The sequence below is a fragment of the Balaenoptera acutorostrata genome, chromosome 21 (assembly GCF_949987535.1).
Source record: "Balaenoptera acutorostrata chromosome 21, mBalAcu1.1, whole genome shotgun sequence".
NCBI classification, from domain to species: Eukaryota; Metazoa; Chordata; class Mammalia; order Artiodactyla; family Balaenopteridae; genus Balaenoptera; species Balaenoptera acutorostrata.
The window spans coordinates 27,815,616-27,939,457 of NC_080084.1; the positions used below are offsets into that span (position 1 = coordinate 27,815,616).

Sequence of the window (123,842 nt, forward strand, 5' to 3'; positions counted from 1 at the left end):
CTGAGACGAGCCAGCAGAGGCCAGGAGCTGCCAGAAGCTGGGGGGGTGGGCGGTCCCCAGAGTCTGTGGAGGGGGTGTGGCCCTGCCAGCACATTTTTGGGGGCTTTGAGAGAATAAATTACTCTTGTTTTAAGCTCCCAAGTTTGTGGTAATTTGTTACGGGAACCCTAGGAAACTAATATAGTGTCCTTTGTGACATCATCTATTTTTTCAAAATGATTTCTCAAAATGACATCACTTTTATTGTTTATTTGATACTCTCAGATAAGATGCAAGTAATGCGTACAAGTATGAACCATAAGAAAAAAGCCACTGTACATCCAACAAATACGGTCCCCGTGTGGAAGTTTACCATCTGACACTTGGCTCCCGTCCCACATGGACACTAACGCACACGGCCGGGCCTGTGTGTTTAGGAGGGTTTCTTTGGGAAGATGCTGCCTTTCAGTGACAGCGGGCTTATCTTTATAAAGTCAGTTCCCACAAACACTGGGGAACAGGCTCAGAATTTGTGTTTTTTAGTGTCATTGTCTTGGAATTATTCATATAATTGAAAGTAATTCCCATATCTGCTTTGCCCATGATTATTTGCCCCTTTTTTCGTCTGTGTTCGGTTTGTTTCTAGTATTACTCTTGCACGTGATGTGCCCCGTGTGGATTCAGGTTATAACTCTTTTCAAGAACAGCTTCTGTGACATCCTCTTCTTGTTCTCTATCTATCGCTTGTACGCTTGTAATTTTTACTCTGTTCCTTTTTGCTCTTTTGGATGTTTGTCGCTGTTTTTCCAATACCCCATTTTTTTAAATACTCAGTTTTCCCAAGCCAGCATGTTCTAACATGTAAGTGTATCTGTTAGGAAATGTTGAAAACTGGTGACATTGTCATTTTTTTGCTGTAAATGTTTCTGAATTCCTCTGTACCCCACTATGTATATAAAAACTGAGTTTTCAGGCAGTTCTTATATAACTTCTATTTTAATGAACTGAAGCAAGTAAACATAGCATATAGCATTTAGTTTTCCCTGTATTTATATCTTTATGGATTTGGACATTTGCTATTTATAATTTAGTTTCAATTTCATACGAGCTTTCTCTTTATTGCATGGAAAGATCATTGTTTTAGGGAAAGAGGATAGATAACTTTTAAAGATAGAGGTGGCAACCAGGAGAACGCCATAAGATATTAATACTATGCAGCCAGAATACAGGGAAAAAAACTATTCCTAAAGCATTTACATGTCTCCATAAAAAGCTCCACCATTAAGGCAAAGTGCCTTATGCCCCCATTGTCAAATAAAACTTTCCCTGCTGTCTCTATAACCCCAAAAGTTTATGAATCTTCACACATAGAACGCCAACACACATTCCCCACATCTCTGAATTTTATAAAACATAAGCTCAAATACAAAATCCTATATCTGACCAAGGCAAGATGATATGCAAAAAATACCTCTGTTCTCATACTTAGCTCTCATACACTTATCCCATCTATGCCACCCCTAAACCACAAAATCTATACTAAGAATCCCTCCAAATACTGAATTGCTCAGCCCGGTACTCCCTGAGAACTCACCCTGAGACCTCTTTTGACAACCTATCAGCATCTGTGCAACACCCAATCCCACTAGAAAACCTCCAAAATCAAATACGCAAAGTTGTTAAGGAGATTCACACGTATCCCACACATGGGCATGGGATACGTTTCAGGGCATGGAGACATAGATTCCCTTGTAAGGCCTCAGCCCTGGATCCGTCACCGTTACGCAGTGGCACCAGTGTACACGTCACCAAGCCTCACCTTTGTTTCTTCACCCCAGAGTGACTGTGTGTGTGCTCATTGCACACGTGTGCCCTCAACACTTGTACCAGATAACTGGAATACATGCACAGCCTCCTCACCCATCCTGTCTTTTCTCTTGGTGCCTCTGGCACTCGGCCCCAGACAAGGGGGTTCGCTACTGTTCTCCTCCGCCTGAGCTGGGATGTCCCTGAATGAAACGTTCAGCAGGTAGTTTTCCTACTCTGGAGATTCTTCTCATCCCACCTCTTTATTTTGACTGCTGAGTCACAACTGCACTGCAGTGCCCCAGGTGAATTCTGTTTTCCTGAGGTTGAATTCAGGCTTTGGTCAGTTTTGTTCTTGGAGAAATTTCCACTGGTCTAAGGTGATTCCTTTGGTTGGTGTTACTTCCAAATTCTCCTGTGACTCAGGAACTTGGATGTAGGCGTCTCCTTCAGGGCTTCCTAAATCTGCTCCCATGGCTGTGTCATCAGCCCCAGGGCTGTTGGTTCCCTACCTATTGCCAGACTCCCACTCTTTCTTTCCAGTTCGCTCTTCTGAGTGTTAAAGAGGACATAGGCAGTTTGGCTCAGGAAAGAAGTCATGTCACAGGTGGCTACCTTAGATCATCCATCATCCCACTCTTTTTTTCCCCAGTTTTTACATATCAGAAGTAATGTCCATTGAGACAACTCAAAGCGGCATAGACCAGCACAGCTTAGAGTAAATAGACAAGTGGTCCTGCGTTCTGCTGAGACAGGAAGATTTGCACGTCAAGACACTCGGGATATGGTTACTCAGCGGTTTGGTCACCTGTGAACCGTTTCAATACAAGGATGAGGACCTTAGAGGGAGTGTGCAAAGTAAACATCTTGGCAGTAGGCACCTTCTTTAGACAAACACTACAATGACAGGAGTTTTCGCAGTCCAGCTCTTTGGGCTTCATCGACTATCCTAAAGCTTGGCTCTCACTCTGAGCTACCTTGATATCCAGCTTAATGTCCAGGTAAGGGTCAAGGGTGTTTAAAATGCCCTTGCAATGGAGACACTTGATTTAAGGTCTCCAGCACCCTCCAAATATTGGTCGTGTTAGGGTGGTGCCCTTGAAGTGACACTGTAACTACTTGTCCCCTTGCAAACGTGCCTTCTGCATGGCATTGACAGTGAACATCAGAAATTCATGGGCATCTTCCTGCTTGTGTGTATGGAAGCCAGCAACTCACTGGTGTGATGGCTTGATAACATCACAACGATGATGGCTTGCCTAGTACATAGAGTGCAGAATCCTTAACGCTGACAAATCTGAGAGTACCCCTGAGTCAGTGTAGAGTTGGCAAGGGATGGCGTATATGTCAGATTTTGCAGCGCTGCATTCATGTAGCAGGCGGTCCCCATATTCCAGAGTCCCATAAAGTCTCTTTTAAGTCAGACAAGTTTCTCTGAAGGAGTGAGCACTGTTGCCACAGAAGCGAAACCATCATGCAGGTTATGGTGTCTGTGGTGATTGTGATGGTTTTTCTGCTAGAGTGAGACCCCAGTGGACTTGAGCACCAGCTGTGGGTGCCTGAGCAGGTTTGTGTTTTGGAAAGATAATGAACTGAGTCTCACCTCCCCAGTGGAAAAAGTAGCTTCAGTGTCTCAAACTGGCTGTACCATTTTACATTCCCAGCAGGAGTGAGCGAGAGCACCTGTTGCTCCATATCCTTGTTTACATTTGGTGTTGTCAGCGTTCTGTGTTTTAGCCATGCTAACAGGTCTTTTAATTTGCAGTTCCCTTATGACATGTTGGATCTTCGCCATCTGTATGTCTTTGGTCAGGTGTCTGCTCAGATAGTTTGTGCATTTTTAATTGGGTTGAACTTTTAAAATTTCTTTTAAGATTTATTATTATTATTTATTTATTTTTGGCTGCGTCGGGTCTTAGTTGCGGCACGCGGGATCTTTGTTGAGGCGTGCAGGATCTTTTGTTGCGGCGTGCGGGCTCTTCATTGTGGTGCGTGGGCTTCTCTCTAGTTGTGGCGTGCGGGTTTTCTCTTCTCTAGTTGTGGCGTGCAAGCTCCAGGGCGTGTGGGCGCTGTAGTTTACAGCACACAGGCTCGCTAGTTGAGGCGTGCAAGCTCAGTAGTTGTGGCCCGAGGGGCTTAGTTGTGGCATGTGGGATCTTAGTTCCCTGACCAGGGATCGAACCTGAGTCCCCTGCATTGTAAGGCGGATTCTTTACCATTGGACCACCAGGGAAGTCCCTTAAATTTTAATGAAGTCCAATTTATCAATTTTTTTCTGACATGGATCATGCCTTTGGCACTGTACCTAAAATGTCATCTCCAAACCCAGAGTCATCTAGACTTTCTCTTATGTTGTCTTCTAGGAGTTTTATAGTTTTATATTTTACATTTAAGTCTATGATGCACTTTCAGTTGATTTTTATGAAGGGTGTAATATCTGCATCTAAATTCATTATTTTGCTTGTGGCTGTCCAGTTGTTCCAACACCATTTGTTCAAAAGACTGTTGTTTCCTCATTGAATTGCCTGTGTGCCTTTGTCAGAGATCAGTCCAGTATATTTGTATGACTCTCTTTCTGTGCTTTCTATTCTGTTCTATTAAACTATTTGTCTATTCTTTTGTTAATACCACAGTGTCTTGATCACTGTAGCTTTATGGTAACTTTAAGTATTAAAGTTGGGTGGTGTCATTGTTCCAACTTTGTTTTTCTCCTTCAATGTTAGGTTAGTTTTTGGTCTTTTGTCTTTTCATATAAACTTTAAAATCAATTTGTTGATACCCCCAAAATAATTTGCTGGGATTTTGACTGGCATTCTATTGAATGTGCAGGTCAAAATCAGGAAGATCTGACATCTTGACAGAATTGTGTCTTCCTAACCATGTACATGGACTAGCTTTACTTTTATTTACATATTTATTGATTTCACTGAGTTTTGTACTTTTCTTCATATAAGTTTTATATATCTTTTATTAGATTTATGCCTAAGGATTTCATTTTTTGGGTGCTAATATAAATAATTTATTTCAAATTCCAGTTGTTCATTGCTAACATGTAAGAAAGTGGATAGCAGGGAAGCCTGTATTCTGTAGTAAGGTACTTGCAAGTGGCATGGTGTCACTTTAAAGTAGACTTAGATTAGTTGTAAATGCATATTGCAAACTCAAGGACAGTGACTAAAACATTTTCTAGAAGTATGATTGATTAATTGATACAGTAAGAACAAAGAATGGCATTATATAAATTATATAAAATGCTCAGTTAAAACCAGGTAAGGGAGAAAAAATTGGAAGACAAAAAAAATAATAAAGGACAAGGGCAATGAATAGAAAACAGTTACAAATATGATAGATACCAATCCAGTAGTAACAGTAACCACTTTAAACATCAGATGTTTAAATACATCAATTAAAAGAAAGACTAGGAGTTCCCTGGCAGTCCAGTGGTTAGGACTGTGCGCCCTCACTGCCGAGGGCCTGGTGCAATCCCTGGTCAGGGAGCTAAGATCCCACAAGCCTGTGGGGCACAGCCAAAAAAAAAGACTGTCAGAGGGGATTAAAAAAAAAAAAAAAAAGACTGAACTATACTTTATGTAAAAGAAACCCACATTAAATACAAAGATACAGATATATTAGAAGTAAAAGGATGGAGAAAGATACATTTGTTAAAAATAAGCAAAGAAAAAAAAAATAAGCAAAGAAAGCTGGACTATAGCTATGCAGAGTATAGTTAACACTCATATTCTACATATTTCCCTTAACACAGAAATTTATTTTCTGACTGACCTCAGTCATCTTAATTATATTTAGAGCTACGTAAAAAAACTAGAAAGTGACCAGCATAATAGCTTTTCAGCTGCAACTTTTAATCTATATATTTATATATTACATTTTAAAATGTAATATAATAATTTTCACAAAATTCTGCACTCAACGTTCCCAAATTGTTCCATGTTCCTACATTTTATTTTATTTTATCTTCAACAATAAGTCATTAGGCAGAAGTTTGACTTTATGGATGAATTGTGTTGTAAAACATTTATGTTAAGAGGTTTTTCCAGCTCTGAGACTTCTAACATGAATTTCCGCTGAAGGCTTTTTCACTTTGATTTTAGGATTGGTATCTCCTCAGTATGGGAACTTTAATATTACCTAAGGGGTTGGAAATCACTGAAGGCTTTCCTTAATTCATTACACTGAGTGTTTTATACAGTGTGCAGTCTCACATATTCTATAAGTAAAGGGCTTTTTACATTTCTTTCATTTAGTAACTTCTCCAGCATGAGTTATGTGTTATTTCACTTCCAACTTGCTTCTCCGGTAAAGACCAGTCTACTTTTCTAAAGATTTTCCTGTTTTTATAGTTCTTCCTACCCTGAATTTTCTTGTGCACACTAACGCTGAAGCTTAGATGAAGTCCCTGCTGCAGTGGGAACAGAGAGAGGTTTCCTTCCAAATGGAGGTCACTCGTGTTGTTTAAGGATAACTTACGGGGGCTTCCCTGGTGGCGCAGTGGTTAAGAATCTGCCTGCCAATGCAGGGGACACGGATTCGAGCCCTGGTCCAGGAAGATCCCACATGCCGCGGAGCAACTAAGCCCGTGCGCTACAACTACTGAGCCCGTGTGCCACAACTACTGCAGCCCACGTGCCTAGAGCCCGTGCTCCGCAACAAGAGAAGCCACTGCAGTGAGAAGCCCGCGCACCGCAACAAAAGAGTAGCCCCCGCTCGCCTCAACTAGAGAAAGCCCGCGCAGAGCAACGAAGACCCAACGCAGCCAAAAATAAATAAGTAAAATAAAATTTAAAAAAAAGATAACTTACGGGTTACAGAGACGTAGATTTTCACCCCATGTGCGCTCTCTGGTGTGTTAGGTTAGAGCTGTGGTGAAGACTCTTCCACACTCGTCACATTTATAATTCGGGCACTCATGTCATCCAGAGTGAGAGCTTTGACAGAGGCGACCCCGCACAGATGGCATCCATATGATCTTCCTCCAGGGTGAGTTCTCTCACGTCATCCAAGGACAGAAAGTTGGAGACAGTGACCTTCATAGACCTCCCAGGAGAAATCCCCTCCCACTGACTTCATACCAGGAAGAGCAGCAAATTCCCTGGATAATGGTTAGTTTTACCTCCTGGATGTTGATGAAACCATGGCTGAGGATGCCTCCCTTTTGGCAGATCATTCTAGGAAGGTGGGAACCAAATTCGCAACAAACTCATTCATCTGTGTCATCGTCTCCATTGAAGTGTCATTCCTTTCCTTGGTTAATTAGTGCCCACCTTTTTTTCTTCCTTCATCTTAATTACAATTCAGTCTGCTTTATTCTGTTTTTTTGGGTGACTACCCAAGTCCCTTATGGTAGGTAGGTCAAGAGGCAGAGAGAGAGAGAGAGAGAGCTCTCCCCCCACCCCCAGGCAGACTAAAGACCGAGGATCTGGTGCAGGATGTCCCTTCTTCACTGCCTTGACTGGGGTCAACACATATCAAGGTTAGGGCAGTGGACTTGGCCCTCCTGCCCAGGCTCACAGGTCTGCTCCCTCCCCCAGCCCCTGAGGCCTGTGACTACAGCATCCTCGAAGCTTTAAACAGCTTCTCGGTGCTCATGGGGACTCAGGGAAAACAGGATCTGCAGACCAGCAAGCGGGTCCTCACCTGACCCCAGGTCCCCGGCACCTTGACCTTGGACTCCAGCCTCCAACCTTGAGGAACAGACGTCTGGTTTCACGCCCATCTGCAGTACTTCAGCAGCCGAAGGGACTCGGACTCAGAAGTTGAGCATCTACTCTGCCCCGTGGCTGAGGAGCTTCACAGATACAAATAAAGTGCAAAACCCTGTCTTAGAAAACCTTTGACCCTGGTGGGAACAATACCAGCCAGTAAGTACTGGAGGCTGAATTTAGAGGGTAGTTGAGACTCTTCCACTTTTTAGAAAGGGGACACCAGACTCCAGCAGGCCACCACTGTCCCCAAACGACAGAGGCTCCTGGGCCTGGAAATCGGCCTGTCTGCACCAAGAGGTGCAGTCGGTGTGAAATTCACACTGGAACCCAGACGTGCTGGGGGGTAGAAAAGTGTAAAATACCTCACTAGTAATGTTTAGATTGAGTACATGGTTAAAGAATCGTATTTTGGATCTATTGGGTTAAATAAAATGTTATGAAAATTAATTTCTTTTACTTTTTCTTGTAGCTACCAGCACACTTAACATTGCACGTGATTCTGTTGGACAGCGTGGGTCCAGAGCCGAGTCAGTTCCTGCTTTGGGAGCAGAGAGTCCTCCATGTGGGGTGTCCTGCCCGCGGGACCTTGGGCAGCATCTCCAGCATCATCCACCAGATGGCAGTAGCTCCTCTCCAACACGACTTTGCCAAAGTCCCCAAGGGCTTGGAGTAACCCCATCTGTCCATGCTGCAGGTAAGCTTGCTGCCGCCTCTTCCTGCTCCTTCGGGCACGGACCATCCTTGCTCCTGAGGACAGACCGGCCTGGTGTCTTGTTTGCGGGGCAGGGTGTGGGGCGGAGCCCCGTGTGGTGGGAAGGGAGCTTGCGGGGGTGGGTGCCGTCGCTCCTGCTGTGTGTCCGTATGTGACTGGGCACCACAGTGCTTCCTGCAGATGGTGGGGCAGGCCGTGAGGCAGGGTCCCAGCACCCCACCTCTGGCACGAGTGCCGCGCCCGATGCCCTCCCAGGAGGGAGGAGGGCCTTTCCTCCACAGCAGAGATCAGTGTATAATGCACAAATAAGGCAGAGGGTGGAAGCGCCAATGTGAGCAGCTGCTGCCCAGCCAGGCTGGGTGTACCCTCACCTCCTTGTCCGAGGGAGGAAGCCAACATCGTCCTGCACCCCTGTGTGGGAACTGAGTATGTCTTCCCAAAGGCCCTGAGTGACAGAGACAGGATCAAACCCAGACCCTCTTTCACCCAAACCCATGTTCCTTCCACAACCCTGAAATCCCTTTACTCTGCCCCACGGAGCCCAGGGACTGGATCCTGAAGATGCGGTGGGGGTCCCTCGATCAGACACGTCCCCTTGGGCTGTGCCTGGCGTTCCCCAGAGCATGTGTCCAGGGGTTCGTCCTTACACTCCCTCCCCATGGCTGGGCCTGTGACCAGGGGCTGAGAGCAGGCCCCTGCTGGGCAGAGAAGAGGGGGCATGGGGCGGCCGTGGGAGCCCCCAGCTCCTCCCAGGTCCAGTTAGGTGCATGACCCCAAAGCCCCTCTTGGACTGGTGTAATCCAAACAAGCGAGACAGGTTCTCAGAAAGGATTAGAGGGTTTAGGTGTACTCAGTCCCTGGAGGACGTGGACGTCTGTGTTCAGTCCCCTTGCAGAGCCTGGTGCTTCCTGTCTGTTAGCCAGGGTCCCAGAGACAAGGCCCCCGGCTACTAGGGACTGAATTCACTTCTCACGCCGGCTCGAGGTTCCCCAATATGCACGTAGTTCACAGCCTGCAGACGCGACCAGAGGACGGCTTTGAAGAGACACTGTCGGCCCAGACGGGGACGTCAGGCCAGCAAAGGAGGCCAGTGTGCTGCTTGTTTGCACGGCAGATTACATTTTCAAATAACATATCATAACAGATTAAAGCTGAAAAAAATCATTTTTTCCAGGCCACTGAGCACTTTATAGGATTATTCAGTCCAAAGGGGCTCCTGACTGTCATCCTCTCAAGGTCAGGAGAACAAAGTTTCTGCCAGTGGCCTTGGTCCCAATCTGAGCTGAGACGCAGCTGGCCATGCCAGGGAGCTGGTCCATAGCTGCCTCTTCCTAGAGAGACAGCCAGCTCTTGTCAAAGCAAATAGCAGACACCTGAACCAGTGAGCACTTTTTTAAATTAACTTGGAGCGACTGGAAGGGGTAACTGAAGGCCCCTTTGGGGGTTTGGTGTTTCTGTAGGAGGAGAGCTTGATTCCTGCAGCTGCTGAGCCTGGTCGACAAACGGAAACCCATCAACAACAAAAACGTTCCCGAGTGAGGCTCCCTTGGGGTCCAGCGTCCAAGGATCTAGGAGAGACAGGAGTCGGGACCGCTCATGATTCCTGAGGGGGCAGCAGGGTCGCGGTGGGGGGGGAGATGGGAATGAAATGACCCCCGGGAACCTGGGCATCTGCTCCTCAGAGCCATGGGGCCTCATCTCTGGTCTGACTTCGTCCCCCACGGCCCACCCTGCCCCTTCCAGACAGAGGACCCAGCGCTCAGGGAAGGTGCCTGGCCCCAGGTGCACCTCCAACGGCAGCATCTGCAGGAAGTCCCTGCAAGGGAGCTGACCTTGGCTTAGGGAGGATCTGCACCCTTTTCCTTCCAAGAAAATGGAAAAACGCATTGGGAGGGGGACTGACAAAACTTGCTCTGGGGAGACAGCAGGGGCAGAAATTCCTTCACTGAGCACTCACTCCGGGCCCAGCACTGCGGCAGGACCCAGAGGTGGAGGGTGGGCAGGACCAGCAAGACGGGGCTGTTCCAGGATAGTGTGCACCAGCCGGGGAGAAAGAGGCCTCGCTAAAACACAGTCACGAAAACACAGAGTGTTAGGTCTGTGATCAAGTCAGTGGGATAAAGGTCCCCTGGAAGCCACGTCAGTTCACCAGATCTGAATCACAGCCGCACAGACAGATGTGAAGATCGGCATGCGGGACGGTGAGAGTGAGGGTCCTACGAGGGGAATGGGCCTCTCCCCTTGCAGCTCAGAGAGAAGCCCACAGGGGCTGGAGCCATGAGATCAAGGGGCCGGCTCGGGACTTGAGTTTGGAGAGAAAAGGCAGGGTTGGATTTGCAGAGCCTCACAGGCTGAGAACAAGTTTGGAGTTTTTTGAGCATGGACGTGACCACCTGATCCACCCCCAGAGGACCAGCCTGTCTTCACATTGGAGGGTGTCGAGTGGCGGGCAGCTGAGGAGCCCCGTCAGGAGGCCCTGGCAGACAGCACAGGTGCCCACTAACCACGGTACACACTCCGGGACTGGAGATTTGGGAAAGAGAAAAAGGAAGTTGCAGAGAGGCAAGTGGGACCAGCTTTGTGGGAGGAGCACGGCGCCTGCCACCCTTCCCCTCCTTGCCGGGCTCCAGGGGCCGATGTGGGCAGAGGCCTGCAGTGCACGTACCAGGAGCAGGTGGGGCTGTGAGGAGGGTGCGAGGCTCTCAGCCTTGCTCCCCACCTGCCCCTGGTCTGCAAGACCCCCAGGGATTTAGCCCTCCCTTGGGGTAAACGTGAAGCTCAGAGGGAAGAGGAAGGCCTGGGCAGGAACGTTAGGGCAGCTCTCTGGGGCACCTGCTCCCAGGGCCGCGTGACCCGTGCATCTCGACTCCAATTTGGTTACGGTACCACCTACTTCTAGGACTGCAGAGGCGAACGAGGAACAGCCGTGGCCTTCAAGGGCGGCACTCACACCAGAAGCAACGGGAAGGCGGCATTTAGCAGAAGTGCACTTTCACAGCTCTTTAGCACTTAAATTTTTTAAATTTAAATAAGAATTTAAAATTTTTAGAGTGCCCAGCATGCTGGTTTGAAACATGTACACACAGTGAAACGGTTACTACAGTCAAGCTAGTTAGCACGTCCGGCTCACGTAGTGACCACTGTGTGTGGTCAGAGCACCTGAGATCTACTCCCTGAGCGAATTTCCAGGACCCGACCCAGCGTTATCACCTGCAGTCACCGTGCTGGACAGTAGTCTCGGGACTGCTCACCCTGCGTCCCTGCAGCTTTGTCCCTGTCACCAGCTCCTCCTCACCTCCCCCACCTCCCCCACCTCCCGGCCCCTGCTCACCCCCATCTACCCTTGGCTTAAAATTTAAATCAACAAAGCTGACATCACAGCTCCTTGCGTAGGAATGGATCAGGGAGATCTCTTTTTGGTGAGAATTTGGGTACAACTTAAAATGCTCTTAATGCTGCAGAACTGCTCAGGAGATGCCGTAGAACAAGAACGTCTCCCGGTTCTAATTTCCACCCGCAGTGGCTCCACAAGCCCTGTAGGACCAAATCCATTCAGGTTCTCATCTAAATGAGTATGTGTGGCTTTGTGCGTGTTTGTCTTGTTTTCTTTCTTATTGTGGAAATTTGCCAGTAGAGAGAATAAGTTACACAGCTGGGCGATCTGGTTCCATCTTTGCCCTTCCTACCCCTCTCCCCCAGGGGCGTTGGGGCAATTCCAGATATGGTACTGTTGCATCCACCCTAAGGACCTCTGAAAGATGGGAGGTAATTGCGTTTCTATCATTAAGCAAAAAGTTGACAATAATTGCTTAGCAAAACAAAACACCCAGCGTGGTATCTGTTAATCTGTGGCCTCCTTTAGCCGGGAGAATGCAGGGCTGTGGAAGGGTGAGTGTTCTGGGGCCGGCTGGAGGCCTCTGGTCACCACGGCAGATCCCATCACGGGAACCCCGGTGCCTGGCTGTCTCTCTTGGTGATGTTAGCAGCCTTTGAAAACGGTTGCCTAGATTTACTCAGGTATTCTGAGTTGTGAAACAGTGACATTTTAATTCCAAGCTTCTATTTTAAAAAAACAAAAAACGCTTTCCCTCATCAACTACTTGTACCTTGAGGTTCAATTTAGATTTTGCGCTTTTTGTTTTAATGTCTTTGTTAACTTGTGGATTTAAACATTAGACGTGTTTCAGTGTGGTAATTCTCACATCTTCAGTCGGTGGGGCCTCTTCAGTGAATCCTTTTGACGTGGACCTGGAGACCTTTGGTGGCTTTCTTGTTTTCTGGTGGACATGATGTTTTAGATGGTGCATTTCCCGACTCAGACATGAAATCTTCCATTTATCCCAGAAGCCACGGATGGATGAGAAATCTACTCACTGGGGGTGACTATTGATCGGGTTTGGTCATTGTTTTCAGTCCTTTTCTGTACAAAGCTAGTCATTTCATATCCATAATTCCCATTCAAATTTAGGAATACAGTGTTTTTACTTAACCTCATCCATTGTGTGACCGTCTCCTTTCACTCACACTATTTTGATTCTTAATGATATCAAAGTAATGACTCAATCTGACCTCAACATAAAAACGTTAGTCTCAGAATAACAATGCCCATGCCCGCTCCCGCTTTTAACTTAGTGGTTTCCTTCTGTTATTGTTATAGTTATTGCTACTATGGGTGTGTTTCAATATGCAGGAAGGCCTGTATTTTCCTGGCACGCCTTTATTGTTGGCAGGGAATTGACAATGCTTGTGTAGATTTTCCTGTGATTGTTCATGCTGCTTATTTTTAAAAATAAAACAAAACAAAGACTTTTCCTGAATCTCCAGGAGATAGCGATGGGCTGGCATAGCTTTTTAACTTCGAAGCCCTGGTGCTTCCACTTTTGTTGTTTTCACAAAGCGATGAGCAGTTTAGCCTGGGCAGTTCAGAACTCAACCCGCTTGTCTCCCCTCCCCGACCACCTGCGAGGTGTCGTCTCCTCTGCCCCTCCGTGCGTCCTGCTCAACGTGGTCAGATTCAGTTCTCAGGAGTTTCTCCTGAGGGAAGGAATCCGGGTGCTGGGGGAGCTCTGTTAGTTTTGAGTTTATAGGGTTCAGACTGTTCCAGAACTGTGGAATCCTTGGGTATTGAGTGGGTATTGGGTTCTTAGTTTTGCTTTCAAATCTAGTGTGTCTATTTCTGGGAGAATTGGGGGAAAATACTAAAACACTATAAATTGCCACCATCTTCCCAGACTCCTCCTTAAATGGACCTTCAACTTTCTAATGAGACTTAGAACAGGGTCAATTGTAGAAAAGAATACAATACATCACTGTTATTGTGGACAATATAATCATTCACTAAAATTCAAAGTCAGTGTGCTTCCTGGTACCCAGGATTCTCTAGAAGGCTGTCTCCAACGGTTCTGGTCTGTACTCTTCTCTTGAGGTTACGAAATAATTTTCCTGGCCGCCAAGCAAATCTGGCCGATATTCCCCTACCCTCTCACAGAGCAGTATATGCAGTTCTGATCACCACACACCATGAAGCCAGTAAGAAAACTGGAGAGTGAAAACAAGGAAGTGGTGATGAATTAGGTTCCCATTGCTGCTGTAGAACATTTCCAAAAATTCACTGGCTTAAAACAGCACATATTTATGATCTTACAGTTGTAGAGACAGAAGCCTGAAGTGAATGCACAGGCAGTTCCTTCTGGCGGCTCCTGGGGGAACTTCTTCCCTGTCTTCTTCCAGCTCCTCGAGGCTCCTGCCCCCTCCTCCACCTTCAAGGCCTCCGGGCAGCTTCTTCTCACATCTTCTTCCTCTGACTCTGACCCTCCTGCCTTCTCCTCAGCCACCAGCAGGGAGTTTATGGGTGAAATTCAGACCTGAAGAAAGGGCCTGGGCAGAGGAAGGAGGTGTGGAGCTTCTGGCCACGGCGGGGGCTCTGGTGCAGGAGGAGGGTGGGGAAAAGGAGCCCAGGGGTCAGCACATGCCAGCTGCCCCCGAGCCCGCACCCCTGCGTTGGCCACTCGCACTCCTCCAGTGAGTTCTGAGTCTAGGGCCCAGGACCCGAGTGTGACATTATTTGGAAGATCCATCACTGAGAGACAGAGAATGAAACCACTGTTTCCATCGAAGCGCTGGCAGCTGAGATGGGTTCACACTCAGGTGGGGGCAGACTTAGCCAGCGGGGGGACGGGGGGGCGCGGCAGAAGAGGCAGGGCGCCCGGTCCTGGTGGGGCCGTGGCTTGCTGGGGCCGCTCTGCGAGGGGTGAGCGTCCCTCTGAGCCCCTCCCATGGGGTGAGTGTGCAGGAGAGGGCTCTGGGTGGCAAGCTCCTGCTCAGCACGTGGGGCCAGCAGCTCCCAGCACCTGGTTCCTGGGGTCCTCCTGCTGAGGGGTGGTCTGAGCGCCATGGCCCTCAGAATGGAAGTTGCCCCTGGGGTCATTTCTCGGTAATCCTGCTTGTTACGTTTCAACCACACTGTCTTCCACTTGTCGAAAAGTTTTACAGAAAATGTTGGTCTGGGGCTTCCCTGGTGGCACAGTGGTTAAGAATCCACCTGCCAGTGCAGGGGACACGGGTTCGAGCCCTGGTCCGGGAAGATTCCACACGCAGGCTCAGTAGTTGTGGTGCACAGGCTTAGTTGCTCCGCTCTAGCCGCAGAGCAACTAAGCCTGTGCACCACAACTACTGAGCCTGCACTCTAGAGCCCGTGAGCCAGAACTACTGAGCCCACGTGCCGCAATTACTGAAGCCCGCGCGCCTAGAGCCCGTTCTGCAACAAGAGAAGCCACCGCAATGAGAAGCCCACACACCACAACAAAGAGTGGGCCCCGCTCACCGCAACTAGAGAAAGCCCGCACGCAGCAACGAAGACCCGATGCAGCCAAAATAAATAAATTAATTAATTAAAAAAAAAGAAAATGTTGGTCTATCGGGTAAATCCACCCCCACGACCCCAGACCATCCGCGCAATGATGCATTAACTTTAACGTTCCAGAATCTCCCGCTCGTAGAGATTCACAGGTAGCCCTTGGCTGGTTTGTTGTTCTACAAGAGACATGACCCAGCTCCCTGGCGGTGGACAGTGGCCGAGGGAACAGAAGAACCAGCCTGTGGGCTGCCCTTAGCAGGAAGCCGCCAGCTTCTGGGCTGGGCTGATTAGAAATTGGGTCTTATGTTGGGTTTGACCCCAAGAATTGAACCCACGGAGGCAACTCTGCAGACTGTTTTCCACTGTGAATTCTGGAGATGGGCTGGAGATTATTGGGCAAAGAAAATTGGAAAATTCCTGATACTCTGCCCCATTCAGAAGGGCAGAGTGTAGACGCCCCTAGAAACAGAGCGGCTTGGAAAGATTGTCCCTTGAACAAAGCGCTTCCTTCCAGGACTGCAGGATTTTTTCCTCAGCTGCCCTTTTTGCATCGCCTCAGGGATTGTTGGGACTTGACATTCTAATATCCCACTGTCTGGATGGACCAAGTTTATTTATCCACTCACCTGCTGAAGGACATCTCGGTTGCTTCCAGGTTTTGGCAGTTATGGATAAAGCTGCTGTAGACATTTGTGTGGACATAAGTTTTCAATCCCTTTGAGTAAATACCAAGGAGCATGATTGCCGGATCACGTGGTAAGGGTATGTTTAGTTTTATAAGTAATCACCAGACTGTCTTCCAAGGTGTCTGTACCCTTTTGCGTTCCCACCAGCAGTGATGAGAGTTCCTGTTGCTCCACGTCCTTGTCAGCATTTGGTGTTAGTGCTCTGGATTTTGGCCATTCTAATATGTGTGTGGTGGGATCTCATTGTTTTAATTTTTATTTCCCTAATGACATACGACGAGGAGCATCTTTTCATATGCTTATCTGCCATCTTGATGAATTTTGATATAATTTCTAAAATTCATAGAGGGAAAAAAAGGTGATTTTGGTTAAAGTTTTCTGGCAAATGGAAGAAGTAACACATATGTGTTCATATGGCAAGTGGTTTTACCTCTGAAACATTGATACAAAAACTCCACAAACATCTGCAGAAGGAGTTTCCATAAGGAGACACAACACGTTAAGCTTCAAGTATTCTGACTTTGGTTAACAGTGAGAGGCTCCTTAGTGTAAAGAAATAAGAGTGCAGTTATTTTAACCTCATGCAGAAGGAGGCTTTCTGTAAAGTCTGTCCATGACGGACCTGGAGTATTGAATAAAATGTTCTCTTTCTTTAACTGGTCATCTCTTGACAAGTAGAAATATATATAGATATAGCTATTTAAATTATAAATATCTATATCTATATCTATCTATCTATCTATCTATATATATATAAAGCACAGACACCACTGCTCCAGATTTGTTCAAACTGGTTCAATGCTGCATTTCAATTCTTGTGTCAAATGCTGGTTTAGAAGGATTTTTGGTGACGTGTAATCTATGGTCTAATGATCCAGGCTGATTGAATGTTGAGTCAGTAAGAATTTCTCATTTCTTGTTATATGATGTTCACTTTTTTGAAAGCAGATTTTTTTTTTTTATAGAGAAAGAAGGTAAATGTCACACATTTCAATTTAAAATGTGAAATGAAGTATATTTTCTTGCTAATGGACACAAAAACGTGGGTTTTTTTCTTTTTCCCAATCAACAGATTTTATAGAGCAGACCCATTGTTTCTTTTGAATCCCCTCTATGCCTATGGACTGGACACATGGTGAGTCCTAGGACCTCATCACCCGTCTGCCTTCACAGCCTCTGCCGCGTCGCCTGCAGCCCAGGCTCTGTGGCCCATTGCTGGGTGCCCTCCATTTATTAGTGTCAACTTACTTTGCACAATTTCTCTTCCAACTTCTCTGATGCTATAAAACTCCTCTCTTTTAAATTCCATCAACACATTTTGTCTATTTCTGCCTCTGCGCATCTGTTTTTGCTGCTCCAACATGAATGCCAACCTCTTTCTCGCCAACAATTAAAATAGGGCCTGTGCCTCAAGGTCACTACAAGGTTACCTGCCCGATGTGCGCACAGCTTCTACACTGCTTTGTCATCAGACCACTTACTAAAACTGCTCACATTACTCAACCCATCCCAGCTTCAATTTACCATAATTCACGCACAGAATGTCCTTAGCACCCACTGCTGCCTCAGATGCCTGGATGAAGGGCGAGAAGTCGGCACCAGCCGAGGCCCCGAGCTCACGGCACCTGCAGCTCCTTTGGTCAGAAGGCGGAGTCGGCTCAGACACGTGGCCCCTCAGGCTGTGAGGACTCCCAGGAGGGCAAGGGGACGAAGTAACAGGGTGGGCTCAGGGTCACCAGAACTCCAGTATCCACGGCCTTCGAGTGGACGACTGCAGTGAGCCTGGAGAAGAGCGTGCAGCCAGCTCGGAATATTTGTCCCGGGGGGAAAGGCTGACGACTGGGCAAATGGCGCCAGGAGAAGGCAGGAAGGACGGAGTTGGGCCTGTTGGGCACAGCGGGGGCTCTGAGCTTGGCCACGTGGGTTACTGGAGGGTGAACGCCGGCTGCTGTGCGGGGCCAGGTGCAGGGAACGAGGCTCCAGGCTCCCAGAGGCACATGGAGGCTCGGACCCTGGGAATTGGCCAGACTCGGGACTTGCTGATGGACTGGGCTTGCGATGTAAGGAGACCGGGTTTATAGAAAGTTCCTGAGCCTGGGGCCTGAGCCAGTGCTGGTCTCTGCCACGCTGAGCAGAGCAGGGCAGGGCAGGCAGGGGTCCTGCGATGAACCTTTCCGTCTGAGCTGCCAGCCGGAGATCCAGGTGAGATGTCCAGGCAGAGGTTGGGTATGTGAGCCCAGAGAGCAGGGCTGAGCATCTAAATGTGGGAACCTGTCAGCATTGTGGTCGTGCTTAAACTCTTGGGATAGGGTGCGACCCCCTGAGTACGGAGACAGACGAAAGGATTTCCATTATTTCCAGGAAGAGAAGAGGATCCAGCCAGGTGGCCAAGGGCACAGCAGGAAAACTGCAAGTTCCCAGAAAAATCACTTCAAAACCTGGTTTCTGGAAGGTCAGCAAAAGTGTCCAAATACTGTTGCAAGGACCAGGCAGATGAGGATGACATCTGCCAACAGGAAGATGACAGGGACTTTGTCAAGAGCATTTCAGAGGCGCCGCCACCACCCCTGGGCTGGAAGCCTGGTCAGCAGAGCAGGGGCGGGGGGAGCCATGCAATAACGGAGGACAGAGAAGTGAAGTGGAATCCGGAGGCTGACGTGTGCTTGTCAGACGGGGTTCTGCTTGATGCTTGTTTTGCTTTTAGATGAAGACCAGCACATTTGCACATTGATGAGTTGACTCAAGGAGGGAAAGGAAAAAACAAGCCCCAGGTACGAAAGGCCGCCTGGATGTGCGTGGAGACTCTCATGGTAATGGGCAGGCCCCACCTTCACTCGGGGCTTCCTGTCTGGTTCACTCCTCGTTTGATCTGTTGTGGGAACCATCGTCTGTGGCTTGTTTTTCTCAGATGGGTCTCTGTGCCTCTCTGGTCGGTCCAGATGCGGCCGCAGGGGCTGTGCCATAGGGGCGGGCGCCCCACGTGCTGGGCACTTTGCTAGCACAGGGCTGCGTGGTTGTGCACCCAGACCGAAGAGGCCTTCAGAGGAAAGTGTACCATCCCCAAATCGGCCGTGTCAGGTGGCATTCAGAATGAGTGCCAGAAATAACCTGTAGTTTTGGTGCAATCAACCACCTCATACCTTTTTTCCTAAAGCTTAAAGGAAACAGAAAAGCACACACAGCCCTCAACATTTCTTTGGTCCAAGGTGTTTGTGTCTGAGACCCAGACCACCCACGAGGGAAGTGTTCTAGAAAAGTGAGGTGTTCTTATGTTTTCAGCTGGATCAGTGGGCTCCCTGTATCGTGCATTCAACGGGGAAACGGACCTTGATATCCCAGAATGAGCATCTAGGAGACGGGCATCTCACCTGGGTACAATGCACCAACCCTTCAGCTTGCAGAACTATCCTCCCACTTCGACAACCTTGGCCGAGGGAGGCCCGTCCTTGGTTTCTGGCCGCTGTGAGCCACGTGTGCCCTGGGCATGAGTAGAAGAGGGGGGTCCTGCTCGCCCCCGTGTGACACATCGGCCAGCCCACTTTACAGGACCGTGGACGTGACCTGGGGTCCCCGTCCCCACCGCAGGGAGAGCCTGCTGCTCCTGGACTTTCAATCTGCGTAAAGTGTCTGAAAAGGGACTGTGTTCGGAGGAATTGGCTTCTGTCCATCTTCCCTGACAGACCAGCTACGTCTAAGTCAGTGTGGCTTTTAATGCCATAAGCTTTGGGCGCTGTGCCAAAGTCCAGCCGCATACCCACCGAAAATGCAGCACACGCTGCAAAGAGAGGGAGTGACTTTGCCTTAATAGTGCTTCACGGGAACCTGTGTTTGTGGGCTGATTCCCATGTATGGTTCCTCACTTCCTGTGGGATGAGGCCAAGACTCCTTCACATCATCCATCATCTGGTCCTGTTTTTCCAGCTTCAGCTCCCTCCTCTCCCCACATCCCTGCCAAACACTTCCTATGTTCTAACTTAGTATTTTTTAACTTATTCACAAAGATTGCTCTGCACTAATAGCAAAGCCTATGCTTAACAGTATTCTTGTTTGCAGAAGGTTTTGTTTCTGTGACAGAGTCACTTACAACTCTGCACCCTCGCAGATTTTGTTTCCCTCTGCATACAACGTCTGAATGTCTCATTACTGTCTGTTGAGCTCCTATTCATACTTCAAAGCCCAGTTCAAATGTTATCAGCTCTGAAACCTTCAACCACTCCACCCCGAACCAGAGTTGTTGCTCCACAGCCTTTTGCTGTAGAACTGATTATATTTGTGTATAACTTTGGGTGTTTTTGTTAACATCTTTGCCTTCAACATTACGTAGTGAGCACCTCAGTAGAGGGACCAGCTATGATACGCCTGGGTGTTGCATGTCACAGTGCTAGCACAAAGTGGGGTGACTAAATATGCGCTTCTTTGTCCAAGGAAAGAAGGATGAGGGAGGCACACACAGGGCTAATGAGTGCCAGGTTCTTAGTGGGTCATGTTTTAGTAAAAGCCAGCACAGCTGTTCTGGTGAGCTGGCTGATGGTCCCCCGCCCTGCTTCCTAATTAGAATTGACAACTGTAGGGGCACCTGCTCTGCTTGTCTGTCCAGCACCCTCTTTCTCTTCTTCATAAGGGCACCCTGTTTTCCTTTGGGGACTCACTCCTCTCCAAGGCATGTAACTTGGGTGACACTCTTGAGAGTGTGACTGGGTGGGGCTGCCCCACCTTGTGTCTCTGGGGGGGGGCCCACAAGCTAGGCCTCTCCTGGGAGGGTCTTCCATCCCTGACTGCGGAGATGGGTTCAGGGTGGGCACCTGACTCTAGCAAGACCAATACATTATTATACCCACATCTGCTGGGATTATTGAAGGAAAGCCCCTCTTTTTCTGATGACTGGATGCAAAGCACATGAAAGCCCCAAGCTTTGGGAGTCGTTGTTGCTGCCACATGGAGAAACCAAGCCAGCAATGAAGCCTACTCAGAAGGAGCGACCAAAGATGGGGACAAATTTCCAATATGACCACCTGGATCCAGCCATGCCTGATGCTCACACCTGGGCCTTGGGCTACATATCCTAAGCCATTTTGAATTGGGCTTCAGTCCATTGCAATATACCATGTCCTGGCCATTCCCTGATGAATCTCCCTGTCAGAGAAGAACCGACTCAGTGGCAATGTAGTGATGACAGATGCTATGCAGGGAGGAGAAGGGGGAATTCCTGCCGAGGGTCATTGTAAGCTTTCCGAAGGCTGTGGTCCTAGAACCCAGGCAGGGACATGTCCGCACGTAGCAGTGGTCAGAGCGTTCCAGGCCAGCCACGGCTGGGAGAAGAACACCCAGTATCAGACACAGGAGAACATTTGCCGAGCCCCTGCCTGCACCCATGCCGGGCAGAGGACCCCGGGCCCCAGGGTGCTGCTCCTCTTCTGCTTTTGCCTCACAGACTGACCGGCTCTTCAACTTGAACTTGCTGGAAGGTGCAGTTTCCAGAACAGCGACCACTCCCAGGCCAGCATTTGTCTTCTGCCGCCAGGTTACAATATTGCTGAGAGCTGGATCACACACATGCGTATGTGTACATGTATGCATGTTTGTGTACATAGTAATACATAGCCTACATCTCTGACTCTGCCTCTCAAAAGGCAATTTCCTGTCTCACGATCTCCTCCTGGCTAGGGGCTCGGCTGCCCGCGTGGCTGCTTGGCGACCTCAACACAGGTCTGTGGCCCCTCTGCCTGATTCTTGCCACGTTTTAATGGGATGTGACAGAGAGAAAACAGCTGTTTGCTCTAATGAATTCTCCTTGGCAAATGAGAGATTACTTTAAAATCAAAGCAGCCAGGGCTGATACCCCAAGTGGAAATAATTAAATTTCGTGCTAGAGAAAGATTAGAGGTCCTTACAGAGGGATGAGAAAAAAGACTTTAAAAATCCAAGTTCAAGAGTGTTTTAAAGAATATGGAAGTGAGCTTATTTGCTGCAGAGATGGTTTCTGGTTGCATGTTTAGGGTTTGGTGCATCCCACACGGGCAAGGGCACCAGTTCCTTCCAACTAGATTGTATAGTCAGCACTGCTGAGGGGAGGGAACTGACCACAAACACAACAAAATGGAGACGGATGTCGGTGGAAATCTGGGCTCGGGGAGTGAGAAGTAGGCACTACATCTGAAGTGCTCATGTCACCATGAAGTGTCAGCAGGAAGGACCTCTGGCTGGGTGAGTGGAGAGATGGTGGGAGGGAAGTTAGGGAGTTGGGGGAGAGTTAGGTAGGCAGCCAGGCTGGGACAGGGCAGGTGGGCACGTCCTCAGGGCCCACTGCCCTTTTCCTGACTCAGCATCCAGTGAAAAGGAGGTGATGAGGGCTCTGAGCACCCTTCCCCGGCTCCTTCGGATTCCTGGTTCTAGCCTCTTGGGGGATGCTGTAGGCAGGAATGCATCTTCCCAGACTCTGGATCCTCTGTAGTAAACAGTGCCCAGGAAATCAGCCTGAGCTGGAGGGAATCAGAGCCCAAGGCATTATAATGACAAAAGATTTCAGAAGGCTCAGAGGAGCACAGCTCTTCTCCACGTGAAGGAGCCTTTCTGATTGCCATGGACGACTAACTAGCTCCGTGTTTCTCTCCAAAGCCCTGTAATCCTAGAAATCAGAACTGATTAGAAAACTAAGGCAATTGCTAGGTAGTTTCAAAGGCTTGAGGAGGCATGTCCAATAAACCAAGGATGCAGTTTCACGGGAGAACCTAGACACGTGTGGAAGCTGTGGACCACAGGGTATTGCAGATACCACGCAGTGGGAGGATAGCCACTTCGCGTAGATCAACTTGTCAGTCAAGATGTGTGTTGACTTTTTGACCTAGAAATTTTAGTTTTTAGGAAACTAGGCTAAGAAAATAATTAGAAATACAAATATTCACATCTGAAGATGTTCATAACAGTGTTACTTATCATAGAAAAATTATTGAAGGTATCTGAGTTCAAAATGATGAACTGGTTAAATATAAATGCAATGAAATATTATTAGTCATTAAAATTGTTCCGAAATTTTTTTACCTATGGTGAAATGTTTGTAAAGAACTTTTTAAAAAAATATTTATTTATTTTTGGCTGCATTGGGTCTTAGTTGCGGTGAGCCGGCTCTCTAGTTGAGGCGCGTGGGCTTAGTTGCCCCAAGGCATGTAGGAGCTTAGTTCCCCGGCCAGGGATCGAACCCACGTCCCCTGCATTGGAAGGTGGATTCTTAACCACTGGATCGCCAGGGAAGTCCTGTAAAGAATTTTTTTTTTTTAATTTTACTTATTTTTGGCTTCATTGGGTCTTCATTGCTGTGCGTGGGCTTTCTCTAGTTGCAGCGAGCAGGGGCTACTCTTCGTTGTGGTGTGCGGGCTTCTCATTGCAGTGGCTTCTCTTGTTGTGGAGCACGGGCTCTAGGTGCGCGGGCTTCAGTAGTTATGGCTCGCAGGCTCTAGAGCGCAGGCTCAGTAGTTGTGGCCCACGGGCCCAGTTGCTCCGCGGCATGTGGGATCTTCCCAGACCAGGGCTCGAACCCGTGTTCCCTGCATCGGCAGGCGGATCCTTAACCACTGCGCCACCAGGGAAGCCCCCTGTAAAGGACTTTTAAGTGAAAGGGGAATATGGGACTCCACGTAAAATATTTTAGCTATTGCAAATGAGAGTAGTTGCTTTCTGTATATGTACATGAATATTGCATAGAGGAAAAAATCAGAAAAGAATCCATCAAAACACCAACTATATATATTTCTAAGTTACATATATCTTAGCATTATGGGTACAGGTTTTTTGAATTTTCCTCTTTGTACTTTGCTGTATTTTCTGAAATTTTAATGATAAGAATGTATCACTTTTTAATCAGAATTTTTTTTTACTCAGACATGTCACTTAACCATTCAAACCCTCAACTTAACCCTCAACTTAACACAGTAATTTAACATCCTCTTCCTATTTTTTTCCTGTTCTGGTTCACGCATCTGATAAAAGAAGGTTGCATCGGATGAGCGTCAGTCCTTGCCCAACCTTGCTTCACACGACGGTGACATCGAGTCAGCAGTCCCATGTCCTTGAAACGTGCGGTTCTGTGTTTTCACTCTGAAGCTCCGATCCTGCTCTGGACACCCTGTGCGGGAGCAGCTCCCACGCGAAGGGGGCGTCTCCCCCCAACCGTGCGCTGGGAGGGGTTTAAAGACAGCACCACGACCCTGGGCTCTCACACGACGTGGCCTGCCAGTCCCAGGTTCAGCCTAAAAGCAGCAGGGCCCCGTCCCTCTCCCCGCTTGGCAAGCCTTCTTGTCTGTCGTTGCATGTGGTCTCCTAAAACTGGACGGACGGGCAGTGTTTTAGAAGGTTTTATCTCCACGTCTTATCACTGCTTTCTTATTTTATTTTTAGGTAAAAGTTGTATATATTTGAGGTGTACAACATGATTTGAGACATGCATACATAGTGAAATTACTACAGTTAAGCTAATTAACATATAATTTCCTCACATAGTTACCATAGATCCCAGAACTTACTCTCCTTCTAATTGGAAGTTTGTGCCCTTTGACCAACATCTCCCCATAACCCCACCCACAGCCCCTGGCAACCGCCATGCTACTCTCTGCTTCCATGAGCTTGACTTTTTTAGATGCCTCATATAAGTGACATCATGTAGTAATTTTCTTTCTGTGTCTTGCTTATTTCACTTAGCATAATGCCCTCAAGGTCCATCCATGTTGTTGCAAATAGCAGAATCCCCTTCTTTTTTTAAGGCTGAATAATATTCCATGGTGTATATATCACATTCTCTTAATCCATTCATCCATCAGCAGACACTTAGGTTGTTCCCCTGTCTTGGCTATTGTGAATAATGCTGCAATGAACATGGATAGGTATGTGGATATCTCTTCGATGTAGGGATTTTATTTCCTTTGGATAAATACCCAGGAGTGGAATTGCTGGATTGTATGGTAGTTCTGCATTTAATTTTTTGAGGAACCTCCATACTTTCCATAGTGCTTGAACCAAATTCCATTCTCACCAACTGTGCACAAGGGTTCCCTTTTCTACACATCCTCACCAACACGTGCTAATTCATCTTTTTGTTGATGGCCATTCAACAGGTGTGAGGTAATAGCTCTTCGTGGTTTTGATTTGCATTTTCTGATGATTAGTGATGTTGAGCATATTTTCATGTACCTGTTGGCAGTTTGTATGTCTTCTTTGAAGAAATGTCTGTTCAGGTTCATTGTCCATTTTTTAATGGAGTTGCTTGATTTTTTGCTGTTGAGTTATATGAGTTCCTTTTGGATAGTAGCCGCTTATCAGGTATATGGTTTGCTAATATCGCTTCCCTCTCCGTGAGTTGTGTTTTCATGTTGTTTCATTTGCTGCTTCTCACTACTTTCTAATCTCATCACCCACCTTTCCTCAGCAGGACTCACCCTTCCTGCCAGCCTGGACGGTGTGTGGAAGACCTGGCGCTTCCCATGCAAACCTCCCTGGGTCCTTCCACTGCCCGCAGTGCCCCTCTCCCCCCTCTTCACCTGATGAAACCCTAGGCTGGTAACATTTTTGGTGGAAAACCATGTCTTCATCACTTTCATCTACCTCTAAGCCTTATACAGTGTTTGCACTTAGTGGATATTCAATAAATATTTTACATAAATTGCTGTTGGAGTCCATTTCTGAACAATGTAAGAAAACAAACCTTGGTTTTTAGCCTCAAACTTAATTTTTAGCCCCAAACAATATTCTTATCCTTGATCACTCTCCTTATTTACCATATTTAGCTTGGAATGATTTTAGCTTTTCCCAAAATAAAATTTACCCTCAAAAGATGAAGTTTTACCACCAGAGAGTAGATCTTAATGAATATACCCTTGGCTGTAGAGGTGGTTAAAAAAAAGAGTTGAAGAAAAAAAATTGAACAGTAATAAAACCATTGGAACTAATATGTAGGTCTATTTTCAAAGTTATCACTTGAATGTAGATATTTCTATATTTAAAAAAAATCAGACTTCATATCTATTGTCATATCTTATTCTTATTTCCCAATTCTGAAAGCATCCTCTTAAGAAAAAAGAAATCTAATTAGCATAAATTACAAAGGAGACAAGGAAATCCTCCTCCAAATGGGACGTATTAAGACCCTCGCTCCTTGGGGGACGTGACTCACTCCACAGGATCACATATGAATATCTTCTCCTTGATAAACAAGTTTCAAAAAACAGCTGGGGTTTTAAAATTAAACTTGCCTTCGTTTTTATGCATAGTTTGGCACAAGTCTGGCACTCCTAGTCACAACTAAAATCGGGTGGCACGAGGCAGAGGGAGATAGGGCTTCAAAAGCGCCAGCCGTCCCACCCCGTCTGCGCGCGGGTCCCAGCAGGACTGTGTACTAGAGCGCCGTCCTCCTCCGGTGGTTAAACTCCTCGAAACTTGCGAATCGCTGACGTGCCGATTAATCTTTGCTTCATGGCTCTTACCCTGGTAGTTATTCTCATCAGGCCACAAATGATTCCATTTATTACCTCCCTGTTCTTTAAGGTTTGTTCCCCTTTTGCTCCGTCTTCCTCGTAATGAGGGACCACAGCTGAGGCCCCTGGGCTCCGAGGATTTCCTTTGCGTCTGAGGAAAGTATGCGGAGTTCTAAGCCCTGGTTCCTGATTTTCATTGAATAAGTCATATTTTCTGAGCCTCATAACCTCGGCATCTCCTGTAATCAGCTTTTACGTTACAAGTGCCTACTTGGGATATTGTGACTGTTGGGTAGAGCTGATCAGGAAAGAAGTTTATTGTTGCAGAAGTGAGAAGAAATTATTAGGCTAACTCATATGTGAGGGAGATGTACCTGGAAGAAAGTCTGTAATAGGGCATGTATGTTCGGGGGTATTTTTAAGTTGTATTGACAGACATGAAATCTGTTGAACCTGAATCAAGCAAATATGACTTTGGTTAGTTCAAAGAAACCTCTCGCTCAGCAGGAATGAGGCCCTGAGGAAGGAACCGCCCCTGGGCTGTAACGCTTTCGAGAGCTCCGGATCCGGACTGGCGGGCAGTGGCTGGAGGAGGAGGAAGGGCCTGCGGGAAGAAGGGGAGTGGAGTCTCTGCGCTCAGGACGCGTGCACGCAGCCCGCTTGTTCCTCCTGAACACGGGGGTCAGGAGCCCCCACCGGCCCTGTCGCCGAGGGGCTGCACCCTTGACCTTTGACCGCTCCCGCCAGTAGAAGCTTGAGTCCACCCAAGAGGACTGGGAAACGCCGTCAGCTGTTGTGTCCCTGCGTAGACGCCCCTCAAAGGGGCAGGACTGGAACAGACTGGAACAGGATGGGAGAAGCTGACGGCAGGATTTGAGCGAGCGGCTCCACCGGGTGCGGGGAGGAGCCTGGCAGGTCTGCCTCCAGGCTGGAGCCTCCCCTGCGCTCACCGTTCCGTCTGGATGCTGGTTCTCTCGCGATATCTGTCTCTGTGGCAGCTCAGCGGCCTCCACCTCCCCTCATCCCACCAACGGTTGCACACAACACGCGTACACATGCATAACGTGCGCACAATCACACACGCATGTGCAAAACATACACATGCACACACATGTATACACATGCACGTCCATGCAGAGGACATGTGTGCACACAAAGCAACACCCACAGAGGAAACACACACACACAGTACACACATGCATACGTACATACACAACATACACCCACACGTGTACACACATACTTAAATACACATACACTACACATGTGCACACACGTGCACCCACACATACAGAAACATACAAACGCACGCACACTGGTGCTGGAGTTGGCCTCTAGTCCGACACGTCCTCACCCACCAAATTCCCCTGAGGGTTGGCACGGCTAAGGGGATGGAGTGTGCTGCCCGAGACAATGAGTCCGCGGCCCACTTACCTCAACAAGGCTTGCTGAGCTCCACGGCAGCCACCACGCCCACCGCCCATGCTGACCCGCGGTGCCGGTGGCGCTGACCCGCGGTGCCGGTGGCACTGCCCCGTCTTGGTTCTGACAGCACAGCCCAGGAGGCTGGGGGCCTGCGTGTGCAGGAAGCTTCGAGGTCGAAGCGTGGAGCCGCAGGGCCAAATCACACACCCCCGGGCTTCGCACACGTGCACGTTGTGAATGGGTTTTGTAGATGAAGGTGAAATCCTGTCTTTCTATGCAGTCTGCCCGCTTAATGTCGAATATAGGCCTTACACAATATTTTTGGTTCATTAAATTGTAACTTTTCAATAAGCTGGCTGGTCCCACACATTAAACATTTTCGAGAATGCTGGGGAGGGGAACATGCACCAAACCACTGAATTACTTGAAAGTCGGGTTTCGAGGACCGGTGAGCTCTGGACGAGCAAACGGGGAATTGACCACCACCCACGTTTTATTTTCCCGGTTACAGCCCGTTTCCTCTGCCACCTCATTTCCCAGTCCCTGTGCTTTTCTCTGTGCTGTTGATTCTCAGTATATTCCTGGTTCCAGTCAGGTCATGCTGTGCACACATCTTGATTTCCAGACTAGGTTAAAATCCCCTTCTGTCTCTTTTAACACCTATAGTACCTAGCAGAGGGTTCAAATATTTATTGCTTGTTAATGCATGATTGATTAGCAGGGAACAAAACTAATTTTTTAAATTGGTTGCCAGTTGAAAAAATTAAACAAGATATCCCAGTGCTTAACCACAGAAATGTGACGACCTGACTCCTGTGATCACCTGGTTAAAACTCCTTCCAGCTAACTGCCCCTGGTTATCCACATCTCCTGATTACACCTTCTGTTTCTGAGAAATCTCTCCGTAGACAATCTTGTTGGATACTTTACAAGACCCCACAGCCCTTCTCCAGTGTGTGTCCCCCTGAGTGGGCACCCCAAGACCCCCACCAGCCCTCCTCAACATTCTTCTCTTTCAATGCATTTTAATGAACAGTTTTGAAGTCTGTGGAAATGTGGGTGTGTTTCTTGGGGCTAGTCTTTTCAAAACGAGAGCAGACCTTTCGTATTTGAGGATGTTTCATCTTTTGGAGCTGATAAAGAGTCTTTAAAAACAAGGGAAATAGAAACCAGAGGGAAAGTACAATGAGTGAACACCGTACTTTTTCTCACGCCCCAAGTGGGAAAATGCGCGTCTTAAATAAAGGAATACATAGTCCTGGATGGCTTTAAACTAGCATGTCGTGGAATCAATGCATCCCTCTTAAAACGACCTATTAAATAGAGAAAACCTGTACTCCACATCTGCCAGCTGACCCTTCTGTTCAGAGGCTCCCTTTGCAATGCTAGGGTTACAAGCATGATCTCCCCTCTCATCCCATTTGTGTTGAGCCACCACTGACCTGCAGAGCTGGGTGAGACTCACCAAGATCACTGGACACCTTTGCTTCGGAATGAGACCACACTCACCGTGCGGTATAGTGCGTCCCAGGACTTATAACTGGAAATTTGTAGCTTTGGACCCGCACCCATTTCACCCACCCCTAATCCCTCTTCTGGTAACCACCAATCTGTTTTCTGTAACTGTGAGGTCAGTTTTTGTCATGTGTATGTGTTTTTTTTTAATTCCACATATGAGATCATATGGTGTTTGTCTTTCTCTGACTTATTTTACTTGGCATAATACCCTCTAGGTCCATCCATGTTGTCACAAATGGCAAGATTTCCTTTTCTATGGCTGACTAGTATTCGTGTGTGTGTGTGTGCGTGTGTGTGTTACATTTTTCTTTATTGATTCATCCATCAATGGACACTCAGTTTGCTTCCGTATCTTGGCTATTTAAATGCTGCTGTAAACATGGGGGTGCATATATCTTTCCAAGTTAGTGTTTTCATTTTCTTCAGAAGTGGAATATGCTGGGTCATATCACAGTTTAATTTGTAAAATATTTATTTATTTATTTGGCTGCGCCAGGTCTTAGTTGCGGCACATGGGATCTTTAGTTGCAGCATGCAGGATATAGTTCCCTGACCAGGAATGGAACCCAGGCCCCCTGCATTGGGAGCACAGAGTCTTAACCACTGGCCCTCCCGGGAAGTCCCTAATTTTTAACTTTTTGAGGAACCTCCAGACTGTTCTCCATAGTGGCTGTACCAATTTACATTCCCACCAACAATGCACAAGGTTCCCTTTTCTTCACATCTTTGCCAACATTTGTTATTTCTTGTCTTTTTAATGATGGCCATTCTGACAGGTGTCAGGTGATATCTCATTGTGGCTTTGATTTGTATTTTCCTGGTGATGAGTGATGTTGAGCATCTTTTCATGTACCTGTTGGCATTTGTATGTCTTCTTTAGAGAAACATCTCTTCGGATCTTCTGCTCATTTTTTAAATAAGATTGGGGTTTTTTTTCCTATTGAGTTGTTTGAGTTTATTATATTTTGGATATTAACCCCTTGTTAGAGGTTTTCTCCCATTTGGTAGGTTCCCTTCTCATTTTGTTGATGGATTCCTTTGCTGTGCAGAAGCGTTTTAGTTTGATGTAGTCCCTCTTGTTTGTTTATGCTTTTGTTGCCTTTGTTTTTGGTGTCACATCCAAAAAAATCATCACCAGGACCCATTCGCAGAACTTACCGCCTATGTTTTCTTCTAGGAATTTTATGGTTTTAGGTTTTATGTTCAAGTCTTCAATCCATTTTGAGTTAACTTTTGTGTAATGGGTGCCATTTTGAAATATCCACAAGACAAGGAGAACAAGGATGAGATCACTGTCCTTCTTCTGATTTTCAAGACAGTGGATAGGTATTTTTCTAAAGCTTCTGAGACTCCACTAGGACCCGGTGGCCACAGGCAGCTTCCACGTTGGGTCAGCTGTCAGAGGCGCTTGTGCTGCGATTGTCCAGATCCTGAGCTTCTGGGAGGGAAGCAGAGCCTTTGGAGAGAGACTTGGGAAGCCGGTGGGCTGTGAGGGGTGGGTGAGAAAGAGAAAGGCAGATCTCTGGGCTGTTCAGATGAACCTCAGCAAAGCAGCGCAGGCAGGACCAGCACTGGTCACCAAGCCACAGCTGCCCTCCTTCCACAGGCTCTCCAAGTGTGGAGAAACCTGCCGTTTTCCGTCTGGGACTGTCTCTGTGCTTTTTCAACCAGATTTAATCTTTACAAAATGTGATAACCAAAATAAAGGGATTAATTTTCCCTATCACCCTTTTCCCTTCCTTGGCCAGATCCTGGTTTTAATGGGAGTTTCCAGAGGGTTGAACCCAATGCTCCTCAGAAAGGATTTTTGCTCTTGTTGACTCCTTGATTTGGGGTTTGCTTGAAGGTCTGTTTTAACAAGTTTTTGAATCAAAGTCCGCTCTGTTCCAGTCTGTTTCAGGCAGAGAGGCTGGGAAATGAACATAGCAGTCTGGGTAGTAGAGCCACAACACCCAACCTGCCATAGCACGGTCCCGGCAGGAGGCGCCTGGCCTGCTGTGGGGGTGAGGGGGGGTATTGCCCAGGCGAGGGAGGGAAGGCAGCCCTGTGAGAACTGCCTTTGGGGGAATCCTCCCATTGAGGTTGATGTTGCCAACAAGGGCCCGGCTCTGTGGGGGATTCTTCTACCTTGGAGACAGTGTTCAGCTGAGCCCAGGCCTTCCATTCTTGGCTTCAGTCTTCAGTCATTTGCTTCCGTTAAATGTACCAGATTCCTAAATCATCTCCAATGCTGACCAGTACTTTTAGACAGAGCAGTACTCTTAACACTCTTTATGTGTGGTTGTCAGATTAATTTTGATGTAGACTTGAGTGAATGATAACGCCAAAAATTTGTTCAGTGACCCTGCACCCTCCAGATGCCATTTCATCAAACTAACAGGACTGTGTATCAACTTCTAAACTGTATCAAGGACAGAGATGTGCTTCGGGGACATGCTGTGTCCCACATACCAACTTTCCCCTGAAGTCTGTAGATTTAGTGTTTGTCCACTAAGCATCATTGGACAACCATTAGCCGTGAAGGTCACCAGCGTGTGTGTGCCACATTTCCCCCCAACCAGAGAGATGTCCTGGCCCTTCCTCTGGGGCCTCGTGATACTGTGCGCACAACTCTGCGGTCATTCTGGACACTTACTATGCTATGGTTCAGACACGCCCACAGACAGTGACAGGTGGGGTGGGGTCTACGTGTACGACAGACAGAAGCACACAAATGAGGTGCAGAGAGAGGGCTGCACCAGCGAGCAAAGGGAGGGGAATCTGAAGACAGAAAACCCCCTGTCTCTTAACACTGCTCTGTCACAAAGTGGCTCTAATATGAATAATAAAGATTTTAAAGAGGGGTGCAGATGTCACATTAAATGCAAGTCAACTGACAAACTGATACTTTGAAAAACTAAGTGCAATTTTGATAACCGATAGTGGTTAATATCAATACAATATAAAGATGCCTTAAAATGACAAGGAAACTGAAATTGTGAAGAGACAGGCAAGAGGAAAATATATAAAGCATAAAATAGGTTATTTACAGAAGGAAAATACATGTAACTAAAAACTCTTCAAAAACATGGGAACAGAGTTTCCTCCTTCCTAGAATTTAGGGGAAATTACAGGTAAAATAATACCTATTGGTTTGAGAAATATTAGAAGCGTTCTACCATAAACTGCAAGACATGAAGGGAGAAGGGAGTTCTCCCACAGTCCTTGTGAAAATACCAATTTTTGTCTTTTGAAAGCGTGGCCAGATATATCCAAACTATAAGTACACTTATCCTTAGTACCAGTGACCTGACTCCTTGCCCCATAGAAATAAAAGAACGTAGGAAAATGGGTATCAGAATGTCAGTTGGCCGAGGTCACCAAACCCATTAATAGCAGAAGTGCTGAGACGAGAACGGGAGTGTTGGGGGGCGATTCTGAGACCCAGGAGGGTGAGTCAGTCGTGACCACCAGGCTAGCTTGTGGGTGAACTTCTAGCCCGAGAGCTTTGGTCGGCTGGCCGCCCATCCCAGCCACTCCACTGAACCAGGGAGTCTTTGAGGGAAAATAACACTCTCCCTCCCTCCTTGGGAGAATGGCTTAAGGTGAGGGCACAGCGATGGGAAAGCACAGGTGTGCAGGGAAGGTGAGCGCAGCACATGTGAACTGGGCATTGTCTCGAGTTCTGTGTTTCAACAGCCCCAGACCTGGAATAGCTCTGTACATAATTCCATCCACTGTGGAAGCCATATGCCCCCTGTTTATTTACGACAGAAGAAATTAGAACAGGTCACCAGTCCATCCCTCTCGCTGAGCAGGATTCTTCACACTAATCTCTCTCCTGTCATTGAAAGCCATCAGCAAGTTACACTTAATGTTCTGTGTCCTCTAGGGAGAGTAGAAATAATGACAGTTGTCAGCACTTTCTTCCTGGGCCGCAGACACCACAGCCAAGTCTATCTCAGTGACAGGAGGAGTGGTGTCACTGGGGTCGTGGAACGCCCCCCTCCTCCCTCCCCGCCTGAGCTACAGCAGATAAATCTCTGCCACTGAGTTTCCTTCGAGTGGAAACCCTCATGCGTCCTGAGGAGGAGTGAGTTGTCCATGGGAGTCATATCAAAAGATGAAAGATTTACACAAAGAGGAAAATCCCAGATTGTGTGAGACTCTTACCTGCATCCAGGTGTCTCCTCCTCGCCGGTCCCCTGGTCACAGTGACCACGAGTCACTGGCTGTCTTCACTGGCATCCAGGTGTTTGGAGCAGGAGAGCATGGGGTCTCTCAGCCCGTGGCAGCCCCTGTGCCGTGTGACGTTGGACTCTTCCTTAGAGGGGGGAGCAGGGGCCTCCAGGGCCGTCTCTAGCGTTGATTCTGCGGGCGGCACCTCCGTCCACCCTCCCCCACGGCTCCCTGAACATCAGTCGGTCTCAGACAACTCATCGCTTAAGTCAAAATGACACGTTTCAAATTTTCTGCAACAACCGTATCTCACTTTACAATCAGAAAAAGAACAAATGTTTTTAATATTTGTAATTTTCAGGGAAAAAAGTTAAAAACCCAAACCTTTTAAGAGGTTGCAGCAGACTGAAAGATGCTGAAATTGCAGATGACTAAAGCAGGGACCAGACTGACTGCTAAACATTAATTCTTAGAAGAAGGGGCACGTGCGGGTCAGACAGAGGGAAGCAAGTGCCAGCCCCCTGGAACATGGCAGGTTCCACCCGTGTTGGATGAGGAGGTGAGTGGGCACTAACTCCGGCTCAAGGTCTCCTACTTTCCTGCTGAAACAACCAGTGAAGGAGGAATGCAAACACTTCCACAGCCGCACCACACTGGGAAATGAAAGATTGATTTTTCTTTGCAGATACTGATTAAGGAAGCTTTCATCAGCTGCCCAATTAGGGAAATCAATGCAGCATCACATGAAACGGGTCTAAATGTTCCCTTTTTATGGAACATACACAAGATCTCCTAACAACCACCACGTTGCCTACTTGGTTATTTAACACAGGAGAAAACAGGCCCTGAGGAGTTAGGTAACTGGCCTGAAGTCACAGAGCGAATTTATAGCAGGGCTGAGACTAGGCCTGGAACTTCCCACATCCCGTGACTGGTTCCCCATCTCCTCCGAACACACTCGTCCGTCCATCCCTAGGTGACCTCCCTCCAGATATGTTTGAATATCCCACTTCTCCCGTCTCCACTGCCTGCTGGAGGGGCCTGCCTGCCCCCACCCTAAATCCACCCCTCAAATAACAGGGCATCGTTTCAAGATGTACACTGTATAACTTGGCTGCTTGAAATGCTCCAGTGCCTCCTGTGGCCCTTGGGATGAACCCAAACCCTTGGGTGTGTGAAGGGCCGCCCAGGCCCTTGCCTCACCCTCCTTCTCCCCAGGCTCCCAGACTCCTTCCTGCCTGGCCTTGGGCCTCGGGGCTGCATCTGCTCCTGGGAATCCCTTCCTCCCAAAGGCAGGTCCGAAGCGGTCGTTACTCTCCTGAGAGCTCCCGCTTGCGAACCAGGAGGGCGGCACAGCCTCGAGGTGCAGAAGGGGCAGCTGCCTGTCTGCCCACTGGCCACTCTCTGGTCACCTGAGCTATGGCGATTATTCAATGTCTCTGACTCGGTTTCCTTGCCTGTAAAATGGGGATTGAGTTATACTCAGGAAGACTCTAGCTCAGCCCAGGGCGAGTGCTGTATGTGTGTGTGCTACATAAAACGAATAAGTTAAATACAAGTAATGATTTTTATTAACATTTCAGTTTGAGGGAGAGTCATAGCTGGGGGACTGTTTTCTGGCTTTGGCAGCTGCTGCTGAGAATTCTGATTCCCTTCTGAACCCCCGGCCTGTGTGTCGCCAGGTGAAAGATCACAAGTGCAGACCTTTCCTGATCCACACGCATTTCAAGTGTCCCTCATTAGTCAGACATGTCCGTGCACCTCTCAGTTCCAAGACCAACCCTGTGAACTATTAATCACTCTGAGGAGGAGCTCGATTGCCCCAAGGTCCCTCAGATGCAGATAAATAGTGAGAAACCGAGATGTGGTGTCCCTGATGGTGACAGCAGAACAGGACTGCATCGCTGAGCATGGGTGTGGGCGAGGCTCTGACTGGCCATCGGGCAGCGCCGGGGTGAAGGTACCCTGGAAAGGGAGGTCCGCATCCAGGGGAGGTGTGCGTAGCAGGCCACATTCAGTAAGCTGTGCATTAAACCCAGGGTAGCTAAAGTAAAAATGCAGTGGAAGGGCCAGGCGACAAAGCTGAAGAGCGTGGACCAGGAAGACAAAGAGATGGTTAATAGGAGAGAAAGGACAATGGAAAGAATGTGGACGGAGGAGGATATTATCAAAAACAAATGCAAGAAACTTCCCAGCTCCCCCGGACACCCACTACGGGCCATAATGGGAACTCAGACCGTCTCAGTGGCCACAGGTTCAGTCCGGAAGTGTGGATTGTCTGCAAACGGGCACCACGGGGGGAGAACCTAGGGCTTAGGGTCTGCCAGGCAGGGCTGACCTGGGAAGAGATGGCTGGGACATTATGGAGAGGGTGACGGGGGTTGGGGGGTGGGGTGATGCTGAATGCGTGAGGAGCAGGGCCGGGGTGCCCCGCAGGGAGCTCGAGGCGCCCACCCACACAGCCCTCCTTAAAGACCAGCTTGTGTGTCCTTCCTCTCCTCCCGTCAGCCCCCCGGGGAGCCTTAGTCAGCTCAGGTCTTTGCAAATCAAACCATCCTCCTTCAGTGTGCCAGGTACAAAGTAGTCGAGGCAAGTGGATTTATCTTTATTTCCCCGGTGGGATTGGATTAGCCGTGAATGCCCTCCTCTGAATAGATCACCTGTTTCACACCCTCCCTGTTCCTGCTGGCATCAGAGTGATGCCTTTCAGTCTAGGTAGAAATTAAGTGAAATCAAATTGAAGATGTGGTTCACGTTACACCGGGTCATGGAGGACTTGGGCACCTGGAGGGAGGACTCGGCAGCAGGTGAGGGAGCAGAGCCAAGCGTGGATTCCAAAGTGGTGCTGTGACTCCCTCTTGGAAGACGCGGGGCTGTTTATGGGACCCAGAGGGGAAGGGGTTTGCTGGTGGGGCAGCAGCGGTCGGAGCAGGCTCTGGGGACTTGACCGCCTAAGGACAGTCCCGTGGTGGGAACGGGGCGGGTCCAGGCTCTGTGGGGTCTGAGCTTAGGCAGGTCAGGGAGCCTCTTCGCAAAGAAGCATTCAAAGTGACCGACAACGTGTGTCGAAACAGGGCCCTGGCGCTTCCTCAGCTCCGTGGTGCATCCCCCGTGGGGCTGGGACTTCTCTAACGGAAGTCTGATGAGAGGAATCTTATGTTACTGTGACGGAATGACCATTGGATCTGTAGTGTTTCTTGGTTTTGTTTCAGTATAAAACTTTCTCCCTCCATGCTGTGGTCAGTGTGCCGTAAACCGGGCAGTCTGTGCCAGCCACCATGGTTCAAAGGGACCCTGATAACAGTTTCCCAAGAGAAGCACAGCCAAGAAAATAGTGATGCCCCTCGGGCTTCCCTGGTGGTGCAGTGGTTGAGAATCTGCCTGCCAACGCAGGGGACACAGGTTCGAGCCCTGGTCCGGGAAGATCCCACATGCTGCGGAGCAACTAAGCCCGTGTGCCACAACTACTGAGCCTGTGCTCTAGAGCCAGCGAGCCACAACTACTGAGCCCGTGCACCACAACTACTGAGCATGTGCTCTTAGCCCATGAGCCACAGCTACTGAGCCTGCGCGCTAGAGCCTGCGAGCCACAACTACTGAGTCCGTGTGCCACACTGCTGAAGTCTGCACGCCTGGAGCCTGTGCTCCACAACAAGAGAAGCCACCGCAATGAGAAGCCTGCGCACCACAACCAAGAGTAGCCCCCGCTCGCCCCAACTAGAGAAAGCCTGCGCACAGCAACGAAGACCCAACACAGACAAAAATATATAAATAAACAAATTTATTAAAAAAAAAAAAAATGGAAGAAGGAAAATCGTGATGTCCCAGAAGCCACACTGGTTGTTTCCATGTTTTGGCTGTTGTAAATAATGCTGCAATGAACATGGGGGTGCAGGTATCTTTTCCAGCTAGTGTTTTTGTTTTCTTTGGATAAATGCCCAGAAGTGGAATTGCTGGATCATCTGGTAGTTCTATTCTTAATTTTTTGAGGAACCTTCATACTGTTCTCCATAGTGGCTGGACCAATTTACATTCCCACCAACAGTGCACAAGGGTTCCCTTTTCTCCACATCCTCACCAACACTTGTTATTTCTTGTCATTTTGATGATGGCCATTCTAACAGGTGTGAGCTGATATCTTATTGTGATTTTGATTTGACTTTCCCTGATGGTTAGTGATGTTGAGCATCTTTTCATGTACCTATTGGCCACCTGTATGTCTTCTTTGGAAAAAATGTCTATTCAGAGCCTCTGCCCATTTTTTAATCAGATTGTTTTTTGGTGTTTGTTTTTTGCTATTGTGTTGTTTGAGTTCTTTATATCTTTTGGATATTGATCCCTTATCAGGTACATAATTTGCAAATATTTTCTCTCATTTAGTAGGCTGCTTTTTCATTTTGCTGATGGATTCCTTTGCTGTGCAGAGCTTTTTAGTTTCACGTGGTCCCTCTTGTTTGTTTATGCTTTTGTTGCCTTTGCTTTTGGTGTCAAGTCCAATAAATTATCGCCAAGACTGATGTCAAGGAGCTTATTGCCTATGTTTTCTTCTAAGAGTTTTATGGTTTTAGGTATTACATTCAAGTCTTTAACCTATTTTGAGTTAATTTTTGTGTATGGTGTAAGATAGTGGTCCAGATTCATTCTTTTGCATGTGGTTGTCCAGTTTTTCCAGCACCATTTAATTAAAGGGACTGTCCTTTGCCAATTGTATATTCTTGACTCCTTTGTCATTAATTAATTGACTACATGTGCATGGGTTTATTTCTTGGGCTCTATGTTTTTTCCGTTGATCTGTGTGTCTGTTTTTTAATGCCAGTGTTAAACTGTTTTGATTACTATAACTTTGAAATATCGTTTGAAATCAGGAAGCGTGATGCCTCCAGCTTTGTTCTTCTTTCTCAAGATCGCTTTGTCTGTTTAGGGTCTCGTGGTTCCATACAGATTGTATATTTGTTATATTTCTGTGGAAAGTGCCATTGGAATTTTGATAGGGATGACCTTGAATCTGTATATTGCTTTGGGTAGTATGGGCATTTTTAACAATACTAATTCTTCGAATCCATGAGCACAAAATACATTTCCATTTATTTGTGTCTTCAATTTCTTTCATCAGTGGTGTACAGTTTTTAGTGTACAGGTCTTTCGCCTCCTTGGTTAAATTTATTCCGAGGTATGTTATTGTTTTTGATGAGATTGTAAATGGGATTGTTTTCTTAATTTATCTTCTGATAGCTCATTATTAGTGTATAGAAATGCAACACAACCAAGTGATAGGAGGGTTGGAACCCTCAGTCGCACCTCCACTCCCCACCTCTGGGGAGGGGAAGAGAGCTGCAGGTGGAATCTACCCCCAGTGGTCAGCAGTTCAATCAATGAAGCCTCCATGAAAACCCAGAAGATGGGGTTTGGAGAGCATCCAGGTGGGTGAGCACATGGAGATGCTGGGAGAGGGGCGCCTGGAGGGATCGCGGGGCCCCAAACCCCCTCTGCACACCCTGCCCCACATGCCTCCCATCTGGCTGCTCCTGAGTTCATCCTTTTATAATAAACCGGTCATTCAGTAAGTAAAATGCTTTCTGAGTTCTGTGAGCCACTCTAGCAAATTAATTGAACCCAAGGAGGAGTCGTGGGAACCTCCAGACTATAGCCAATTGGCCAGAAGCACAGGTGACAACCTGGACTTGCGTTTGGCTCTGGGTGGGGGGCAGTCTTGGGGTCCTGGGCCCCTCCCCTGTGGAATCTGACACTTACCTCCAGGTACAAAAGCCAGAACTGACTGACTCATAGGTCACCCAGAGAATCGCTTGGAGGCATGGGGGCAACCCACACACATTGGAACAGAATCATACCTGTTCACATTACACTGGATCTTCCTGCAAGCGGGACCAGCCAACTCACCAGGTGTGCAAAGACCAGTGAAGTCAAGCTGTGGGTGCACCTCTGTCCACAACAGCCACCAGGGCAGCCTCAGCATCGCCCGGGTTTACACCGGGCCCTGACCTCAGCTATGCTGCCCAGGTTCTTTCTGGCTTCTGACCCCTGAACTTCACTTTGCCTCTTAGTGATCACAGAGGCTTATGCTTTCCCATCTGCCTCTTCTGCTTCCCGGCCACATTGGAGAAGAAATAACCTAGAGGGAATCACCTGCTTTGACAAATGATTTAGGCCAGTCAAGTTATCCAATATCCCCCAGCCTCTGTTTCCTGACCTGTAAAATGCGTATTTAAAAAAATGCTTCATATGGTTTTGTGACATTTGGTTGGTTTTCAGTCCCTTTGATACATTGTCCAAAGGCACCTTTGCGTTTACTTTCGATTTCACAGGCTACTTCTTGCTGTTTAAACAGATGATTGTCCAGTTGGAAGTTTCAGCGCAGCTGCTTCCTGCTTTGAATCCCAGCCTCATAGAGTTTATTTAAGTAAGATTTTTCTCAACCTGTGAAGCACAATTCCAAAGGCACAGAAAAGAAGCAATGTCTGCACCTCATCCGCACAATGTGGTCGAGTGCCAAGTGCCACAGAATGTCCCGCAGAGGCCACGGGGGAGTGACCCCTGGGGAAACGGTGCTCCAAGCTTGATGGACTGTAACGTCGTAGGAAAGAGAAAGAAGTGCCACAAATGAGAAAATACAAACGCGGTCTTGTCACGGATGGAGCTAGTGTAACCCTGGGAGACAGGAGGCTGCAGAAGAGCCTCCTGGGGAGGGGTCGGAGGTACTGAGACGGCTGAAGAATAGAAGGAAGAAGATCCAGACGCAGAAATGCCCTCTGGCTGAGTCAGCAAGGAGGGCACCACCAGGTGAGCCGCTGACATTGTTCTCAGTTATGCGTGTGTATGACATGCGTTATATATTTTAGGTTATCTTATGTATAGTTATGTATGTATATGTATATATATATATATATATAGTTACATATGTATGTATACTTCTGTAGCAGATTCTGTAATTATGTAACAATTTGTGTTATCTAGTATTTAGTATGTAATTATAATTATATATTACATATGGTATATGACATATAGAATGTATTAAATATTCCATATATACTATATAATATGTAGAATACTATATATACAATATAATGTATACTATATTGTATATAAAATATATTGAATATAAAATTGTATATATAGTATAATAGTATATAGTATTATAGTTACATATGTTATAACCATAATATATAGCTATACTATATATAGTATATAGTATTCTATATAGTTATATATTATATATTATATAAATGTTTTATATGATATATAATCTAAATGTAAATATATGGGTATAAAATATTTTTTAAATACATTATTTTAGAAAATAAATGGAGAAAACTACAAATATTATACATTTGATCTTTCCAACAAAGAGCAGCAGATTAAGAATCCAATAAAAGCTAGAAGGAGTTCTGGCTCTCTCTAATCAGCTGTGGAGTATTGGAAAAATCAGTTAAGCTCCCTGGTCCAGTCTTGTCAGTAACTGAAAGATTAGCTGGTGCCCCTTAGGGGCCCTTCCTGAGCTTTCCTACAGAGTTTGATCCAATGTAGGGCATGCAGACCCATGATTAAGCATTCGAGAAGCTCCCTTCAGCTGGTTCCTTGGGTGTGGATCACCTCTGTCCCTGCCCAAGGCCCACAAGGACCCCGCCCTCTTGTGTGAGCCGGCCAGCGGCAATGACAGAACCCCTCCCTCTGCCTGGCACCCCCAGGCCCCTCCCCTGGCTCTGGCTTCTGGACCTCTTCCTGCCTTTGATACTTTCCCTTCTAGAAACCAGGGGTCTTTATCTCTCCTTGAAGTTGAGTTACTTAATCAAGATATTTTATATCCATCTTCTTGTATCACTTTTTTGTCCTGCAACATAAGACCAAAAGATAAAAATTTTTCATTTTTTAAAGATACCTTTATGCATTCGTATCTTTAATTTTCTCTCTTTTATTTATTCTGGTTTTTTTCTTTAGGAGCACCAATTATACACATGTTATTTTCCCATCGTCTCCACATCATTCCCTGGCCCCTGAGTCACTTAACTGCCTTGCACTGTGCATGCCCAGCATCCTGAGTGACTTCAGGTTTGCTCCCCGTGTCCAGGACAGCACTTCCCACCTGCTTCTCCTACTTCTGATGGCTGCTGTTGGCGCTTTCACCTCCTGGCCTCTTCCTCCTTCACCCACTCCTGATCCTCTGTCCTTGTCCTGCAATCTCTCCTTGGAGCCCTTACAGCTCTTCCTTCTGCTTTTCTCCTAGGACAGCTTGTCTTGACTACAAGTTTGTTTAGTGATGTTATTTCTTTGAATGATTTCTTATTTCTTTGTCTTTTTGCAATTTTGAAAAAAAATTAAAGAGACAGGAAAAGTATAAAGAATTTTTACAAAACACATTGTGTTTCCATAACCCAAATTTAACTATATATTTTGTCATACTTGTTTCTAATCCTTTTAAAAGAAAAAATACATAATAGATATAGCTTAGGAATCCTTTATGAACAACACAGAGGCCTGTCCTCACTCACCCAGTGGTAAACAGTTTGGTAGTTTGTATTTTTATATGCCTTTTTAAAAAATGTACATATGTACACGTGTCCATCATACAAACCTATTTTTGAAAGTGTTACTTTACATTAAGTGGTACCATGCTGTATTAATTATTCTGCCCCTTCCTCTTTTCACACTATGTTCGTGATCACAAAAGCCTATATTACCTATATTTCATCCTACTAGTTTTTGGTTGGTCACGTTTAGGCTTTGATTTGTCTTATTCGTAAAGCAGGAATCTTGTTTAACAGGTTTTCCCGATAGAGAGACCCAGTCTCCCCACATTATATATTGAATGTCCGTGTTTCCTACTGACCTGTGACGCCACCACCATCAGATTACAAAATTCCCAAATACACACAAGACTGCTTCTGAGCTCTTCTTTTCCCTTGGTCTGTTTTTCTACTGCTGTACTGTTGTCACAATCTTTATGACTGTACCTTTGATGTGTTCATTTTCTTGTAAATTCTCCCAATTCGGCTTTTTCTCAAAAAAAGAGTTTTTGGTATTTTTCCTTCTCAAACTTTTTTAACCTTATATTATAGAAAATTTTAAACATATGTAAGTAGACCCAATAGGATAGCCCAATCCCAGCTGCAGTGATAATCAATTCATGCCCAATCTGGTTTCATCTACGCCTCCCCCTTGGTCCCCCCACCCCTGCCCCAGATTCTTTTGAAGCCAGTTCCAGGTAGTGTATCATTCCAAGCATTTCTTTTTTTCTTTTTTTTTTTAAATTTATTTATTTTTGGCTGCGTTGGGTCTTTGTTGTGGTGTGCGGGCTTCTTATGGTGGTGGCTTCTCTTGTTGCAGAGCGTGGGCTCTAGGCGTGCAGGCTTCAGTAGTTGTGGCATGCAGGCTCAGTAGCTGTGGCTCTTGGGCTCAGTAGTTGTGGCTCGCAGGCTCTAGAGCGCAGGCTCAGTAGTTGTGGCGTACAGGCTTAGTTGCTCTGTGGCATGTGGGATCTTCCTGGACCAGGGCTTGAACCCGTGTCCCCTGTATTGGCAGGCGGATCCTTAACCACTGCACCACCAGGGAAGCCCCCAAGCATTTCTTAAGCTATTTCTTTACACATTTTCTCTAAAATCAGTTTTTTAAGTTCCCCATATATTTTGATGGAGTTTTGATTGAATTTTCATTGAATTTAAAGATTTTGGAGAATTCACTTACAAAATTGAATCTTTCTATCCATGAAATTGGATAAAATTTCTAACCATGAAACTTTTCCCCATTTATTAAATTCTTCCTTTATATCTTTTAATAACACGTTTGTTGTTTTCTCTGTGAAGATATTGCACATTTGTTAGATTTTGCTGCAACTATGAAGTTATAGATTTTGCTGTGACTATGAATGACGCAGTTTAAATTATAATTCCCACTTGGTTATTGCTACTGTAAAGAAATGATATGAATTTTGTGCATTGCTCTTGTCCCCTGCAAATCTTGCTAAACTTTTATTTTTTAATAAATTTATTTATTTTTGGCTGCGTTGGGTCTTCGTTGCTGCACACGGGCTTTCTCTAGTTGCGGCGAGTGGAGACTACTCTTTGTTGTGGTGCGTGGGCTTCTCATTGCGGTGGCTTCTCTTGTTGCGGAGCACGGGCTCTAGGCACGCGGGCTTCAGTAGTTGTGGCACATGGGCTCAGTAGTTGTGGCTCGCGGGCTCTAGAGCTCAGGCTCAGTAGTTGTGGCATGTGGGCTTCAGTAGTTGTGGCACACGGGCTCAGTAGTTGTGGCTCACGGGCTCTAGAGTGCAGGCTCAGTAGCTGTGGGGCACGGGCTTAGTTGCTCCGTAGCACGTGGGATCTTCCTGGACCAGGGCTTAAACCTGTGTCCCCTGCATTGGTAGGCAGATTCTTAACCACTGCACCACTAGGGAAGCCCTAAACTTTTATTAATCTGAGTAGTTTATTCATAGATTCTCTTGGATTTTATAGGTAGACAATCGTATCATCTGCAAGAAAATGATAGCTTTGCTTTCTCTCATCCCTTATAACTCATGGTTTTTATTTTTTATTTTACTGCAAAGGCTTGTTCTCCAGTGCACTGTTGAGAAGAGTAGTGATAACTGGCTGTCGCGCTTGTCCCTCACATTCGTGGCTCTTGTACGTTCCCCATCAGCCTAACATCTTCTCCCCGCCCAGGTGGGCAGCATGTCTCCACCTGGCCCCGGGCTGACTCCGGGCAATCTGCATTCATCTTTGAAGGAAGCAGGTCTGCTGAGCCAGCCTGGTCCTGAAGGCCCATGGGGGCAGGGACAGGGCTGAGCTGCAGAGAGACCACGACACCACCTGGGTTTGCTGTCGTCCCCTGCAGGATCCCGTAACTCACACAGGGTGATGGTGGCCACACCCTCCCTGCCCACCTCCCCTTGGCCGACTCTTAGCTAAAAGGCTGGGTCATAGGCCAAAGAACTAGCACGCAGACTGGCCTTCAGTTTTACCTCCTGCCATGTGAGAGGGGTCTCAGCTCCCCCTTCTCAGGCCCATCAGCCCAGGGAATCCCCCTGCACCCCTACCTCTGGGACAGAGCCAGGGTCCACGACCAGGTCAAATAGGGGTAGGCATCCCCAGCCGAGCAATGCATGGATTTGCCCAGGCGCTCATCCCTGATGCATGACAGGTCCCCGAGACTCCACCGCTTTCTCTTCCCTGCCCTGCTCTTTGCCTTCGGTGTGTGACAGGGACAGGACGCTCGGATGGGGTGAGTGGCAGGCGACCCTGGGGTGCGGGAGACCCTGGGCGTTCATGCTTCCTTAGCTCCTTCCCCTCCTGCCCCTGATTCCCAAAGTTGTAAAACTAGGTTCCACTTCCCAGCTTCCTGTACAGTGATGTTGAGAAAGCCCAGGAGTCCGCTTTCCCACATTCTCGCCTCAGGACATTTGAACAGTTAATACTTTAGCAGCAGAAAATAAGCCACCACATAAGCAGTAAGTTTCTTGGTTAGAAAATGAGTCATCAGAGAAAAAATAATTTTTGCAGAGAAGGAGAAATAGTGGGTGGGCTGAGTTTTCTATCTTTCGTATGGTAGATTAGTGATTATATGTCTGCACAGCGGCAGCTAACATTTTCAAATAGGAAGGCATATGATTAAATCTCTTTTGATGTTATCTGCAAATTGTTTCTCTGAGCTCTGCTTCCAAAGGGTAGCTCTCCAATTAGAGTCAGAGATGATTATTGTTGAGTTAGCCCTCACTGTCTACTGCTTAGACAGGTGACTTCTTCTTCAAAGCGCTAATTAGCCCTACATGCAGTATCTTGTATCGTATGTGACCTTCAGCATTTTGTTCTTTTCTAATTGGAATCATCTCTCCTCATACTTCTCCAATAAAATGGAGAACCTGTTGGGAGCTCTTTGCTGCTCCCTCCCAAGGCCCCTGTGATCCGCCACCAGGCGCGGGCAGTCCTGCGGCTGCTGCTCCCCTGCCCCCGGGCAGTTCATTCCGTCCCCAGGGCTGATGCTTTAGTAAGTTCATTTCCACTCAGCAAATTTACAAACACCTCTCTTGAAGTAATAGATTGTTCGCTCTTGACGACTTGTTATTATTATTGAAATGGACCTTAAATTAGGGTCAGGGATCCCTAAACCTCTCATGGTCGCTAGTGAGCAAAACGAAGGTTAAGGAGTGAGAACGTGTTAGGTACGATGTCCTCACACCTTCGTTTTGCTCACTAGTGACCATTAGAGATCAATTTAGAGACTCTTGACGTTAGGTCCTTTTTTGAAGGGTTAATTAAATGACATTATATAAACCACCTTGACGTGCTTTAAAAAACATTTCCATCCCTCTTTTCCGAGTGAACTCCAGTTCCTGGCTGGTCCACAGGTGACGGCTGTGCTGTGGTGTCGGCGTGGGGACTTCTGGCAGCTGTGCTGATGAGGACGGTGTGTGGCTCTCAGGGACACTCACAATGCACCGGGCTCTGCCCAAGTCCGAAGAAGACTGATCACCGTGCACTCAGCCATCACTACACTGCTGGGGGGGAGGGGAGGGTGGGGCAGGTACCACTACCGTGTTTTGCAAAAGAGAAAACAAGGAGGCACAGGGGGTTAAGGGCCTGCCGTGGGCAGGCGAGCTGGGGCTGAGCCTGTCGGTCTGGCCCCTTCACCACCATCTTATGAACAGTTTCCATGATGAAAGCAGAGGCACTGTTGGGTGGATCCTGCATCCTGATAACCCGTCAGCTTCAGTCATCAAGCCCGCGTCCCCTGCTGTTCACCGTCCTCTGTAAACCTCCTCCCATCTCGTTTTCATTCAGTGGGAGGCTCGTTCCTTCGGCAAACATTCCCGGAGCACCATCGAAGTGTGGGTTCTTAGAACTGTGTCACAGCTCCGATGGGGAACAGAACAGAACTGCACTACCCCACGGAGATTACAGTCCAACTCGGAGAGGCGCACCTGAAGTCACTTGGTAATAAATTAAAGGTTGTAACTGCGACAGTGGCTCAGAGGGACAGAGGGGCTGGACTGAGAGTTCGGAGGGTCGAGGGGCACCAGCAGGAAATGCCTGCGCGAGCTGAGTAGATGGTGGCGAGGCAGTGTGGATGCAGGGGTCCTCTTGGTGGGAGCCTGGAGCACCAGTGGGGTGGAATTCACAGATGGCGCAAGTCGGGACAGTCCCGCTTCCAGTGGGAGGCGTTGGTGGCTCAGTGGCAACGCTTGTGCCTTTGTCCCCACACTGGACGAAGGCACAGGATCATCTGCCTGTGCAGAACCATTGTTCTGTGAAGACCAGTAACCCATCTGTGGGCAGCAGGGTAAGGCCCCAGAGATGTCCAAGTCCTAATCCCCAGAAACAGTGACTACCTTAGGCTAAGCGGTAAATGTTGCTTATCAGCTGACCGTGAGGTGGGCGGTCAGCCGGGATCACTCAGGTGGGCCCAGTGTCATCAGGGTCCTTATGAGTGAGTGGAGGAACCAGGGAGAGGGGGGTGGGAAATCCTTGGTGGTCAGGGCTGGCTTTGAAGGGGGAGGGTCCCGGGAGCCGAGGAAGGTGGGCAGCCTCCAGAAGCAAGAAAAGGCAAGAAGTGGGTTTTCCGTGGGACACGGCTCTGCCAACACCTTGATTTTAGCTCAGAGAGACCCCTTTCCGTTTCTGAGCTCCAGAACCATAAAGTGATAAATTTGAGTGTTTTAAACCATTAAGTTTGTGGTAATTTGTTCTAGCAGCAGTAGGAAACTAATACAAATACTATGATTTTTCTTCCTGAATATTTCGTTTACCACACTGACTTGAGTGTGAAACAATAGGTTTGACTGTGAAAATGCAGCTAAGATTGACCTAACCTTCAGCCAGTCAGGCCCAAGCACGTTTCTGAATAATGCCCAACTTGTTGTTTACACCCTCCAGTTTAAAAAAGTGATTATAATAGAAATATTAAAAAATGTATTTTTGCTTTTCTCTTGGGTTTTGGATAAAGATATGTAGGATTTAGCGTCTCTTATTTCATGTTTCTCCTTTTTATTCAAGATGAAATATTCCCAGAAATGTCAAAATGACACAGACATGTTCAGCGTTTGCTGTTTCCAGGTCGTGGGGCGGGCAGACCTCCTGGCACCTGTGTTAGTATAAAAACTGGAGACCCAGGACCAACACCGGGGTCTGTACTGGTTTGGTTGTTGTCAGATTATTTGATCTAAGAATGACGGTTTATAATCACTTCTTTACTATGGCTTATTGTTTTTTCCCCCCTCCAATTTTTTTTTTAATGAAATTGTGCTTATACAAATTACTAGTCTTATAAAAGTACAAAAGGGCTTTCACCTAGTTTCTGAAGAATAATAAGATCAGTGTTGTAGGGGAATAAACTGTGGCTGCTTAAGAAGGCCGAGGACCACCCTTCACACTCCGGCCCCCGTTTCTCAGGTCACACAATCTGTTTCACCAGCTCTAAGGTGTTCCTGACGGTAAGACTCATCTTTATTTTTCTAAACCAAGAGAGAGAAAATACTTCCAATTAAACTGTTATGAGCTGTGTAACTGAAGATACATTCTGCCTCCAGAAATGTTAATATGTGAAAACACGGGTACCCGGAATTGTGGAAACACGGTGGTCCTGAGAGGGGACACATAGAGGCACCAACAGGAACGGGCTGGGCCCCGGGACAGCGGGTGGGACGGCCTGGGGCACAGGACAGCGTTCCCGTGGCTGAGACATCCGCCAGGTAAACGGCCTTTACCAGCCACACACCTGAAGGCACTAGAGGGGCAGCTTCCAGGGTGCAGCTTCCCCTCCTGGGCCTCGGCTTTCCCACTCGGCTGGGGCTCCTCCTGGGAGCAGTGGCCATGCCAGACTGGCCGGCTGTCCAGTCTGCGGGCCACCTCCCTCAGGCACCTTCTGTGGTTTTAGCTCTGGTTCCCAAACGATGGTTTGAAAACCCACTTTACCTCACAATTTCTCATGAACACGTACTTGATATTACTGTACTCAGAAATTTTGTGTATTGCGAAAGGGCATAATGACAAAAAGGTACTATTCAGTAACATTTCAGAAATGTGTGTTTTATTATCACAAATACATCTAGGTACATGCGTAGACAGGGGGCCACACGTGAAAGACATTTGATTTTTGGACCACGCTGAGTAGAGGGTCCTTACGACACATGCCTCCAAAATGTGGTTTACGGCTGAGCCTGGTGCAAGCTCTCAGCTTCGAGCACCCTTCAGAGCGAGAACTTTATTTATGTATTTTTTATTTAAGTATAGTTGATTTATAATACCGTGTTAGTTTCAGTTGTACAGCACAGTGATTCAGTTACATGTATATAACTGAATATATATTCCTTTTAGATTCTTTTCTGTCGTGGTCCAAACGCAGGTTGGAAAAGAATTTCCAGACACAAGGCAGAACGTAAAGAGGATGGAATTTATTAGAGGGAACGGTTGCTGCCAGAACAGCGGGCCGACTTCCTAGTAGTCTGGGAGAGCCAACCCTGAACATGTGCTATTAGTCGGTTTTTATAGCCAGAGAACAAAAAGAATGGTCTGAGGTGAAAATTTCTTTTCTCGATTGGTTGAGGCACATATATATACCTTCCTTCTCTAGGGTGGGAGTGGGACAAGGCAGATGCCTTTCCTTATTTGGGACGAGAGAGGAACAGTCCCATTGCCCAGGTGGGCTCAGGAATTTCGTTCCCATCGCAACATGGCGCGGAGGGCGAGAGAGTCTGGTGGGGTGTGTAACACAAACTTTTTCAGGCAGGGCTGTCCTTTGTCCTTGAAGCACCATTGTCCTTGGAGCACCACATTTTCCCTTATAGGTTATTACAGAATATTGAGTAGAGTTCCCTGTGCTACACAGTAGGTCCTTGTTGGTTATCTATTTTATATGTAGTAGTGTGTATCTGTTAATCCCAACCACGAGAGCTGTATTTAAAGCCACCCTGGGCCCTCCCTAGCATTCCAGCCTGAACTCCACCCCAGCTCCTACCCCCGCCCTCGGCTATTGTGCTGCTAAATACAATCTCTTACTGTGTTTTAAATAGTGCCGGATGCCTCACTGTCATTTATTGTAGTCACATACGTGGGGCCTTTGCTTTCAGTAATATTTAAAGCTGTGCCTAATTAGATTTAACTCCATTTGCTTGAAGACTTCTTAAGAATCCTTTGCAAGGTGGATTAGTGCTCCAAACTCATGTGAAGTCTGGGTTTTTATTTATCCGCTTATTTTAAAGGATGGAATGCCTACCTCACACTTTTAGGTCTTATCCCCTTCTTCCCACTGGAGACTGGAAGGAAGGCTAGCGGGAAAGAGTCTGCGGTGAAAGAACTGTTCCCCCAGCCTTGTGCTCTCTGCAGGGGTGTCTTAACCTCATCTCAGGGCCGAGGGGGATTGTTCAAAGCCCAAAAGCTGCCTCTGGAGTCCGGTGAACCGACCTATGAAGCTGCTGCTGACAGCCCTCAGGGTGGTCTTTTTTCCTTTTAAAAAACCTGCTTTTGCTTTATTTGTTTCCATTGCATTTGTTTTTCTTCCCTAGGAGACATTGCAGCGATGGCCCATAGGGGAGGGTAAATAATTACCCGGGTGAACAGAGGGGCACACAGCACGCTGGCGGGCATGCGAGCAGGTGGCCAGGAGGGGCTCTGTCCCTGACGGACGGTCTGGCTGATGCCGAGGGCTTGAGCGGCCAAGGACCTCTGCTGAGAAGTCTGCTCCCTCAGAGGGGGGGGCTGACGGCCCAACCCAGAGCCCAGGAAGCCGCGAGACCCAGGGGCCACAGGTGGGCTCGCTGCAGGTGGGAGCTGCCCGCAGGGAGAGCATTTGCCCACCGCCCAGCCTCCTCCTCTCCCACCCAGTCCCCCCCCACCCCATCATCAACCCCCTTTATCTTACAGCTCGGGAGGTCAGGGTCCTACTAGGTGTTGGCAGGGGAGGGTTCCTTCTGGCGCCCAGAGGAGAATCCACGTCTTTGTTTTTTCTAGCTCTAGAGGCTGCCTGCGCGCCCAACAGGCAGGACCCACAGCAGGCGGCCAGTAGGGGAGCAGGGTGGGGCCCCAGGGCTGTGCAGGGCCGGACCTGCGGGCGGGAAGGAGGACGCAAATCTACAGCCTTCCAGAGCCCCCAGGCCCGGAGCTGAGATGCGCCTGAGCTCAGGGCGTGGCCCGCCAGTCTCCAGGGTCCAGGCTGGCAGGTAAGCAGCCTGGATGTTGCCACCCCTGTGGTTTTACAAGTAAAAAGCGAACAAATTGAAAATCAGCAATGCTTCTTAGACCCCTCAGAGAACTGAGATCACAGGGCAAACCCAAGGTCTGACCTGAGGTGGGGAGAAAACAGAACTGAGAGGCTCTTGTGAAGGTCACGGTCCCAGTCGCTGGCACCCTCAAACCTGAGAGGTAGTCACACTCCCCACGACGCCCACGTCCCCGCCCCCTGTCCCCCACACCCACGTCGCTGCTCCCCAGGCCTCTGCCCCCCAAACCCACGTGCCTGCCCCCATGCACCCTCGTCCCTTGGACTGGGCTCCTAGGCACAGGGGATTCCAGTGGAAAACACTGCACGTCTTGATCTCAGGTGGCCTCGGCCTGAGGCAGGATTTCGGCTCCAGGCCAGAGATTGAAGTCGGGCCGCGGCAGTGAGGGCACTGAATCCCGGCCACTAGACCAGCAGCCAGTGGCAAGGCCCTGGCCCTTCAGCTTTGTAGAAATGAATTTCCACAAAGAGACGGAAAGCAGTGAAACAAAGTGTTTATTAGGAGGAAAAAGAGTACGTGTGGATAGACACATGGGTGGACTCAGAGAGTCCCGCCCTCGTGGTAGTTTGACTCACTTATATGCGGCAGTTCTTCCAGGTTTCCTCCGGCCATTCATCTTGCTTTGTCTGGCTCTGAGTCTGTATTTGGTTTATCTCAAGGCCCTGCCCTGTGTGTGCGAGCATCTCTTAGCCAAGATGGATTCTAGCGCAGAGGCCTGTGGGTAGGTTGACATCACCTACTATGGGGTGGCGCCCCCTCCTGTTGACCCCCAGGAGCCTTTCTGCACGTGTGTAATCGGGAAGTCTCCTTGACCTCGAGAATGAGGAATATGAGGTCTCGTTATATCTTACCTGGGCTGGGCTCAGGTCCTCCTCCCTCCTGCTGCTGTCTTCGTCTTGAAGTATCTGTCCAGGGGGACAGACTCTAGCAGCTCAGCCTGGGGCCATCTATCTCCTGCCTCACCAGCTCGCCCCACACCCACGTCCTATCGACAGGGCTCCGACGAACAGGGGATTCCAGCGGAAAACACTGCACGTCTGAGACCTTGTTTAAGGGGAACTGCCTCTCCTATGTCTCACTTCTAAACAGTAAATTGTTTAGTTACACATTTAACAAACCACCTTGTGAGAGCCGTAACACGAATGGAACTTCACATGCAAATCCACTATAAACAGCATCGTGGCATCTACTCATCAGCAATAAGGAAACGTTACTATGTTTCCATAACCATAAACCGCTTGTCCTGGGTTATCAGGAGGTCTTCCCTCTCACCAGGAATGAATGCGTAGCTCAGGCGGTCCCACCTCTGCAGCCTATTCCCTGGCATTGACTCTGCTCACCCAGGGTGAACACAGGACTGGTGCGCGCGTTCCCCAGCCCCAGGGACTACACCGTCCCTCCTGGGTTTCCTAAACCCTGTCCACACCGGTGCACATAGTCCCTTTATTAAATCCTCCTTCAACTATCCCCATTTGAATGTTCCATCCTTCCCTATGGGGATCCTGCCACATCTGAGGAGGTAGAGAGGGATCTAGTATGTAATACAGACCTCTTTCCACTGGCTTTGTCAAAATAAATGCCTGTAGTTGCTAGAAAAAGCATGTGGTTTTCTGTACCTTAACCCGGATGGTGTGAATGCGTGAAATTTCATTGAGCCATCTCACCTCTTCTGGGGAGACTGGCAGGCAGAAGGAATGCCAAAGCACAGGTTAAATAAACCCCAGGAAGCCGGAAGAGCCGGAGAATTCTGATTTGCCGCACTTTTGGCAAGGCCCTGCTGTAGAACGCTATTTTCTTTTTATTTTTGCACTTTTTGTAACGGAAATACTGTCTGAAATACTTTTACCGTTTTCCTGTTGCCACTATGAAAAGCACTGTTGGGGAACTGACACTGGGTCAAGCGGGCAAGGGTTATTTAACATATAGTTTTGTATTAGAAATTGTGGTCCTGTTCTCTTGATGCCATTCCCTGGAAAAGCCCTTGTTTGCGCTCAGAGACCAGCATTGTACAGGACGTCGAGCAAATGTTTTCCACGCGCACACAGTGTTTACAGAGCAGGAGCAATCGCGTTTTGATTCTGTCCTCTTGTGTCACATTTGGCGCTGATGCTGGGCTGAGTTCCAGACGCAGTGGACGTCTGTGTGAACTGGGCCTTGCCCCTCTTAGACCTCGCCCCTCTTAGAGCTCAGCTGTTCTGTGAAAGTTCGTGGCTTGATTATGAGATGCCAGCCTCTCTGCCGTGTCCCCTGTGGAACGTCAGACACACGACAACTGCAGACCACAGAGGTCGGGCCCTGTGCGCCGTCACCCGCAGGGTCTCCCCCACCCAGCAGCGGTGGTTAGGCTGCAGGATGGTGCCTAAACCGTCCTGCCTCTGGGCACCGCGGGGAGCACAAGTTTTGCCCAGATTTCTCTGATTCAAACAGTAACTGCTCTCGCTTGTTTTACACATTAATTGAAAGCCCAGTCATTGGAACAAAGAGTTTGAGGGCTTAACAAAAATAGGAAACAACTGATCTAAAGCAGGGGCTTCCAAATCTGGCTGCAGAGAATCAACCGGAAAGACTTTGGGTAACAGAAGTGTGCGGGGTTTACCATGATCAAAGCGAAGAGAATCTCACGGGGATGGGACGGCAGCTTTCACAAGCTCGTTGGTTGATCCTCGTGCACACATCCTGGCGAGCTTGGGAAACGTTCGTCCGGACCAGCAGTTGAAACCGTACTGTGCCTTAGAATCTCCTGAGTAGCTTGTAGATTAGCAGCTGCCCAGACCTCAGCCCCAGAAATTCTGACTGAGAAGCCACAGGTGTGCCTGGGATGCTGCATTTAAATAAACGCACCAGACGGTTCTAACGTAAGTAGTCTGAGGGCCGCGTGCAGAGAGAGCCGCGAACACAGTTAACGGCACGTGTGCCCCAGGGTGGACCTTCCCTCTTCCAAAGGTGAACGTTTCCTGCATAGCTATCTGAGGCTTAAAAACAGGGCTTCTTTTAAAAACAACAGTGGTTGTTTCCGAGTGGTGGAATTATGGATGGTTTGTAGATATTTATTCTTTCTGCTTGTCTGTATTTTCTATTTTTCGTTAAGCATATAGTATATTCCATCTACTGTATTGTTTCAGTAATAAAATAATAGTGATCAATAATTTTAAAATATGATAAAGAGGAATACAACTGAAAAATCTGTCTCCTTTCTAAGCAACAAGTTTAGAAAGACATTCTTGCCCATTTTTTAGAGTTTGGTTCTTGGTCTCCTTTTCCATAGTACTCATGTCATGTGTGTTACATAGATTTCCCAGGGTAGCTCATTACAGCCTATTGAACCAACAGCAGCTGACACGAGTGTTTGATCTTTTCATGTGTGCTGTCTGCTTTATAAACCGCAAGCTGTGTTGTCCTGCTCCACCTTTTTTGTCTTCTATTGTCTTTTTATTTTCTTCTGCCTCTTATTGTTTGCGCTCACATTTCCCTTATTCCTCATCCTCTCCCGCCATCCCCACTTTGAATCTCTAGTTAATACAGGAAAAGCTTCAGGCAAAGCACAGACAATGGTAGCTTTACAAGGCACTAATCCCATTCATGAGAGCTCTGCCCTCGGGGTTCAAGCACCTCCCAAAGGCCTCACCTCCTAATGCCATCACATCAGGCATTAGGATTTCAACTTGTGGATTTTTAGGGGACAAACTTTCAGGCCATAGTAACATCAAACTTTATCAAGTAAATAAGCAACATAATCTGGAAATATCTCCATTTACCAACCCTCCTGGTATATTCCTTCAAGTCTGTTGTGAGATCAATAGAATCTTCTGGTCTAGAACATGAACATGCATATTTAACATTTTTTATATGAAGGATGTGTTTCATTGATTTGTTCATTCATTTATTTATTCAGCAAGTATCTAAGTGTCTAGTATGTACCAGGCACTGTCCTGGGAGCCGGGATGCATTGGTGAACAAAAGAGAAAAAAGAAAATTCTGCCCTGGTGAAGCTTACATCCTGGGGTAATTAATAAATTAATAAATTTATTAATACATTAATAAGGGTGAAAAATAGACCAGTGTGAGGGGGTTTCTGAGTGTCTGGGGGAGGTTGCAATTTTAACTGAAATACTAAAGGTAGGTCTAATGAGAAGGCAACCTGTGAGAGGAGACTTGATAAGGTAGGAAGCCATCATATGTAAACGTATGATACTTGCAAGTCACCTGAAGGCCCAGCTTTCGCAAGACCTTGTGCAGACACTGTCTACCGGGCAATTTTCCTTCCATCTCAGGATAAGACAAGGCAGAGCAAGGGGGCACTTCCCTTGTAACAGCAGGAATCACAGCAAATCTGTGTTTCCTTCTTATAAATGCCCTTTTAAGGTTTTATAGCTCTAACAACTATTGTAGACAGCACAATTGTCCTTCAGTCAAAGGAGAAACATCTATATAAAATAGGTTATTTATTTTCCTCTCAAGATTTTTCTTTAAAATACATGCAATTTCCATGGACCTATGAGGCTCTCTGGCTTAGAACGCTGGCTGAATATTTTCCATCAGTACACTTTTTCTCCCGGTAGGGAAGGATAATATCTTGAAATACGAATCTCCCTGACTTCCGTTTATCTACTCCCTTGTATGTGACTTTGCACTGGTTAGAACATCCACGTTGCCTTGAAAAGAAGTAGGAGTTTTAGAGCTGGAATGAGAAGCAGAAGAAAGGGTAAATGTTTGATTTATTTTGCTGCAGCAACTCAACATGAGGCAGTGGAGCCAAGAAGCAGAAAGTAAGCTCCTGTCTCTAGACTTTGCTGCATCACTGGGGCAACTTGACAGGGTCACTTAAGCAGCCACACTAATCCTTGGCATTTCCATCGGCAGCTGCCTACACATCAGACCCATGGGTCACAGAGACGAGAGACCCCAGCTGTGCACAAAACCTCACCAAGTCCCAACCAAGTAGCTACACTGGGGACCCTCCACTGCCCTCCACAGCTCCGGACACGTGTAAGTTCCCTCCTCGGTTTGGTTGTGCCTCAAGGTTTCCCCATTATATCTATAAAATATGCACCTGGGATTGGGCTCCCTGCCTAAGCATGGTCCTAGCTTTGGCATCTGCTTTTCTGTACTTCTGACCACTCAGACATAGTAGAGAAGTTCTTCTCGGAAGAATGACTTCAGCAGAGAAGTTGCAGGCAGTTACGTGCCATAACTTAGGTACTCCTCAAATGTTAGGCTTTCAGCGAGGCTACACCCACCAGTGGCTCACGTCACTTACGTTGCTCTGGGTTTCATGTTGCGGTAAAAGCAAAGAGCATTTGTAGAAAGACTGAGCAAAATTGTTGGTATTTTTGCTGTTCTTTGCTTCCCCTGTCCTTGGAGGTGGATTGAGACACCTGGAATGAGGCTCTGTGGGCCAGCAGACAGAAAAAAGGTGAGCCGTCACGGGGCCAGGAAGTGCCTCCTCTGTTTAGACATCTCTGTGAGTGTGGGTCCTGGTGTGCACAGAAACAAATGCTGGCCCTCGTACGCACCTGCTCTCCTGGCTGTAGCTGCCTTTATCAACTCGGTCCCACAGGTGCAGCCTCCCCAACGGCGCGGATTCATCCTCTTTCTGTCCTGCCCTCCTCAGCATTTCAGATGAAGCTGAGGTTTTCATGTGAACAGAGAAGCTAAATTTCTGTGTTCTGGTTATAGAGTTCCACGTGTGCATCAGACACTTTTTTCCAACAGATGAGAATCATTTCTGTTGACATTTTCAACCATTCAATTCCACTTGCTTTTGTAAATTAGATTTGCTTTAACTTCATTTTCTCCCAGACATTATTGGAAGAATGATTATGGAGCCCATTAACCATTTCATCATTTTATTGCTAATAGCCAAACCAGAATTAATTTTCCAAAATTATGTAGCACATTACCATAATGATTTACTAAAACCCAGGTGTATTTAAAATACTGCCTTTCTATTGTTTCTGTTTCTTTTTAAAAATGTTTTATTTCATTTTATTTATTTATTTATTCATTTTGGCTGCATTGGGTCTTTGTTGCTGCATGTGGGCTTTCTCTAGTTGCGGCCAGCAGGGGCTACTCTTTGTTGCCATGCGTGGGCCTCTCATCGTGGCGGCCTCTCTTGCTGTGGAGCACAGGCTCTAGGTGTGTGGGCTTCAGTAGTTGTGGCACACGGGCTCAGTAGTTGTGGTGCACGGGCCCAGCTTCTCCGTGGCATGTGGGATCTTCCCGGACCAGGGCTGGAACCCGTGTCCCCTGCATTGGCAGGCGGACTCTTAACCACTGCACCACCAGGGAAGCCCCTGTTTATTTTCAATTCTATCAAAAAGCAGTAAACTTCTGCTGACAAAATTGCTTGGAAAAACCCAGTTGTTCAGCAGGCAATGTTGCTGTTTTCCATTTATTAGGTTTTTACTGTAGCCCTGGTGACGGGGCATCTGTGGCACATTGCCTTCATTTGTACGACTAGTGACCCTAACCAGAAACTCGGAAAATTCTCATGGCTGGACATGAGAGGATCTGCTCATGCCTCTTCTTTCAAAGAAGGGTCCCCTTAATAGACTTGGTCATCTCACCCAGAGGCTGAACCTCTGTGCTTCCTCCCAGGAGGGTATGGTCAGTCGTCCCCCATTCAGCAGAGGGACAGAGTCATGATGGGCAGGAGACCAGGGTGACCTAAGGTGACTGGAAGTCTGGGCCAGTCAGAGAGCAGCCCAGCAAAGCTGTTGATAAAAGGCTACAGACACCTTAGCAACCACGCCCAACCCATGATGGTCTCGCATTTGGTGGACGTGGGGAGAGGGATCTGGGACTTCCAGGCTCAGACACAGAGACCCTCTGCTGTGTTAGGGGAAGAAAACCATGTTTGGCATGGGAGGCTCGGCTCCAGCTCTGCCGTTCCTCCACCAGCTGAGTCTGGAAGGTGTGGTCTTATCTACAAGGATGGATTAGCTCCACGCAGAGTTCTCTCTTGGTTCTAACAATCTATCGAAGTTTATCCCATTGCTTGGATCTCACAGAAAGCAATATAGAAACAGAAGTGCATGCCAGCACGGAAATAACCATGCAGAGGACGAGCCAACTTCAATACCATATCTGAGGTGACTCTGAAGGGGACTTGCTCCCACTGCTCCAGCTGTGGTCGTGTGTGTAGATCAAACGATGTTGGCTGGCTCCCCTCTCCACCGAGAATTCTACTTTCAGGGCTCTGTAAAGTGTCAGACCCTAGTCCCTGCCTTCAGAGAGCTCACAGTCTTCACGCAAAGCTGAGATGTTTTTATAAGTCGAGGGCAGGGCGAGCTGGGATTTAAGTAACTGAAAGGAGTTACAGGAAACTGTGGTTGTCTGGTGACTGGTAACGACTCAAGCACTGGAGGGCTGGGGGAAGCAGGATCACCTAAAACAGGCCTCTCAGGGGGGCGCCTCCCAGGGAGGTGGACACGCAGTGATGGCGTCACACAAGCCAAGTCACACCCTGGATCCACGTCTGCCTACTTGTGGGGTCCCGGCAAGGCTACTGAGCTTTCTCAAAGCCTCGGGGCCTCGTCTTCAAGACACAGTAATAACAGGATTGACCTTTCAGGGTTATTCGGAGCATAAGGCAAGCAGAGTGCTTGAGCACAGCCTGGTGTGCAGTGAACAGTAAATAAAGGTTAGCTATTTACACCATCACTGTCATGATCAAAGCTGTCATTGTTATCAGCATAAAAAGAGAGGGTTGGTCTGAGCCTTGAGGAGCGGGGTCATGTGGGCAGGCTGAGAATAACTCGGGACTTCATGGAGATGTTCCCTTGAATTCGTGGATGGAATTTCAAGACACCAGAACTGGGAGAGACTTAGAGACTTACCATTTTTGTTTCTAGATTGAAGTGCCTGCTTTCTGAGGTTTACATTAGAGGAAAGGGAGCACGGCTCTAAGAGGTGTTACCGAAAACGTCTGCCCTGTTAGAGTCCGTATTAAGTTAGGAAACTATGTTTTTCCCCCTCACCGTCCAAAGTGAATTTTAGTATCTTCTTATGACTGCTCAGGCTAAAGTGATTTCCCTGCACCTGTGACCCCCATCAAAGTTCACTTGTGCGAATGACCTGGCCCTTCCTTGGGGTCTTTTGAATTTTCATTTAAATGTTCAATTGCTAACACTTCTTACATGTATTTCCTGCCTCAATCACAGAGCACAAGCTCCTAGTGGGCAGGGAAGGTTTCCACATTTCTGCAGTTCCCACAACTCTCAATATGATTCTGGGTGTGGGGTAAGCCCTCAACATATTTGCTGGTTGTTTGATTTTTTTAATTCAATATGTTGCATAAAATTTGGCCAGGAATATGTCAGATAGAAATGTTCCTCCCAAAGAAAAAATATGTATTGGCTTATCGAGGTTTAACATACTTCCAGTGGAATGCGCGGTGATATTTAACACAGGCATAGTCTCATCCCAAACTACACCAGACACTCCCATCACCCCAGAAGGTTGCCCTGTCCCTACCCTGGCCCCGCAAAGCCACCACGGGTGTGATTCTATCGCATTTCACATGAATGGAGTCACCTGGCATATACTTCCATGTCTGCATTCCTTCACTAAGATACTATTCTTGACAAGCATCCACGTTGTAGCACGCATCAGCGGCTCATTCTCTTCCACGGCTTGAATATTCCAGTCTGTTAGTCCACTTCCTTGCAGACAGATATCTAGGTTGTTCCAAGGAATAAACTGCTACGAATATTATTGTACACGCTCCTCGTGGCCATGTTTTCATTTATCTTTGATAAATACCTAGGGTGGAACGTGCGGGGGCATCTGTATTAATGTAAACATGTCCATGAGTGGAGTTAGAGACAGCCTTGATACCGAGCAGGGCCCAGTGGGGCTCCTGGGCACAAAATCCTTCCTGTGTCCCCATTTCTTTGATTATAGGAAACAGGCTTCAGTCAGCCTCCATGACCTTCCATGAGTTCCATGGGGCAGATTCAAGCAGTTGTTAATTAGGGAAGGGAGTGGGTGTGAGACAAGGGAGGAGGAGTCAAGAGAAACAATAGAGCAGCCTTGGGGCAGGGTCCTGGTTCCCCATCAAGGGATACACAGAACAACGTCTTTGAGCTGTTTTGCAGGTACTGAGACCCCCACCAGGTGGGAGAAGTTAACGGTTAATGGCATGCTGCCCACAGAGGCCGGATTCGGCTTCAGCTCTGCGCCAGGTGAACAGGGAGGGTTTGGAGCTGGGTGAGGAGTTGTGGGCTTGCAAACTGGCTGCTCTCAGGATGAAGCCTGATGATGACACGTCTTGTCCGGCAAGTACAGAGCTTCAAAAGTGGAGGGATGAGGTGCCTGCAGGTGGCTGTGCAGTCAGCCTTCCTATCCCTCCATCCCACGCTTACCACGTGCTCCTGGCTACCTCTTAGTTCAGGATCCTAAGATTCTATTCCAATTCCTATTTGAAAGATAAGGAGGCCCAAGACGGAGAGGAGATCTGAAACAAGCCAGCAAACACAAGCTATCTCTTCCTCTGCCCTGGCCATCGCTGCCTGCTGGCCTGGAGGCATCTGTCAGAGAGGTGCTTTTGGCCCAGGCCTCTCCATATTTTGTATGTCTTTATAGCCATCACCCCATTTTCTGTGTATTTGCTGTCCTGTATCTGCCTTGAACAGTGAGCTCCTGAAAATCAGGGATTTCAGCTTCACATCCTCACCGCCTGCCATGGTGCCCAGCATGTGGTCTGTGTGGTCACCCTAATGTACCTACTGCTCTACCAAGTCTGCACCAAGGTGACAGGGTTTTGTTTGGGTAGTTTGGTTTGGTTATTTCTCACCCCAGTATTATCGTTGCATAGAAAACAGAATTAGTCTTCATGTGTTGTATAAAGATGCCATTAAACATCTTATGTGTTCCAGACAGGGTGGAGCATGGAAAAAGAGACAATTCCCTGAGCCTGGAGGGAGCAAAGCTGAGCTTGTCTCCAGAGGATCAGGGACACACTCCCCAGCGGTGCAGCGGCCTTCGGGACGCATGGGGGCCCCGTGCTGGCCGCACCCCAAGCCGCCGGTGAGGCATGGAGGTACCAGCACGCCTGTGACCAGTGACTGCCCCAGCTCGCTGCTACGGCAGACCCCAACTTTGGGGAGGGGCTGCAACAATGTGTTTAAGTGTCCCCAAATCCTTGGATCGAATCACAATTGGATTATTTTTAGGAAAATAAAGAACTCGAAATTCTCCCTCGTCCCAGTTGATAGACTTGTTAGATGAAGGGACGGCTCTCCCCTCACTCCCGGGGCTCCACAGCGCCCAGCCACACCCTGCCTTTGCGGAGCATCTTCCTGCCCCTCTGCTGCTTTCTCCTCCTCCACTGGTGAAGTTTCTAGAGGGCCGTGAACATGCCCCTCTTTACAAGCAGAAAGCTAAGTGTGCTCTCAGAGATATTTGCTGGACGGAATTGACCTGAACCACATGGGGGGGGCCCCTGCGTTTCTCTGCGGATGGCTGTCACTTTGCTTCCTCTCAATCCAGCCAGTGGAACTGCTTCACAAGGAGCTATGTGGACGCTGGCCAATTAGTCTAGACTTCATACTCCTCTAAGCCCCATGCGGTGCCGGCGGGGCTCTCGCCCTGGCGATGTCGACCACAACTCCACTTGCACTTGTCTTTGGCCCAACAATTCCAATGATAGTAATTTACTCGCAAACACACCACCCCCCAAATTTAAAAAAGAAACCAAAACCGCCCACGCATACAGCTACTCATTTATTTTTTATTTTTTATTTTTTTACTCATTTATTTTTAACGGCAAAATATTGGAAAGAACCGAACGCTCATCCAGGGACGATACCTAAAACTAGGAAAAGAAGGGGGCGGTTCTTAAGTTGGGGATATGCAAGCAACACTGCTGACCTCTGTCCGTAATCACTTTTCCTCTATTTTAAAAGCATGTAAAGAACACTATTGTAATAAGCATGAGGAATAATTTACAAAAAATTTTTCTAAAATATGAATACCTACTGTATTTTACACATTTTACAAAAAGAAAAATACTAAGATCAAATACTTATGTCCTGCTCACCATACCCCAAGTACTGTTTTGAATGTTTGACCATGTTAATTCAATTTTCATAAAGATCCTGTGAGGTAAGCCCCGCTGCCGGCTCCATTTTACTTGCGGGGAAAGTGAGGCAGAGAGAGGTTCAGGCCTTAGTTAATGCCCACGCCTCTCGGCAGCCGGTCCGGTTCCGACCCGGCCGAGAGCTCGCACTGGCCAGAACCGGGGGCCCTGCTCCTACCCTGCTCTCCGGAACCCCGCATTCTTGTCTCCTAACTGGGAAAACCCCACTAAATCGTTTATAAATACAAGGTACTTGGGCCTTAAAACTCAGTATACAAGGTAATGAGGTGCACAGGGGGATTGGGGGCAAATCGAAGCTGCATTCCCGAAATTCAGGTTGGGTTGGAAAGCTGAGCAGGTTGCGGTGAGCGGATTGGAGTATCTGTCTGCAGTCGGCCCGGCAGTCAGGACCCAGGTGACCCACGCCTTCTCTGCTACCTCAGCACCTGGAGCCTCTCGGCACCCAGACGCCCCCTCCACCTCCCCCACCAGCCCCACGGGCCGCACCGACTGCGCACGCGCGGGCAGCGGCACGGGGGGGGCCGGGAGCGACGCCCACTGCGCACGCGCGCGCCGCCGACTCAGGGATCAGCGTAGCAACACGGCCGCGCGGAGCCGCGCTGGCCAATCAGCGCGGTCGGGGGCGGGGCTTCCCCGCGGCGGCTCCCGGGTAGGCGGTGGGCGATTTCCGGCAATAAATCCCGACGGGCCGCCGTCAGGTGCCGGCTGAGGGTTGTCAGTGCGCCAGGTGGGGCCCGGACCGTCGGCGCGCCAGGTAAGGACTGGGACGCCGCGCGCGCTAGATGGGGACTATGGGCGTCCGCGCGTCAGGTGGGGACGGAGGCAGTCTGCCCGCCACACGGCGCGGCCCACCCGTCCTCAACCCCACGCCCACCCTCCGCGTCCCGCAACCCAGCTCCCCTCCCGCCCCAGCATGAACCCGCCCCCACCGGGTCGGCCCCCTCCTCCCCCGGCCCGGGGCCTCCGGGACCACCCGTCCCCGGCCCGGCGTCTCCGGCGTCCGCCCTCCGGCCTCTTCCTCCCCCGGCCCGGGGCCTCCGGGACCACTCCTCCCGCGCGGGCACCTGCCCGGGCCTGTCCTCGTCCTCCAGGCGTTCGTCCTCTGCTCCCGTTCTGCTCCGGCTCCGGCCCCTCTTCGGTTGCTTTTCTTATTTTTCTTGAGCGGACGCGTTTCAATTTTGCGTCCTTCTCTTCGCGGTAAGCTCCGTTTGGACCCTTCTCCCAGCCCTGGCCCTGCTCAGACTCATCTTGAAGGAGTGTGGGGAATCGTGCCTTTTCCTGCGGAGCCCTCCTTTCTTGCCTCTTCCAAATCCTTACCTGCAGCCCTAATCACAAAAGACACGCTTTCCCTTATTGTTTCGTGTTCCACTTTCCCCTCTTACGGGAATGTTTTCCGTTTCCGTGAGGCATCTGTGATTATCTCTCAGGCCTTCTTGCAGTAAACCCCATTTCTGATTCTCAGCCCTCGGTTTATCATTTCTTGATGGTCTTTCTGGATCAGATTCTTCCACATTTATAAGCCATATTCATGTTTGACCCTCAATTACTTGGAAATCTTGTAAGGAAGAGAAAGCAGTAGAAAAAGCCAAATGCTTATCAAATTGAGGATCAGTCATTCTTATCTCAGAACAATGCAAATTATTTTCTCAAAATTTATGATGAAATTTCCAGTATAAGAAATACTGGAAGAGAAACTCCTTTGCCAGCTTTTTTCTCTGAATATGAAAGTGCCTTTTATTTTCACTGTAACTTGTTTGTTTATCTGTTTGTAATGTGTATAGCCATAGCTCTTGCTCTACAGGTATAGTCTTTATTGTTCTGAAAATCAGTTTAGTAACTGAAGAGAGTAAGTACTGTTATACATGTAACCTTTTCAAATTTTTTAGAGCTGTTTCCTGTCGTGTTTTCCTTGTCTTAGTGTTTTTATATTTAGATCATTCATTACTTTAGATGATATCTGATGATGTATGACATATAAGCTAAAAAATGTAAGAAAAAAAAACTCCTACAGTTTCGTGACATCTGTTTCTAATAGGGTGTTCAGGAATTGCTGTTTTAAAAATATAGTGGTAGAGCATGGATTGTGGATTGAGATTCCATGACTGTAAATCCCAGCTCCACCACTTTTTGCCTCAGTTTCTTCATCTATAAAATAGAGATTTGAAACTTTTAAATGCGGATTGCAGCATTTCCTACCTTATACGGTAGTGTGAGGACTAAATGAGATAAAAGAGGTAAATTGTTTAGGGTGATGCCTAACCCATGCTGAGATCTAGTAAATGTTTGCTGCTGTTATCATTAGTTAATGGAAAGTGCGCTTATTGAAGGAAAGACATTTCTTGTCTTGTGCAGGAGTTTCCACTGGCAAATGAACTTCATGAAGCCCTGTTCTCCTGCAGTGCTTCACCCCCATGTCCTGCCATATAAAATAGAGATTGAGGGAAGATCTATAGCAGATGGCCCCATATGCTCTCTGACATTAGTTGGCATGAAATGTGCACAAAATTGCAGATTGTACCAGCTATTTTACAAGAGTAGCCACTTTTGAGTAGTTGCTCTTACACATTTAATAATTTTCAGGAGTAATTTCTAGTTCTTATTTTTGTATTTGGAAATTATCAAAACATAGGTGATTTTAATTAAATTTATAACATGATAGCGAGTCAGATCTTTTAGTAGAACAGATAAATACACTTCCATAAAAAATGATGGGTTGTCATCATTCCACAAGTTTAACAGTATTTTTCGATTTGCAAACTTGTTAGATGCTTCAGACTGGGACTATTTTTGAAAATTTGAGACCGAAGCCTTTCACATTGCAACTCGTGTGTTTTTTCTTTCTTTTCCCTGATGGCTTTTTTGTTATTGTTTGTAATAACTGTGCTTCCAGAATCTCTGCTTTAGTTCATGAACTAAAGTATAAAGTATAAAGATTACATATAAGTATTATATAAGTATATAAGTATTATATAAGGTTATATATTGTAATAATCTATGATGGGAAAGAATATGAAAAAAAATGTACATAATTGAATCACTTTGCTGTACACCTGAAACTCACACAACATTGTAAATCAACTATACTTCAATTTAAAAAAAGGTTATATGCAAGTGTAAAGTATAAGTATAAAGATTATACACCTATATGGAATGGAATACACACATTTATTTTGAAACAAATCTTTTCCTCTGTGTTGAAAATAAAACTCTTGGAAATGTACTATTTTTATTTCCATGGTCCATTTAGCTGCATTTCACTCCTTCCAGCCCATGGAAATATAAACACTTAGCAACTGAAAATATAGCTAACTATATTTGTTTCTCACAGAGTTGTTAAAGTCAATATGAATGATCTGTAGAGTTTTGGTAGTTGTAAAGGAATCAATTATCTTACAGGAAACCCCAAGCTGACTCTTAACTTTATAGCAGAAACTTAGTGTAAATGTTATAGGGATTGCTTGTGAGGCCTGAATATAAGTGCATTAAGTGGTGAGTGGGCATGGTGTCTAAATAGGCAAGTACAATGTGTGTCATCAAGTCTTAAAATATCTTGTTAGCTGAGGTGTTGGTAAGAAGTTTCTGTTGCTTAAGTAGTTGTTCTTTCTGCCTCTGTTCTCCACTTCAGTCTGTCCTTCACGCCCTGGCAAATTATTCTGAAAATAGCACTGCTCACGTTGCTGGATTGCTCAAAAACTTTTAACTATTTAGAGAATAAAGTCCAAACACTTGATATTCTGCATTCTCCTAGTCCCCTTTCCAATCTGTTCTCTATTTCAGCCAGCCTATTCTGCTTATTCTCAAACATGTCACATGTATTCCTGTCTTCATTTTTTTCAGCTACCATTTCTGTGATTGGTATTTTTTTCCTTTCTTCATTCACTTAAGATCTAACCATGCTTTAAGGCCAAGCTCATGTCCTAGTTTCTCTTCAGAGGTTTCCCAGGTGGTTTGCTTTTTACTCTGAGTTTCTTTTAGTTATTCTCTCTTTACCACTCATTTAGTACTCATATTACAAGATTGCATGTATGCACATTTATATATATATGTATATATTTAATGAGAAACCAATTTTATTAATTTAAATGTATGAAGATTTCTAAATTCTACAAGAAAGGAAAAAACTAAAATAATAAATTTGTAAAATCTGTGAGCATACAGATCACAAAAGAAAAAAGGAAACATACTGGGGACAATTCTTCAACTGCATCAGGAATCAAATAATATAGGTTAACAATGTCACCATTTCTGCCTTTCAGATCAGCAAGTCGTGTTCTATAAAAATTGTCACATGGGTAATACATTTTCATCTAATAAAAGAAATATTAAAAATAAAAATGCCTCAAATAAAAAATAATGTAAAATCTCTTGAAATTCAAACATGCAGAGATATTCACTGTTTACATTTTGCTATATCTGCTTTCAGATTTTTTTCTATACACACGTATAAACTTGTGCCTGCATGTAGAAATACACAGAAGTATCACATATATTTTCCTCAAACTTGCTTTGCTTTCACTTAATATACTGTGAATATCTTTTCATGTTAACAGATATTTGCACAATTATTGTTAATAGCCATTTACAATCCCAGTGTAATAACAAATATATTTAACAAAACCTCTTTTAGATATTTTAATTGTTTATAGTTGTTACAGTTTGTTCCTGTTACAAAGAATTCTTCAAGGGACAGTTTTCTACATAACGTCCCCCCTGCCCCGGTTTTATTGAGATATAACTGACATATAGCACTATGTAAGTTTAAGGTGTACAACTTGATGATTTGAGTTACGTACATCATGAAATGATTACCGCAATAGATTTAGTGAACATCTATCATCTCCTATAGATACAACATTAAAGAAAAAGAAAAAATATTTTTCCTCATGATGAGAACTCTTAAGATTTACTGTTTTAATAACTTTCAAATATAATGTGCAGCAGTGTTAATTATCGTGTTGTACATTACATCCTTAGTGCTTATTTATTTTATGACTGTTGGTTTGTACATTTTGACTGCACATATGCATATATTTTAATATATTTTAAATATACTTACATATATTGTGTGTGGAGGGGGTTTTCATTTGTTTTTTTTAGTTCCTCAAGGGTTTACCGGTGTACCCTTAGGGAAGGGATACATAAGGTAATAACACATTTAGTCTGTGTTTATATGTTTGTCATTGAAGTAATACTGTATTTGACCTATTAGCAATAGTCTGCACAGTTGCCACTTGATTTTTTTTAAACGCAGTTTAAATACGATATTGAGAGATACTTCGGCAATTGTCAGAGGTGGTCCTCACAGACATTCTTCTCTTGTTTGTGTTTTATGAGACTAAATTTGCCATTTAAGCATCATCTACTACATCATGGTACTTGCCTTCTTTTGTAAAAGTGTTCTCTGGCTTCTGTCTGAAGCTTCATGAAAAAGTATCAGACACCTGCTATTGGAGACAACCTTAAATAAATTGGATGGACTAGACATGGGTGGTGGTTTTTGCATTTTAAGGTGATCAGTAGTTGTGAAACGAGCGTAAGATGAGGCTTATCAAAATAGTGTTGAAATTTAAGGAATTATTTTTAATTATTTTCTAAAGAAAGAATTTCAGTTAAACAATACATGACTGAAAAAGACTGATTACTACTTAGTTTAGCAAGGTTTTGAGATCCTCTTGGTACAAAGGAAAATTACTTCATCATACGTTTCATGTTGAGCACTTGTAGTTGACACAGGAATATTGTTGAAGAGTTATAATTTCCCTCTGAATTTTTTTTGTCTCTTCTAAGCCAGTATAAATGCCTATTTAATAGCCTATTTTTTGTTAGTTATATTAAATATATTTGGGAGATGGTATTTGAACGCTTTCATCTCGTGTGCTCTATGATCTAATGTGATGTGATACTTCCACGTCAGTGAAATATCCCAAATCTACGTCGTCGGACATGAGATTAATATAACACATTACTCTGTGGAAACTTTTTGTTGAGTTATCAACCACCTTTTTGTAGCTAAATACGATGTATACTTTTTCATTCTTACCATACTGGCTTCTTTATAACACCTTCCTCTCTGTTGATTATTTCTTTCTTAAACCCGTTCTTCTCTCGCCTTCCCACTTCCCCTACATCCGTGGCTCTTCCTGTTCGGTGTCCTTTCTCGGCTCTTCTTCACCTGCTTGTCTCTTCAGTGTCAGCGACCCTTGGAGCTGGCTCCTTGGCTTTCTTCTGTCCCCACGCTGTCTGGTCTCTGTCTGTACAGTCTAGATGCTGGTGGTTTTCCCGCCTTGCTCTCCAGCCTTACCCTCCCCTCTGAGCCCTTCATTCAGTGATTGTTGAGCTACCCTTGTGCGCCGGGCATCGTTCCAAGTGTTGGGATACAGAGTTGAACAAGACATCGCATTTTCTTGAGGAAGGCAGACTGTAGCCATGTAAGTAATTTCAGACAGCGTTTATTACTAGGAAGACACTAGGCGCTGGCAGAGACCGAGTAGCCCTGAGGTCTCTGTGAAGCTCAGATCTGGTTGAATTGCTTCCCTGCGGAGTGGAGGTTCCTTTCTTGGCCACTTGGTGTCCTCAGAGTGCAGTCCAGCTCCTTTGACTTTGTTTGCCCCCAGTGGCCTCTCCATTCTCACTTCCAGCCACTCCCCACCCCCCCTTACGTGGTCAGCCTCAGGCGGCCTGGACTGTGTACAGGGCTGGGCATCCGTGTTTCATGTTCTGTTGCTTCTAATTTCTGGCATGAGTTTTCTGTTCGGTGTCATACTCCTTTTCTTCGTCACTCCCTGACTGCTTGTTCTTCAGGCATGAGCTGAGATGTCACCTCTGGGTGACAAACCTTCCATGACACGTGCAGAGTTGGGCTAATAAATCCACCAGTCCTCATCCGTCTTACCATTTTAGTGCAACTGAAGTCCTGTGTTACCTTCAGTGTTTTATCTCAGTGTCCAGCTGGCACGTAAGGCACGTGCAGACATTTAAGTATTAAGTAAGAATTGTATTCATTAAAGTTAACGAATAAACGTTCTAAATGGAAAGAAACTTACATCAATTACACATACATTTTTAACCTAAATTATAGGAGAGCTATGCCATTTTTGGGCCAGGACTGGAGATCTCCTGGATGGAGCTGGATTAAAACAGAAGACGGCTGGAAAAGATGTGAACCCTGGACTGAGGGGCTTGAAGGAGAGACTCACCGGTGTGGCGCCAGCCACGGCACGTGAGTCGCAGCTCAGCAGAGCCACACCGTCCCCGCCTGGCTCTTACGGCTTCACCTGTTGGAGCCCATGACTTACCGCTTGGCTGAGAATCCCCCCCCCGCACCTGCACAAGGCTGGTGTAAGGAAACAAGTTACTAGCCGAAGTCTGAGCCTGGTAGATCGCCTAGTGCCCACGCACAGACGCTGCCGTCTTCTTTTCAATTGGAAACGTTTAACCCTTACAGTAGTCCGAGAGATAGGTATTATTCTTATTAACCTCCCGTTACGGCTGAGGAACCTGAAGGAATTAAAAGATGCAGTTTTGGCGGCCTGCGTCAGAGGCCCATGGTGACAGTGGCTTGTGCGAGACAGGAGTATAGTCTTCTCTGTCAGAGGCCTGAGTTGGTGAGGTGGCCTTTAGCTCTGCCGTCCCCAGAGGGTAGCCTCGTCGGCGGGATTCAGGGTGGAGTTCTGCCCCCACCTCCGCGTTCCGCTTGGCGGGGTAGAGGAGGAGGGTGCCCGTGCCACACCTCACCGGCTGGAGTGGGAGCTGCAGGGCAGGCTGGGGGCTGTGGTCTTTCTCCAGAGGAAAGTGAGACATTGCATGGATGCAGGAGCAGGCCAGCGTGGCCGTGGTGTGCTCACCCGCAATCCCTGTCACAAGTGTATTTGAGCATTTGGAGGATTGGGGAGGTCTGCAGACCTCTTCCTCCAAAGTGTCACGGGTCTCGTCATCCATTTTACTGCATATGTTTATCTCACATTTGCGTAACTATCGTGTATTTCGAACTGACAGGTCATCTGTTTTTCTGATAGGAATTTGGTACCTTTAGACTGGAGATTGGGGTTTGCAGTATTTAAAGCAGAAATTAATTTTATATTTAAGATTATAGGAAGGATAACACACAGTGTTCGTTGAATTTATATTGTGGCATTTCTCTGCCTTTCTGAATTCTAAAATGTCAGTTTAAAAAAAGCTGTAATGCATGAAATAGAAAGTTACTGCTACTTCCACACTAAGGAATTTGCATGTGTTTTTTTCCTCATGTATTCTTTATTTCCCCTCATTCCAAACATGTTGTGAATATCGAAGAATACTTTTTTCTCATATATGCATAGAATTAGAGAAATACAATCAAGACCTGTTTTCTTTGCGAGATAAACTCCATGTTCTCCTGTCTCCCTTTCCACCTTCCCCACAGACACTCCCACTCACCCACTCCTGTGCACACTCATTTGAAAATCCTTTGAAATATAGTGGTGCTGGCAGAGGCCTTTCTGTGTGGGTGTCCTCACAGGGACAGAGGCTGTGTCACAGCAGCCGTGGACTCTCCACCACGGGTGGAGTGAAGACACCTTGCTCCCATCCAGGTGCCTCACAAGTCTGGCTGCCCTCTCTTTATACTAATGGTATATGTAATTACCAACCTTACATAAACTTTACAAACAGGGTGGGACTGTGGGCAACTCACTCACTCCCTGCCAGAGAACATGGTGGGACCGTTGTAAATGAATTGTTCTCAGACCCTTGCAGTTGGACTTTTAGTTTTCATCTTTATTAAGTTCATCCTGAATCTCTATCAGCTTCATCCAGAACACACAAAGATGGGTGGATCAGAGATGTTTTTATTAATTGCCGTCTGTGAACGGAAAGTGTGTTGGTCTCCCCAGCCCAGTGCTTACTCCAGACCCTTCACAGTGTGGGACCAGTAGAAGGTGACTTTGCTTTGCTTGTCCACAGAAAGGGTGCGGCCGTCCCCTCCCCTCCAGAGGGGGCTCCTTGGAAACAGAAGGGGCCTGAGTCCTGCCTGTGCCCCTTTGGTGTGTAGATAGATCCCTCCAGGAGCCAGACCTGAGATGCCTCTGGTTTTGTTATTACACATGCTGTTGTATGTGCTCAGTCTATACCCTATGTCAGGCATTTACTGTGTGTTCCCAGTGCTGGGATCCAGCAGTAAACAGAAAGAGGCAAAACCCATGCCTGGAGGAGCTTGCATTCTAGTGGGACAGTCAGACGAAGGACAAAAGGAGCTCCGTGTGATCTGTTCCGTGTCGTAAGTGCTGTGAAGGAAAAAACCCGGGGTGGGAGGGAAGACCATTGGGGTGGGGGTGGTGCGTGGAAGTGTCAAGGCGGGGCCTCTCTGAGAAGGGTCAGCTGAATGACACCTTGGGCACCGAGAGGGCGGCCCAGGTGGGGAAGGGAGAGCAGAGACCCCGAGGCAGGTGTCGTGACCTCGGGAGCAGCGGGGACAGCGAGATGGGTGGGATGAGGGGCAGCAGGGGACCAGATGCCAGCGTGGCCGTGGCCGGTCATGAAGGGCCAGCTGGGTTTTCTCAGAGCTAGACGGGGGGTCAGAGAGAGGGGGGTTTTGTTCAGGTTTGTGTTTTAACAGGCTCCTTCTGGCTTTTGTGTTGGAAATAGGCTGCAGAGAGGTGAGGCAGAGCAGGTCGACTCATTCCTAAGAGCCTGTGTAATGACCCAAGTGAGGAGTGACTGTGGCTCAGAGAGGATGGAGGTGGCGGGTGATGAGAAGTGCTCAGATTCAGATGTTTTGCAAGTGGAGCTGGCAGGTTGCTGAGCTGTGGAGGGGGTGGGCAGTGGCGAGGGGCGTCGGCGAAGGCAGGCAGGTGGTCGGCCTGCGCGGCTGGGAGGGTGGCCGTTCGTGTGATGACAGTGGAGTCTGACCGTGTAGCTTCCTGCGCACGCGCGAGATCCTCAGGGCTCGTGCCCGGGAGAGGAGCTGCTGGGTCACGGGCAGGCCCACCTTCCGTTGTCCAGTGAGCTGGTGTCTATTTCTGCTCCTGCTCTCGGTGCCTGTTCATCTGACCACACTGCTCATCCTTTCTTCCCATTTTTTATTTCTTGCAAGTAAATCTGGGCAGAGAAGAATAAGCTCAACATCATTAGTCAGCAGGGAAGTGCAGGCAATCTGGGAAGACACACGTCGCAGCGAGCCTGAGATCACAGTGTGGTGTGGGGTCAGCAGCAGACCAGCTGGAAACGGAATGGAAGTTCCAGGGGAGTGAGACAGCCGAGGTGGCCTAGACAGAAGTGTGGAGAAAGTGTTCGCCTTCCAGATAAGGTGCCATGAAACACCTACCACCGCGGCTGCAATTAACAAACAACAGAACGTTACAGGTGCTGGGGAGGGCAGTGCCGAGTGCTGGCAAGAACGTCCTCTCGTAAGCTTGATGGGAGTGTAGAATGGCACAGCCACTTTGCTGACTACTTTGGTACTTTCTTATTAAGTTAAACACAAAGCTGCCGTATGACCCAGCATCTCAGTCCTAGGTATTTACCCAAGGAAAATGGAAGTTTATGTTTACACAGTACCTGTATGTGAACGTTAATAGCAGCTTTTTTCCAGTAATTGCCAAAGCTTGGGCATCACCCATGCTTTTCAGCTCTCCAGGGGAGGGCCACTCAGGAGCGAAGGAACGAACCGTTGATTGACACAACGTGATGAATCTTAATTTCATCTTGCTTAGTGAGAAAAACTAAACCCAAGAGGCTTCATATTGTGTGATTCCATTTATATGGCCTTCTGGAAAAAGAAAAACTATAGGGACAAAGGGGTGAAAAACAGACCAGTGGATGCGAGGGGTCTAGAGGTAGGGGAAGGAGTTGATTACACAGATGACAGGAGGCTTTTTGGGGAGTGGTAGAGCTGCCCTGTAGGGAAGGCGCCGGTCCCTTGATGACTCTGCATTCGTCAAAACCCATAGAGTTGTGCAGCACGAAAAGCAAATTTTGCTCTGTGTAAATCTTAAAAAAAAAAAAAAAAACCAACCAGGATGTGTGTGATGGGGAGCTGGTTACCCAAATGATCTAAACTGTGACAGATGGATGTGATTGTGTTACAGACGAACCCCATAACCACACTGAGGTGGGTGTGGAAGAAAGGAGCTGACCTGGGAACTTGGGAAAACCATGTTGACAGGATATTGTCAGGCTATAGACGGACACTGTAGGTGGTAAATGTGCTTCTCATGCCCCAGGGTGTGGGTTAGCAATTCTGAAACTACTTTATTATGTAGGGTTAATCGGGGTGAGTAAATAAAATGCAGATAATGACAGCCAGATCTCTCACTTTGGAGAAGGAAGTCACAAAATCATGCTAGACTATACCTTGTGGTGCTGCATTGTTGGTGGTGGTGTCAGTGTGTACTCAGGCGGTTGTTGCTCTGGTGGGTGGGTGGGTGGGTAGATAGGGATCGGTGTGTAGGTGAGTTAATATAACGTGTTCCCCAGTTCTGTCTACTGGGAGGCCAAGAGCGGTGGTGCCCCAGTAGCCATGAGCAGACTGAACACCAAGATCTTGGTTTTGAAGGGTTCCTGGGGAAGTGGTTGATTCCAGAGCTGGGATAGGGAAATATAAGCTGAGCCTAGAGCATCTTGTGGTGTCCAAAAGTAAGGAAATACTTAACAAAAAAAGGGGGGGCTGCGATGGGAATACGTCAGATGTCAAAAGGGCAGAGGCCAACCTGAAGGCAGTCCAGTGGCCAAAGCTGGAGCCATTTGAGCAAAAAGCAAATAATGGTGGTATTGGATTATAACTCAAAGGAGAAGATAAATACCCCTGAGTTTATGGGGATATAATACATGAATAAGTGGGGAAGAAGGGACAGCTCTTCCTGGCAGAATAATTCCAGTTAGTGAATGTGGAAGGAATAGGGAAGTAGAGTGTCACCATTAGGACACCACAGTAATGATGGCTATAGGCAGAGTCCACTGATAGATGCTGAGATTAGTGGGTGAGATGTTTAGGGAAAACAGTATTTGCAAAGCGTCCTCCAAAATATCTATGAATTCACAAAGGGAAAACAGTAGCTTTACAGTTGAGAACCCTGGCAGATCCCACCTTAAGCGAGTGATCCAGGTGACATGACCAGGAGCAAGACACAGGGGCAGCGTGTGCCCCGATCGCATAGGTCCGGATGGGGTCCTGGAACAGCGAAGGGCACCAGCGGGAGGCTGGCGAGACACAGGTCTGTGGGCGAGTCAGCGGTACTGTGCCAGCACCCACTCCTGGCTTTGGTCGCCGTCCTGCATTCCTGTGAGATGGTGGGGAAGCTGGGGGAGGGGACTTTGTACTGTTGCTGCAACTCTTCTTGAAGTCTAAACCGATCTTTGAAAGTTGCTTTAAAAAGTCACCGTTGAGAACATCAACAGGCAAGCCAGTGACTGGGAGAAAGTATTGTGTTCTGTAAGCTGTCACTAAGCTGTTTTCTGGGCTCCGTTCTACCTGCTCACACCTCCCTGTGACGCTGCAGCCGGTGGGCCCTGCTAGGCCCTGCCTGGGGAGGGTGCCACGGGGCCTGTGCGGTGGGACTGGGGCAGCTGCTGCCGGGGCCCTTCTGTACCTGTCCCCCCAGGCCAGCAGCACTGGACTCTCCCTCCCAGCTTTTCTGACATTTGCAGACCTGGCTCATCGTGTCCCTTCAACACCAGATGCTGGTGCCCACACCCCACCCCGCAGCTGGACCCCAGGCCCTCGGGGCTTCTCACCTGAGCTCAGACTCCAGCACCAGCCAACAGTGCTTCCTCCTGCTGGTGTCAGCCTGTGCCCTTCGCTCTCCCAGTGCAGTGTGGTGACGGCTGTTTGCAGTCACTACCTCTGGAATGCTTCAGTGTTCTTTTCGGCTGTTAGGTTACCTAGTTAACAAGGTTTTGTACATATTTGTACATTTTCATTTTAAGTTTCTCAGTTAAAATAATTCATGTGTCTTCTGTGTCCTGACTGAACCCAGCTGTTATACTGACAGAGGCTTTTCTTCCAGGATTTCGGCAACTTTAGTAAAGAGACAAGCAACTCAATTAGCAGCTGGGAGAATGACTTGGACAAACGTGCAAATAGCCAGTATGATAAAAGTTCAAATCTTTAGTTATCAGGGAAACTAAAACCCCAGTGATGTGCACCTTCTTCTTGGTTTTGTTGTAAACCTAAAACTGCTCAAAAAATAAAGCCTTTTAAAAAAGCCGCAGTGAGGTAGAACTATCCACCCACCAGAATAGCTGAAATTAAAAAGGCTGACAATAAATGGTGATGCAGATGTGGAGCAAACGGAACTCCCGCTTTCAGCTTTTCACCATTGAGTATGATGATAGCTGTGGGCTTATCATGTATGGCCTTTATTATGGTAAGCTACGTTCCCTCTATACCCTCTTTATTGAGAGTTTTATCGTAAATGGATGTTGAATTTTGACAAATGCTTTTTTTGCTTCTATTGAGCGATCATATGATTTTTTTTCTTTTATTTCATTTTGTTAATGTGGTGTATTACATTGGTTAATTTGCAGATGTTGAACCGTCCTTGCATCCCTAGAATAAATCTCACTTGATTATGGTATATGACCCTTTTAATGTATTGTTGAATTCAGTTTGCTAGTGTTTTGTTGAGGATTTTTGCATCTGTGTTCATCATTGATATTGGCCTGTAATTTTCTCGTGGTTTGCTTGTGTGGTTTTGGTATCAGGGTAATGCTGGCCTCACAAAATGACTTTGGGAACTGTTGCCTCCTCTTTGATTTTTTTGGAAGACTTTGAAAAGGATTGGTATTAATTCTTCTTTAAATGTTTGTTAGAATTCACTAGTGAAGCTCTCTGGTCCTGGACTTTTGTTTGTTGGGAGGTTTTTGGTTACTGATTCAATCTCCTTACTCTTAATCAGTCTGTTCAGATTTTCTCTTTCCTAGTCTTGGTAGGTTGTGAGTTTCTGGGAACTTAACCATTTCTTCAGGGTTGTCCAATGTGTTGGCATATAATTGTTCATAGTAGTCTCTTAAGATCCTTTATTTCAGTGGTATGAGCTGTGATGTCTCCTCTTTCATTTCTGACTCTGAGTCCTCTCTCTTTTTCCCTTGGTGAGTCTTGCTAAATGTTTGTCAATTTTGTTTATCTTTTCAGAGAACCAGCTCTTAGTTTTATTGATCTTTTCCATTGTCTTCCTACTATTTTTTCCATTGTGTTTAGGCTTTGTTCTTCTTTTCTAGTTCCTTGAAATATAAAGTTACATTATTTAAGATTTCTCTTGTTTCTTGGTGTAGGCACTTATCACTATGAACTTTCCTCTGAGAATTGCTTTTGCTGTATACCCTAAGTTTTGGTATGTTGTATTTCTATTTTCATTTGTCTCAAGGTATTTTTTTGATTTCTCCTTTGAATTCTTCTTTGGCCCATTGGTTGTTCATTAGCATGTGTTTAATCTACACATATTTGTGCATTTTCCAGTCTTTGTCTTGTAATTGCTTTCTTGTTTCATATCATCAAGGTCAGAAATGTGCTTGATATGATTTCAGTCTTTTTTAAATTTATTGAGACTTGTTTTGTGGCCTTATAATATGATCCATCCTGGAGAATGTTTCCTGTGCTCTTGAGAAGAATGTGTATTCTCTTGTTTTTGGATGGAATGTTCTGTATATGTCTGTTAAGTCCATGGGGTCGAATATGTCATTTAAGTCGCCTCCTATTGTTGTATTGCTGTCTGTTTCTCCTCTTAGGTCTGTTAATATTTGCTTTATTTATTTAGGTGCTCCTGTGTTTACAAATGTTATATCCTCTTGTTGGGTTGATCTGCTTATCATTATATAATGACCTCCTTTGTCTCTTATTACAGTCTTTGTCTTAAAGTCTATTTTGTCTATTTCTGATGTAAGTTTAGCTACCCCAGCTTTCTTTTGGTTTTCATTTGCCTGGACTATCTTTTTCCATTCCTTCACTTTCAGTCTTAGTGTGTCCTTACATCTGAAGTGAGTGTCTTGTAGGCAGCATATATATTGGTCTTGTTTTTTTAATCCATGCAGCCACTCTGTATCTTTCAATTGGAGAATTTAGTCCATTTACATTTAATGTAATTATTGATTGGTATGTACTTATTGCCATTTTGTTAATTTCTGGCTGTTTTGTAATTCCTTTGTTCCTTTCTTCTTCTCTTGTTTACTTCCTTTGTGGTTTGATGACTTTCTTTAGTGGTATGCTTAGTTCCCTGTTTATCTTTTGTGTATCTACTATAGATTTTGCTTCGTGGTTACCACAAGCCTTACATAAAACAACTCGTATTTGTAATAGTGTGTTTTGAGTTGATAACATCTTATGTTTTGAATGCATTCTACAGCTACATTTTTACTCTCCCTCCACGTTTTATATTTTTGGTGTCGATTTACATCTTTTTATGTTGTGTATCCATTAACAAATTATTGTAGTTATAGTTATTTTTACTACTACTATTTTTGTTTTTTAACCTGCATACTGTCTTTATGAGTGATTAACCCACTGCCTTTACATTAGATTATTCTTAATTTTACTACATATTTACCTTTACAAGTGAGATTTATACTTTCATGTTTCCCTCTTTGTATTTAGCACCCTTTCATTTCAGCTTAAAGGTATCCCTTTAATATTTCTTGTAGGGCTGTTCTAGTCATGACGAACTCCTTTAACTTTTGCTTCTCTGGAAAATTCTTTATTTCTTCTCAATTCTGAAGGACAACTTACTGAGTAGAGTATTCTTGGTTGGCAGGGTTTTTTTTTTCTTTTTTTTTTTTTCCAGCACTTTGAATATATTGTTCTACTCCCTTCTGGCCTACAGAGTTGCTACTGAAAAATCTGCTGATATTCTTATGGAGATTCCCTTGTATGTAAGGAGTTGTTTTTCTCTTGCTGCTTTTAAGATTCTTCTCTTGTTTTTAACTTTTGACACTTTAATTATAATGTATTTTGGTGTGGCTTTCTTTGGGTTCATCTTATATGGAACTCTCTGAGCTTCCTGGATCAGAATGTGTGTTACTTTCTCCTGGTTAGGGAAGTTTTCAGCCATTATTTCTTCAAGTAAGTTTTCTGCCTCTTTCTCTCTCTCCTCTCCTCTGGGACCCCTATAATGTGAATGTTGGTCTGCTCGATGTTGTCCCAAAATGCCTTAACGTATCTTCATTCTTTTTCATTCTTTTTTCTTTTGGCTGCTCTGATTGGTTGAGTTCCACTCCCTGTCTTTGAGTCACTGATATTTTCTTCTGCTTCATTTAGTCTGCTTTGAAACCCCTCTGTTGTATTTTTCAGTTCATTTATTGTATTCTTCTGCCTTGTGATATCTATTAGGTACTCTTATATTTTCTATCTTTTTGTTGAAATTCTTATTTTGTTCATCATTTATCCTTCTCCAGAGCTCAATGAGCATCTTCGTGACCATTATTTTGAACGCTTCATCAGGTAAATTACTTATTTCCATTTTATTAAGGTTTTTTTCCCTGAGGTTTTATCTCGTTCTTTCATTTGGAACATAGTCCTCTGTTTCTTCATTTTCCTTGACTCTCTGTGTTGGTTTCTGTGCATTAGATAAAACAGCCACCTCCTCCAGTCTTGAAGGAGTGGCCTGGTGTAGGAGATGAACCTTACTGTTCAACCCTGCCCCAGCTCATGGTTGTCTCTCAAACCTCTGTGATTGTCCAATCAGCCTACTTTATTTTTAGTCTCTCTCAGTAGTTGAGGGTGTGCCAAGACCTGTCAGTGTCACAAAGGGGAGTATATCAGTTGTTACCTAGATTCAAGCTGATTGGAAGCCAGACCCTGAGGCAGCAGCTTTTGAAGTATGCACATATACCTCTCAGGGGAAGACTGGGAGGTGGGCTTTTCTGTCGGTTTCCTCTGAGTTGAGCCCTGGGGTAGCCAGTTAAGAATGGTTTCCTTCTCTGCTACAGTCCTGTTGAACCCATGAACACAGCGCCACTGGCCACCAGAGCCAGGCTATCAAGGGTTGGGTTCTCTGGGCAGCAAGCATGACAGTCCGCGCACCAGATGTGTGCATTGCTCCTCACTCAGAGATGCTGATGACCCGCAGTGGGGCAGGGAGAGAGTATGAATGTGGCGCCTACCAGGCTCCTGTCTTTTTAGAGAGGGTTGCAGTCAGCCCCCAGATGAGTATTTCATTAGCACCCTGCCCCTCCGGCCATAGCTGAAGGTAAACTGACAGGCCTCTTTCACAGAGAGGCTGGTGCGTTTTGGGCTGAGGTCTCTGTACTGTGTTCTGGAGGCAGCTGGTGGAGAGCTCTCTCTGGATGTCTGGGAGCTTGTCTCTCAGGTGCAGGTCTTAAAAGTTGGGGTGCTGATGTGGGTTCACGTCCCTCACTCCTCAGAGAGAAGCTCCAGGCTGGGAGTTCCCTCCCAACTGTGGGCAGCCCCTTGGGGCTGAGGTTTGTGGTGAGATGTGTCAGGGCCTCTCCTACCCACTTAAATGTGTTGTTTTCTTGTTCAGCTGATGTGTAGGGGTGCTCTGCTGGTTTGGGGTTTTTCTCCTGGGAAAATTGTTCCATATGTAGCTGTCAATTCCATGTGTCTGTGAGGAGGTGAGTTTGGGGTCCTCCTTTGTCACCATCTTGAACTGGACCAGAGGCAGTTTTCTTGAGGCTTTATAATTTGTTTTAATATCAGGTAGGACTAGACTTCTCCCACTGCTGTTCTTGTTCTGAATCGTCTCCTAATTCTTCCTCGCTTTCTTTTTAAATGAACTTTGTATTTAACTAGCTCTCAAGGAAAAAATCTGATATTTTTATATTGGTTAAATTTATATTTTTAAAAAACTTGTTTCATTTCTTCCCATTTATTTACAAAGAGTTTTACAAAGTAGCCTTTTACGATTTTTTTAATTTCCTGTCTGTGTTTGTAATTTTCTTCTTGTCATTAGTTTTATATAGTGTACTTTCTCTGTTTTTTTCTGATAAGGTATCTAGTGGTTTATCTTGCTGGTTTGTTTTGTCCAGTGAACCAGCTTTGGGGCTTATTTTTCAGTTCTACTCTTTTACTATTTATTAATACCTGTTTTGTCTGGGTCTTAGTTGCAGCACACAGGATCTTTTAGTTACGGCACACAGGATCTTTTAGTTATGGCATGTGGGATCTAGTTCCCTGAGCAGAGATCGAACCCGGGCCCCCTGCCCTGGGAGCGTGGAGTCTTAGATACTGGACCACCAGGGAAGGCCCCACCTGTTTTTATCTTTAACAATTCTGTCTTTTTGTTCACTTACTCTTTTTCTAGCTTTCAAGTTATATGTTTATATTATTTACTTTTTTATTGATATATGTATTTAATGTTATAAAGTTTCCTGTCACAGTTGTCTTTCTTGGGTCCTGTAAATTCTGATGTGTACTTCCTCATCCATTTATACATGTGCGTATTCGGTATGGTGTTTGTTTTGCTTTGTGAGCCAACCCCAAACACTTATCCTTTAAAAGTGAGCCAAGCCCCTTCACACTTACTGCTCCGTTTGGCCTCAGTTCCCTGAAATTAATGTTTTGGATGTACAGTACACATTTGCATCTGTATCTTTCTGTCTTTATTTATGTTCACCTCTCATACACAGCAGAGAGTCTGGCCCCTTGTGTTTTGTTTTATTTGCTTTTACTCTTTTGATATTTAGGAAGTTTTTTACCTCTTATTTTCACCTTTATGCTAATACCTTTGTGTAGTATCCTTGGTTTCTTCTTTTTGAACACTGACTGTTGGCTCTGTACAGTGTGTAATATTGCAGTTAGCTGCTGACCTGTCTCCGCTGCCCTCCCCTACCTTGTCAGTCATTGTTCTCTGCTCTGTGTCTTATAGCCATCACTTGCTGTGTCTTTTCTGTCATCATGGACCCTTCGTGTACGTGTAGAAACATGTAATTCTACAAGTACATACATGTTACTTGTTTAACACCAGCCTTCTTGCCTCTGCCCCTCTAGTCCTGGTGGCTTCCCGAGCTCATTCTGTAGTGAATTCTCCACTAATTTCCTGCTTGTGGTACTTCTCTGTTCATGCACATTCATAACGTTTGTTGTGACCTTTACCTTTAAGACTGGGTTTATCTAAATGATAAATCCTTGGTTCACTTGAGTATGTTAAATATGTTACCTGAACCCATTCCATTCCTGGCCTGTGATTCCTCCTACAGAACTGCTGTCAGGTCTTTGTGTCTTTCTCACGTTATGGACGTGCACTCTTAGAGTAAGCGGGAGTGTGACCGTCATGAGGTGCTCGGTGGGTCTGTCATTCAGGCGAGGCAGCAGGTTGGCGGCGAGCCATCAGAGCACGCCTGCGGGGCATCGGTGGAATGCAGAGGGTGGCCGCTATGCCCTCGTGCCTTCCCGGCTCTCTCTCATGGAGTCTGCAGCTGCTGTGGTTGGACTTCTTACACGGCCCTTCTCCAAGAGAGCTCCCTCTGGAACCTCTGAAAGACGGTGTTCCCCTCGCCAGGTTGCATGGGGGTGTCCACTGCTTCTCCCGCTGGCAGAGCCGTGGGGCTGCCTGGGCCGCTGTCCCCCTTGGTCTTCAGTATCCCGTCCTGCCACCTGCCTGCTGCTCCCTTCATGCATCATGTCTGCGTCAGATGCCTTAAGCATGTCACATGAGGTGTTTAGGACAGAAGTGCTAATGCGAAAAACAAACAGGTTTTGCTTTTTTTTTTTAACTTAAAAAAATTGGACTTTTTTTTTTTTTTTTTTTAATTTTTTTTTATAGCTACTTTATTTATTTATTTATTTATTTTTGGCTGTGTTGGGTCTTCGGTTCGTGCGAGGGCTTTCTCTAGTTGCGGCAAGTGGGGGCCACTCTTCATCGCGGTGTGGGGACCGCTCTTCATCGCGGTGCGCGGGCCTTTCACTATTGCGGCCCCTCCCGTTGCGGGGCACAGGCTCCAGACGCGCAGGCTCAGTAGTTGTGGCTCACGGGCCCAGCTGCTCCGTGGCATGTGGGATCTTCCCAGACCAGGGCTCGAACCCGTGTCCCCTGCATTAGCAGGCAGATTCTCAACCACTGCGCCACCAGGGAAGCCCTGGACCTTTTTTTAATATCTTTTTTGCAAGAGAGGCTAATAATACACTGATGCACAAGTGACTTTATATCAGGAAAACAAACATGAACATTTGGCCAGCAGGAGAAAGTAATATAACCCTGACCCTTTGTGGGTAATGTGAGGATAAAAACTAAGTTTAATAGGTGACCGACATACAACTGAAAACAGTAACCTGGGACTGTTAGAGCAGAGACTGTGGCCCTGCTGGGAGAGAAGTTTCTTTCACTGAGAGAAACGCCCGTGGAAGTCAGCTTGGCAGTCAGTTACTGGTGACTGTGTCTGAGGGGTTCCTCTGTTTTGCTTTTTGGTAAAATGATCACATTTTGTTTGTCATGTTTACTTTGGTATGTTAAATATTTCATTTCGCTGAGTTTTTCTTCCCAGTGTCTCCTCTATTTGAATGGTAGAATTGATAGCCCATATGTGCTTTCAAGAGCAATACCAACTGAAGTAATTTAAGAAGATAGAGAATTGTATTAGTTTTCTAGGGTTGCCATACTGAAAACCCAGTGGTGTAAGACAACAGAAATTTTTTCCTTGCAGTGTGGAGGCCAGAAGTCCGAAATGCGGGTGTCAGCAGGGGTGGTCCCTTCTGGAGGCTCTTTGGGAGAATTTCTAGCTTCTGGGGTTGCCAGCAATGCTCGCCGTCCTTCAGCTCCAGTCTCTGCCTCTGCTGTCACTCGGCTGTTGTCCGTTGGCTGCCGTCACCCGCCATCCCTCCGTGTCTGTCCTGTGTGGCCTCTCCCCATATAAGGTTTAGGGCCCATCTGGTTAATCCAGGATGATTTTGTCTTGAGATCCTTCATGTAATTGTATCTGCAAAGACCCTCATATTCACAGGTTCCAGGGGTTAGGACTTAGACATATTTGAGGGGCCACTATTTAACCCAGTGCAGCAATAAATATTTCTGGTTTAGTACAGTTTTTAAGATTCTGATTTCAAGCAATTGGGTGGAGATGGATGCTGCAGTTTCCCCTAGCAAAATCCTAGAAATGACTAAAAAGGTATATATTATCTTAAATACTGTAAATACATATTGTACTTGAGAAAAAATGGGGGGCGCAACTCTCAGTGTCTTGGTGCACCCGAAAGGATACGGAGTCTGTGAGACCTACGCTTGCATGGTCTGTAGCTGAAGGGCTTCCCGGTGGGGAGAGTGTGGGGTGGTACCGCCAAGGAGGTGGCTGCAGCAGGGGGCTCCTCCCAGGGGCGGCCTCGGGGTATTTACTTGAGAAATGCGGTGGGAGCGACCAACAGAACACGTGCTGGGCATCCCTCCCTCCCCCAGGCTGTGGAGGTATCTGACGCCAGCACTGAGCAGTGATGTGGTCAGGGCAACGCCATAGGTGGCCGGGGTGCCCGCAGTTCCAGACCTGGTATACACACAGGCCAACAGCGCAGCCCACCTATTCCCCATCGCTCACTGAGGGCCAGGCAGGGGCACCCAGGCAGCAGTGCCTGCCCATCCCCCAGCCAGGGGGTAGTCCAGCAGGAATCCCTGCCTTCTGGGCACCTTTGAGAGACATTGGATGCTGATGGGAATGCCCCGAAGAACTCATCCATGAAGAAACACTAATTACACAAATCACAGCAGGACTAAGTATCATCCTGAGACGTTTACACCTGAAATGACAGCCTGCCTGGGATTTATGTCAAAATAATTGAAGTGGGTCCCTGGCCAAGAAATGGGTGGAGAGAGAGATGAGGTAAGATGGGTCATGAGTCAATGATCGTTGAATGATGAATTGCCAACCAGAATGGAGAGGAGGGTAGTAATGAGGTTAATTCCTTGTCTCTTACAGGCAACTCAAAACAGAGGTATGTGCCTGGGTTTTTTGTTTTGTTTTGTTTTGAATTATAAAATTAGCAACCAGAACAAGTGAAGATAGAAATAATGAAAATTTAGCCAATTCTCATGCATGAGATTGTCAAGGGAGACTTTTCATTTTATACTTGGTTGTTTTTTTTTTAATTAGTACAAATTACCTTTATAAATATTAAAATGTAAATCATTCACAAATCTTGGTAATTTTTCTTACTAATTACAAAACTTTTGTGACTTGTCTTACAACATTACAGTTACGAACTGCCGATTAACCATTTTCAAAACCGGAGGTTTACCCTCCCTTGTCTTATTTCTTAGAATTGGGTGGAAATGATTGGAAGGTGATAGCCCATCACAGAGTATTGCATTCAAGGCTCTGCTGACCCGAGAAAGGTCTGGGGATGAAGCTTAAGACCATGTTATGTGACTCTTGAGGAAAATGTCACCAGTTGTCTAATGGGTCATCACTAGGGTGAGGATCATAAGGTGGGAAAAGGTCAGGTCACACTTGGACAGTGTTAAAAGCTGCAGGCTGACTTCAAGGAGTGAATTAGGAGAAGAGAGTAACTTCTTTCCTCGGCCCTTGGTTATTTCTGTCAGGAGATTTTTTTTTTTAATTGAAGTATAGTTGATTTACAATATTGTGTTAGTTTCAGGTGTACAGCAGAGTGATTCAGTTACACATATATACATACATATCTTTTATTTTTCTAATTATTTTCCACTATATGTTATTGCAAGATAGTGAATACAGTTCCCTGTGCTATACAGCAGGTCCTTGCTGTTTACCTGTATGTCAGGAGATGTTTTTGATGGTTCTTCTCCACACGCATCCTTGTCTTGGTTGGAAATGGACATGGGGTGTGTGGAAGCCATGCACCTTTGGTGGGTTTATCAGAAAAACATTCCCGAGAGAGAGGGTGACGGGGTGCTGGTGGAGTGCTGAGCGGTGGGCCTGGAGGGCTGAGAGTGTCGCCTTCGTAAGTCAACGCGGTTGAAGTGTATAGATGTCTGGGCTTCCTTCCTGTACGTCTGTCCCCTGGACCTGTTGCCTCCCTTCAGGCGGCTCAGCCCTCCCAGGGCAGAGTCAGGGCAGAGCACACGTGGGCGCTTGCCCAGTGCCCCTCGCTTGCCTGCGCCTAGCCGGGCGCGGCTCCCTCTCGCAGGAGGTAGCGGGCAGCTCCCTCCTCTCCTGGTGCCTGGTTTCCTTTCTGTGATGCTGTTTATGGAGAGCAGTGTACTTCTGCTTTCCCTTGATGCCTTTGTGATTGTAGTTGGAAAAGCTGTTCACATTTGAAATCTTCTACCTTCAGTATTTGAATCAGTGACAACAAACCAATGTGAGATACAGCCAGGATCAACCCATTTCTATGAATTGGTGTTATTTAACGCCTGCCACTGAATGTTAAGTTGTTTGTTTTTTCTAAATGCACTTTTGCTTGTCTTCATGACTTACAAACTATTGCCAGTGTTCTTTAAGTCTATTCTGATGGTGATAAATGGATTCATTTGGGAAAATCAGCTGTTTTGATTAAAAATGAATACAGGTTAGTGGAAGGAGCTTGTGTACAATTTTCTTGTCAAAGAGTGGCGACGAGGCAGCCAGCAGGGTTACTCCCTGGGCTTTGAGTATCAGTCCCTGGCCCTCTGCTAGCCAGCTCATCTGCACAGAGCCCCTCCTTGCTGTCAGACTGAAAACAATCCAGCTGTCAGTGTGCTGAAAATAACATTGTGTGCATCTTTAGTTTTGAGGGGATGGACTGCTTTTTGCATATAGTCTTATTTTTTACTACAAGGAAGAAATTTTTTAAAAAAAGAAAGTGTGTTCAAGTTGTTTAGTTATCACCTATGATTTTATTTTCTTATTTCATCCAAAAGAAAAAAAGAAGAAAAAAATTGGAAAGCTTTTAATTAGATGTATTTAAGTGGAAAAAAGAAATGTTTTACTTCATCTGGCTTCAGTTAAGTGCCTTAACAGGTAGCATTATTTGGTTGATGCTTAGTAAAGAAATACAGTAGTAGTTCCAGTTAAGTCTTTGGAAGTACGGGGACAAAGAGAAATGTTGAGTTTACTCGGCACTGGCTCAGGGATATAGCAAATCATTAGTATTAGGTATCATGTTGTCACGTTAACTTTTTTCCAGAGTATAAACTATAAAACTATAAGTTTTAAAGTCTGAAACTACCTTGGTTGAGCATTTCAAAATCCTTAGGCGATTCTAAAACTTGTGCATCACTTCCTGATACAGCATTCTGATAAGAACCAGGATAAATCTCAGGTTTCTTAAAACAAGCAAAAAACATAGACATTAGCCTTGTAATTTCAAACCTGTGATTTGTAGCTTTGAAAATTAAGGATTGCTTTCAGAATTTAACATGATTTTTATTTTGGGCTCCCGAATTGCAAACCAAATATTTCTTTTGTCTTTTTTCTTTTTAACAAAAGAAAATCCAGATGAAGAAACCCCTGTAAAAATATTTTAATAAAATGTATCTTTATTTCAGTATCTTAAATAGTGAAGATGAAGAAATATTCAATAACGAAGAGCATGAATATGCATCCAAAAAAAGGAAAAAGGACCATTTTAGAAATGACAAAAATACTCAGTGTAAGATCATTTTCATTAATAATTTCATATTTACGTGTTGAATATGTTGATAAATTGAATTGCATTGACAGTGCCGTCTTATGATGTAAATGCTGATACAAGTTATATAAGTAGCAGCACTGTATCCAGAGTTGCCCACTGACTTAGTGGTCAGATATTTGCAGCTCAACCATTTAGCTGAGTAAGTCATTAGTAAGATTTGCTACAGTGAAACCGAAGACAGGAAAACCTACAAAACAGCCTCTATGTCTGAATGTTGAATAGCAGTCCTGAATTCAGGTCCATTCACTCCCAAGCAGTGAGGCCGAACCTTAGGGACCTTGACATTGGGCTTTGGTGCAGGAGACGCTGCTGGTTCGGAGCAGAAGGTAGACGTGGTCAGAGCTGGAGCCATGGAGGCGGGATGGGGACGGGGATGGGGAGGCTCTGAAAGGGCCCCTGTGCAGATGCCCAGACTTGAGTCACTGAGACCCTGTGAGTGAATCCTGTCGTGCGCCCTCTGGAGGCTCCCATGGACCATGTAGTCGTGATCCTCGAAGCTTTGGGATATGAGTTACTTAGAAAGTGTATTTAAATGGAACACCATATGGGGCAATGAAAGAGGAAGAGAACTTTTATTAGGGTGTATACCAGATGCACTTATATAACCATTTATGTTTGGATATGGCTGCAGTCACTTGGTGACACTATTTTCTTCCAAGTTACCTAGACGTGGTACTGTCATAAATCATCTTTCATGTAAAGATGTTTCAGTAGCTCTGAAACTGATATTAGGAAACGAAGCAATTCTGGTTGCATTTAGCCAAGTCAAAGCATCTCTTATCTATATGATGTCAGATAATTTTGTTAGCATGTGGCACTGTTGAAGTTCCTTAAAATCTTCATTTTGTAATGATTCACCAGCTTTTAAAAACAAAGTTAATTTTTATTCTAGGTTTTTATCGTGAAAAATGGATCTATGTCCATAAAGAAAGCACAAGAGAAGTAAGTATTCTATTATAAATAAGAGTATATTTTGTATTGTTACTGTTGAATATGTGATGTTACATTAAACTGTTTCTTTTGCAATATCAGACCTGTGTCCACATTCTAAGAGGTGAAAGCATAAGAGGGTCTTTGAGACAGTGTTTCGTGTGTGTGGTGTATGTCAATGCCCCGTACGAATCTGAATCAGCAGAGGGCTGTTTCAGGAGAAGTATGGACCCCCAGGTACTTTGATATTTTCTCCCCCGCCCTCCCCAAAAGCTGTTCATAGTGAGCCACTGGTACTAGTAGGGCTGTGTCTTGGCTCTCCTGTGTTTTGGGTTGGTGAGAACAGTTTGTAAACCCCTCATTTATTTTGTAGAGTAGTAGCTAAGGTGATGTTGGTAGTTAAGCTGGAATCTGCAAAGAGCAGTTCGAGCCCTGCCCACCTTTCTTTTGCAAAAGGTTTGTTCACCTCCACTCTGCATGTTTCCTTTTTCTCTTGGTATCTGGGGAAGCTTGCTTCCATCTGTTGTCTGAGAAACTCTCCATTTGCCTTATTTTGCAACAATGGGGGAAAATATTCAGGGAGCAGTTGTTTAGCATGTATTATGTTAGCGTAAGTTAAGGATTCCAGAAGTGTTAATAGTGGGTGTTCTGAAACCAGCCCAGCTTCCTAGAAGCTTAAGGATTAGATTCTGAGATAGAAAATTTATCCGACCTATTTGACGATGGTTAACATTGTTAAATGGGTATGAAACCACTCTAACCCGTAACATACACTCCAGTACACCATTGGAAGGTGTTTGGCGAATCTGACCTAGTTTGAGCTTATGAAAGACTGTTAGACATTTGGACTTCCCTGGTGGTGCAGTGGTTAAGAATCCACCTGCCAGTGCAGGGGACACGGGTTCGAGCCCTGGTCCGGGAAGATCCCACATGCCGCGGAGCAACTAAGCCCGTGCACCACAACTACTGAGCCTGTACTGTAGAGCCCGCGAGCCACAACTACTGAGCCTGCATGCCACAACTACTGAAGCCTGTGCGCCTAGAGCCCGTGCTCTGCATCAAGAGAAGCCACCGCAATGAGAAGCCCTTGCACTGCAACAAAGAGTAGCCCCCACTCGCCGCAACTAGAGAGAGACCGCGCGCAGCAATGAAGACCCAATGCAGCCAAAAATAAATAAATTTTTTTTTTTTTTTTTTAAAAAGAAAGACTGTTAGACATTTCATTTGCTGGGTGTCACCACACTGATTACAGAACAGAGGTCCAGCTTCGGCTGCACATGCAGCAGAGGGGGAACTTGCTGTGAGTCTGCAGGGTGTTGCATGGGTCCTGGGAACCGGCACAGGCAGGCACAGGGGGGCACAGGAAGGGGCCAGGACTCGGAGCTGGTCCCATCTGTCTCCGCATCACATCACGCCTTTGGTCTTCTCACCTGGGGCCCGCCAGGTGTTTGCTGCTCGTGTGCTTCAGACGTGTGATTTTATTTCCCCCCAAAGAAGAGGCTGTTGTGAGATGGGTGGCAGCCTGGGAGGAACACCAGTGTTTGGAATTCTGTTCACTGAGAAAGAGAATAGTTACCGGCTGTGATTGATTTCAGGTTATGATCGATATCCAGTTAATCTTGGCTTCCTCCACAGCTCCCAGGAAAATATTTTGTACTTAGTCGATATTCAGTAAAAATACATAATGAATGTTTTAAATAAGTGTATCTTGTTGGCTTGTGCACACATTGAGAGTGTTGTTGGGATTTGGGTGTAAAACCAAATCAGCCCTCACGGTGCGTCTTCTGTCAGAGACTAAGGATTTCCCCTCCAGCTCCCCCTCTGGCCCCTCTCCTGTCCTCTGTTTGAAATGTGAGGCGTATTTGTCACCTCATGTTTTCTGTGATTATTCCCCACTTTATCTATACCCACAACTCTGCACTGAAGATCTCTTTATGTTCTAAGTATTCCAATACAGAAGATCGAGTTTAAAATGTCTTCTGAAACCTAGGGTAGAGATCTGTACAAACCAGTATGGAATGTAGGGCATATCACTGCCCACGGTCACGTCCCGTCACCTCTAGCCCTTTGCACCCACACGCTGGTATTCAGAACCCCACCCAGCTCAGGTGCCTCTCGGCCTTGATCCTGAGCGTCTGGGCGTACGTCCAGGCCTGCAGGCACACAGGACTCCCCGCAGAGGAATCGAATTCCAACGTGTAGTTTATAGCAGATGCTTCTTCATAGTGGCCAAGCATGATTTATGTATTTGTAGTTGCACAACCTAGAATACATCCAGTTATTTTATGATTTTAGGCTTAATTTTGTCCTCCCCCAAATGCATGCCAACAAAGGAAATTGACAAATATTTAATCAATATTTATCCTTGTCATTAAGTGGTGTAGAAATGTCAGTGCATAGTGTCTTGATTGTACATAAATTACTTAAATTTAGCATTGTTTTAATTTTACTCTACTTTCAGCTAAATATGGAATAGATCATAATAAAAACAAATATCCTTTGCCAATATTAAAAAAGAAATTGCGCAGACTAATTCACATTAACTGTTAGCTCATTTTGACTCATGACCCATTTGACAGATTTTCACTTGTGTCTGTTTTTCCAGAGACACGGCTACTGCACTTTGGGAGAAGCTTTTAACCGCTTAGACTTCTTCAGTGCGGTCCAGGACGCCCGGAGGTTCACTTACGTGGCCAGAGTGAGTATTTTATTTCAGAGACACTTGATGACACTTTGGAGCGGCTGCGTTTTGAAGATTATCATGTGAAATATTTAAGATGCTTTTGACGGCTGCGTACAGTTGTGCTTGTTCGCTGGTAGAGAACCCCCGGGGGTGGGCGGGCGGGCGAGGCTCCGGGCTGGCACTGGGGCTTCTGCAGGCTCCCGTGGGGGCAGGGGCACGCTCCCCGCCCGTCGCGCTGTCGGAGATGCAAAGAGGAGGCAGAAGGTATCCTGGGAATCCTTACCCGGTGGTTTCACATGCATTTTCTACTTTGTGTCTTTCACGGAGTATGATCCCTGCTTAATGGAGGGACAGTGGGCTAACAGAAAGAAGGAAATTTATACCGAATGGAACTCCACAGAAGCCTTATTGTGTTAATAACATGTTTTTAGAGGAAATTTTTATCTTGGCCTACATTCAGAAAAGAAAGGATCTTGCCATATATTCCGTTCACTGTCTGCTTTTATTTGCCTAACAAATTTATTCACCTTCTTACTATTATAGGCAAAGAGTAAGTGATGGGTCACGAAGCTGTTAATTTTGGATTTTTGATGGTGCTGTGAGACTCTGGAAAGATATTCCTTGTAATGGCTGCTAGGCATTTGGAAGTGCTACCGGAAGGACAGAAAACTGGGTGGTTAAATGATTTTAAGCCCGAGTGTTTGGTTTGGTCCCGGTCAGAGTTTGCCGGGCATCCATGTGACTAGCATCTGGGGTTCCTAGCCACGTGCTCCCTGCAGCCTTGCCAGGTGGGGGCTGTGTGGAGGCCCTCCGAGGGTTCGACTTCTCCCAGGTGCCTGCGCACCAGACAGGGGCCTCCACCAGCTACCTCTTCCCTCCAGGTGACCGAACCGGGATTTGACTCCACTTTGTAGAAATGCCAAGATTTGAGTATCCAGGAAAACTTGTGTCAGCAGAGAGGTCTGTTATACAGTAAGCGTTTACCCACATGCTTTTTGATAGTTCAGATCATGCTTAGTTGTCTAATACCAGCTGCTCTGGACCGCGATCCACACAAGGGATTTTACTCATGGGGGCGTGAGAGAGACTCTGGGGCAGGACGGAGACACGGGAGGGAGGACGGAGACGCGGGAGGGAGGACGGAGACGCGGGAGGGAGAACCGAGCCTCCTGGTTTCAGTGCCGGGCTTTCTGCTCGTCTTGCTGGTCCAGGCCCTTGGTTTGCTGACCAGAGAAGGTCTGAGCGTTCTCTGCTCTGTGTCCTACTGGACCTGGTCACCTGAACAGCCTTGGGATCTTTGTTTTGTCCGCATGCCGATCTCTTTTTCACTGAGGAGGCTTTCTTCAGATGTTGTCCTCATCCTAGACAGTAGTATCTGGCAGATCGTAGACTTTCTCTACTGGTTCTTTTGTAGTATGTGTAAAAAAATACGTAACTAAAAAGTAAAGTGCATGGTGTGGTCCACGTGCTAACGCGTGAAGTGGCGTTTCTCTGCGTCGCCTCTAGAAATGGCCGCCGGGGCTGGTGGCTTTGGCAGCTGCTGAGCCCACTGTGCAATGCCCGCCGCACCACTGGGCCTTCCCACATGGCTGGCCTCTCTCTGTGGTACTTCCATGATGGCCGAGTGCTCCCTCCAGGTGGGGCCTCCCCATCAGGGATCCTCACCTCCTCACCCTCCTCCTGCCCCTGCTTCCTGCTCCTTCAAACCCTTCCCGAGGCCAGTTACCTTCCCAAACTGATCTGCTTATGTCTGCCTTCTCCGAAAGACAAAGACAAATGAAGCCAGCTGTCAGTGACTCTGTGATCGGGTCCACGTGCCATGGCCATGGCGCGCTGTCCCCTGGCCCTAGTGACTCTGTGATCGGGTCCACGTGCCGTGGCCATGGTGTGCTGTCCCCTGGCCCTAGTGACTCTCTGATCGGGTCCACGTGCCATGGCGCGCCGTCCCCTGGCCCTAGTGACTCTCTGATCGGGTCCACGTGCCGTGGCCATGGTGTGCTGTCCCCTGGCCCTAGTGACTCTCTGATCGGGTCCACGTGCCATGGCCATGGTGTGCTGTCCCCTGGCCCTAGTGACTCTGTGATCGGGTCCACGTGCCGTGGCCATGGCGCGCTGTCCCCTGGCCCTAGTGACTCTGTGATCGGGTCCACGTGCCATGGCCATGGCGCGCTGTCCCCTGGCCCTAGTGACTCTCTGATCGGGTCCACGTGCCATGGCCATGGTGTGCTGTCCCCTGGCCCTAGTGACTCTCTGATCGGGTCCACGTGCCATGGCCATGGTGTGCTGTCCCCTGGCCCTAGTGACTCTGTGATCGGGTCCACGTGCCATGGCCATGGCGCGCTGTCCCCTGGCCCTAGTGACTCTCTGATCGGGTCCATGTGCCATGGCCATGGTGTGCTGTCCCCTGGCCCTAGTGACTCTGTGATCGGGTCCACGTGCCGTGGCCATGGCGCGCTGTCCCCTGGCCCTAGTGACTCTGTGATCGGGTCCACGTGCCGTGGCCATGGTGTGCTGTCCCCTAGCCCTAGTGACTCTCTGTGATCGGGTCCACGTGCTGTGGCCATGGTGTGCTGTCCCCTGGCCCTAGTGACTCTCTGATCGGGTCCACGTGCCGTGGCCATGGCGCGCCGTCCCCTGGCCCTAGTGACTCTCTGATCGGGTCCATGTGCCGTGGCCATGGCGCGCCGTCCCCTGGCCCTAGTGACTCTCTGATCGGGTCCACGTGCCGTGGCCATGGTGTGCTGTCCCCTGGCCCTAGTGACTCTCTGATCGGGTCCACGTGCCATGGCCATGGTGTGCTGTCCCCTGGCCCTAGTGACTCTGTGATCGGGTCCACGTGCCGTGGCCATGGCGCGCTGTCCCCTGGCCCTAGTGACTCTGTGATCGGGTCCATGTGCCATGGCCATGGTGTGCTGTCCCCTAGCCCTAGTGACTCTCTGTGATCGGGTCCACGTGCCGTGGCCATGGAGCGCCGTCCCCTGGCCCTAGTGACTCTCTGTGATCGGGTCCACGTGCCGTGGCCATGGCGCGCCGTCCCCTGGCCCTAGTGACTCTCTGATCGGGTCCACGTGCCGTGGCCATGGTGTGCTGTCCCCTAGCCCTAGTGACTCTCTGTGATCGGGTCCACGTGCCGTGGCCATGGCGTGCTGTCCCCTAGCCCTAGTGACTCTCTGTGATCGGGTCCACGTGCCATGGCCATGGCGCGCCATCCCCTGGCCCTAGTGACTCTCTGTGATCGGGTCCACGTGCTGTACTGTCTCTTCTCCCTTCCCTTTCCTCCTTTTGCCTCCCCAGCAGGCCTGATGCCCCCACTTACTTTCTTTTGATCGTGCTCTGTGCCTCACCTCTGGGTGACATGTCCCCCTGCACTTGATGCCACCTTGTCTGTGGGGGTGGGATCCCCTCTCTCTCGGCACCCTGCCACTGGGGCGGAAGCACTGCTTTGCGAGTCTGTTAGTGCGTCATCGTGCGGTCAGTACCCCTGAATCCCACTGAATCGTAGTTGGCCTCAGTGGCTGGAGCAGTGTCCTTGGCACCTCTCTGCTGCTTTCATGTTTACACCACACTTACCAGGACAGTGAGGGTCTCTTGCACTTCTTCTCAACAAGACAATTTCCCATAACTTGTGCTGTGTTGTCCAGATGGCCACTCCTTAATATTAGAAGAGCCGTAGATGTACACACGGTGGTTTTGAGGTGACTGATGAAAGAGTGTCCTTACGTTTCGGATGGCATGCGGTAATATTTGCCCTAAGAATTTATATGAAAAAAATTAGTAGAATGCATCTTTTAATTAACATTTTATATGAAATCCCTTTGTTTATCTAAAATTTGCATTTTAAACTGAGGCTAGTCTATAATTACTACATAGTTTCGGAATAAAAATTAGTATTAGAGTTTAGTGTTCAGTATAAATTGTTTTAGTTGTCAAAATAAAAATAAGTAGTTTGGAATGGAAGTTTAGTCTTTATTCTCCTATACTTTGGCAGGAATGGAAATTTGACGTCTTCTAATGACACAAATCTAAATTAAATTGTCTCTTCCACATCCTGTATATGAAATAAGCCACTTTCAGTATTGTCTGTTACAAAATATTTGAAACATCTTCATACCTAGGTTACTTTTATAATTTTTCAAAATTTTAGTCTGATTTTGAGGAATAAACATTGTTTTTCCAAGCTGCATTCACTCAGCTTTTGAAAGGAGAACAGAGAACTAGTTTCATGTGCCGTGTTCCTCAGAACATGGCACCTAATTTAGGGTCACTGCTGGATCACACAGGCAGTGCCTGCCGGCGCTGGCGGGAATCCTAAGGAAACCTGTAAACATGGGGTTGTGAGCTGCCCCCTCAGCACTGTGGTGGGATGAGTGGGTGGTCTCTCACACGCTCCTCGTGCATTCGGCCTGTTCTTAAACCTCATTCACGTTACATTTTGTCCATCTGGCCACGGATAAGTCCAAACACCACTTCTTGCTCTGGGCTAACACGTGCGTAAACACACACACTGCCTCCGCTGCTGCGCTTCGTCGGCACACTTGTAAACAGTCGTGTTCTTCACCACCATTCAGCAGAATTTGTGTTACAAATGTAATGCTGTATATTTAGTTTCAGACTAGTTGGTTGTCAGTGATATGGCTATTATGTTAAACTGCTGGTAAAACTATCTTGTAATTTACAAAAAATGCTTATTTATAGATTGAGAATGTTGTCTTGGCCGGCTCCTGAAAAGCCCTTAGCATAATTTATTGAACTATTAAATTTATTTCCAGAAAATCAATAAAAACTGGTCTTTACTCACTAGTAATTTTTCTCTCCTTAACTGATTATTTGCAGTTATTATTTTATAATATGTGCTGAGAAACTTTCTTATTGGGGGAAAGAAAATGACAGTCAAGATGCCGTTTAGATTTGGCCCTGGTGAGTGGACAGTTCTTAATATATGGTCCGTAATTGAGCTTACTTCTCATTCATCCCATTTCTATGTAATGTATAAGTAAATTAAAAGCATTTTTGGTCAGTTTTAGGACCTTACTTTCATTAAGATAAATCAAAGACTTAAATTTGGTGGAATTTTGAAAATTTTAAGTAGAAAAATTAACCAAAGACTTGGAATTATTAGCACATAGGTAGTTATTTCGCCGCAGAGGGGGAGATGGATAGCAGTCAGAGTTGGTATTTTAGAAGGCCTTTGAAGTGGGCTTTCAGCTCGGTGTCATGGTTGGAGACTGAGTGTCAGCACCTTTACCTCCCGTCTAGCAGTCGGTGTCCCCTGGTCTGAGGTGGGAGGGGTGAGAACCTTGGTGCCCATATTGCTGAGCACCCTTAGGAGAGGTGCACGGTCACATCCTGTGAGGTTGACTTGTCTTTCCAAACTAACGGTGTCAGGGAACCTTCTAATTCACATTCCAGCCATAGACCTCGTCCTGCCTGTCAGCGATACACACTGAAGTTCAGCAGTGCAGAGAGGCGGCGTCTGTCCTGACTGTCAGTGCACACCCGGAAACCGGGCAGCCCCTCAGTGCCAGCCCTTCCTGGGGGAGAGTTGCGTGGTGTCTCTCTGTGGGGCGTGTAGGTCGTGCATGGTGGCTCCCTGGAGTCTGAGGCCCCCAGCACTGCGGGTCCCCTGGGAGAGACGGGGCGGGCGCAAGGAGGGCATGGAGTGGGAGGGTCTGCGTCTGGGGGCGGTGGCCAGAGAGGCTGTCAGCAGAGTGCCTGAGAGCAGCGCAGGGTAGCAGTTGACATGTATAAAGATGCCAGGTGTGCTGTGCTTCCTAAAGGAGGTTCCTGTTAGGGGAGAAACTCTCAGAATCGTTACGTTTATGTACCTTTATTTGGGTTATTTGGAAAATGAGTTTATACTTCATTCCCTGCCTGTGGTCAATGAGAACTTGCTGCCGTCTGTGACACATTATTCACTTTATTTGGCTTGTAAATAGTGACTTTTTTTTACCTTGGTTACCTTAAAACTTCCTCACATTAACTTCCCTGTAATTGGAACGTGTTACTCACTGACAGTTTGGTTTCTCTGAGCTTTATTTGAAGCCTCGTCACAGGAGCATCAGGTATCATCTGTGACAGTAACTCAGCCTCTTGACGGCCCTTCCAGCTCGCCCGAGGCTCCGCCCTGAGCCCGGGGAAGCCGCGCCCGGCGGCTCTTGGCTCAGGAAGCTGCCCGGGCCGTCCTGCGCGTCGCCCAGGGAGCAGCGCGAGGTGTCGGATGCTGGCCGTGTGTGCTGCACCGTCGTATTCGTAGTGTTAGGAGAGTCGAGCTCTGTAGCTTAATTATTAAAATATTTGTTGAGAAACATTTTAACAGATGTTAACACTCGCTGCTAGCATTCACGGCCTGTTTAGAGAACAGGTGCTGCCTGGCAGGGCAGGATCTGCGAGGTTTAATAATTGATCAGGCCTTTCCAGCGGTGCTGGTGAACCTGTCGTCTGTGACGTATTTAAGTCCCTTCTTGTACTCGGGGTCGTACAGAAGGAATCTACTAACCCCCTAGTCTCAGTAGGGGATCAGGAAATATTAACAAATACAGGGTGTGCTTAGGGTGTAACAGATGCACTTATTAGGGTGCTTACGAGAAGTCGGTCATGGAAGATTCATGTTTATACAAGGTGGGATCACGCAGAATAGTATTTCTCCATTCAGAACATTTCACTAAAGGGGTAGGTCTTTCCAGAAGCGCATAACGATATTCTGAAAGGATATTTCAACAACTTTATGACTTAGAAGGAAGTTTGGCAGTGGAAACCGGATTTCTAAGAGGGATTGTTGGGTAGGGGTAGGGGATTTAGAGGAACAAACTGCTATGTATGAAATAAACAGGCTACAAGGATATACTGTGCAGCACGGGGAATGCAGCCAGTAGTTTATAATAGCTGTAAATGGAGTATAAGCTTTAAAATTGCCAGTCACTGTGTTGTGCACCTGAAACTTATACAAATGAACAAAATAGAAGGATTGTTGAGTGGCTTGGCCAGGAGGATGCAGCAGGGCCGATTTCCTGGTTTTGCGCTGTGGCTCTTGAAGTGAAGGGCGCCAGGGACCAACGGTCGGGCTTGGAGGCCCCATGGACGCCGGGGGAGCTCTGAAAGGCCACAGCGAGTGCAGCCCCTCTGCCGCTCAGCCCGGCCCCCAGGGACTGCCCGCGTTTTGTCACAGACGTGTACGTGCAGGATCCCACCCCGAAGAGCCAGAGACGAGGGTGTCGGTGCGAGCCGGAAGAGGGGCAGTGAAAAGGTCTGGCGACAGGAGGCAAAGGGGACGAGTGCGGACGCGCGACTTGATCTCAGTGGACAGACGCTGAGTTCTCACTGTCCGTCGAGATGGCACACCTCTCGTCACCTTCTTTCCATTTTTGTCCTGTGTCAGGATTAACTGCGGGAGGTGGTGGTCGGAACGGACCCGGCCTCGGGCCGAGGAGCCGGGCAGCGGAGTGGTGGGCCCGGCCCTGCTCCAGGTGCACACAGGCCATCCCGGGAGACTCGACGGCTCACAAAGCACCCTCCCTGCTTCTTCACTTCTGATCCTCTGCCAGCTCGATGGGCTGGGTCACCGTGCGTGGCAGATGCTGACCTGAGCCACAGAGGGGTTAACGTCTTGCGCATGGGCTGCTTGCATGAAAAGTTTAGTTGTAGAGTTTTGCTTAAGTCTTTTCACTGTTCCACATTCCTATATTAGAGGAATTATCATGTTTTTGAGGAATTACTTCTAAATAGCGAGTCTGCGGGCCTGAACAGTGTCCCCCAAGGTTCACGTCCACCTGGAGCCTCAGAACGTGACCTTATTTGGAAGCGGGGTCTTTGCACGTGTATTCAGTTAGGATGAGGTCCTACTGGAGTGGGAAGGGCCCTAAACCGATGGCTGTGTCCTTAAGAGAAGAGGAAGCAGAGACACAGTCACAGGGAGAAGCCATGTGAAGAGATTGGCCCAGGGACTCCACAACACTAGGAGCTGAGTGAGGCGAGGAGGTCCCCTCCCTGGGCCAGAACGTAACAGGGCCCTGCCGACACCGGGGCCTGGACCTGCGACCTCAGAACCCTGAGAGTGGTGGCCGCTGACGTCCCCCACGCGGCGTGGGGCTGCCTCACGGCAGCCGCGGAGACCGTGCAGAAGGGCCGTTACTTCTCCCCTGGCGCGCCGTGTGCTTTTCTCCTTGAGAGGAGCGGTCGTGCTTGTTCATGGTTTGTCTTCTGCGAAGGACCAAGCATACTTCTTTACACAATGATCAGATATTCTCACACCACCTCACTTTGAACATGTGGAAAATGAGCCTGTGTTAATGGTGGGTGAGATGACATGATTGCAAACTAGTCAGTGGAAAAAATTACAAGGAGCAGAACCCGGGAGGCCTTCGGTTTTCTGGCACAGATTGGAAGGAGACCCTGCTGCCACCGGAGTGCGTCTGAGAACACATTTTGCTGATGAATCGTTGAAACCGACTGACGGTGAAAAGAGCAGGGGGCCTCAGCAGACGGTTGTCGTGCACGTGGGTCTCCTGCAGACTTGCCGCTGGCCTGCATGCCCGGAACCCAGGCAGCGTCGGAAGGCTCCACGGGGAGGGCCGTCCCTGTGCCACGGAGGTCCCCCAGGAGGTGCCCGTCATGGCGACTCTGGGTGAAAAGTGTACCTGATGCACCTCCTCCATGTTAGTGACACCCTTTCCTTCTGTTCGAGGTAAGGGATTGGTGGTGGGGGGGTGTCATTTGGGCCCCTTAGCTGTCCGTCAGCCCCTCTGGGAGGTTGGGCCTCCTCACCGCCGGGCACCAGGTGCAGTGCGTGCAGGGCCGGGGCCACTCGGGTGTTCATGTGACCTCTGCCCTTGAGCTGGGGAGCTGCTCTGCTCATCTTTACACGCCTTCTTAGGTCCTGGGACTTTGGCCCCAGGAGTTTGTTTCCCAACACTCCTCAATTTTTGGACGTGAACTCCAGTTCCCCATGTGCTTCCTGGGTCCTTTAAATAGTGGAATCATGAAAACAAGGGAAAGGACGTCTCTGGCTGGACCGTCTGGTTATGTGAAGATGTTTAGCTTCTTCCTGATCTCTGCCGAGGACGATGTGGCATGAACAGTTCACGAGGAGATGGGAATGGGGGAGACCATGGTCGCGGACGAGCTTCCAGGGACCCGCGAGGCAGCAGCAGGGCCGGGGGGTGGAGGGGCCAGACCTCTGTGTTGGGTTCTGTCTTGTTTTCTCAGTTACTGACCGGGGATCTCCTCTTCCACGACACCTAACGGGGTTTGTATCTGCCCCGAGGCTGCCATGACGAGTTCGTGGCGGGGTCGTAGCGAGCCCTCGGACGTGCTCAGCTCAGGAGTGCTGCTGCGCTTGGCTGGTCTTCTGAGGGTGGCTTAGATGGAGGGACAGCCCCCATGCAGGTCCAGCCCCGTCCCCGGATTCAGGGGGGAGAAGCGGGCGAGGTGTGCCTCAGGTCCCAGGCGGTCCTGACCGCAGAGGCGCCTGTGTTAAAGGTCTTCTCTGTCTTGATCCTATAGCCTTCTCCTCTCGTGGAAAGCAGTGACTTCCTGACATGCGTGGAGACATTTAAAACAGTGGCCTTTTGAGTTCAGGGCGACTGTTGAGAGGGACTGTCCGTAGAACCTCTGACCTGAGCCTTTGTGTGCCACGTGGCAGTGTCTTGGGTCACAGCCCAGCTAGGTCCGTCACGTGCCCACTCCCTGGGCACCCGCCACACACATGTCCCCAGCCCCCGGCACAGACCTGGAGCTGCTCCACTCGCAGTGAGGGGACGGTTGATCAGGCTGCTCTGTGAGTTGTTCCGGTTGTTTTCTCCATGGTAAACATTCTGCGCAAATTCTACCTGAGTACGAACTGGCTTGTAAGAGACTCTAAAGTAATTAATTTGCCAGTGGTTTTACTAAACCTACAGGCACCTCCAGGCACCTCCTCTTTTCAAGAAAACTGGTATTTAGAAATGGAGGAAGTTCCTGATTAGAAAACAGATTCTTCACAAAAGGAATGCCCTCTGAGTTCCTTAGCACAAAAAGATATGTTTACATTTTATTTTTTTAAAAACGTCCTTCTTGTTGATTCAAGAATTGGCTATAGGCTACTTACTCCAGGAGTTTCCTCTGATTTTTCCCCTTAAAAAGTGTTGGATTAAAGTGAGCTAGCAAAATACGTAACTGCTCCTAAGAACAAGATTCATGAAGGAGAAGAGACCACGTGGGACCTCCCAGGGGTGCCTGCTTCCAGTCGAAGGAAACACGACTGGACGCTAACTGGACAGTTTGACCTCAAGAGAATTAAATTTGATGATGTAGCTCTGCCGTTTCATGGGATGTGTGTGTCCAGCCAGCGGGAGTGCGCTGATTAGATGGCATGTCCTCTGGAAATTTGAAATGTCACTAGCACAGAGTCTGCAAGTGTCCAGTACCATCTTCATTTTTCTTTAACTTCCCGCATATTTATGCTGCCAACAATGTAACTTGTAGAATGTGACCAAACACAAGAACTAAAAATTCTTTTAACAAAACTGAAATTATAAATTGTGTAACAATTCAATTCATAGAAGACAACAGTTTTTCCTTCTGCCAGTATTAGGAGTGAGTGACTAGGATGAGAGTCAAATGTGGTGTTAATTCCCACGGAGGGTGGACAAGAGGGACAGTCCGAGAAGAGGTCACTTCTCACAGGCCACCTCCCTGAGCTGGTCCCCCAGACGGGAGCCTTGTTCTCGACACAGCCTACGTTCGCTCTGCGTGAGATACCCTCATCCCGGGGGAGGAACGGGGCCGCGGACCTTGGGAGAACCTGATGAAAGCTCCTGACACTCCCCAGAGAGTGATGACAACATGGACGCAGAGTCTGCGAACAAGCCTGGGTGCTGGCACTGCTCCGGCTTCGTGAACATCTAGGTGAGAATCTGCTATTGCAGAGTTTAGGTCTCATTCCTTTTTCATTAAATACAGTAAAACTGAGAAGACCTTTTAAAATCAGGTAATCAAATTGCACATCGCTGAAGCCTGTGGAAGCAGTTTGCTGTGTCCTGACACACGTGAGGTGCACGGGATGCAGCGTGGCAAGAGTTTGCAGTGTTTCAGTCCTGAATCCGGTCCCTGTTACTGTGTGACTTTGGGGTCATTTTCCTCCTCTCTGGGCCTCAGTTCTCGCTGTGCAGCGTGATAATACAGTACGTCTCCTGGGGGTGTTGTAAGAATTAGGCAGTCACGTCCAGCCCTTCCAGTAGCTCCTCGGTAATAACGGGTCAGTGTGGAAATCTGCGTGAAGCCAGGAGTGAAGATGGCACGGCCCCCGGCCTCTGCCCACTGAGGGCGCCCTGTGCTGCACGGGAGGGCGACCTGAACACGAAACCGTCCCCCTCTGTCCTTCCCGCACGCACACCCACGCCGTCATCCTGACCACGTAACGCGTGCGCTCGGGCATCCCGGACGTGCCTGGGAGCTCAGCTAGCTGAGGTTTTCTGTACTTCTATTTAATTCTAGCTTTAGTGTGTTATCATCAGAGAGTTCGGCCTGTACGATCTCTGCTTTTTTGAAATGGGTTAAGTTTTCCTTTGTGGCCATTTTCATAGTTGATTTTTGTAAATATTCTATTGACACATAAGAAAAATGCAGATTCTCTATTTGAAGGATGTAAGTTTTTCTGCTTCTTTATTAAACAAGGTTTGGTGGTTATACTATTTAAATCGTCCACATCCCTACTTGTTTAGAATTGTTAAATTTGAAGAGACGTATAAAAATCTCCCACAATATTTGTATTTTTGACAAAATCTCTTTAAGTTTCCAACAGATTTTGTCTTACATATCTAGCTGAATAGAGGCTAATGCGTGGTTATATTTTCTTTGTAAGTTGTCTTCTGGGGGTTTCCCTGGTGGCGCAGTGGTTAAGAACCCACCTGCCAATGTAGGGGACACGGGTTCAAGCCCTGGTCCAGGAAGATCCCACGTGCCGCGGAGCAACTAAGCCTGTGCACCACAACTACTGAGCCTGCGCTTTAGAGCCCGTGAGCTACAACTACTGAGCCCATGTGCCACAATTACTGAAACCCACGCACCTAGAGCCCGTGCTCCACAACAAAGAGAAGCCACTGCAGTGAGAAGCTTGCGCACTGCAGCGAAGAGGAGCCCCCGCTCGCCGCAACTAGAGAAAGCCCACGCGCAGCAACGAAGACCCAACGCAGCCAAAAATAAATTAAAAAAAAAAACTGTCTTCTGCACTTTTATGTTAATTACCATTTTAACCTAAGATTTCACTGTCATCTATTAGCATGGCCACTCTTGTGTTTGCACATCCCACTGTGGTGGTTTTCCTGGTGGGTGCCCTGTGGGTAACTAGCTAACCGACCGTGCCAACCCCACGCCTTCTGCTAGTGAGTTCAGCCTTTTTCTAAAGGATTATTTTACGTGGTATTAGAAAACTGTAGTTTTTGTTGATGATAGGAGGGGGTAGTTGGAATACTTATTCCCTTTTGTGACAGAATATCCATTCTCAGACTAAGACCTGGTCTCAGGGGTCCTCCTCACTTTGAAACTACTGAGGACCCCAAAGAGATTTGCCTATGTGGGTTTTGTCTATTAATATTTACCATATGGAAGTTAAAATAAGTTTTAAAAAAACTTCTCTATTTAAAAATGAAGAGTGCCTGTGTCCTCCCGTGCCCATCTTCGCAGCGTCTGCGATGGTGGAAGGTGGCGCGTTCTCAGGGCTGGATTCAGCGTGTGCAGCCTCCTCGGGGGGCCCCGGGACCCTGCACTGCACACGAGCGAGGCGGCAGTGGTGCCAGGGAAGTAGCTTAGATCTGGGGTCCCGGGGGCTCCCTGGACGGCTCTCTGAGGGCCGCGGCCCACGGGCTCCGCGCTCTCATTTTTCTTTGCGGAGCAGGAGAGGCATGTGTTTGCATATTCTGGTCTGTTTCTCTCAGGTCCTGAGGGTCTTGAGAGCAGGGAGCCTGTCAGGGAAGGTTGGTTGTTTCTCACACTGCCCAGGGCCGGTGGCTCAGTCTGTCGGTCAGTGCTGGGAGCCCCACCCCTTCCGGCTGTCCTTGGCAGTGAAGCTGGCCTCAGGTCTCTAATTTGGTTGTAAACGCAGGCGGGGGTGGGGGGGGCGGTGGGGGGGGTGGGGGAAGGGTCTGAGTCAGCGTTAAAGTGGTGCTGATTGTGATGCTGGTCGAACAAGGAAGATGGAAGACGCTAACATTTTGCTTTGTGACCACCTAGAGGGGTGGGATAGGGAGGGTGGGAGGGAGACGCAAGGGGGAGGGCATATGGGGATGTATGTATATGTATAGCTGATTCACTTCGTTATACAGCAGAAACTGACACACCATTGTAAAGCAATTATACTCCAATAAAGACATTAAAAAAAAAAAAAAAGATTGAGGAGCCGGACTGACCTTGTAGCCTTGGGTTTCTCAGGTGTTCTCTGGCCAGGGCCCTGGAGTGTTGTTTCTGTAATCACTGCAGTATAGGACACTTTTATGTAAATATACTAGAAGTTACAGAATGATTTTTTTCCCAACAATCCTCATATGATTGTCATATTTGTAATTTTTTTTTAACTTCCACGGTCAACATGGCAATGTGAGTACGTGAGTTAGCATTTTCTTTTCTCCTTCTGGAAACTCACAGAGGCAGCTAGGAGGATTGGAGAGGAGAGATGAAAAATTCCTTTTTCAGAGAAATAGGCAGATGTAGTTCACAGATTCTAAAATCTGTTTAAGGCTTACCCAAAGTGGCTCAGATTGGGCACAAACAGTATGGGAAGAAGTGAATGGATGTGTCCGGGTGGCGAGGACTTGGCAGAGGCAGGTCTGGACCACACCACAGACACACGTGGTCCAGGGCGAGGCCCGGCGTGGGTGGCGGAAGTTACAGGATGTGAGGGGACGTGGGGAAGGGGCTGACACAGGACTCCTGAGACCCAGGTTGTACAGAGAGGTGGGCCATGGATGGGTTCACCGAAGACTGATAGGGATGAGCCGTGTTTGAGACAACCAGCTCTCCCCGGAGCAGCAGAGGGGAGGGGACAGCACTGGGGCAGAGAAGCGGGAAGGCTGTCCCGTCCTTCCCAGGCCTTCCCCGCCGGCCGCCGTGCCGGCATCGTGTGCTGAGAGCAGCTGAGCCCCTGACGGAGCAGGAGCCTGGGAGGCACGACGGCCAGCAGGTGCGGGAGGCGGGAGGCTGCGGGGGCAGACATGACGTGAGGCTGTCGGGGAAGGTCCGGCTCGGCTCGTGTGAGGCTGGGACGTTCAGAGGAGAGGGCACAGCAGGGTGCTGGGTGGACGCCCAAAGAGGTCCAAGAACACAAGCCGAGCCGAGCCGTCATGGGGAGGGCGTCACGGCTTGCGGCCTGCGCTCTCCTTCCCTGTCGCTCGGGGGCGTTTCCCTTCAGAGGTGATGCTCACCTGTAACTACCCCCCCCCCCCCACAGCTGTTGCAGCTGATCGCAAAGTCCCAGCTGACCTCGCTGAGCGGTGTGGCCCAGAAGAACTACTTCAACGTTCTGGATAAAATCGTTCAAAAAGGTAAGGTGATGTCTGATACTTTCAATAATCTAAATCTTAATTAGAAATTCGGTGCAAGGAGATTGGACTTTTCTTTTATTTCCCCCCAGTATTAATGATGTCAAATAATGTGATGGTGTCAAGGCAAGGGCAAGGGCTCGGGTTGGCTGCTCAGTTCTTGATGTTGTTATTGTTCTTTAAAAGGTGCTTTTGCATACAGAAGAACATACTGTAATGAGAAAGATAATTTTTTTTGTTTTGGGGCCACACTGTGTGGCATGTGGGATCTTAGTTCCCCAATTAGGGATCAGACCCGTTCCCCCTGCAGTGGAAGCGCGGCGTCTTAACCGCTGGACCACCAGGGAAGTCCCAGAGAAAGGTAATTAATCCCTGAGTTTTAAAAAGACACTGTTTCATGGTTAACTAGTCACAGCTCACCTTAGCTGTATAGTGTTTCTATAATTAGCAAGGTTGTGACTTAGTTCTTAGGTATCAGATAAGCCTGTAATTTTAATTTAATGTTTGTCCTGATTAGTTAGTGGCCAGTAATAAACGCAACTTTGAGTTTATGCATATATATGCCATTTTAAATATCCATTCTCATGATTAAGTATAAAAGAAAACAGAGACTGACAGTTTTAAAGGCAAAACTGTAGACTCAACCAAAAATACACTATCAGACAATATTTTGAAGTTTTAAAATCTCACCATACTTGTGATATCTCAGAAATGATGCCACTTTGGAGTTGCAGTGAAATTAGATCATAATTTTTTATTGTGGTTAAATATACATGAAATTTACCACCTTAAACACTCTTAAGTGCACAGCTCAGTGGCGTTAAGTACATTCACATCATTGTGCAACGATCGCCACCATCATCTGCAGAGCTCACCTTGCAGAGCTGACACTCTGTCCCCACAAACACCAACCAGCACAACCCTCCCCCCACTGCCCAGCCCCTGGCGCCCACCGTCTACTTTCTGTCTCTATGAATTTGACTATTCTAAGGACCTCGTATAAGGAGAATCACACAATACTTGATCATTTGTGGCTGGTTCTTATCATAAGGTCTTCAAGTTTCATCCACGTCGTAGCACATGTGAGAATTTCCTTCCTGTTTAAGGCTGAGTAGTATTCTGTTGTGTGTGTATATCACACTCTGTATATCTGTGTTATCTGTTAATGGGCCCTGGGGCTGTGAAAGCAGGTCATTCTTAACAGCAGGGGTTGACTGTATCAGTGGATTGTTTTTGTTTTTGTTTGTTCCAGTTCTCGATGACCACCAAAACCCTCGCCTAATCAAAGATCTTCTCCAAGACCTAAGCTCTACCCTTTGCATTCTAATTAGAGGAGTGGGGAAGTCCGTTCTGGTGGGAAATATCAACATTTGGGTTTGCCGGTTAGAAACTATTCTCAACTGGCAACAGCAGCTACAGAATCTTCAGATGACTGAGGTATGCATTTCTTGGCCTACAAGTGAGTACGCTCTGTTTTTCTATTACAAACACTGTTGTTACTTCTAAGCGTATGTGCAAGACTATTACAGCTTTTCCAAAGGTTTTTTTCCTTTACATTTCATAAATATTAAACTGTTGTAAGATGGATTCAGACCAGAAGACCCTTTAATGTGTTATAGGTGTCATTGGAAAGACGGTGGGGATGGTAATTATTAAAAAGAGCTGATCCTGTGGGTGATGAGGTGGTGAATTAATTTACCTTTACAGGAGATTAGGTATTTCAGGCTAAAATAACATTCAATGAATTAAGGCTAAATTGTATAGTGACTCTGTTCATCTGCTGTTGCTTCTCTAGGGTTGATGTGTTGTACGTTGCTTGGTGTGCGTACATGTGTTTATAGTTCAAAAGGAGCATGCAGATCACTCCAGTTGTTCTGATGTTTTTTGTTTATTCTGGTAACTAGTTTCATCAAGAAAAATGTTGACCCTGTTGACTAAAGTAAGTGTTTTAGGTTGTGTTTTATTTATCTCTGGTTGCTTTCAAAGGTGGCCTTGGAACACTGTAACTTTGGGCCATTTATTTGCTATCTAAACGTGGGATTTACAAAGAGCAATGATTCCCTAATTAAGGCCCTGCAGTTACAAGGGACGATCTAACATCCAGCGTCCAGGCTGCCTTGGTGTGAGCGCCGCACAGACCCCACCTCGTTCCCACGGACAGGGGCTTGTGCTGTGAGGGCCACCTGCCTGAAGACACACGCACCTGGGGCGTGTCTGCTGCCCAGGCCTTGATGGACGTGGCCAGGTGCCACTGTCCCCTAGTAGCTGATGCGCGGTGACGCCTCGTCCACTGGCGAACTCGGGGAGCGTGGGTGTCAGTGGTCCGGATCCCCGGGGAAGGGAAGGGAATGCTTGTCGCGCAGGCCCAGGCAGGGCCGCTGCTGGGCGTTATCTGGAGAGAAGTGGGGAGGAAGGAGGGGCGGCGGCCTTCCCGTCGCCTGGGCCTCAGACGTCAGCGTGAGTGCCGCGCTCCTGCGCCCTCTCACTGGAGTAAGCGCGCGGGTCCTCCCAGCAGGTGGACAGCGGCCTGACGCTCAGCGACCTTCCCGTGCACATGCTCAGCAACATCCTGTACAGGTTCTCGGATGGGTGGGACATCGTCACTCTGGGTCAGGTGACCCCGACGCTGTCCGCGCTTAGCGAGGACCGGCGGCTGTGGAAGAAGCTCTGCCAGTACCACTTCGGCGAGAAGCAGGTGAGCGTGGGCTCCGGCCCCAGCGGCCAGGCCTGGCCACTTCGGGGAATGGATGAGAATCACTTACGGGAAAGCTTGTTCTTCATGTTGAGAAAGAGCTGTGATTCTAAACACAGCCCAGAACAGAGACGCAGAACAAGAGCAGGTTCTTCCTGTCGAGGATGGGCCCCTCGTCTTTCCCGTAACTCGAGGCCTCTCTCCGGGGGACATGTCACCTCTGAGATCATGGGTGGCCATCCGCTCCCCGCACCCCTGCCCTCCCAGGACCGGGACTAGCCACGGGGTCCGGCGGACTCCTGTGTGTCCCCCTCATCGTTGCCCCCCTCCTCGCCCCCTGCCCCGTGTTGTTTCTGGAGGGAAGCACCGACAGCTGGGCATCCATGACACGCACGGCAGCGTGAAGGGCAGGGGACAGTCTTGGACGAGGCGGGACGCGGTCCTGCCCCAGGGAGTCCTTGCTGAGGGGACAGACATCACGTGTCTCTTCAGACACGGGCTCAGGGGACGTGTGGGGTCACGTGCCCATCCCCCAGGGGGACACGGCCACTGCGGAGGGCATGGCGGGCAGGGGCGTCCTGGCGATGAGCAGGTTCAGGCCCTGAAACGGAGAAGCACGCACTGGAGGGGGTGAGGCTGGGCGCGGCCAGGCCACGGGGCCGCCATGGTCCCCCTTCTCTGGGCGTTGGGGGGGGGGGGCGCCCCGGAGTGGAGTCTAATGTTCCAAGGAACCGAGCAGCTGTTTCTCAAAGTCGCCGCCCCGTCGGGCAGCCCCCGCCTGTTACTCTGAGTGTTTGGTCACAGCCTCACGGGGGGTGTGACGTGCTGCCTCCTCCCGTCCCCGATGCCTGAGGTGCTGAGCCTCTTTCCATGAGCTTGTTGCCCATTTGTATGTCTTTTCAAGTCCTTTGCCCATTTCGTATTTGGATTGTCTTTCTGTTACTGAGTTGTGTTCTTTTTGTGTTCTAGTTACAAGTCCCTGTCAGATACACGATGTATGTAACTTATTTTTAGCTTAATAGTATGTCGTGGACATCATTCCAGATCAGAACCTTTAAGTCTGTTTAACAGCTGCATGGTATTCCATTGTATAGATTGAATTATATTTGAAATTTAATTTCAAATAATTGAATGTTTCATGCAGTATATTGCTTTTAAAATTGTTATGCTATGAAAACCATCTGATTCTGAACAGAATTTTGTCTGTCTAGTTTTGTAGACACTTGATCCTTTCAGAAAAAGGTCACATCGAATGGAAGCTGATGTATTTTGCGCTTCAGAAACATTACCCCACTAAGGAACAGTACGGAGACACACTGCACTTTTGTCGGCACTGCAGCATCCTCTTTTGGAAGGTAAAAATTTCAGATGTGCTCTTGGAGTTTGAGGATTAAAATTTGGAGAAACAAACTATTCACCTAATGGTAATGGTTAAAAAAAAAAAAAGGCATGTTGTATTTGTGATAAGATAATGATGCATCACGAAGGACTGGGGCAGGGGAACAGGTTCACAAAAGTAGAACAACTTGCGGTTGGACCTGAACATCGGGCCACCCACGCCGTCCCCTTGCACTGTGGTAGCAGGTGGGGGCCTGTCCCCGAGGGCGGTGAGCACGCTGGCTGACGCCTCGGCCCGAGTCCTGGCGGGGCTGCTTTCTGCTGTGGTCGAGGCTCAGCCTGAGATGAGGCTCAGGATCCCCCACCCTCTTCTGGAAGCCGAGGGGGGCCCCTCACCTGTCCTCCACACTCGGCCTCGGCCTCCACTGTCGGGACCCCCGAAGACGGCGCCTCCAGGGGGCTTCTCCTCACAGCCCTGTGCCTGGAGCAGAGGCGAGGCCCACCAAGGTGCCTGGGTTTCTCATGTGTTTGAGCCACACTTAGCAAGTCTGGTCCTGGGTGGAGACTGAGCCATGTCCGCAGTTGTCTGGGCCCATCCCCTCCCTCTCTGGCTCCCTTACTCTCCTGCCCAGACTCTGATAAAAACAAGTTTCCAGGGCGGGGGAGTGGGGTGCTTCCGTGCACCTCCTCTCCGTAAAATCATTGCCATAGTTTGCCTTGAGTTTCAATTTGCTTATTAATGTTGTGAAATTTCACTAGGGAGAAAAGTGGCGAACCTGGCAGGTGGTCTGCGCCTGCCCCTCCGTGTCCTCGGGCGTGGCTGTGGGGCCGCAGGCCTTCCGCCTGGTCAACACCTTGGCTGTGTATTTGTTTTGCTCTTCGTTTATCTGTAATTTGTTGCATGGATTACATGGCAGACTCTAAACTGTTGGAAGAGAAATGACTACTTTAAGCTGTTTTCATTTCAGATTATATCCGTGGTAATGTGGCTCTTTTTTAACTATAACCCGTGGTTGTGGGGTGAGAGTCCCTGTGTCAACAGAGCTTTACCTCCTGTGCTGCAGGCGAGCAGGTCCTGCTGTCCCCACTCATGACCAACAGGAGGTCACGTTATGGGTAATCTGTTGTTTTGTATTCTAGTGTGGCTTTTCCCACACAATTAAAAAGAAATGTGTTACGTGGCTGCAGTGGCTGTTCTGTGGAACCTTGTTCCTCTGGGGCAGGGGGCACCTCGCGCTCATTCTCGCTGGCGTGCCGGCTGCGTACTGCGGGGACGCGGGCGAATCAGTCAGCGGGATGACAGTACGTAGAGCGGAGCCCTTACTGTGTGCCCTTGGTCCCAGTCACAGGGATAGAAACGCACACGCGGGCAGGTGCCCGTGGAAAACACGTGAGGAGGCATCTTCACGGCCAAGTCAGAGCAGATGAGACCGTCTGGTTGCTGCTGTGAACTGGCGCTCCTCCCCGGGGTTTTCTGTTCTGCGCAGACTGCTTTCTTCCAGAGAGAGACCAGGAGCAGTGGTGTTTCCTCCTGGGGTGCAAGTCTCCGCCCTTGCATGTGATGGGCGTTTCTCTGAGAATGCCGTTGCCGAGTGTGGGAGCCCTGTCTCTGAAGTAGTGAACAGAGAAGCACCCACGTTAGTCTCCCTGTTGTTGGTGTAAGAATGCGCTGCTGAGGCATCGAGAAGCACAGAAGTTCTGGATTTTTTAAAATTGAGAGGTGATTTTTTTAGGTTTCCAGAAGAATTGGCCTGCAGATTCTTTTGTTTATGAAAATTCAGAACAAGTGTCTCCTGCTGGTCTTTTGGCTCTGAAATGTTCAGTCTTGCCTTGAAGGCTGAGCACCTCGATGTCGGTGCAGCCTCAGGCCTCAGGGCCTGGCTCGGTCCACCCATGGGGTCACATTACAGCTTTTTCTCCTAGAGGCCTTTCCAACTTTATTCTGAATCTGTGGGTGGAAATTTAAAAAAAAAACACAACGATGAGTCTCTGGAATTTCTGGTGGAAACTGCTTGCAGTGTCAGCTCCCGAGGAAGGCCCCCTGCGTTGCCCCAGCTGACCGGACTCTCCCCCTGGCTCGTCCCGCACCATCCCGCGGCCTCACCCCAGTTCCCAGCCTCGTGGAGCCTCCTGTCGGGGCAGACCTGCCGCGTGGAGTCGTGAAGGTTAAGCAGTGCCCTGCCCTGCACGGGGCTGGTGCTCGGAAGTGGCCCCTGCGCTGTGACTCACCTTCGCCGGCACTTTCTGCTGATGGGGAGACAGCAGCGTGACACCGTCAGATGCCACTGGGTGCTGGTGGGGACCCGCCATGGTCCGGCTCCCGCACGCTGCCAGACTCGTCCTCTTCCGCCCACGTGGGCCTGGGCTCTGACCTCTCAGCTGCCCCAGCCATCCTGTCTGTTCTGGCTTCACTCTCTGGAGTCTGGGGGTTAGTTTTCTACCTGCCTTTGTGGGGACTCCTCCAAAGTGAAAGGAGGGGAAATACTGGGCTTAAGAACTGTGCACCACGGTCTTGGAGTCACTGAGCCGAGTCACCCAGGCGAGCGCAGGTGCCCGGCTCGGGGTCCGTCTGGCTTCCGTGGGGCGGCCCTCCCGGGTCGCTGAGTAGTGACGCGAGACCGCTGTGTTCCTTCCGCCTGACCGTCCTCCAGCCGAGTTTCTCGACTTCATGGAACTTCAGTCAACACTGGGGGTTGGGTGAGTTGGAAGCTGGACAGAATGAGTCCAGTTAAAGGCTGGGAATCAGGACCCCGTGTCCTTTTTTGTCTCGGCGTGTCCACTGCCAGGTCCACACTGCGGGTCTGTGGCCGGAGCAGGGAGGCTGCTGGCCCCAGCCCGCGCTGATGGCCAGCCCCCGTCTCCAGCGAGGGTGGGGAAGCCGGGCCAGGTGGCCGGGCCGGCAAGAGGCGAGAGCGGCAGGTTGGTGCTGACCTCGAGCTGAAAACCATGGATGAGCAGGAGGGCTCCGGGGTGCCGGGGCTCACGTGGGATCTGGTTCGTGCACTTGATTCCTCGGAGTTGACTCTCAGACGGTAAAGAGGGAGTGAGGGAGCTTCCGAGAAACCTGCCGTAAATATTTGCAGTGTAAACCGTGTGTGTCAGTGTCGCTCTGCGCACTTTCAGTGAACAGTTTCGGCGATTATTTAGCTCTGCAGCCTCATCAGTTGTCAGTCCGAGACTCGAGGAAGCGGAAACTGTGGCAGTGTCCCAGATGGCCTGCGGGTGCTGTGGCCCTTCAGGTGCCGGACGGTGCCTCTGATTCAGCTACCCGATGATTTTAGCTATTTTCGTAAATAATACACATCCAGCCTAAATGCTAAGTACAGTCTGGCTCTTCCTAATAACCCTGTTTTCCCTTTTTTCCTCCCTTCTCTGCACTCCTTCCTGACCCTTTCTCCGCCGTCTCCAAGGACTGCCGCCTTGCTTTATTACTCGAGGTACCTCCTGCTCTGCCCGCATCTGCGCGCGTCCCCAGGAGGCCGGTGCCCCTCAGGCCGCACCCTCTGCCGATGTGCGACTGGCCTGCTTGCTTCGCCACGACCGGGGGTCCCATGAGCTGCCCTGTAGACCAGAGGGAGGGTGTAGACTTGGCCGCCGGGGTCCCCGGCCTAACTGGCCCCCAGTCCCGAGGCTGCTCTGTCTCCTGACCTGAGCCCTGTTTCTGCTGCGGGACGCGGTGCTGGGCCCTCGGGTGAGTGGGGCGGGTGGTGCTGAGAGCAGGTCGCGGGGTGGACCCTGACCCACGGCGGGAGGGGAGGAGCGCGGCCAGGATGGGGGCGCAGAGCCCAGGGCTCCCTCTGGGGCCCTAACTCAGGGCGGCCCGTCTCCCCATCCACTGGAGCAGGAATTCCTTCGGGAAGTCTCCCCCGAGGAGCCACGTGGCTGCCTTCATTTTTGTAATTCTCATCGCTTGCTGTCCACGCACCTTTGTGGTGGGGTCCGGGGCACGTTTAAACAAGCAGCTGGCGACTTCTGAGCTGCATTCCCTCCAGAAACACACCCCGTATGGTAACGACCCACTCCTCCCACAGGACTCGGGCCACCCCTGCACGGCCACCGACCCCGACAGCTGCTTCACGCCCGTGTCCCCGCAGCACTTCATCGACCTCTTCAAGTTCTAAGGGCCCCGCCGCGCCGTGGCCTGGGCAGCGTGGTAGGACGTGTCCTCCGTGACTGAGCCGTGACCTGGTGCGCAGGCTGGAGGGTGTGGAGGGACGTGGAAAACTGCCCTGGCAGCTGCGGGCAGGAGCACCTGTTGTTTCCACCTTTGAAGCGGGGTCAGGGAACCCAAGGAAAATCATTTCTACTTCCTTCTTTAAAAAATTCATTTCCTCTAAGCGCATTAAAATGTGCAACTTTGCATGTTTGTGAATGTGGTTCAAAAAGCGTGTATTTTCAGCACCACATTCTGTGCTGAACTGACACTAACAGCCAAGCATATGCTTCTTAATTGTCAAATGATAGTTTCCTGATTTTGTAGTGATTGGGGGTGGGGATAGATCATTGATCCTTGTAAGGACATTGTGCAGAATATTTATTTTTCTTGAGATGTATTTTAACTGCATTGGTCGTGTCCATAGGAATCCTCTTGGATACAGAAGGAACCCAGGGAAGTATGTGCATGTCTTCTGGGTGCTCAGTGTGGGGTTGTGAATTGTGCAGACATCCGAGACCCACAAAGGCGTGAGTCTGGGGCTGTGGTCCTGGGCTCGTGGCCCGATGCTGGCAGGCAGGGGCCCTGACCTGGGGGCCAGCCCAGTGTGACCTGCACTGTACTGCTCTGAATCCCCTTTTGCAGGCAAAGTGATAAATCATGTTTATCTGCCGATTTTAACTTCATCAGTTTTGCATCTTACTGAAGGAAGTAGTATCAATGATTTTGATATCATTTATTGAAACCTTTCAAAGATTGGTTTTTTTTTAAAATATTGCATGTACATTTTAGAAAATTTTGAAAATAAAGGTTTATAAAAGAATAAAACTTGCATATAACCCTGCCACCCAGAGGTAGCTGTGCTTGCCAGAAGGAATGCAGGAATGGCCCTGGCAGGTGTAGGGGAGACTGAACAGGGTCAAGGCCCAAGCAAAGTCATTTCTACTTCCTTCTTAGCACATGGAAATTTGCTGTTTTGCATATTTGTAAATAAAGAGTCTGTATTTTCACTACATTCTGTGCTGAACTGACACAGCCAAGACTATGCTTAATTATCAAATGATAGTTTCCCTCTGTGTGTATTGGGTGAAAGCTTTTCATAAAACCGTAAACATCACATATACTGTTTTCATTTTATAACCAGCCTTTTTTTCAAAAGTGTTTGTGAAAATATGGTTTTTACTGGCGACATGGTACCACACAGCTGGAACAGATCACTTTTTGATCAGCATCACCACATGTGCACTTTTGTGCATCTGATGATCTCCTTACGATAAACGAGAAGCAGAACCAGGGAAACGAGTCAGTTGTTTGTAAGGATGTTTCCAGAGCACTGGCGAGGATGGAAGGTGGCATCTTTCTCCCCCGAAGATGGACGTGAAGAGGCTGTGAGGTAGGACATGTCTTCTGAAAGCTTAGTGGCGAGTTGTTTCTGTATTTTTTTTAATACACAAATTTATTTATTTATCTTTGGCTGCATTGGGTCTTCGTTGCTGTGCGCGGGCTTTCTCTAGTTGAGGTGAGCGGGGGCTATTCTTTGTTGCAGTGCATGTGCTTCTCATTCTGGTGGCTTCTCTTGTTGCGGAGCATGGGCTCTAGGCGCGTGGGCTTCAGTAGTTGTGGCACACGGGCTTCAGTAGTTGTGGCACACGGGCTTCAGTAGTTGTGGCACGCAGGCTCAGTAGTTGTGGCTCACGGGCTCTAGAGTGCAGGCTCTGTAGTTGCGGCACATGGGCTTAGCTGCTCTGCGGAATGTGGGATCTTCCCCGACCAGAGCTCGAACCCGTATCCCCTGTGTTGGCAGGCGGGTTCTTAACCACTGTGCCACTAGGGAAGCCCTGTATTTTGTTTTGCTTTGGCAAATTACCTAATTGTGTTCTTTGCCTGTTTTACTTTTGGGGTGTTGGTCTTTTTTGTATTAGTTTCTTTTTAAGAGGACATTAACCTCTTGAAGTGAGTTCTTTTCCCCAGATAACATTAAAAGTCTTGGGAGAAGAGTCCAGCTGTTCCCCCTATTAGCCCGTTTCCAGAGGCAGCAGACGTGCTTGGACCCAAAACTGCACACAGGCATTGGCAAAACCTATAGCAGGTGTGCCTGAGGCCCGCAGCGCTGGGAGGGGGCGTGAGCGGGATACATCTGGCGGCAGGCGCACAGTTCCTGGGCCCTGATCAGTCACTTACGGGAGATCTGATGATGTGCACAGGAAGAGAGGGGTCGTCCTGCGCTGCAGGTTCGTGTGGCATTTCTGAGGGTGGTTCCACCAGAGGGCTCGCCAGACTCGGGCTGCACGGCGTCACTCCCCACGGTGTATCATCCGCACGCCCTCTACCCTCTCAGGACGGCCAGGAGTGGGCCCAGGCCCGGCCCAGAGCTGCGCCTGTGGGAGCTGCCACCCCCAGGCAGTGGCGTCTGGAAGTCTGGGGCCTCTTCCTTTGCCCTGAGGCCCATTTTCTCACCCGGGTTGTGACTCGCGGGTCAGGAGGGGCCACAGAAGGTCCTGCAGCAGGTCCACGTGCTAGTCTGGGGGTTTCGTGGCATCTGTTGTGCATTTGCTCAGGGCTGTCCATGGAGAACCATGTCTCCTTTAGGGACACTGTTGAAGGATTCGATGTTATTTCTGCTGTAAATGCTGCTTTTAGAATCATATAGATTCTAACATACAGAATCAAACAGAATGCCCACGTAAGGTGTTTGTATACTGATTTTGTATCCTGTAACTTTGCTGAAATCACTAATTAAATCTAGTGGTATTTTTTGTAGATTCCTTGGGACGTGGCTATACATCGTGTCCTCTGCAAACAGAGGTGGCTTTTCACCTTTCCTTCTTCCCTCCCTCCCTCTCTCCTCTCCTTCCGAGCTTTCCGGCCAGACCCCCATGCACGTGGGCGGCAGTGCACACACATCCTAGCATGTTCCTGGGAGGCTCTCCGCCCTTCGCCTGTGGGTGTGGTGCATGCTGGGCATCTCTGTGGGCGCCTGTATCAGGGTGAGGTGCTCCCTTCCAGCCTCGCTTTGTTGACGTGTTTTTTTTATCATGAAAGGGTGTTAGATTTTGTCGAGTGCTCTTTCTGTGTCTACAGAGGTGGTCGTGTGTTGACTTTTGTATGTTGAACCAACCTTGCATTTTCAGGCCCACGTCCCATGTGGTTTCCCTACACAGTTGGTGAGTTTAGTTTGCTGGTTTTACTGAGCATTTTCACAAGAGAGATTAGCTGTGCTTTTCTGGTGAGTCTCTTTGTCTGGTTTTGGTATCAGGGTGAAAACAGCCTCCTAGAAGGGGCTTGCCTTGGGAGCGTTCCCTCCCATTTTCTGGGAAGGGTTTGTGAAGAATTGGTGCGAGTTCTCCTTTAAGCATTAGGATAATTCCTTGGAAACTGAAGTTACTGAGGAGAAGCATCTGTTTTCAGTTTAGTCACATGCTCCCTTTTGGAAAACCCTTTGCCTTTAACGGGATAGGGTAGTTTTGTCTTAGCTGAGACGTATCTTGGTTAGAGCTCATTTTCTTCATCATGGGGCCTAACCTAGCAATAAACGGGCTGTAAACTTAATCTGCTGCTTTCCTCCATAGTTACAGAAGGAAGTGTGCTGAAAACCATAGATGAAAAGGCAGAAGCTGTCTTGGCTTATGAAATTTCTTTCTTTCATTAACGGTGTGAGAAGATGCATATGCTTCACTCCTCTCCCTTTCCTGTATGCCCCACCAAACGCAGCCTCACCCCCACCCGGTGAGATGCCCGAGGACCTGCAAACCTGGGAGGGAAAACCCTGAGGGGACCCAGTGACTTCCCGGCCCGACATCCACTTGCTTCTCAGCTCGCACTCCCTGCTTCTGTCTGGGTGTGGTCGCCTCTTCTGACCTCACTCCAGACGAGCTCTGCTCTTTGTCCCTTTTTGCAGAGGGAGCAGGCCCTCACTTTTGGAGAGCAGTGTCCCCTGGGCGCCCCCAGAACCCCAGCAGGGGCGTGCCACGTGCACCTTCCCGACCCCTGCCGTGGCTGGTGTGGCCTGCTCCTTCCCGCCGCACGGGTGTGACTGCAGTGCCCCCTCGCCAGCACCTTCTGGGTGTCATCGGCACATGCGCCTCTCAGGCGTATTCCGGGGGGGGCCTGCTGCCCTCCCCGCCCCCAGCACCGACTCAGGCCCCCATGGAGAACAGAGGTGCTCAGAGCACAGCCACCTGAGGACGCGAGAGGGCTTTTCACGTGCCTCTCGCTCAGGATGGCGAGATCCTCCACACACAGTGTTCTTCTGTGTCAGACGGGAGAGACACCTCAACTGTGTTGTTTTTATTATTTGGGTAACATTTTCACTTTTCTTTGATAGTCATTTGAGAAATTTGCACAGACAAATGCAAGTAGCTTTTTACTATTTAATCTACATAGAAAATTCAAATGTCATTAAAAATTTTTGATTACAGTAAAATAAATACACATAAAATTTGCCATCTTAACCATTTTTCAGTGTACAGTCCAGTGGCATTAGGTACATTCACATTGTTGTGCAAACACCACCACCATCATCTGCAGAACACTTTTTATCTCTGAAAACAGAAATTGTCCCCTTAAACACTAATTCCCTGTCCCCATCCTCCAGCCCCTGGCCCCCACCTTCTACTTTGTCTCTATGGATCTGACTACTGTAGACACACCATGTAACTAGAATCATAAAGTAGTTGTTTTTTCATCCGTGTTGTAGCATCGCTCAGGATTTCCTTCACTTGTGAGCCAGAATAGTGTTCCACTGTGTGGTTGGACCACATTCTGTTTCTCCGTCTGTTGATGGGCACTTGGGTTGCTTCCACCTTTGGGCTGCTGTGAACATGGTATACAAATCTCTCTTCTAAAGGTTTCGTTTCCTTTGAATATATACCCAGAAGTGGAATTGCTGGATCATGTGGTAATTATGTAGTTAATATTTTGAGGAACCACCATACTGTTTTCCATGGTGGGAATGTAAAATGGTGCAGCCTCTAACAGTGCCCAGGGGCTCCAATTTCTCTACATCCTCACCAACACTTGTTATCTTGTGGAGTTGGGGTTTTTTGTTTGTTTTTTATAGTAGTCGTCCACATGGTTGGGAGGTGATATTTAATTATGGCTTTGATTTTCATTTCCCTGATGAGAAGTGATGTTGAGCATCTTCTCCTGTGCTTGTTGGCCGTTTATATGTCTTACTTGGAGAAATGTCTATTCAGGTCCTTTGCCCTCTTTTTAATTGAGTTGTATGTGGCTTTGTTGTTGAATATAGAAAGAACTACTACAACTCTGGACACTAAGTCCTTATCAGCTAGACGACTTGAAAATGTTCTCTCCGATTCCCTAGGTTGCCTTTTCACTCTGTTGATTGTGTCCTTGGATGTACAGAGGTTTTTAATTTTGATGTCCAATTTCTCTTTTTTTTTGGTGCCTGAACATTTTGTGTCATATCCAAGAATTCATTGCCAAATCCAATGTCATGAAGCTTTCTCCCTATGTTTTCTTCTAAGAGTTTTATAGTTTTAATTTTTGCACATGTCATAATAAGGTAAGGCTCCAACTTCATTCGTTTGCATGTGGATATGTGGTTTTCCCAGCAACATTTGTTGACTGTCCTTTCCCTACTGAATTGTTTTGGCACCCTTGTTGAAAATCATTTGACCAAATATGCCATTATGACTTGGGTGGGGATTGTATTGACTCTGTAGATTGCTTTGGGTGGAAGTTTTCCAATCCATGAACATGGGATGTCTTCCATTTATTTGTGTCTTTTTCTTTCAGCCTTTTTTCACTCAGTTCATTCCTAAGTGTTTTATTCTTTTTGTTGCCATTACAAATAGAATTTTCTTAATTTCCTCTTTGGATTTTTCATTGTTATTGTATAGAAATGCAACTGATGTTTGTATGTTGATTTTTTGTTGTCTTTAGGATTTTCTACATGTAAGATCATGCCACCTGCAAAGAGAAAATTTTAATACTTCCTTTCCAATTTGGATGCCTTTTTTATTTCTTTTTCTTGCCCAGATGGCTCTGTCTGGTGCAGACTTCCAGTCTGTGTGGAACACAAGTAGTGAGAGTGGGCATTTTGTCTTGTTCCTGATCTTAGAGGAAAAGCTTTCAGTCTTTCAGCATTGAGAGAATGTCAGCTGGGACTTTTTATGTGGCTGTATAATGTTGGGGCAGTTTCCTTCTGTTCAGAATTAGTTGAGTATTTCCATCGTGAAAGGGTGTTGAATTTTGTCAACTGCTTTTTCTGCATCAATTGAAATGATGTTTTTCCTTTGTTCTGTGTATAATAACGTGTATTAAATTGATTGATCTAATGGTGGATATTGTCTCTTCTTGAAAGTGGGGTATTGGGGTCTCCTACTATAATATAGAGCTTGCTCTTCTTTCCTTCAGTGTTTGCTTCATATGTTTAGAAGCTCTAATGTTTGTTCACGTATGTTTATGATTATTACATCTTTTGGTAAATTCTCAACTTTTTAATTTAAACATGAAGATGATGAAATTACAGGATTATGGGATTTACTTTAACATAATTCTCTTGGTTGAGGCTAGGGGGTGACTAAAGATAAAACAAGATGATTGGCCAGGAGCTGAAAACTGTAGAGGGGAAGGATGTGTACATGAAGGAGTTTTCACCAGGGTTCAGCAGATTTTCTGTGAGGAGGCAGGTGTTAAATATTTTGGCTTTTCAGGGCCCACATTCTCTCTTGTGGCTGTAGACAATCTATACGTAACTCAGACTTGGACTGCATGGGGGACATTGATAGCGAGTGTTCCAATTAAACTCTGCGGGATTTCACGTGTCACAGTATGTTATTCTTTTAAGTTGTTCTACCATTTGAAAATATAAAAACCATTCTTAACTTGTACGCCATATAAGTAAGTACAGGGGGACGGCCACATTTGTCCACCAGGCTGTAGTGTGCCAACCCATGATTTATATAATTTTGTTTCTTCTTTTGGATATGTTTGATATTTTCCATTTAAAAAATGAGATGTTACTTTTTCAACATTGGTCACCCTGTTTTTTGATCACAAAAGAAGTAATGTATATTCACTGTAAAAAGTTTTGTTAAAAAGCCAATATACAAAAAAAATGAAAATGCTACCCATAATTCTACTTCAAGGTAATTACTTACATTTTGATATCTTTCCAGTATTTTATCTCACATTGCCTTTTGAAGACCTGTAAGCACCCAAATTACAAAGTGAGAGAAACAGCGAAGTACTAGAATAGAGCTGCGGATCTCCTGGGGGAGAGCAATGCCCTCATCTGGGTCCTGCTCACTGGTTCCCAAGGGAAATGGGTCTTCCAGGCGCTTCTGAATGTTGAGCTTTGGAGATTTCTTACAGAAAAATTCTTGACATCCTGCTGCTAGCTTACTGAGCCAGTTCTAAGTTTCTAGGGAGAAGAGAATTTTGAAACCCTAGCCTCTAAAGAAAAAAAATACTTCTCAAAAAGAAAACTCAAAGCAAATGGTATTTTTCCCATCACCACCCCCTTCCAGATATATTCAACTCTCTTGAAAGCTAAAATTCTACCCCGCCTTTATCACTAAATTCTGCAATTCTGAAAAGTCATGCTGAGACATTAACTTCTAATTATATAAACTTGCCTGCCACTTCACTGAGGCCAAAGACCCTGGAGGGAGGAGGGCGACCAGAAGACAGATGACGGAGGCCTGGGACAGAATCAGAAACTTGGCCGATACCCAGAGAAAGGACTCTGAGTATCAGAACCCAGCACAAAGTGGTGGATTTGTACAGAAGCGAGTCCCCAGACACACATTCCTGCAGGAGGAGAGAGGCGATTGCCGGCAGGTGAGGAGGGAGGGAACTTGGCATCCCCATGCCCACATTTCACACCTACCTCAGTATCGGCTGAGCCCCTGCAGCAGGCCAGGCGCAATCCATACACCATGTTGTGGTCTTGAGGACAAAATTAAAAGCAGCTAAAAAGACATTTTGCAGACAGTTGGGAAAACCTGACTATCTATGGGTATTGGATCATGTTAGGGAATGGTTAGTTTTGTGAGGTGTGCCTTTGACGTAGTAGTTAGTTATGCAGGGGGAATAGATTCGTTTTTAGAAACGCATGCTGTACACATTCAGGAGTGAAACGTCATGATGTCTGTAATTTACTTTTAAATGGTAAATATATATCTCAGCCTTGAAATCGTTTATCAGGTAAACACACATGTGAAGTAAATGTGACACATTCAGCAACTCTGGAATCTCAGTGGCTGAGTTGCCCACTGCACTGTTTTTACTTTTGCATAGGTATTTTCCATAATACAGTTTTTAAAAACTGAAATGCTTGTCACTTACAAAAATAAGCCAAGTTGAAATGTGCCGGGTTAATTATGAAAAATAACCACCACTTAGAGGTTTAGGTGTAATCTGGCCTCCCTTGCACATGCCTGCTGCTACCGGGCTCAGGAGTGGCACATGCTGTACAGAAAAAGCACAACTCTTAACACTCCCACACACACTGAGACCCGGGGGCCCCCAACTCCTCAGGACCCACAGAGTGACCGAGGTGTGGGGACTCTTGTTCATAGCCGAGCATGGCCTTTCCTGTTGTTAAAAGGAGAACGACTGTTTCACTGGGGATGGTTCTTCTCCTGGATGAGCTGTGAATGCACAGAAGCTGGGTGCTGGCTTCCTCACCATCGGGACCCTGGGTGGCTGACAGGTGCGAAAAGCAGAGTCCAGGAGGAGCCCCTTTCCTTGAACCAGCCTCACAGAGCCTGCAGACCTGGGGTAAGTTCCCACTCTGAGGCCCTGGCACCCCTGCTGCCCCAGGAACGTCTCTCAAACTCCGCCGGCCTCTCAGCTTCCCGTCCGCCAGCTACACGGCCTCCTCACCCCCACTGAATCCCATGCTCTGTCTGCTTCATGAAAACGTTTGCCCGGTGCACACGGGCAGGGGGCTCCACCCGTCCGGGAGGGACTGCCAGGTGGGGACACCTGCCCAGATGCCCCACAGCCTCGCCTGGCCCTCACCACCGCGTCCCACGCCAGCCACGCCCTGTCCAGCCACGCCTTCTGCGACGAGGGGCAAACTGTGTGGCCTCCCGGGGTCTAAGCCAGCATTTAGACCCCGTCCCTGTGAGTCTGAAGCCAGGCCCCGTGCCCCCAACCAGTCCCGGGGACACGTCAGACCCCAAGGAACAGCAGGTGCCTCCGGCTTCCCCACCTGTGCCCACCTGGATCCCAGCTCCTGGTCCAGCGAGTGCCTGGGCACAAACACCCTCGGAGCCTCACTCTGATCATCTGCGAAACGGGCGCAGTGGCACCGCCTCTGGGAGCCCCGATGGGCCAGGTGCCCCGCGGGAGGCCAGGGGCGGCACCAGGGAGTGGAGTGGACGGCTCCTGAGACCCTCGCCGACGCCAGGGTCTGAGGTCTCCTTCCTGTCCTCCCTCTGCGAGGCAGACGCACGCACCACAGCCACATGCCATCGCTCCCTTGCTGTTCTGTTTAAAGCCACCATTTCTAAATTCAGAATTTCTGCATGAAGGCTGGAGTCGCCACGTGGGAACTGGAACACAGGCACTCGGTCCAAAAAGACGGCCTCTTCCTCACGGGGAGGAAGCCGATTTTCGGTTTATTCCCCCTGTGGCTTCACTGCCAAGTCCCCGTCTCATCTGGGCAGGTGGGGGGAATCGGGGGCCACAGGCCCGGGTGGGTCGTCCCTCCAGGCCACATCCCCACTCTCGGGAGGACTCGGGAGCCGTGCCCAGGCCACGGTAGCCTTGGGCGTGGCCCCAACAACCTAGCGGGTCAGGGCCCCCTGCAGGGCTGGCCCGGCCACACCTCACCTTCCCACGGCCTCAGGACCAGCCACAGCGCCCTGACCTGTCCTTGTGCGAACACAGCAGGGAGACGACATGGATAGAAAAACCCAGAGCGGAGCTGGTTTGCTTGTTAATATGGTCTGTATGCTTGTCTAACTGATTTTTCAAAATACCCCCCCAGAAGGCATGAAAAACAGAGAGGTGAAAGTCACCTGTAATCCCTCACCCAAACGCAACCGTTAAAAGGTCTCGTCTGCCACGTCATTCTCCCCGTGGGTTTGAGGAAAGTGGGGTGCTGGGCCACTATCTCCAGGGTAACAGGATGACCTCATCAGGGGCACCAAATCTGGGGTGCTACCCAGCTACGCGGGGCTTTCCTTCTAGACCCATTGCGACACCTCACACCCCGGGGGTCACCTTTGCGTTTGTCACCCTATTACTAAAAGACACAGCTCAAATATTTTCCAAATCCTGAGATGGCTTCTTTCAGTAGAAATTTTACATTTTTCAACAGCGGGCAAAATCTATCAATAGTTCATCACTTTGTTCTGCTATTAGTGAAGATTGGTGATTTTTCATTGCAATGTGACTCTTCGTGGCTTTCGAAAATTGAAAGCCATTTAGGTTACAAAGTAGTGCTTTTTCTGAAAACAGGTGCATTCAGCTGGCTGAACGTAACAGCTGGCCGGCACCGAGTGGACCAGGCTGGGACAGGATGTGGCCATCCACCACCCCACCCCACCCCCTGCCCCAGGAGCCCCGAGGGACCCTGCAACCCAGGAGGTGCCCTGCAGACAGTTCTGGACCAGGCCGGGTCCTGTATCCACGATTACAAATGACAGAACACAGCCGTGAGGACACACACTCACCATGACAGCGTCACATGCAGGTCGCAGCCCCATCAGACCCTTGTGGTGAAGCGGCAACTACTAGGAAGTGACGGTGCCTGTCCTCAGGGCACAGGCGCTGGGAAACCCCCTCAGAGGGCATTCCTGCCCCGCATCCATCACCCAGAACCGCTCTTCTGCCAAAAGAAAGCAGTGGCAGCAGCAGGTCCCTTGGTTAGTCATTCAGCACCATCTGTACCCCCTTTGGACTATTTTATCACAAAGTGAAAAAATTTTTAGCCAATTCATTTCTTTAAAGCTTATTAAATAGTGTTCTGCCCTTCTTCAATCAAATATCAACTGAGAACCATAAAAACTAGAAAGTAGATAAATGGCTAGAAGTAAATGGGGAGAAAGAAGAGAAAGTCCCCTGGCCTGTGACAACAGTTGGAAAATATCTGGTGACGTACATCCGTGAGTGAGCATCTGAGGTTCAGGGTCTGACGCCACCAGCAGAACCACACGCCCCCAGAGGCAGGTGTAGAGCAGGACAGGAGCAGGAGTGGGTGAGGTGGCGGGGAGGGGAAGAAGAGGGGACGAGGGCAGGGACAGGCCAGGAGACCAGCAAGGGAAAGGCAGACACACGCACACCACGGGAAAGGAAGGCGGTGGGACTCGGACGTGTCACCTGGCTTGAGACAGCATCGCGGTCACCCAGTCCCTAAGGGAGGTCAGGGTTTCTCTCCAGAAGAGGCCACTGTTTAGGAAAAACAGATGGAAACCTTTTT

At 47.6% G+C, this 123,842-nt stretch overlaps 1 protein-coding gene, 1 long non-coding RNA gene and 1 pseudogene across 13 annotated transcripts; 2 read left to right on the top strand and 1 right to left on the bottom strand.

The window, feature by feature from the left end:
• Positions 1 to 2,065: 2,065 nt before the first annotated feature.
• On the bottom strand, positions 2,066 to 3,190 carry LOC103011578 (ubiquitin carboxyl-terminal hydrolase 17-like; annotated as a pseudogene).
• Positions 3,191 to 7,347: 4,157 nt separating this feature from the next.
• LOC130706103 (uncharacterized) lies at positions 7,348 to 47,251 on the top strand. The gene is made up of 4 exons (XR_009006502.1): positions 7,348 to 7,664; positions 7,978 to 8,202; positions 39,670 to 40,121; positions 45,648 to 47,251. It is a non-coding gene; the product is annotated as an uncharacterized LOC130706103 (long non-coding RNA).
• Positions 47,252 to 62,260: 15,009 nt separating this feature from the next.
• On the top strand, positions 62,261 to 118,748 carry FBXO25 (F-box protein 25). Of its 12 annotated transcripts, XR_009006467.1 has the most exons (13): positions 62,697 to 62,839; positions 68,721 to 68,861; positions 85,996 to 86,099; positions 87,034 to 87,083; positions 89,677 to 89,769; positions 104,171 to 104,264; positions 105,514 to 105,698; positions 106,774 to 106,956; positions 108,165 to 108,308; positions 111,702 to 111,728; positions 112,323 to 113,837; positions 117,877 to 117,968; positions 118,349 to 118,748. XR_009006467.1 is itself a non-coding variant. In XM_057537092.1 (11 exons), exons 2-11 carry the CDS (start codon positions 68,728 to 68,730, stop codon positions 112,410 to 112,412), a joined length of 1,104 nt encoding a protein of 367 aa, XP_057393075.1. In that variant the 5' UTR covers positions 62,697 to 62,839; positions 68,721 to 68,727; the 3' UTR covers positions 112,413 to 118,748. The 12 variants fall into 12 exon arrangements, 6 of the variants coding, with proteins under 6 accessions (XP_057393074.1, XP_007189005.2, XP_007189009.1 ...); XR_009006468.1 differs by adding an exon at positions 109,298 to 109,407 and having other exon boundaries at positions 62,696 to 62,839; positions 109,635 to 111,728; positions 112,323 to 118,748; XR_009006465.1 differs by having other exon boundaries at positions 112,323 to 117,968.
• Positions 118,749 to 123,842: the final 5,094 nt, after the last annotated feature.

Coding starts and splice junctions, on each gene's coding strand:
- FBXO25 (XM_057537091.1), top strand. CDS start 68,728: ATGCCATTTTTGGGCCAGGACTGGAGATCTCCTGGATGGAGCTGGATT. Junction 86,100..87,033: donor AAATGACAAAAATACTCAGT/GTAAGATCATTT, acceptor TTTTTATTCTAG/GTTTTTATCGTGAAAAATGG. Junction 106,957..108,164: donor ACCACTTCGGCGAGAAGCAG/GTGAGCGTGGGC, acceptor TTGTCTGTCTAG/TTTTGTAGACACTTGATCCT.